Raw genomic sequence first — 144,179 nt, forward strand, 5'->3', positions numbered from 1 at the left:
GCTGTAACCTATGAGTTTTCCTCTTATCACTGCTTTTAGGGCGTCCCATAGAATACTTGGGGAAACTTCTTCATTATTATTTTCCGCTATATAATCTATTATATCTTGACTAATTTGTTCTTTCATCGTGCTTAGAATACTTGTATTTAATCTCCAGGATGTAACTCTTCTTTCGTATCCAAGCACTACTTCCAGGTACAATGGGGCATGGTCTGATAAATCCATCACTCCTATCCTGCAATTGATCACCCTGCTAAAATCTTTTTGGTACATAAAAAAATAATCCAATCTAGAATAAAATGAATGAGGGTGAGAAAAAAAGGTATAATCCTTCTTGTTGGGGTTTAGTTCTCTCCATACATCTATGAGCCCTACGTCCTTTAAGACTAATTTGATGTTTTTGGTTGTTTTATTCAATCCCGGAGCGTGTGGGTTTGATGAGTCCAAGGACGGGTTGAGGCGAACATTCCAATCTCCTCCCAAAATCAGAGTACCTTGTGCCTCTCCAACAATCAATTCAAAAACCTTTTTGAAAAATTTTATCTCTGATCCTGGGGGAGCATATACATTTATAAGAGTAATCAGTATACCCTCCAGGTACCCTTTGACTAACACAAACCTCCCCTCCTTATCACTGATTTCTTGGATGCATTCAAAATTTAACCTACTAGAGATTAGAATTACCACACCCCTTTTAGGACTCTGAGGGCAGGAAGAGGAATACTGATTAAATTTCCATTTCTTTAATTTATCATGTTCGAGCTTCGATAAGTGAGATTCCTGTATAAAGGCAACTTCTATTTGTTCTCTTTTTATTTTTGACATAATTTTACTTCTTTTAATATGGCTCCCCAGACCATTTACATTAAATGACACTATTTTAGTTACCTTACAGGGCATTGATGTACGACCTTATATAATTCCAATCTCTGTACATAGCCAAAGATCGAAAGGTACTCCCCCAAAACAGAAAAAAAAGAGAAAAAAGAAAAGAAAAAAAAACAACAAAAACAAAAAACAAAAAAAAAAAAAAAAAAAAAAAACCCCAAAAAAAACAACATTATACAACGAAAACATATAATCATGTTGACTTCCAAAAACATAATCGCTATATTAGCTATATTTGGTGAGGGAAAAACTCTTCTGTCCACTTGTGGAAGAGTGCCCTCTCCGGCACACAGGCCGAAAGCCCAGTGGTCTGTAGGGTCCAACTTATTGTGCAAATAAATGACCCGACTTTAATGTAATTTTATATGCCCTCTTTATAAGATTAACTAATTATATAACAAAACAAGTAAATCGAAATAAAATTCATATTCTCAGTTCATCTTAGGTCTCAATATTCTTGAGTTTACCTCTAGTATAGTGCTCCGTCACACACTTGCTGTTTATCCACTGTCATCTTGGTGCCTAAATATCTGAAGGCGTTCCTTGAAACCCAGCTTTGGAGTCGAGTTTCCACCTTTCTTCTTCGTACTTGTTTGCCAAGTGTGCTGTTTTATTTGATCCAAGAATGAGTCTCTGTCTTTCACAACTTCTACCGATAATCCCCTCTTCACCATATCGGTAGTCGCTTCGTGCGCCGTGTTGTATGTCACAATTCCCTCTCTGTAGAACACCCTTAGCTTGGCCGGGAAAGGCGTCTGGAAGCGAATATTGTTCTCTTTAAGCACCTTCTTCGCTGTCGCATATTCCTTTCTTCTTCTTTGTATCTCCGGGGCATAGTCATTGTCCACATATATCCTAGAATCCATAAAGTTGAAGCCCTTAGCCTGCCAGGCCTTCTTAATAATGTCTTCTTTGTTACGATAACTTGCGAGTTTAACTACAATTGAGCGTGGAGGGGCTCCTTCCGGGGGTTTTTTGCCACCGGCTCGATGTGCTCTTTCAATTCCCAACACCGTGGGGCGGGAGAGACTCATTGTCTTTTCAAATAGAACCTCTACAAAATTGACAACGGATGGAAATTTGTCCTCTTCCCCTTCCCTCACGCCATATATTCTAAGATTCTTGCGACGTGACCGTCCCTCTAATTCCAGTAGCTTAGATTCGCATCGCAACTGAAAATTTGCCATTTCAATTAGCAGCTCCTCCGAGGCCTGGATTCGAGTCTCCATTACGTCTATGCGTCCCTCTGCTTCGTCGAGTCTTATACCAATGCCGACGACCTTCTCCCTTATAGCATTAAACTGATCATTTGTGTCTTTTCTAAAAGCACGTAATTCTTTTAATATCATGTCCATCGTAGCTGGGTGGTCCTTCGCTGTGGCGTTAGCATCGGGTTGCTGGTCTTCTTCCATATTGCTGCTAGCTTGCGACGAAGCATCTTCTTCCGCTTCAGTACGTTCTCCTACATCCTTTTTCTTGGATTTTCTGGGCATTTCTATTCCTTGGTATAGTACCCCACAAAGATAAATCCAAACTTTTTATGTTTCGAGTTAGGTAAATTGGGGTAGAAAAAATGTCGGGAGCAACTATCCTACACAGCCATCACACGACCCGCCAAACCGGAAGTCCAGCCCACCCCTGGTTTTAAAGGTAATGACAGGTTCAAAAACTGTATGCAGGAAACACACAAAGCATGCATAGAGCAAGTATCACCTAGTGTCTGAATATATAAAGTACACACTGCATTACTGTATGTCTGAACAGGTTAGCTGCCTCTTTGTTTGTGGTTTTTGTGCTAATCTAAGATAGATTCATTTTTAACATACGGACATGATGATGAAAGCACAGTTTTGAATTTAAGCTGAAAGCAGACTTTCAGCTTAAATTCAAGAGGTTAAACAAAAGCACTGGATAAACAGTTTTGGATTTGCCACAATTTTTATGCTTAGGCCCCTATTTTAACAAGTTTGTTGATCATTTATTTTATGTCAAGCTAAGCAGATAAAATATCTGGAGTGGATTCAAGGCACTGAACATGTATTTTGTAGCTGTTCTTGGAACTCTCAGTATTAGGTACAAACACTTTTCACTGCAAGTGAAGGAGGCCATCATTAGGCTCGAAAACCAAAGTACACCTAATACCTATGCTTATGCACAAATTCGATAAGAAAGTCTGTAATCACTCATCTACCTCTATTTTTGGGTGTTTCAGCTGCTCCGCCCCATCTCAGCGTTACCCTGGTCACTCCAAACCTCCCTCTTCATCTTCACCATCATCAGCACGTGCATTCTTGGGGTTTCTGTCCTTATTCCTGTCACTACTGAGATTCTGATGATGGGTCGTCATTAGAGGCTAATCACCAAATAGCTTAACTGTCTCAATAAATCATCTTAAGTCATCCAAATTATCTCTCCTTATTAAACTGTAGTTTGGAGTCGGAAAAGTAAAACTGTATTAAAGGCAGCGCATCTCTGCAGCCATATTGAGCATCAAACTGTTGTTCCAGTTAACACTTTGCCTGAGGTGCACTTAGTGGGATCTCAGACAGTCATAACCTTGAATATGCATTTCAAGTGTAAACATAGTGACACTTTGTGCATCCAATGAAGCCTAAACAACACTTTTCACCTTCTATTCAGAGTGAGCTATCAGTCTGTTCTTGAATGATACAACAGCCTTTAGAAAACGCCTCAGGTGTCAGCTCTTTTTTTTCTGGATGATTTTAGCTTATATTTTGGGTCTGGCATGAATAAATAATGCAAGGCTTTTATGACAGTGACAGCGAGGAGTCGAGCTATGGTTGAGGGGAGAATGGAAAGTGTGCATGTATGTGTGCTTAAGAGAGATACAGAGCATGCATGTTGTGTATCAGATTTGTGTGTGAAGTGTTTAGTGGATGCAGCTGGACTGGATGTATTATTGATGTGCTGTTAGCACACCCAGGGAGTTGCAGTCTCATCAGAGTTCGCCCGGGGATTAACAGACTCAGAAAAGCAAACCAGGGAAACAGAGAAAAGGCATGGACCATGTCCTTTATCCGAGTCCCACCATCCCACTCCTCTGCTTTTCAGTCTAGAGTAATCATGTCAAGGCTAAAGCCGCTATCTTCATATGAGACATCTGTCTGACTCTATCACAGCAGAATTATTGATTAGTTTTGATTATGTTTAACTGTCTACAGTTTTCAAATGAAGCCATATTCCTAATGACTTTCCACAAGATTACACGGTTGGCACCGCCGCTAACTATCTAATTGTACTATTGTATACTAAATTTATTGTTATTCCCTACACTGTATATGCCCCCCACACGCAGATGTCTAAACAGTGGGTTCCATAAGTCCAGGCAGTGAATCTGTGAAGGATGTGTTCCCAACCTAATAGGAATTATAGGATTAACAGATGTTTGTATGGCAGCTTAAAATATATTTAGATTTGGTAAATCTTGGGACTAATAAAATTTAATATACAATTTTAAACAGCGTTGTTTTGGTCTAATTGCTTTTCAGACACAACGCTCACCGTGGTTATAATCTTATATAAGAATCCACCTCACAGTTTAATATATGAAATATATCTGGATCAGAGTGCCCAATTGACTAATCAACAGCACCATGCCATAAAAAAACGAAATTTGTCAGTTTCTGTAATACGTGAGGCAGCTGATCTGAGCGATTGCACTGCCGATGACCTTGAAACAGAATGCTGCATTTATTGTGTGATGATCAGTGTTTGAAATAGGTTCATATTTTCTTCCTTAACGGGCAGTAAGCATTACCGTTTGCATTTTTAATAACCCATTTGAAATATGTGTGTATGTGAGAGTGTGTATGTAAAAAGGCAAATAAAACCCGAGTTTCTGTAGGTGTGTTTGCAAAGCTTTGAGGTGTCTCAGCACAGCAGGAGAAGCACGTTCGATGTGGGGGCACCTTCAGAGGGTTTATGTGAAAAGTAGATCTCAGCCTCCTGCCAGGCCCAACCTGAGCAAACTAAGAACATGGAACGACTTTAGAGGGTAGAATTCAGTCCCAGGAATCCACCCTGAACCCATATTAAAGACTGATGATGCCAGACTGAACTGGCCTTGAAGATCAAATAGAGCAAAGATGCAAGCTGTGAACCAAGAAGGTTTTGCCATGCCAGTGTTTAATTATTGACATTTCCAGCGCTGCAAAGCGGTTTTGTCAACTCAGCAAGAGAAAACAAACTTATATTTTGCTTTAACCTAATTAGTTTCATCACACTGTGCTGCAGTAATGATGACCTAGCGGTAAATAAAGTACAACTTCTTCTACTGAGAGAACGATGCCAAGGCTGGATTTACATATACAGACAAAACTATAAATAAACAAAATAGAGAAATACACTTATACCAAAGACATGCAAAGGTAGATTTTTTACCTTTTATTTTACAAAACGGCTGGGACAGGCTGATATTTATGCATGCCATTCTTAAGCGCAGAATTATCAATGACTACATTTAAATCTGCAAGATTTGCAATCCTTTTATTCATCTTTATAACTCAAAACTGCATTCAAGCAGCTGAAGCTGAGAAAACTGCAGTTTTTGTGAAAAAATTCCCTAAAATAATTAAACAGCAGTATCAGGCGCTTCAGCAGTGTAGATATAACATTTTGCCTCGCTCTTTTTTTTCATGACTGACAGCTGGCAAGGATTTCTGGGTCTAAGAAGAGCAAATCCCTGGGCACCATAATTCTTATATAATGCTCTGTGTGCTGTAAATGCCTGTTGCTCTCTAAAGGAAATCACATTAAGATGATAGAGGTTTTAGACATGTGCCTTTATCCCACCAAGCAGACACAGTATGTGGCCAGCTCATGTGTCATTTCCTATAGACCAATCTCTGACTGACATGCAGGGAGACAGCAGTTCCTTAACACTACTGCTTCCCCAGCAGTGAGTGATGGGAGATAGAGCTCCCATCTACCAAGAAGAGCAGTGTAGCCGGTTTTAATTCCCTTCAGCTGCTACATGAAGGCTGGTTTTAGAAATAAAAGAAAAGACATAAAAAAAAGCTCATTGAATCGTTTGTATTTTTTAAAATTGGGATGTAGATCTCTTATGTGTTTAGATAGTTTGAATGAAGAATGATTTCCACATATGTTAAACTTACATTTGAATCTTTACTAATGTGCATTTGTCAATAGAAACCAATGAGATTTTCCTTTCTAATTACCCTTGAAATGCATTTGATTCTTATGAACTGTGTCTGCGTGTGTGTAGGCCAGCAAGCCGAAAGGATCACATAAGTTTGCAGAATGAGTTCTGAACACCTTGGTAGCTGATCAACTACTGAACTGACTTTGCAGTTCACCTATAAAGCATACAGCGAGCAGTGTCTTTCTCACTATGGTCAATATATTTGTCAAACAACTAAAACAAACTCTATGCACAGATTTATTTTATTGATTTTACACCACCCTCTCCAGAAACCTCAATGGACCCTAAATGTAAAGCCACACTTTATTGTTAATGCTGGAAAGAGGCCACTAATTATCCACAAATATCACTTTCATTATTATTTTTTTGCCAATGTAATGACATTTACACAAAGATCTCCATATGAAGTATGGTGATATTTACCATAGACCCATCTCCAGAACGTAAATAGGCGGGCTTAAGCCATTTGTCCTTTTTTCTTTCATTCCTTCACTGCACATTTGGACATTTTGTTATTGTCGTAAAAAAAGAAAAAGCATTCAAGAACCTTTCAAACTGTTAGACCTCACTGACCTTTTTCCATGCCCAACTGTTTATTCTGAATCTGCATCCTCTTAACCTTGTCAATCTCCAGCCCATTTCCTCCTTTGCTTATTCCATACATTACTAGTGCATGCAGATGGAGAATGTTCGGCAAACTCACTCAGGCATAACTAATCACTCTTGCAGATTGGTTCCTGATTTTGACAGGTTGCTATGGTGGCCTAAGCGTATGATTATGTGCATAAATATCAGGGTGGGCACAGGTTGCCGCTGTCCTCAGTGGGTCTCTAAAAACATACTCCGAGGCAAGGTCACGACATTAACCCCGGACATGTGTTTTAAGTTTCTGAAAAACAATGAGAGAAGTATTTGAAACCACACTTTTCAGCCCAAGGGAAAAGTGTTGTTTCAAAATATTTCCACAACTTTTTTTGTAGGGACTTTCAAAGAGTTCCACCATTTCATTTAAGCAATATAGTAATTTAATATTATTTAGTGGACAAACATCCAGCACTGAGACATAATTCTGTTATCCTGAGCAGAGTAGTTGAATAATTCAAACTAAAAGCATTTATGAATTTTTCTTTGGAGAATTGCGCTCATTGGCCCTAGACTGATTGTTGGGGGAGTTTTCCCCTAAACTATTTCTCTAGAGATTTGTGTCAAACATTCAAACCCAAATTCAGATAAAGTGGATTTGTTGTCATCGATGCCTTTAGATAAAAGACACAGACTGGCTGTCTCATCCCAGACAGAGAGCTATTCCAAGGGGAGACATTAGTCTGCAACTCCATTTTTCACTGCACAGTGGCTCCTCTTAGTATGGCTACAGCCTGACAATTCAATCCAGTGTTCGTTTTCATGCGCTGAGTTTGGCAGCAAAACCACATCTGAATGCATGTAGTGGTCTGAGCAGCCCTGACTGTAAATGAGGCCCAGACACAGTTGTACATCACATGAAGACCAATGGGAGAAAACTCACAGTTTTCAATTATTAAAATGCATGGGGAAATTCCAAGGTTTTATACAGTTTCTTGCGTGTGGCTATGCTTGGAAGGAATCTTGGTCTGCTAACATTTTGCAAAAGAGGCCTGGTGTGTTTATGTTGCAAGTTAAATTGACCGGTTCCAATTTCCTATGCTGAAAAGATATTGCTTTCAGCGTAGCACCTTCTTTGCTTCTCTCAGTGTAATGAACTTTTGAAAAATGAATAAATCTTTTCTTGCGCAAAGGCAAGTCCCCCCAGTGTCTTCATATCACTGAGATAATGTTTAGGTCAATTTGACCCAGCTGTGGGTCTTTCTAGTGGAAAACATTTTTGTGCAAAAATAACAAGACCTTTTTATTTCCTGATTTATATTCCTCTCCTCTTCTCTCTTTTACCAAACTTTAATATATTATGAAGCAACAGAGAAACTTCACCCTCCCTTGGCAGGTTTTTCTAGAAAACAGATACATGAGTTGATGCGGGGGCCTCAGAGTGCCTTAACGGCAATCCAAAAATGGAAGATATTGTTGTTCGGCTGATAATAAAAAAGCTTTCTCCAAGCTTAAGTTATTCACATGGAACTGTCAGTACGCAGTGATTTTCTTCATGTTATCCCCCCATGATTACAACTGAGCAAGCTAACTGATTATTTTCTACAGTTTGAAGCTTGGCTGCCTTTCATAATTATTATCAAGCTGTAAATTATTCATCCATGGCATATTAACATCAGAGTTAAAAAAAAAAATGCATGTCGGCATCCCAGCACTTCCATGACATCTACTCAAATACCCACTTTTCTCGCTAACTGAAGTTACTGTATACAGTGAGGCATCAAGTGTCATGACACATCAAGCTGACTTGAAGGCGCTACTTAACAGATACCCGACAAGCATGCATTCTTTGTCTCGTATTAGAGGAAGTAAAAGTAAAACAATACCTACCAGCATAGTACAAATAAAACAACACTAAATATCCAACCATGACACTGTCATACAGTTAATCTGAGTCATATAATACAAATAATAATACAAATACAAAAGGCCTCACTTGTGTATTAAATTTTACATTTTACATAAATGATGACGTAATAAATAAAGAACAACGTGATGCAATATGCAAATATTGGATATGCTGTAATTTATGAAATGCCTGTTTCACTAGATAGAAGTGTCAGAGAGCTCTTTCTCACCAGCTGTCTGTGACAACTATGCTAAACCCGCTACACAGCCTTTAAAAGGCCAAGTGAACTTTGCTGCACACACGAGATTTTTGCATTTTTAGGACCCAAAGTGAGAGGATGCATGTTTAGAAACTTCTTCTGCTGTTGTGTGTTTGGTCATAAATAAATTACAGATATGGCTCCAAGTCTTTTCAAAATGTATTCGACCGAGTGGATCATGTCCCGATTACACAACAAGTCAGTCTGGTGTGTTTGCGCAGTCTTTCCTTTTGCGATGATTGTGTGTGTGAAAAAGTTTTGTCAGGCCAAGTGTGTCTCATTATACAACAATACTGTGTGTGGCCACTATGCCAAAATCCTGTCACAGGAGAGACTCCTGGGGCTTTGTCGGTGCATGCTGTGAAGAGGGTTAGGATTAAAGTTAGGGCTATATCTTGGGAAAACAGAATAGTCAATGGAGGTCCTCGCAAGGCTCGTGCTACGAGTCCGTGTGTGCTTATGCAAGTGTGTGCGTATCATCTGTGTATATTTTATGGGAAATCTATAAAAGCAAAAGCGTGGCACTCTGGAGAAACCTGATTAGGCCTGAGTTGAGTTCTCAAATCATAATTAATTTGGGAGATGCTCTGACTCTCTACCACTACCTGAGGCAAAGTCATTAAGTTAGGGAATAGCTGCTCACCCCCCACAACACTCACGGTTAATCTAAACTAGGCTGATGCAGGCTTTCTATTGGTCACTAGTGCCTCACTGATGTTAGGTTTTGGCATGTGAAGTAATTAAAAGCCATTGCTGTGTCACATGAAACATTCCTCATTGCCATGGTCTCTGAATGCAGGTTACATGCTTTATTGCTATGTGGAACACTACACCGGCTTTTTGGTCCAAACAAGATCATTCATTCTGTAGATGCTTTCTCTATTGAGCAATTGATAAATTTCTTAATTGTTGTCTGAGGGCACACATCCTAAGACAGATAGGGACCAGTGTCTGTAACATTTTTACATTATCCCATTTGCCCACGGGAGATGGGTTTTGGAGGAATGCTCCTTTGTATTTGAATGCAGGCTCCACTGGGAAGTATCTGTTATTAGTGATTCTCTCTGGTCTTTTACCCTTTGTGATGGTATGTAAGGTGACGTTTCTATTTCTTACGCTTACCGTAGTATCGCAAGAGTCCAGCTGAAGAATAACCATTAAAAAGGGCTTGTGATAACAATAAAAAAGGCAACACTCTATTATCATCACATTATATGTGCAAGTCCATTTAAAGATACGACTCGGTCGTAGTTCATTAATGGAGAGCTAAAACTCTCTCGACAACCAAAGGCTTTTGATTAGCCAAGGACAACGTGTCTTTGGAGAGGACTGTCTTTAAAGAAAAGAAAAGAAAAGAAAAGAAAAGAAAAGAAAAGAAAAGAAAAGAAAAGAAAAGAACAGCAGTGTTTGTTGATGCTGAAGTGGAATAAAAAATATCTAAAAAAAACCCTCCTTCCACTGAAGTTTACACATCATTTGATTACGGGCTTTCTAGCACCGTAGTTTGTAGCATGTCAGTGCCTTAAAATGAAGCTCAGTTACCTAATCTTTACTCTAAAGATTTTTTTCAAAATCAATCAAAAGTGTCAGCTCTCAGTCTTATAGCCATATTTGTGATACGTGGATATTCTGCCAATACCAGTACTGCTTTTTCATTCATTTTTTCCAACATGACATCACCAAACCCAAACTTAATGTTACATCCTGAAGCCCACCTCTTTCAATACCACAAGGTAGCATAGGGGTTTACATCTGTTTAAACAGAATATATTACCCTGTCCGAGGCAATAATTTATCAAGCAGTCAGTATTTCGACTCAGAAGTGCAATCTATAAACACACAGTGTTTATAGATAAGCGAAATACTATTTAAAAAATTACAATAAAAAAGAGAAATAAACAGCCATCCAATGAAATCACAGCATTAGAGTATCTGTTCATTAAGCTTTCGCATGATTTTAAACCATCAAGATCCTTTAAACTGAAATTAGTGACCCTGTTAATGTTTCAAGAAAACCAAACTTTTCCACCTATTGTGCTGTTTATTCACTATCTTATAAAGTATATAACTGTTGTGACTTCTTCATAAAGTGCACATCTGGAAAAGGAAAATAACACATCTGTGTTCTGGCTGTTCATTGCAAACGTCACACATGAATGCGCCTGGATGTGATTGCAGTCACTTTCATGCTAGAAATGATAACAAGATGTCTTATTTTCTACTGGATGTTTTTTTTACTAAGTTCAGAATACTTCAAAAGAACTGCACAAAGACTCTTTATCATCCTCATTACGTTGATCTCTCCTGGCAGAGGGAAAGACAGAACGTGTCAGAATAAACTTGAATAAAGACAATGTGTGTGTGTGTCTGCTGTGTGTGCACGGGTGCACAGAGTGAGTACTGAGTAAGATGGAGTGAGATGGTGATAGCATGAAAAGTTGTGGAACAGTGAATTTGCAGTCAGCTAATGAGCATACCAAGGGGCACATTAGTTATTTATTTCCTGAGCTTGTTTCGTTAAGAGAAGGGCACAGCAATTAGCTTTGAGGAGATGACATCCCAAAGTGCCCGTGTGCTTGGCTGCAAGGCAACACCGGAGCCCTGTCTGAAATGCTAAGCAACCTGTAGGGCTTGGTGAAAAGAGGAGGGGGTAGGAAATAGCTTCATGCCTATGACCCGGCATGACATCTCTAATGCAGTATGACCAGCTGGAACTACATTATGTAGAGAGAGAAAGTGGTGGCAACAGGCTTGAAATCCACTGTACCTTTAAAAAGATAAGGTTATGGAGACGGATGGCTCAGGGATACAGCCAGGATCCATTTTTTTGTTCTTTGTCAGCAATGTTTTGGGGTTTTTTGCCTCCCCTGACTGAATATTTAAGTAGAGAAGAAAACGTCTCATGCTTTCTATTAGCCTGTGTCAACTGTTTGAAATGTTATTTTATTACCAATTAAGAAACACATTAGAGCTGCCTTTTGCAATGTATTTACTGTCTCGGGGGGAAAAAAACAAAAATTAGATCAATAGTACGAACGATTAAGTTTTAAGGACTTAGAGTAATGGTATAGTGAAGCCTATTTTCTGACACACTCAGGCTAAATCTTACACAATTATCCTCATTTTAAGTCGATCCTGTGAATCTCGCTAATTATGATTAAATGTGATTTTCTGTGCAAAAATCGCATCTTTAAAAATACCAGGTGAACAAATTTTCTAAAAAAACACATTAAGTGCACCGGCTGATTTATAAAGCATATGCCAACATAAAAAAGGAAAAGAAAGATCAAAGCAAAACGCCTTTAGTCTAGCATTCCAGAAATGTCTATTTGTGCACCTTCATTAAATGAGGCAATGTGCTCCAAACAACAGAGGATCCAGCCTTGTTTGAAATGTCAGCCTTCTAAGATATTAACTGGAGCTGAGGGCCTCCAATCAAGGGAACAAAATGGTGTGTCCACAGAGGTGAGTGGTAATGAGCTGACTCGTATGTGGGGGGAGGTTTGGCTGATTGAAATTCCACAGAAGTGACAGACCAGACTGTAAACTTATCCTTTAGTTGGTTTAAGTGCAGCATCTTCCTAATTTCCCCACTGCGTGATTTCAAGAAGTGCAACTTTTTTTTAACCTCTATCTTAATATTTGTTCACCCCTCATGGTGGAGTAATGTGGACCGATCAATGCATTTGTATAACTCATTCTCATAGCAGGTACACCAACAAAGTTCTGTTACCATAACAAAAATATTCAGCTCCAGTGACCAGTTTTGGAGAATATCTTAGAAAATAATTGCAGTGTCAGTCCTCTTAGGCATTGTGCTAATATTAATTCATAAAGCATTTTAACATTCAAGCCACTCTGCAAATGGTGAAAGGGTTCAGAGCAGTCAAGAGGTCTAAAAATCACTATAAATCCATAAGTGGTCACTGCCGGCAAACATCTGTAAATGGAAGAGCGTTTAGTCAGTGATGCCCATCTTTTAAAAAAGCAACACTTAAGAGTATTATAATGGGAATAAAGTACCTTTGTCATCTATTAAAAACAAGTCAAATATTATGATATATAGACACAGGCACACACACACACGTCTTCTGACCTTAAAATTACCTATAAATGAAATAATATTCAATGTGAATGTCTGTGCTTTGATTTGTTTTTATTTTTCGTAACTTTGATATATTGAACAGAGCACTGCTGCTTTATAGATGAATCATTCAGTCTAAACTAAGCATAACAATATTATCTCGCTACCAAGAGCAGAGCATGCCATGCCTAGAGGCGGTAATTTATAAGAACGCTAAAATTAAAGAGCAAACAAAAAACTAATAATTTCACAGACACATACATAAATTTCTCTTTGAATACAGGCTTTTGGTAATTACATATGGATGCTTATTTTTAATTCCTGAAGTCTGCTGGTTGCAGAGTTGGTTACAAGAAAAATAAGACATGATAACTGGTGTTGAAGATGCTCCTCCTAGATTTCAGCCAGAGGACACAGGAAATTGATGGAAGCAAAGTAAAGGACGCTGTAGCATGTCTCAATAAAGAACGGTGACGCAATGCTTTTGCAGAAAAGAAAAAGAAAAAAGTCATTTATCTTTCTGTTCGCTGTGATCCACACAAAAAAAGAAAAAAAATACTAACAATTTCCTTGAAAACACAGCAGCTATGCATTAAAGCGGACACGTGCAGCCACCCACTCAAGCAACTGACTTCACAACAGAGGGGAAAAGAATCAGACACAAGACAAAGTCAGCAGCATCCTCACAGCTATTTGATAATTACTGAGCCACAGAAATTTCTGTACAGAGATTTTTACAAAAGGACAAAAAGTGGAAAGGCAATTGTTTCTCCCTGCTGTCCACGCATATATGAATGTTAATGAACACAGCTCTTTCTTCATTAGACAAATATGTTTATACGGCGTCATTTATTTTAAACTTTTGAGTTGCTTCTAAGAAGAAAAGCAGCTATTCGATATTACTCTGTATATATTTGTACCATCAGCTCTCAGTCATTAGTACACTGTCTCCATAGTGTGTGCTGTCTCGTATAACCACGCAGGTATTAGCTTCGTTTTTTCTCTGGGGCTTAAGACCAGTGCAAACATGTCACCACCATCTGTTGCTGCCTGCGACAAGTGTCACAGTCAGCCAGCTCAGTGCACACATGGCCTAAAAGTCTAGTGCTGAAGCAAAGCAACAGCATTTTATCTGATGCTTCTCTCCTTCTATTGGTCATATTAGCATAAGACCAACTTTGCCAAAGTCACTGCCTTGTCCTTACTTTTTCCTTTGTTATTTTCTCCTGATTATCTATCTTCTTCCCTCACCTCTTCCTTTTGTCTCATGCATCCTCCCTGTTTGTGTTCCTCTTTGCTGGCTTTATTCCTGTGTGCCAATTTTGGTAATATTTTGATGAAGATCAGAGTTGATTTACAGGCGCTAATCTCACTTGCTATTAATCCTAATGTACAGAAATTGGCTGCAATACAGTAGAGGTCACTTGTGAAATAGATGAAAGCAATTCCTGATACCTGTTTCTATAGACAACAACAACAACGACAACAACGACAAGAAAAATAATCCACATATTTAATTTAATTTTAACAGGAACTTTTATGTGTTTATATGAAACAGCTGGTTTGTGTTGGTCAAAGGTGGCTGCTGTTAGAAATTCTCTCCTCCTCCTCGGTTAACACCTGAAACCAAAATAGCACACAATACTAAGTCGCTCATGGTCCTGTAATCTGTCAAATACTTAGAGGAATGAATTTTATTCTTATTACTGAAAGAAACAATCTTTTAATAAGCACATCTATTCTTGCTTTTGTTAAAATAAAATAAAAAATTGCCAGTTTCACCCAATAAAATCTAAGTTTTGTGGAGCTCTCAGTCATTCAGAAAGATTGTTCGAAGAAACCAGGAGTCAAGAGAATGGGAGTCGTTTTATTTATGTATATTTGGCTCCTTTGTTTCCTTCATTTTCACCACTGGATCTCTGTGCCCCACCCTTAATATTTCATCCTGTGGTGTTCCAGATTTATCCTGTTTAACATCTTGTTTTCCCTCTTTCATCGCGGAATTGGGTCCTGTTTTCAAAATATATCATATATGAATTACATTCACTTACTAACCAAACCATTCAAGGTCTCTGTGGCATTTGGTGCCATCTGGAACTTGTATATGGCACCAAATGCAAACATAGTGCATTCTTACAGTTAAAGTGTTGGTCTATATACTGGCACTTAGTTGCTTCATAATTTTGCAATTTTAGAGGCACAGAGGGTGATTTTCAGAGCAATGCACACACCAAAAGCTACTTAATCTTTATAATTACAGCAGCAGCCCTCTGCCCCTGGTTAGAGATGAAGGAAAGAAGAAAATATTTTCTTGAAGGAAAGGAAAAATTCCATATGTGGGTTGATTTGTTTGCACATTGTACATATGTGCTTGTGTACATAGGAGTGCACATTAGAGAACATACCAGACCAAAATTAAAGATGATCTTATAATGTATTTTTTGTTAGCCTTAATTTCAACCTGGCATTGTTTTTGTCTCTCTAATTGTTATAAAGCTTATTATAATCTCCTGAAGTCAGTGATGAGTCAGAGCGATTTTTCTCCTGCTGTCAGGGTGGAGTGAGATGAGGAGCACTCAATCTTAGAACTATAACTATAAGTAAGGAAAATCATATCTCAGTCTGATGAGTCTTGAAATCTCCTGTAACATTATGATTGTGGAGTCAAAAGTCGACATGAAACAACATGAAAGGATGGTTCCATCTTGTATCAGTGACTTCAGCTGGTGGTGCAATGCGTGAGGCATATTTTCTTGGCCCGTTAGCATTAACTGGGCATTTTTTTAAATCTCACAGCCTACCTGAGTACTGATGCTGACCATGTCTACCTGTTTCTGACAACAACGTAGCCAATGGCTGCTTCCAACAGGATAACACGCCATGCCAAAAAGCTCAAATCACTTAAAACTGGTTTCTTGGACATAAATAACCTCCACGGTCACCAACTCTCAATCCCATAGAGCATCTTCGGTAAAACAGAAGAGTCAGAACATGGATGTGCAGCCGAAAAATTGGTGATGTAATCCTATCATGTCAAAATGGATCAAAATCTCTGAGGAATATTCCCAGCACCTTGTTGAATGTGTGCCATGAACAAGTAAAGCAGTTCTGAAGGAAAAAGAGTTCAACCTTGTGCTAGCAAACAGTAACTAATAGAGTGTCCGAAGCTGAAAGAAGGAATCAAGTGAAATGAAGGAATTCTTTTTCAAAATACTGTAAAAACTAGAATCTGAATGCTGTTCCTTATTGCACCAGGAATTGCATTATATGGCTGAAGGGTTGATTAAAAGAGCTCTTAGTCAACAAGTATACAGTACACACAGAACTCTTCATGCCATTAACCTCTAGATGTTAGAAGCACAGCTAATTTATATTCTGAAGGGATTTCAGATGCACTTTATTACTGTGCTGAGGGAAAATGAATAGAATAATTGGATTCAGCATTACAGGCTAAAATTATGTCTGATTATTTTGATGTTCAACTCACTCTTTGTGATAAGTCATTTACTTTTGTCCTTTCCACGAAATACTTGGATTGGAATTCCAATTTTTCCTCAAACAAAATTGCCCTCAAACCATCCTCTTATCACCAAACACAGCTTATCATCCTCTATGCGAATCAATTACGCACAAAGACTTTGGCAAATTTACACAGCAGGGCATTAGCTTTGATGAGGGAGCTACATATCCAAATGTTTACCCTTTCTCCTTATCCTCCAAACTACAATACCATCAACGTTGCCCACCCCCTTAAGTCTTCATTACCAGAGCATTACAAAGACATTGGCCAGAGTGTATATGTTTTCATTAAAATATTCCTTGCCTTTTCAAAATGCATGAACGTCTTTAATTTAAGTGAAGAGGCAGTGAACCGCTGCAAAGCTTTAATTTCTGCCTCTCATGACCCCCCACTCCACCCCCTCCCTCATCTTTCTTCACTTACTTCTTATTCCCAAGGGGCAAGGAGGAAAAAAGACAGAGAGATTTGAGGGAGGACCTCACCCATCTAGAAAAGGCAAACCAGCTCTAGCTATAGAGCATAAAGTGTGAAGAAATGCTTACATTTGTATAAATTAGCATACAACATAAAAGGCAAGGTCAACAAATGTTGACATTGACATTGGATGATTCAAATTTCAAGATGGGGAAATGATCCTGGTATATGTGAATTTAAATGAGAGCTCTTTCCTTCTCTGTGTCTCACTGAGGACATTATACAGGAACTGTCTCTTCACTTTCAAAACGTGTCTCATCCCCTGCCTTATCCCCTGCTCCTGTCCTTTAAAAATGCCCACATGCCCAAATACTTGTCAAATTATTTCTACTGTTACTTCTCCAATGTTATGAATAGACACTAAAACTCAGAGACTGGAAGTGGAGATGCATGTTTGCAGGTGTATTAAAGTTTTATTCAGAGCGTCTGCTGGCTTACATTAGACTATAGCAATAGCAAACCATTAATCATCAGGCCTGATGTTCTTATCTCCCTTTCTCTGATCAACAAAGCCCAGATGAACTAAGACTATCTCCACGAACCCTTCAATCATTCACTCTCAGATGGCTCTTTGAGTTAAATCTCCAAGTAAATTCATGCCCATAATTTCAGGGCCAAGTCTGACCATCCCATTTCAAAAATACAATAAACAACAGAGCTGCCTTTAATATTAAAATGCCTTAAGGTGGTAGGCAATGACATAGTAATTCTCCATGTTATTTCCTTGTTATTTCCATATCTCCATGCACTCCATGTTATTTAGCAATAATTAATTGTCAGAAGAGCATCCAGCACAGCAGAAAAATGAAACATGCCAATAAAAATGGCCCGTGGATTAGTTTGGTATCCAACTGAAGACTATATATAGTGCTGCATTGTCAAAGGGGCCCGGAGCACAGTACGTGGGAGTGGACCCAAATGCATGCACCAAACGGAACAGCGATGAGATTTTAACAAGCTTTATTGTGAACACAGATTAGTAATGACAAGACGAGGGTGCATAGCGGGAAGTCTCTGACGAGGAGGACTGAAACAGAGGGAGGATAAGTTTAGGTTCTGAAAGTGAAAAGCTAACACAGGGAGGGAAGAGGGAATCTGATTCTGAGCGCTTACTTGCAGGCAGCGATCGTGAGGCTCTAGGAAAGGCAACCCAGTGAATGTCCGAGGGGAAAGTAAGTGAAAGAGGTTTCCAACCTTGTTTTCCTGGTAATCCAGAGTTGATGAAGGGCAGGAGGACAGACAGGTGGAAGCGGCGACTAGTTTTGATTCCAGGGAGTGGGCTGTAGAGAGGTGCGGAGAATCTTGCCAAACATCCTGGTATTTGAGCTGCAGGTGCTTAAATTGTGGACCTGGAAACTGGAGGCACAAGGATATCGGGGTAAGTACAGAGCATGAACACAAGGCGCAATGAGGCCTGGTTACCACCATGAGGTAGCTGATGAACTGGCGGAGAATACATGACCGCGCTGGTCTTAAATACAAAGTTGCTGATTGATCAATGGATGACAGGTGAGTGGCTACTAGACAGAGGTAAATACAGGAAGGCAGTGGAACAACCTCTGTGTTAGCAGAATGTATTAATGGCAGCTGGAACCAAACACCACTGCCTGCCGTGTTTTTGGATGACACTTACTTTTTGTTTGGCACAATAAATAGTAAGAAAAATACATAAATGTTTTTGTAAGCAATAGTTTTCTAGAATATTATGCATTGAACAAAGAAAGCAATCTGAAGTCTATCCCAGCAGTCTTAGGGCGACTCTGGACAGGTCGCCAGTCTGTCACTAGGCTAACACATAGACACAGACAACCATTCGCACTCACATTCACTCCTGCATTCATACCTAACTGCATGTCTTTGGACTGTGGTAGGAAGCTGGAGTACCCGGAGAGAATCCACGCAAACACGGGAGGACATGCAAACTTAAATTTGATCTCTAAATTTGTTATTAATAATAAGTCTCCATATTTTCTCAATTTAGTTGGTTCGGGTTTTTATGCCACTTGATAATGAAGACTAACCTAAATATTTCTTCCTGCTTGCTAGTTAGCTGGCTAATAAGCCAAGTTACATATTAGGAGCAAGGCACCATATGTGCAGGTGATGTGCAGGTGATGTGCACAATCATGTCAGACTTTCTACTGGCCCAGGACTAACAGACAAATGTTGTTTTATTGGCGTAAAAGGTCCCGGTGTACATATACACTGAAAGAGCATAAATTTATTATTTATAGCAAATTTTATTGCCGACCATTAGCTATGGGCCACAGACTCCTGGGGGTCCTGGGACAACACTTTAAGAACCACTGTTGTGAGAAAAGCACATAAATGTAATAGCTTTCTTCCTCAAGTCAACTGATCTCTGGGAAAACTGCCTAACACAGTTAACATCAAATCACGTTTGAATTCTGTCAGCATCTGTAACCACAACTCTGACATTGCACTCCCATTGGCACAACAACTAACTGCGTCCCTCACTTGACCTGTAACACTGTTTGGGAATGTGCAGTCATAACATGTTATGTCCCAATCATATCATCTGTAGACAGAAGCATATGGGAAAGCTCTTATTATGAACACTAATGACAACTAAATCCCTGAACTGGAGAGGACGAGAGCCTCAGAAGAGCAATAAAATGCTCAATGTGATTTTTATTTCTCTTCACCGCTCAGGTCAGCTGTTGGTTTTTAGAGGTTTGATTTGGCCCACATAAATCTGTCGCCCCAGTGGGCAGCTGTTCAGCGTGGCCACTTTTGTGTCTTTGCAAGGTCGTGTGGGAACTAAATGGCAGGGTTGGAAGCCCAAATTCTCACTTTAACGCTAACTTGGCTCTAAAGAGCTGCCGTGGTGACACACAAAAGACATGGGAGGAGATATCCTCCTCACAGAGTCAATGAATGGAGACGCTTTCATAGCCACCATTCAGCAGCTTTCATTTTCAACACTACGCAGGGATTATAAAGATAACATTTACCTAACTTCAGTGTTAACTCTAAATCCTGTGCATCTTTACAGCTATTTTTCAAGTTTTGCAGGGCTCGTGTTTATTCTGTAGATAATGACTTACATCTGGTAGGAGTATTAATATAGCAAGTGTCTCATTTGCTCCTTTTGGTAGTGTTTAATATAATCAACATGTTTTTTTCTGTTGGACGGCCACGGTCCACTAAAAATGGGCAGGGTCTAACTGTCTGGAGATGGTAATGTTACATTTAAATACAGATTAATCATAAGAGCCTAATTCATCACCATGACAGCTGTGAAAACATCCTGCCAAGCCCACATCCACTCCTTCCTCCTCTTCGTCCCCTCCGGTCTTTTCAGATTCCTTCTTAAAAAAAAAGGACCACTTTTTGAAATCCCTATGCATGTCTGTGGAATATGTATGGCCAGGAGTATATTCATATGCTAATAGCGGCGGAGCTGAGAGTGCAAAATTAGCCAAGCTTGACAGAGGCCCATGTGACCCCCAAAGACGTTGGAAGGCCAGGGAAAACATCGATCATGTGATACTGGCAAAGTTGAGGCCGGCCAGGGCTCAGTCAAGATGGATGCTCTTTCAGGCAGCACATATAAATCTCTGGGAAGGTTTGAAAATATTGAAATTAGAGCAGAATTATAACAAATAACTTTGGCTGCCTCTCCTCAGGAAATGTGTCATCTATCCTCTTCCCTCTCACTATCTTGTTCTGTCAGAAATGTGCGTGTGTGTGTGTGTGTGTGCGTGCGTGTGTGTGTGTGTGTGTGTGTGTGTGTGTGTGTGTGTGTGTGTGTGTGTGTGTGTGTGTGAGAGAAAGAGCGCACACAAGAGAGAGAATGGGGGAAAGTGGGTTGTGAGACACAAAGAGAGAAATAAATAAGCTGGTGCATGTGTGTGTGTTTTCTGTCGGTGTTGAGTAATGTGACTCTAAAAGGGGTCAGCGTTGTCAGGTTCTCAGTGTAAGATGGGACGAGTGCTGTAATGGCCAAAACATGATAGAGGACCCTGCAATCAGGAAGATACTGTGAAATGCATGTCGGGGAGCAAGACAGAGTACAGTGAGAGCGGGGGCCTCTGGTTGTGTGACCTCTCTGAAGTCAGGTAGCATACAACCTCATTTCCCTCTCTAAATGCTTTCAGGTAATGGCATCTGTGTGGCACGAGAGGTACAACTAGGCTCTACAGTTCCTGAATCATGCTCCGACAAGTGCTGTACAGGAGCCCCTGGCCTCAACCAGGAGTAAAACACTTCATTCCTATAAGCGCTACATTCACGCGCCGTAAATTGATTCATGAATCATTCAAATCTTTCAGCACCTACCTTAGAGTGAGGTCTGGAAATGGCCTTCTTTAAGCTCAACTCTGCTCTTAAAGCACTGCGGCATTTTTGATGTTGAATGAAATGTATTTCTTCATCACACTAAAGCTGAAAATAATACAGCACGCTCACTCAATCCTTTTGCTTTCATACCAAAAGGCAACTATTTAAAAAAATATAAAGACAGTTCAGAGGACTGTTATTAAAGTGTTAAGGGGTTGCTCACACATGCAGCCAGGCAGGAAACCTTCTTTTTATTTATTCCATTGTTCACCCTCTTAACAATATAAATTGTACCTCTAGTGAGCAATAGGCTTCACATTAAGAATGGGACATCCCCAGATTTTTGTTTGTGTCCCGTGCTGTGGTATGCATCTGTTTGTGAATAGGAGAAAGAGAGAATGAGAGAGAGAGATAGGGAGAAATCCATGCATCCCTGGGTGTGCGCAACATCAGCAGAATATAGATCCCTCGGCTTCCCTGTAAAAGCAGGTTTATCAGTGACCAGATTCATGAGCTGCATTCTTTACTATCTCACCCCACATACTCTGCACCATAGCGTTTTGTAGGTAAACGAGAGCAGGTGTGTCTAACTGCAAAAAAACCCAACAGGATTTCATGTGTGCAGGTTCACATGCAACTGCTGCAACTGAGAGGCAGGAATGTGATGTTTTATCATTTAGAATTAAATGTATCTAATGAATGTATTTAAAATAAAATTCCACTCTATTTTATTTATAACACACCACATCACAACAACAATTCCCTCAAGGTAAAGATTGTAAGGTAAAAACCCTACAATAATACAGAGAAAGCAAAGGAAACCCTAACAATTAGATGATCCCCGATATGCAAGCGCTTTGGCAACAGTGGGAAGGAAAAACTCCCCTTTAAACAGGAAGAAACCTTTAGAACTGCTTGGTGGTTATTTCACTTGAAGCATTTGGAAACAATGCAGATCCAAACTTCCTCATTCTTCATTATGGACAGCAGGAAGTAGGGGGCACACCTAAACACCTGCCATTTCACCTCAGGAGTGGAAACGGAATATGAAAATTTAATTTTTATATAGTTGAATTTTCAATTCAATTCAATTTTATTTATACAGCAGGAAATCACAAGATGCTTTATATTGTAAGGTAGACCCTACAATAACACATACAGCGAAAAACCCAACAATCATATACCCACCTCCATGAGCAAACACTTTGGCGACAGTGGGAAGGAAAAACTCTCTTTTAACAGGACGAAACCTCCAACAGAACCAGGCTCAGAGAGGGGCGGGGCCATCTGCTGCGACCAGTTGAGGAGCGAGAAGAAAGATATGCAGTGGAAGAGAGCCAGAGATGAATAACGAGTATGATTCAGTGCAGAGAGGTCTATTAACACATACTGAGTGAAAAAGGTGACTGAAGAAAAAACACTCAATGCATCATGGGAATCCCCCAGCAGCCTACACATTACAGCATAACTAAGAGGGGATTCAGGGTCACCTGATCCAGCCCTAACTATAAGCTTTAGCAAAAAGTTTTAAGCCTAAACTTAAAAGTAGACACAGTGTCTGTTTCCTGAATCCAAACTGGAAACTGGTTATAAAATATCACTATACTTATTGTTATAATAATAACAATAAAACAATAAAAACAAATAAATGAAAATGAAAAAGTTAAAAAAAATAATATACAGTCAGTCTGAACTCTTGTTTACTACTTGACATTTTTGGGATCTCTTTCTTCTTCAGCCCAGGGTGTGTCTGCAACCACCTTGCTTAAATTAGTCACAACTTTATCAGCTGTCTACATATGACTCTTCAATGAACTGGGTGTATAAATTGATCCCTAGTGTGTGTGGGTGTGTGCATACAGGCTGACTGAGAGTTAACATACAAGTTGTGAGTGTCAGAGATGGGGAGGATGCAGTTTCTGGATTTCAGCATGCTTCGAGAAACCACTAGATGCCGTCTAAAATCAATACCTTTATCGTTTCATCTTCAGGCTTTATTTTTTTCTCCTTTTTAAAGGACTAACCTTTTGTCTGTGGTTATAGCTGTTAAAGACTGTTTGCATTCACTTCAGGTAAGCCCTCGTACAAGGTTTTACATTAGAAAGCAGTGATACTATGATTATGACACCTAACATGTCATTTACATAGCAAATGTGTTAGCCCTGTAAATGTGACTGCTTATTCTAAACTGAGGAAACAACAGGTTAAAGTGACATTGTTTCTAAAATGTGGCCTTCTCAGTTTGCTTTTCGAGCCTCTGTCTGCATGGGAGCCTTGTTACATCAGTCTGTATGACAGAGCTTCCTAGAAAGGAAAAACCTTTTTCATAAACTTAACGAATGTCTAGAAAAACATCATCACTGCAGTCAGAAAGAATTAAGGCAGTGAATATGTCTGCTGTTCTGGCTCGATGCTCAAGAACAGCATGCTCCGAACAAAACTTCCACTCTGATGTTAAAGTACTGACCTTTAGCTGTAATGTGAGGGTGTTTACATTGACATTTGATTAACTGTGTAGGAATGGTAGACTGTTTTAGTTACACTTTTCCCCCACTGCAAAGATAGGTGTGAATACCCTCAAGAAGAAGCTTCCTCTTGAAATTTAATGTTCCAGAAACAAAAAATTAAACAAGAGGAAAGAATCTCTTTGGGGCGATCGTGGCTCAAGAGTTGGGAGTTCGCCTTGTAATCGGAAGGTTGCCGGTTCGAGCCCCGGCTTGGACAGTCTCGGTTGTTGTGTCCTTGGGCAAGACACTTCACCCGTTGCCTACTGGTGGTGGTCAGAGGGCCTGGTGGCGCCAGTGTCCGGCAGCCTCGCCTCTGTCAGTGCGCCCCAGGGCGGCTGTGGCTACAATGTAGCTTGCCATCACCAGTGTGTGAATGTGTGCGTGAATGGGTGGATGACTGGATATGTAAAGCGCTTTGGGGTCCTTACACTCAAAAAAATGAAACGTTGACTTTAATTAAAATTATTTTGTCAACAGGTTCCACGAAATTGAATTATGTTAGTTTAAAGCAAAAATCTTTAGTTCATCTAATTTAAAAAAACTACTTAAGATTAACAAGACATATTTAAGACTAACTAAATCAAGTTATGTTGTATGAACATAGATGATATATTTTCAGGTTAGATAGTTTAGATTAGTTACTTCAACACATTTCTTATTTGTGGCAGTAAAATGTTAAATTTAAGTTAGATTAATTCAAATATTATATTTTCAGCCACCTTGTGCTTTATTAATTAGTTTTACATAAATCTATTTTGTCAACAGGTTCCACACAAATGAATTAAGTACATCCAACTTATTTTTTAAAATTTATTTTATTGCCAACACATTCAGTGAGCATTTGTGTAAACCCAGTCCAAAATAAAACACAACAGCTCATTAGGGTTAGTAATTAACAGTATGTAGACAGATGCAACATCAAGACTTTAAATTAAATGTCTGTATCTACCAGAAATAGAAGAAAAAAAAAAACGCATTGAAGATCACATAACACATTGATAAGATGACACTTGAGTTATGCACATGTGATGCTAGTAAGGTCTGTGAGTGTTTTTTTCTTTTAGTGTCTAAAATGGATAGCAAAGTTGCTATTTGCAATGATTGCTTAGGGTCAGTCCAGTAACACAATGCCAATGAAGTGCTTTCCTTTAACAATGCAAAGTGAAGTGTCCACCTCAACAGCCACAATTTAAAAAAAAAAAAAATGTAACAACAACAACAACAACAATAATAATAATAATAATAATAATAATAATAATAATAAATAGTCCACTGATATTAGCAATCAAAGAAAATTACATCACCATCCCAAATAAAACTTTAACAAAACATGCCAACATTATGGTCTAACAATAAAACAGCTTGTCAGCGTTCAGTTTTTTTGCAACAGCACAGCAGTAACCATTTAACACTTGCCACTGTCAACATTTATTTTACCAGTGTTTGGGCAAAAAACTTCAGATGGAAACATTTTAACATGGAAACAATTGTTCGTCTTTAAAAGTCCACAAAATATACATTCATCCTGCATTCCCAACTTGGATGATCTGATATCCTCGTGTTGGTGTTGTTCCCAGACCATCATGAAAATGTTGTTCCAGGTTCAACATTGCAAGTGACCAATCACATTGTTGTGACGTTATTCTATTCCAAGCCATTCGTGCGTTTATGAAATTCCAATGTTGCAAGGACAATATCAATTCTGCTTACTGTTTATTAAAGGGTTACGGTTAGGGTTAGGGTCAGTTGATCGGCGGACAGAGGCGGTTTCACGCAGCTTAAGTACAGTTTTTTGTTTTACGCCGGTTTTTCCCGAAGTCGCAAAAGTATGACGTCACAACAATGTGATTGGTCACTTGCAATGTTGATCCTGGAACAACATTTAGTATGATGATCTGGGAACAACACCAACACGAGGATATCAGATCAACCTCCTAACTTACCCTTAATTTTAGTATGTATTGCAATTACCTTTACAATGCACACAATGTAACACAAACTGAATATGAACATATTTCCACCTCATAACAATATGCCTTGAACGCTAATATACACACCACCCTTCAACATTTCTGGTGCAGTATCATCTCTCAATTAAATCCTTTAAATCTCAATACTTTTGATTGTCTCTTAGCTTTCAGTCTTGAGGTTAACTGAGATTCAGTGCATATATCCCACCCATTAAGAGTGCACATGCAGAGGCCAGGTCTTCCAGGTCATGCAGGACACACTAGATGGTTATACCCACTGTAGGGTAATTTCCAATAAACCAAGTTCAAAAAAGAAGAGTCTATGGCTGACGCGTGTTCCTGGTTTCCAAAAGAAATGCTTCCAGTTGCATTATGATTTGAAGACTGTTTATTTATTACAAACGGAAGATGTAACAATGAACTCCTTCCTAAAAAGCATGAAAGTTCCAAAAAATAGCAGTTATCCAGAACTAGCTGTGCACACGGTCAGAAAACCGTGAGACTCCTAACCTCTCTGTCCATGCTCCTCCCCTTCCCTCTCACACAGGGTTTCATGCTACTATTGCACTTACATAATTAAAGTGAGAGGTACCCCCTTTTAGGTTCCAATCCCAAAACAGTGACTTAAAATTACTTTATGTAAACACATATATTTTCACATTTATTAATCCTGAAAAGATGACTTATGTAATGAATCTATGAATTATAAAACAAACATGAACTCAATCGTAAATAAAAATATAAAGCAGACGTCTGGCGCTTACACCCACATCGGCTGGAGGAGTGCTGGCATCAGCTCTTTCGATGGTAAAGATAGCAAGGGTAATTTGTTCCAGCTCCCTCTGAACAGCTGTAGCTTAGACACAAAAACATAGAAAAATGGCATCCAGTTTTAAAAAAAGAAAGAAAAAGGGCCAAAGCTACCCTTTAATGACGTAAACACAATATTAGGAACATGCACCCCAGTGCGCCACTATTTTAGACTACAGATTCAACGATAAATATAAATAGTTTGGGTATACAAGAAGATTTCCCAAAACATTTAAACAGGTTCCATGCAAATTACAACAACAACAACATTACAACATGCAACAACATTAGTTATTCAAAATTTGGTTTAATACAGATAAAAAACTAAACTAAAATTACCAACCAATTATTCTTTGAAGAGGATGCTTGGGTCTTCATTCAGGTAAAAAGGTAGTGCCCTGAGGACACACTCCCTCCCCTTTTCAATGGTTTCCTTCTGTAGAGAGTGGCAGAGATACAGGAAGAGAAAACAGATATACTTTAGGATGACAGAAACTCACATTATACGCAAAATGAATGACATATCCACTGCACAGATAGACATGTACACAAGACCAACTAATCATCACATGGACATGAATAGTTAACCTGTTGGGCAGGGTTTCCACCACATTATATATGTCCATAATGGAGGTAAAGACAAACTAATACATCATCTTTTTTGCATTCAAAACATAACATAAAAACATTCACTTCTGGTTTAACCTAAATCAAGGGATCAGATTTTACATATGTTTAGGTAATTTAAATTTTCCAACGTTTTGAGTACCAAACTTTGTCTTGCTTAATATAAATGTAAGTGCACTGTGCAGCTACCATACACCAGCTGTTTAAATTTGAAAATGATCTTATTAGCCATAATATTTTGCTACCAACAGAATAACGCACCTGTGTGGCTGGGGCCAAAGTTTGTCTAATTTTCTTCCCTGCAACGCCTCCTTTTTTCTTGAAGACTTTTATGAGCTGGTCAGTGTATTGGTCAAGTTGTGTAAAAAGCCTTGGAACATGTGCAGCAGTAGTAATCCTCACATATTCTGCTTCCACCTGAAAATATGTCAACAAACACAACATACTGTACTGTAAATATACATACTATATGTACACATATACAAACTAAAACTAATGTAGTAAGACCTCATTAAAGCTATAATTTTAACACAAACATTTACACAAAATGCTAATGGAGCCATTACAGCTTTTATTGTTATTTATCAAGTTCCAAAAAATATTGATCACAGCTGATCTGAAAAGAATTTCATGCCTCAGGCCCTTGAACTGCAACCTTTACCATGGTTCAGATGTGGAGAAGAAATAACAGGGGCATGGGATGGGTCACAAAAGAAAACTTAACTTATAAAACAGTTTTGTTTTTAAAAGTATAACAGTTCACATACCACATACAAGCTCAGCAATACCACATACACCACATCAGTATAGGAGGGAGCAGGTAAAGGCAGGATCTGAGATTTATAAAGAAAAAAAATAATTAATTCCTTAATTTCAAGAAGCAAATTATTGTTTGAATTACAACTAAATAAAATACTACTCAGAAGAAAAGCAAGAGATTGACACTGCCATGTGCTAACTTTCTATAGAAGCAATTATCACCAGGTCTGTCGACCTCCATTGTCTGTCCACTCATATGTCTTGAATAATTTTATTAAAAAAATTAAGTGTGTACTTTCACAAACTGTAATTTATAACTACATTGATATGTATAACTCCGCTAGGAAACATGCTGTATTTACAGACCATTTTTACATAATACAGATTACTGATAGAGCAGAACAATGGTGTCACAGTGGCTTTCGCCCTTGACTTTTTGGATTTTAAATGTCACTTTATGCTATCCTTGCTATCCTATTCGATATTTCCGACTCTCGGATTACAGAAAAGGAATCCCAAGAAAGCAAATGGAAAAATAACCCCTTGAAAGAATAACCCCATGAACCCCTGTAGCTAATCCCTTAATAAAACAAAAAACAATAAAAATGTTTCTTACACAGTCCACAAAATAAGCATGTCCAGGACCCAGTAAAACTAATGTAAAACAAGCACACGCAAACGATATAACATGTCTTGTAAGACAAACGCAAAATATAACCATGCTGGACATATAGATACTACACAACATAGTCAAAGAAAAAAGTGGTCTTACCTCTCAAAGAAACAGCAGCTTGGCGCCAAAACAGCCTTTTTCAGTTAAATTTGAAGTCTTGCGCATGGCACAAGCCGTGAAACCTTCTTGTTCCGCGCGGTTTCATTACAACTGTTTTTGCATTACTGCCACCTTGTGGATATACAAGGTGTTATGCCCTTGAGTCAAAAGTCAGCGGTTGGTGTGTGTGCTGATTGAGCCACATAAGCAGAGTGATAAATAAGCTCAGAGTGAGACATCATTTTCACAAGAGATCTTTGTATCCTATGTGCGGAAATGGAGCGAGGGAGCGTCCTGTTCACTAACCTATCTTTGATGTACCCTTTCGCTTATGATGTCGTGAAAAAGTGCTCCAGCAGTTATTAAATAGGGACTAGTTCATGTTCACGCTAAGAGTGCTCTACACGTTCGCACCTCGGAAAACGTTCGTCTTTGTGAGTATTGACATGTGTAGAGACAGTCGTTATGTGTGTTTACATGGAGCGAACTGTATGCTGATGTAATGTACATGTTAAGCTAGGCTAATCGGCAAGTTGTTATTAAGATGTGTGTTAACCAGCGATTCATTTTCATTTTTTCTCATGTTCTAGTTACATAAAAACAAGAAAGTCAAGCCTTGTGTGGAAGACCTCTTCTATTTGTTCGCTAGCTGTCTAACCTCACAGGGTCACGTGTCGTGAGGGCAGCATAGTAAAAAGACGAAGGAAAAGACGCCTACTCAGCGGGTTCAAACATACAGAGCTACTTTAAGCAACATGAGTCTACGCTCAGGAAGAAATTACCTAAAAGACTACGCTGCTGAAGAGCTAGACGAAGCAGCCGGTGGTGAACAGCAACCAGACGTCGCCACTCAACCAGCTACAACGCAGCAACGGTCTCAGCCATTCGACACCAAGTCGCAGCAATCCAGAACATCGACAAGGCGTTCTCAACGGACATCCTCATCAACAGCTTCTGCAGCTGCAAGGGCCTACGCCAAAGCTCAAGCAGCACGAGCTCAACTGGCCTTCGCTGAAAAGGAAGCTAATGCAATGAAACAGAGAGCTGAACTGGATGCTCATCTACATGTCCTCCAGTGCCAAAAAGCAATAGCCGCAGCTGAAGCAGAGGCCTCAGCCTATGAAGAAGCAGAGATTCAGAGCGGGGAGCTCTACGGAGAACTTTGTGAGGAAGCTGAGCCCATCAGTACAGTGCACCGCACTAACGAATATGTTCAACAACAATGTGAGTTACTCTACCCAGACACTCAGCACGACCCAGCACAGCCTCCTAAAGGAAATTGCAATGAAGTAGATGCACAAGACAGTACACAAATAACTAATCCTTTTATAACCAACACTCAGACGAAAACACCACCTGTAAATAGAGAAAGGAAACAGGAGCAAACAGTGAACACATGTGTAGTCGACACGTACTGGTCCAACTCCACAAAGCACACCCCCAACCTTAACAACTGCGTACCTGAATCAAGTGAAATGCAACAGTTTGCAAAATACCTAATTCGCAAAGAACTAGTTAGCACAGGTCTTTTGCAATTTGATGACAAACCTGAAAACTATTGGGCATGGAAAACCTCATTCATCAGCGCAACCAAAGACCTAAATTTGTCTCCAAGAGAGGAATTAGACTTGCTAACAAAATGGTTGGGTCCAACATCATCCGAACAGGCTAAGCGCATTCGTGCTGTACACACCCTCAATCCTGCTGCAGGTGCGAAGATGGTCTGGCAACGCCTTGAAGAGTGCTACGGCTCACCTGAGGCTATTGAGGACGCACTCTTAAAAAAGGTAGAGGACTTTCCCAAACTCACAAACAAAGACAATGTTAAGCTGCAGGAACTTAGTGACATCTTATTGGAGCTTCAGTGTGCTAAACAAGATGGCGCGCTCCCAGGACTTGCTTACCTGGACACAGCTAGAGGAGTCAGGCAAATAGTGGAAAAACTTCCCTTCAACCTACAGGAAAAGTGGACAACTGTAGGAACACAGTACAAGGAGACTCATAGTGTGTCATTTCCTCCTTTCTCAGTTTTCACACAATTTGTCCAGCGGCAAGCGAAAATGAGGAATGACCCAAGCTTTGCTATGTCCAAGGCCAACACCCATGTCCCTTCTCCCACAGAAAAACTGAGGTCATATAGTCGCAAACCTACTGTGTCAGCACACAAAATGGACATTACGGCAGAGCCGGACCAGAATAATCTCAGTCCAAAGAAAATGGAGGAACCGGATCGCCAGTGCCCAATCCACAAAAAACCACATCCACTCAAAAAGTGTAAGCTCTTTAGAGACAAACCTATTGAAGAAAGACAAGCCTATCTCAAAGAGCACCACATATGCTACAGATGCTGTGGGTCTGTCCAACACATTGCAAAAAACTGTAAAGCAATGGTTAAGTGTATTGAATGTGACAGCCTCAAACACTTATCTGCAATGCATCCTGGTCCTACTCTTGCCCCTAAGAGTACTACACCAGGAAACCACGACAATGAAGAGCAAATCGAGAGCTCACCTTCAGTCGAGTCGAAGTGCACAGAGGTATGTGGCCAAGGTGATAGCCCACGTTCATGTTCTAAGATCAGTTTGGTCAAAGTGTATCCCGCAGGCCAAAAAGAGAGAGCTATAAAAATGTATGCAGTAATAGATGATCAGTCCAACAGGTCACTGGTTAAGTCAGAGTTTTTCAGCCTTTTCAAAATCAATGCCAAACCCACTCCATACACCTTAAAGACTTGCTCTGGCAGAGAACAAACCTCAGGTAGGAGAGCTGTAAACTTCTTCCTCGAGTCTTTGGATGGAGAAGTCAACATCCAGCTACCCCCTTTAATTGAATGTGACTCTGTGCCGGACAATAGATCTGAAATACCCTCTCCAGAGATTGCCCAGCATCACCCACATCTTCTTCCAGTGACAGATAACATCCCACCTGTCGACCACCACGCCCCAATCCTTTTACTCCTTGGAAGGGACGTCATCAGGGTCCATAAGGTACGTGAGCAAATCAACGGACCCAATGATGCACCATACGCCCAAAGGCTAGACCTGGGTTGGGTTATTGTGGGGGAGGTGTGTCTAGGAAAAGTGCACAGTCAGTCAGAGGTCAATGTCTATAAAACACACACCTTAGATAATGGACGTGCATCCTATTTTGAGCCTTGCCCAAACACAATTCACGTTAAAGAGAATTATGGGGTCACTATGAATGCAACCTGCATCACAGACAATTTGGGACACTCTGTGTTTGTTAGATCTGAGGGTGATAACAAACAAGCCATGTCTATCGACGACAGAGCATTCCTGACAATAATGGACAGTGAAGTTTATCAAAACCAAGAGAACAGCTGGGTTGCACCTTTACCCTTTCGCTCACAGAGAAGGAGGCTCCCTGACAACAGAGAACAAGCCCTAAAACGCCTCTGCTCTCTCCGAAAGACTTTGGAAAAGAGACCAGAAATGAAAGATCACTACATCCAATTCATGCAGAAAATGTTGGATAACGACCAAGCCGAGCCTGCCCCTCCTCTGCCACTAAGTAAAGAACATTGGTATCTGCCCACGTTTGGGGTATACCACCCACAGAAGCCACAACAAATACGAGTCGTGTTTGATTCAAGTGCAGAATGTGATGGAATTTCGCTCAATCAAGTGCTTCTTGGCGGACCTGATTTGAACAACTCCCTATTGGGAGTGCTGTTGCGCTTCCGCAAAGAGCCCATAGCCCTGACAGCCGATGTGCAGCAAATGTTTTACTGCTTCGTTGTGCGCGAAGACCACAGAGATTATTTGCGTTATCTGTGGTATGAGGACAATGACATTACAAAGAGCATAGTTGAGTTTAGAATGAAGGTCCACGTGTTTGGAAACAGCCCGTCACCCGCTGTTGCCATCTACTGCATGAGACAGGCAGCACAGCAGGGAGAACGAGAACACGGATCTGATGCAAGACAGTTTGTTGAGCGTCAGTTTTATGTTGACGATGGTCTCACATCAGTCGCCACGCCAGAGGAAGCAATCAACCTGCTCACAAGAACGCAAAACATGTTGGCAGAGTCTAACTTGCGCCTCCACAAGGTAGCATCAAACTGCAGTCAAGTCATGGAAGCTTTCCCTGTTGAGGATCGTGCAAAGGACCTGAAAGATTTAGACCTAGGAGTAGACCCTCTTCCAGTTCAGAGAAGCTTGGGACTCTGTTGGAACCTACAATCTGACAGCTTCACTTACCAGGTGTCAAATGAGAGCAAACCATTCACACGGAGGGGAGTATTGTCGACAGTTAATAGCCTCTATGACCCTTTGGGATTTGCTGCTCCCATAATAATGCAGGGCAAAGCATTACTCAGGGAACTGTCATCTGATGGAAAAGACTGGGACACACTCTTACCCCCTGAGAAACAGGAGAGGTGGGACTTATGGAAAGACTCTTTGCAAGCCCTTGAGAACCTCCAAATACCAAGGTGCTACAGCCCAGGTACGTTAAGCACAACGAAAGTGAAAGAACTTTGCATTTTCTGTGATGCCTCCACTGTCGCTATAGGTGCAGTAGTCTATCTGCGTACAGTTGACAGTGAAGGACAGTGTCATACTGGGTTTGTGATGGGGAAGTCTAAACTCGCACCCCGCCCCGCACACACTGTACCACGCCTGGAACTATGTGCTGCTGTGCTCGCGGTGGAAATGTTTGAGCTCATCAGAGACGAGTTAGACATTAAAGTAGACAATGTGACTTTTTACACAGACAGTAGGATTGTGTTGGGGTACATACACAACACCTCCAGACGATTCTACATGTATGTTGCCAACAGGGTTACGCGCATTAGAGCATCCACCCATCCGAGTCAATGGCATTATGTACCAAGTGAGTTAAATCCAGCTGACCAGGCCACTCGGTTCATTCCAGCAGCAGACCTGCAGAACAGTACCTGGTTCTCAGGTCCACCCTTTCTGTACTCTGACCCACACACAGAACCACACACTGGTCCTTTCACGCTCATCGAACCTGAAAAAGACAGAGAGATACATCCGGAAATAAAAGTAATGAAAACTACTGTAGCAGAGCCACAGTTGGGTTCTGACCGTTTCAAAAAGTACTCAAACTGGATCACTCTTTGCAGAGTCATAGCCAGACTCATTCATGTAGTTACATCCTTTGCACAAAAGACAAGTGGGCAAAGGGGATGGAAAGGTTTCAGTGAGACACCGAGCGTCCAAGAACTCACCCGAGCCCAAGCAGTCATTATTCGAGCCGTCCAACAAGAAGCTTACAAAGGGACGCTTGAAAACATTAAAGAAGGAAGGAAGGTCAGTGGCATATTTGATGCACTCAAAAAGCTCAATCCTGTAGTGGACAAAGACAGTCTCTTACGAGTCGGTGGACGTCTTTCCGCTGCCGATCTCACAGAGAATGAAAAGCACCCTCTGATTATCCCATCTACCAGCCACATCGCCATGCTAATTGTAACTCACTATCATGAACGAGTGGCTCATCAAGGAAGACACATAACTGAAGGAGCTATCCGTGGTGCTGGGTACTGGATAATTGGAGGGAAGCGGCTTGTGTCATCTGTCATTCATCGGTGTGTCACATGTCGCAAGTTGCGAGGCAAAATGCAGATCCAGAAAATGGCAGACTTGCCTGCAGACCGAGTCACCCCTGAACCACCCTTTACCACTGTAGGCCTAGATGTATTTGGGCCATGGACTATTGTGACGCGTCGTACAAGAGGTGGTTGTTCCCAGAACAAACGTTGGGCTGTGTTATTCACATGCATGTCAACTAGGGCTGTGCATATCGAACTGATAGAGACTATGTCTGCTGATAGTTTTATCAATGCATTAAGAAGGCTCTTCTCTATTCGGGGCCCGGCCAAGTTTCTGCGCTCGGACAGAGGCACGAATTTTGTGGGCGCTTGTAAGGAATTAGACCTAAACTCAGGAAACAAAGCAGTAGGAAAGTACCTGCAAGAGAGAGGGTGTGTTTGGACTTTCAATCCCCCTCATGCGTCTCATATGGGAGGCTCGTGGGAGCGCCTTATAGGCGTTGCCAGGCGCATTCTGGATGCAATGTTGTTACGAACTGAACAAACACGTCTTACTCATGAAGTGTTGTGCACCTTCATGGCCGAGGTGATGGCAATTATTAATGCAAGGCCTCTTGTTCCCATATCCACCGACCCTGACAGTCCTGCAGTACTCACTCCAGCAGTGCTACTAACGCAGAAGATGAGTGCTGTGTCCGCCCCACTTGGGAACTTCTCATCAGGGCAGCTGTTTGGGAAACAATGGAAACATGTTCAACTCCTCGCTGACACTTTTTGGAAAAGGTGGAAGGGAGAGTATTTATCCACCTTACAAGGTCGTGCAAAATGGACAGAGACTAGACCTAATGTCAAAATAGGAGATGTGGTCCTGCTAAAGGACCTCCAAGCCAGCAGGAACGAATGGCCCATGGGACTAATAGTAAAAACATTCCCCAGCAGCGACAAGAAGGTCCGAAAAGTGGAAGTGCGGACTGTAAAAGATGGGACTGTTAAAATGTTTCTCAGACCAGTTTCAGAGATTGTTGTTTTGCTTGCAGAGACTGAATGAATATTCTTCAATGCTAGATGATGTTTGAATATGTTGTATTGATGTTTATTGTGATATAATGTGTGTATATCAAGCGGGGAGTGTTATGCCCTTGAGTCAAAAGTCAGCGGTTGGTGTGTGTGCTGATTGAGCCACATAAGCAGAGTGATAAATAAGCTCAGAGTGAGACATCATTTTCACAAGAGATCTTTGTATCCTATGTGCGGAAATGGAGCGAGGGAGCGTCCTGTTCACTAACCTATCTTTGATGTACCCTTTCGCTTATGATGTCGTGAAAAAGTGCTCCAGCAGTTATTAAATAGGGACTAGTTCATGTTCACGCTAAGAGTGCTCTACACGTTCGCACCTCGGAAAACGTTCGTCTTTGTGAGTATTGACATGTGTAGAGACAGTCGTTATGTGTGTTTACATGGAGCGAACTGTATGCTGATGTAATGTACATGTTAAGCTAGGCTAATCGGCAAGTTGTTATTAAGATGTGTGTTAACCAGCGATTCATTTTCATTTTTTCTCATGTTCTAGTTACATAAAAACAAGAAAGTCAAGCCTTGTGTGGAAGACCTCTTCTATTTGTTCGCTAGCTGTCTAACCTCACAGGGTCACGTGTCGTGAGGGCAGCATACAAGGTATATCGATCCTAATTGACTTAACTTAAATGTTATGCGATCAAGTAACACATTAGTATTATGTATGTTGAATAATAGACACAATTACGTAGACTTGATTAGAAAAACATATGTTAACTTAACAAAAACATATATTTTAAGTAAAATGAAAATAAATAATTAATATACACTGAACAATCCACCTCATTCATTTTTTTGAGTGTAGGGACTAGTAAAGCGCTATATAAATACAGGCCATTTACCATTTGAACATTTTGGCTTCCCTGTAAATTAGTTTGAACGTGTAAAACCTCTGCATACAATTTTGTGTTGTAGACCACACAAGACCAAGTTTCCAAAGACCAGTGATGAACGGAGGTCATGGGCTGTCGCCAGCAGCACCCAGTAATAACTGATTTAAAAAGGGGCATTAAGCCCTGTCTTCAAGCAAACCCCTTACTGGCTTTCTATTGCACTGTCTACCATGCAGCCTGCTCAGTATTTATTGAGACACCTCCAAAGCAATCTGGGCTGGCAGGCACAGATGGCTCCTCTAATCCAGGTAAATTATCTTTGAACCTTTCAGAGTAAACAGACGTGCCATTCTCCAGAAGTCTGGACTCTCGTAGGCATGAAAAGAGTGGTGAATGAGGGTGTGTATGGGTGAACGCTTGTGAGCATGTGCATCACATAAGATACTGTGGAGATACAAACATTGGCTCTGTCAGAATACCATTGTGTATGTGGCACGATTATTGATGTAAAATTGTTGGTACTTTCTGTTTCTTCCTGGAGAATGTTCAATACTTCAAAATGATAAGACTGAAATTGTAAAAGGTGTGCTTGAAGATAACAGCTAAAGCTCAATCAGGTTTACATGGATAATAAAAACAAATCTACTGTCTGTATCTGTTCACTGACATGCTGAATAAATTGCACTTATGTTAGCCGGTTGGCATCTGCAACTTCATCGCAATGTGGTCATGATCTCCACTGCTCTGCTGATTCTACCTCCATCACTTGGCCTTTCATCGTTTGCATAACTCAAAAATGTCTTCTAAAAGTTTCTGACTCAGACAGGAAAAAAACAAAACACAACCACACAGCACTGAAATCGAGTTGACTTTTTTCTGACTAGCGTTATATAATTTAGTATTTTTCATTTTCATACTTATCTTTTGTTTTTATCATGTTTTTTGCATTGTGTTTTAGCTATAATGTACTTTTTCCATCTTTTAACACTATTCTTGTTCTAAATAAATACATATTTACATTACATATTATTTTTCAATATTTAATCATTTTAATTAGCAAGTTTTTATTGTTGTCTTGTCTCCAGTTGCATTTTTGGTGTGCATTAGTCTTTTTTTTTTTTTAACATCCCTCGATAGCTGGGAGTTAAAAAAAAAAAACACTTCCAGCTATTGTTTAATTGCTACGCAGTAAATAGCAGAGAGCATTGTGTAGAACTACTGTGAGAGGATTTTAACACCTGCCCCATTCAGTCCTTTTGAATCAAACTTGTTTGACTTGGTTCGTTTCACCCTTGGTGCAGTTTATTTGTGCAGATGTGAACACAGTAAGGACACCTTGGTACTAGGGGTGCAACGATACACAAAATTCACGGTTCGGTTCGGTTCGATACTTTGGTGTCACGGTTCGATATTTTTTCGATACAAAAAAATGTTCATGCATTTTTAATTTGTCATTTATTAAAATTATAAATATATATTTTAACTCAAAAGTACAGTTTTTAAATTTAACCCTAACCCTTGTGCGTGTTTTTTATTTTGACAGCGAATGCGCACCTGCGGACCACTTATGTGCAGCCCTGGTTATTTAGCTCATCATATTGCAGCCACAGAAATTCTTTTGTCCATGAAACCATAAAGCTGCACTTTCTTTTTGCCTTATAGTCTGATTTGTCATAACTTCTCCGTTTTGTGGTAAGCTTTTCTTTGGCTGTCACTTCTTCACCCTGACCTGTCTTATTTGGCTCAGCAGAACTGAAATGCTTTCACACGCTCACTCACATAAGCTCAGCGATTCTCTGCGCGATCAACCTCTCACATGTGTAAGCTGCGGGAGATTTCACTTGTCATGTTTGCATAGTAAGCTAACGATTAATAAGACGATGTCAGAGGAATTGGTGCACAAATTATCATCACTCACAGATCAGTGCTGTCGCTCTCTATACACAGTTCGCAGGATTGCAAAGTGAAAGCAAAAAAACAAGCGCAAATTCAAACGCGACTTCAATATGTCACATATTGACAGTGGCTCACCGATGCCAATGACATAATTACCCAGCTACATTTCTGAAAGAATGCAAAAGCATTGACATATATTTTTCCTTCCTACAATAGCCCGACGGGCAGGGAAGAGATAGATTTTGGTAGCCCGACTGAAAAAATCGCTAGCTCCGGGACGTCGGGCTAGCGATATTGCAAGCCCTGTATCTGATTGAGGAATCACTCATCTTTGGAAAAGAGAGTTTATTACAGAGAAATGGCTCTTTCCAAAATAAAAGCTATACTATCCGCTTCTTCTGGGCTATATTCTCAGCAGCATAAGGAGAATCATGTGCTAACAGCTGTCTAAATGACTCGGCTAAAGTTAGTAGCATGCTTGCTTTTTTTTGTCTGCTTCCACTTGTCTTTGCACTAGGATGATGTCGGCGTAAATGTGCAGTCATATTCGTTGTGTTCCCACTAGTGCTTTCAGGTTAATCTCGTTGAAATGACCTTAACTCCACAACACGGCAACGAGCTACCGCCGATCGCTCCGTGCATGGGGCTAGACGGCCAACACGTTAACGAGCTAACTGCGCTAGCACACTAGTTCACACCAATGTAATTGAGCATTGCATGGCACATCCAACATACTGTTTTACTTTAGTCCATGACTCGCTTACCTTCAGGGTCATACGTCACATGAAAACCAAAATAATTCCAAACGCCAGATCTGAATGAGGGTGGGGGAGGTGCCCTGCGCTCTTCCTTCTGACTATGCTGTCTGTGTTGAGCGCTCAGTGGATCTGCGCTCGACAGTGCAGCCTAGGCGGAGTAGTCGAACACAGATTCACTGAGCGCTCAACACAGACAGCATCGTCAGAAGGAAAATTGATAAAATAAATTACAAATGTTGTATTGTTCGATACATATGCGTACCGAACCGAAAGCACTGCATCGAACGGTTCAATATCGATACGAATATCGTTGCACCCCTACTTGGTACAGAGAAGAGGTGCGTGATTTAACCTCAAGCTGAACCAACTCTCTGGTGTACAAGTCTGAGCTACCACCAGCTTGACTGAATGTTCTCACCTGGTGTGTCGTGACACATTTTGCTTCAGCGGGCATTTCCTCCAAGTTTTCCTCTATTTGACAAAACGCCAAAACACAGGAAAATACTGCAAGTTCACAAACAACTGATTAGAGCCAGAGTAAACTAGTGTGTGAAAACACTTTTGCACCTTTACAGAAACTAGATCACTTGTATCCAAAGTATGATCATGCAGACCAAAAGGGATTAGACTATCGGAAACATCGAGAAACATCTAGTTTTTTCATGGATAATGCAGATATAAAAGCAACTCGATTATAGAAACAGAATTTAGACTCAGCTGCACATACATCCAGACTGCAAAGAAATGAAAGGGTGAGCCACAAATACAAGACGATGTGGGAAAATTATTGTGATACTTTAGTTACAAGAATGCACTTAAATATGGGCAGAGACATGACTGCGTTTAATGAATTCTGCAGATTAAGTTGAGAGCAGGACATGGAGGTGACTTAAGACATTGCAGTACACTTTCTGCTTGTGGACTCAGACAAGCTCAGTTTGAGCAGGAAGATGTTAGCTACCACAAGAAGAAAAAAAGCTGTGTGTGATGCACCTTATAGGGAGTACACACAATACTCTGTAGCTGTGTCAGTGTATGATCGAAGAGATAGGATGAGATGGATTGTCTAAGATGGAGTTCAGTTTAGTTCTCGTCTCCTGTGCTAAGGCCTCTAGGGTGTTCAGACTCACCCCGGCAACAAAGGCAGCCTTTATCACCAGTTTGTTTGTCCTGTCTGCTCCCCAACATTGCTGTTTTCTACCCAGCACACCACTGCACACAACAGTGTGCCTGCAACCACACATTAGCAATCTCAAAAACCCTCCCAGAGCTTTGAAAAGGCACATAGGGTGCACATTGCAGTGTCTCCACTTTATCTACCAAACTCAGAAATGTACTAGAATAGACTCAAAAGGGATTCAAGAAATCCTTTTTTTTTTTTTTGGTTGCGTAGGGTACGAACTACTAAATCAGGCTATTGTAGAAATTAAAAATTAGAGCTAATAAATTATCTACTAAGGTCAAGTTTGACCAGTAGAAAGGACAAAAATAATAATTAAGAAGCAGGTTCCTAATACATTGCATTAGCGCTTATATGAAACTGCCAAAACCTCATCTTTGGATTAGTCCATATAAATGTAGCACGTTAGTTTAACAGTAGACTGTCACAATTAATGCAGTAGATACAATACAGTTTTAATGCTAGAAAATAGTTGCCTTTTTATTAGGTTAACTTTAGAATATTTAATTACAGTTGCCATGCTCCAGTATTTGATTTCATTTTATGTTTATTAAAATGTGTACTGCTATGCCTACAATCCTTGGCAATAACAGAATTGTACATTCATTTATTGAATTTATATTTTTATAACTGAGAGACACACTTAGCAGCTGGTATAGCTAATAAAACACGTAGGACGCAGACAAAAAGCACCAGGAACAGACAAGCGCAAACTAATCCAGGAAACAGGAAGAAAGGACCAAATCAAACCAGAAGTTACAAAGATGGTATTTAAAAAAAAACAACAACAGAGAAATGACCAATCAAAGCAAAGCCCCCACAATAGGGCTCTCAATTGGTTATTGACATTTTTTTAATTGGTGTAATTTCTACATAACAGACTAAGTCACTCTTCCTGAAAAATTAATTCACAAATTATGGGTAAGTTGTTACAATTGTATTAACAAGTGTTCAAATGACACCTGATAATATTTCTAATTTCAGTGCTCTTTATTGATGCCATTTTAGTACTGTTTTGATGTGTTGTCTCACTTGTGTGTTATTCTGTTCTCTGCAAATGGGTCTGTAATTGTTATAAGTGGCTACATTCAACTGGGATGGATGATCGCTTCATGAATTATTCCCTTTATATTGCTTGTACCGCGCATATTACATGCCATATTTTTGGACATTTTCTATTCTTACCTCTATCACCGTGGTGCACATGGGCTTATTATGTATATTTTTTCTTAACCGAAAAAGTAGCAAAGTCATTCATCTTATAATATATGGAAGATCTAGTCCATTTACAATGTGTAAAAGATGAGGGGCAGAGTTCATGGTAAAAGATGGCTGTCCTGGTGTGTGTTGTGTAACTAACGGCTGTAGAGATGAGTGGTCCTGTGATGAATGGTGCCGTCATGCGCAGCTATAATCACGCCTACGCATGGCTTCCTGCATAATTGATTTTTAATCCCCTAATAGAAAGTAAATCACACGAGCAAAGCCTGCTTTAGAGCTGCCCTGGAAAGAAAAACGAATAATAGCAAAGAGCGAGATAGGGAGGACAAGACGGAGAGGAGAAAGATTTGGGGTGCAGGATGAGATGAAAATGAATGGTAAATGTATAAGTGTGTGAGATAGAATTAAATATCTAAGTTGTTGCATTACAGGCAAAATAACTAAAAAAAAAGGCTCTATATTGCGCGGCTGCATTACTAAACTAGCTTTACATGATTTCATTGCAGCTGAATTTATTATTCCCTGTGATTCTCAGCCAAGATGATATTGTTTGGAAAGAGTAATGAGATATAGATTGACCTGTCAGCTGATACACGGGCAGATTGCATCTGTCATCTAAAATAAACATGGCTGACATAGGCTGGACAGTACACTGCCAAGAAACTGTCATTTGCACAGTGAAAACAAGAACAGAAATAAACTTTGTTCTGTACACAAGGTGATGGCCGAAGGGGATTCTCCTAGAGCTGCGGTTTAGCTAAATATTTGCAAATTGTTCGCGCCACACGAGCATTTTAACAAACACGTTCTACTTTATACTTCTCTGGTATTTACAGCTCCTGTTGAGATGTTTCGTCATTCATTTCACTGGAGAATAGAGCAAATGTTTTACTGCAGAGCTTCAGATATGGAGATGAGCTGGAATTGATTTTATGGACTGACCCCTTGGAATGCAGATTTACATCTAACTCGCTTATTTACGGCTGCTCCTCAGGCAGTCAAAAAGCTGATGAGTTAAATTGACCAGTTGCGACTGTGTAAGCATAGAGTTTAGGGTAGAGGGCACAATGAAGGGCAGACGAATGTAAAAACAGGAAGTCTGTCTGGACACAGCTCTGATAATTGTCAGCATGCACTCTGACTCCTGAAAGAAAAAGCGAGTGGGAAGTGGAGCCAAGGACTTGCTGTCACCAAATGTGCCAGCCACCAAGACTGAAGAAGATGGAGGAGAAGGGAGGAGAGAAAGACAGGGAGGAAAAGGGAGCGAGCAGAGGAGATAAGAATTCACTACAACAGGTGTCTCTCTGTCTCTCTGACTGATGAGATTAGGGCAGCCATATAATTGCCTCCAAAAAGGTGAGGAATTATATATTTAATTTTGTGTGCAATATACATGTACATGTTTTATTTGCTTAACATATGTTCTTCATATATACATATATATATTATACTCTTGCAGAAATGTTTATTATTATTGAACGCATACAAAAACTGTAAAATCACCCAACAGGCTAAATGTTATATATTTATATTACATTTATGTTATAGATATGTTATATATGTTTTGTAGTCTCTAAACACCATTGACACGGTCATGTTACACAGTCACTCAACACTTTCACTCCCTATGTGTTTATACACCACTCTGTATTTACTCATTAGTTATTATTAATCTCTGGCTCTCTTCCGTGGTGCGTCTTTGTCCTGTCGTGCTCTCCTCACTCCCAACAGCGGATGGCCGCCCTGAGATGGTTCTGCTGGAGGTTTCTTCCTGTTAAACTGGAGTTTTTCCTTCCCACTGTGGCCAAAGTGCTTGCTCTTAGGGGGTCAACTTATTGTTAAGGTTTCCTCTGCTTTCTCTGTATTATTGCCAGGTCTTTGCCTTATAATGTAAAGCATATCAAGGCAACTGTTGTGAATTGGTCCTATATGAATGAAACTGAGCTGAACTGAATATTAGCGTGGTTATTTGTTATTATTGTTGTTTTTTGTTTGTTTTTGTTTTTCTTTAAACTGAACTTTGGCTTCCTCCCACAATCCAAAAACATGCGTGGGTTAGGTTAATTGGTGTTTTTAAATTGGATCTAGGTGTCAGTGTAACACTTGCTGGTTGTTTGTCTCTCTCTGTTAGCACTCTCTCTCTCTCTTTGTTAGCGCTTGCCCCCTGACAACAACCCTGAAATGGATAAGCTGAAGAAGATGGATGGATGGAATTCACTCACCTAAACTGGAGCACAGACTTATTGAATAGATGTTTGTGCAGCTAAGTGCACAATAGATAATCAAAATCCTCTTAAAGGTCACCAAGAAAGTCAAGAAGTCCAGATCAGTGGACAACTTGGATTTCTTGGAATTAGCAGGGATGAGGAAACAGTTATATCTAAGAGCATGGACAGCTGTCATTCAAAGTGACCATACCCCTGATAAGGCATTTAACAATATACCTGCACCATCCAGTTGTTGTGAATGTGAAAACTGGAAATTCAGTGGGTTTTTTTACAAAGCTGTAAACATTTTTGTTTGTTTGTTGGTCGTTTTCAGTTATTCAGTGGAGCAAGACCGCAAGTGGCCATTCAAGAATTTGCAGTTTTTGGTACCCACATATTGGCTTCAGTTTTTAGTTCCAAATAAAGAGGTTTTTAGAAAAAGAGAAACCTGTTGCTGGGAACTATAAAATTCAAGCCAAACAACCTCTATGAAATATATAGCTCATCAAAATCACAGGTGCGAGTCCCAGGAAATTGTCCAGGCTCATTGCAACACCTCCTCCATCCAAGAAGTAAAAGAAGTTTGAAGTGATCAACAATTCTTCATGGAACTTTGTAAACTACTTTAAATGGCTTTAAATTACAGACTATAGGGGGCTTTATAATAGATGTACATGCTGTGCAATCTTACGCACAGAGTTTTGACGATTTGTTTTTATTATGTTCACTTTCCCCTCCACCACACAACTACTTTAAAGAGCTTCACTCTCTTTTTTTAAACATTTATTAAAGTTAATGAATACCTCACCATATTTACCAATCTGCCCTATGTCCTTCATGTTACTCGGTTTCCGTGGGAACAGCTGCTTCCAATTCATTTTTTCAGTAAAATCTGTATATCAGTCACATATGAATTTACAGATGAAAAGTATAATTTATGATCTGACAAATGTTTACAAGGAAACTGTGATGCTGATAAGCTCTGAAAGCTGCTGTAGGAGTAGTTCAAAATTAACAGAAATTCCACAGGCTGCATCAAACAAAAATGTAAATGCCATTAAGAGGCAGAGCTTACTTTATGTTTGGGAAGGAGATTTCCATCTCTCTAATGTGGGTTTAACACTGAAGACGACGCTATGTATTTAACTGTTCATATCTGAATAAACAGTCCTCCAAACCAAACCGCTTTTGAAACAGCAGTGATGGACTCAGTCGGTGAATCAATTTTAACTACATGTGTATAATTGCCCACTGTACAGTGTTTTCTTCAAGTATAACAACTGAAGATGAAGTCTGAGCCCAAAGAGACTGAAAAACACTTTGATTTTAAACCATTAAGCATTCAAAGGAGGTTTACAAACAATACTTGTATTTTCTTTGTTAGGAACAATAACTCACACTTATGAGCTGTTCAAAACAAATACATAAAGAGTTCAAATAGACAGACTATTAACCAACATAGAGCCTTATTTTAACCTAGTTTCTGTTACATCTGAACCCAAAGTATACCAGGGAACACTGATGTTAGTATAGTGCATTTCTAAAACTACGGCATGCATTGACATTCTCCTGGTCCATAGAATTTCATGTCTGATGATCTGCTGCTACCACTTACAATGCAGTTAGATGGAAAATTTTCCCCAGGACTAACACATTTCACATCCCCACATCTTCCTCTACCACTGCTCTCTACATTTGGTTTGGTTGAGTTGAATGTCTGATTAAGCACTTTTTAAAGCCTTTTCCACATATAAAGCAATTTGCTTTTTTGGCATGGCCTTATAGCTCATGATTGGTTGCTACTTACATCATAAGCCACCTAACAGTATCCTTAGTCCGACACTGCCAGTCGTTTCAAATTGTCTCACATCTGAGATCAGATTAAACTGGGACCCACCCACTTTGACTGATTAAAGCTTATTTCTTTTTATCAAGTCATCAAATCTTAAAAGCTTGTTCTTGTTAATTTTGCAGTGCTTACATACCAACTAACACAGATAAGAGTCTGGTCAGATATCCATATGCTGTCAGCATCAAAAACATTCAAATTTAACTGGTGAACTGAAATGACAAGACAATTTTCAACCATATTTAATTTTTATTAGGATACATTTTTACCCTCAGATCTTTACAAATGATCATTTAATCAGAAGTAATAAAACATAAATAAGCCATATTGTCAGGGTCCTGGGACTGGGCGACCCAGGATCCCTGAGCAGTCATGTATTATATTATTATTATTATTATTGCTGTGTATTTTGGTGTTGCTCCCCCTTCCCTGTGCTTGTGTATATGTGTGTGTGGGTGGCTGAGCACTTGTTTATAGGCGGCGTCAGGCCTGGAGGGTGTGGCCCTGCAAGGGGACTGGCCACACCCGAAGCCACACACCTGCTGCTGATCAGGCCTCGTCGGGGGAGCTACTTAAGAGAGTCTTGGAGCTCCCACCGACGCGGGATCATTCTGTCACGGTCTGGCTGGCAGACCGTGGGGATGTGGGGAAGGAGGACCCAGGCGCGGAGCTCAAAGTTCAAGCAGTGTGTTTATTTACAGAGTGGAACAAAAACAACAATAAATCCCCGTGTTCTCCCAGACTCCCGTGTCGTGTCTCTGCGTGAATAGTTCGTGTCTCTGTGCTCTCCGCTCCCGTGTCAGCACCCCCCGGTGCTCGCTGCTCTTCGTGCCTTCCACACTCCTCCTGCGGGAAACAATAGACGCAGCCGTCAGGACACAAATAACCGCGGGCATACACTTACACACATTAACTCAATTCAATGGGACGACTAACGTGGAGTCTCAAGCAATGATCCCGCGTCGGTGGGTGTAAATGACCTCATTAATATTTGGTAAAGTGTTTTGTAAACTTATGAGTGGCTATTATATTGTTGGAGTGAATGCTTTTATTTTGAAAGTCACAGAGCGACAAGGTGCCGTAAATCAAGTGGCGTAAACCATATGGCAGAAGCGCGAGTTTTAATGCACAGAGAGAAGGTGTGCTCTATGGTTAATGGACGGGAATGGGAAAAAGAACGGCTATTAAGGTGCAACACTGAGTCGAAAGCAGTTTCTTAGCACCTGGTTGATGAGGGAACAAGGTTTGTAACAAAGTTTGTCCTGTAGATATGTATTTTGTTGTTTTACGGAGCATATAGCTGCTGACCGCTACTAAGCATAAAGGCTAAGTTTTCACCCACTAGAGGGCGCTAACGTACCTCGTCATGTTTAGGCAGCTATGCAACGATTTCCCTGTTATATGCAATAATTTACAAGTTTTAGTGTTATTTGTTATGTAAGGTAAGGAGAATTAATTTGTGATTAATGAATAAGTCAAAAGGTTAAAGGTAACACACTGTTTGATTTACTAATAGTCTTTTATTCTGTATGTTGTAGCTCTTACGGTGTGTTCACATACACGGCTGTTTAATAAAAGGATTGTGAACCATCAGTTTGAGAGACCATCTTTTCAACCGGGGATGCTACAGTAAGAGCTTGACCCCAGCTGAGAAGAGCTCCATCCCACGCTCAGCATCGAGGTCCCAGTTCCACAGCTCCACACAAAGTCTTCTGGGATCTGATGGTCAACTAAATTGCCCCGTCCTCAGCATGGAAGCATCTGAAGAAGAGACAGAGTTTGCGGAGGATCCCAAGACCAATGAGGAAGAGGAGCCTCCACACTCTGTTCGTCGAAGGAGGCCTACTGAAAAAATGCAAGCGTATCAGGAGGAGGAGGCCCACAAGAAAGAAAAACGGCTTCTCAAAGTTTATGATGAATGGAAAAAACAAGTACGTAAAACACGAGAGCAATTAAAAGGAGACTTAACAAACAATCAAATTGCTTCACTCATGGACATGTTAGAGAATGAAAAGGAGAATGTCATAAAGTTGTATATGGAAATTAGAGAAAACATTACTCCCTCGAGTGGCACAAGGCGACTCATAGACGCATGTGAAGCAGTCACCAGAGACATTATCAAGATTGCTCATGAAAGACTCTCAGGCATAGATGACTATGATAGGGACAAGGTAAAGATATGTCTCCGTGAGCTTCTTGAGCCAGACTATGCTCAGTCCATTTACAGTTCCTCAGTCACGCACTCAAGTAAAAACTCTTCTGCCAGTAAGTCATACTCTGCAATGTCAGTAGTAGCTGTTAAAAGAGCAGAGGCTGCAGCAGAGTTAGCAGCCAAAGAAGCAGAGTATGAGGTGTTATTAGAGGAGGAAAAACAAAAGGAAAAGATTCAGCTTTTAGAAGAAAGGCAAAGAAAGGAGCTCGAATCTCAAAGGCGTGAGCTAGAGAAACTGAAGGCTGAAAAGGAGTTAAAGGCTGCACGAGCTAGACTAAGGACCTATGACACTGAGATAAAGAGTGAAATCAGTGCCTCTGATGTTGACTATAGAAACACTGCTCAGAAAGCCCCCACAGTTTCTAATCTCAGTAAAGTCCCTGACAACAATGTAGTGTCTACCTCACTTCCACAAACAGATGTCCTCTACTTAGCACAAGCAGTACTGGATAGTGTTGCATTGAACAGACTGCCAGTGCCAGAGCCCTCCACGTTCACAGGTGACCCAATACAATTCATAGAGTGGAAAGCTTCCTTTACTGCTCTCATTGATAAAAGGAACATCTCACCTGCTGACAAACTGCACTACTTAAAGAAATACATAGGAGGTCCAGTTCGACAAACGCTTGATGGCATCTTCTATAGAAACGACAGTGAAGCATACAGAGATGCATGGGAGCGTCTCAACCACAGGTATGGACATCCATTTGTGGTACAGAGGGCTTTCAGAGAAAGACTGGCAAAATGGCCAAAGATCCAAACAAATGACTCCACAGGATTCAGGGCATTTGCTGATTTCATTCAAACATGTCACGAGGCCATGCCCCACATTGAAGGCTTAAGCATTCTCAACGATTGTGAGGAGAACCAAAAACTCGTTCAAAAGTTACCAAACTGGGCGGCTGCAAGTTGGAATCGTCAGGCCACTCAGTTTATGAAAGAAAGTGGGAAGTTTCCAGGTTTAAAGGACTTTGCCAAGTTCATGTCTTCTGAAGCAGAGATCATGTGCAACCCGATTACATCATTTCAGGCTCTCCACTCTGTAAACTTCACCACAGACACTGGTAAGGGCTGCCAAAAGGACAAAAGGCCCACCTCTAGTGTTCTCCATACCCAGGCGATAACTGAGACTGAAAATAAAGGTCCAAATGTTAAGGCCCCATGCATGTTCTGTCAAAACAACGGACATAAACTTCACAGTTGTCCACAGTTCAATGGAATATTGCTTGAGGAACGAAGGAAATATATAAAGGAGAAAAAACTCTGTTATGGTTGTCTTAAACCCGGACACAGCGCAAAGAACTGTAATTACAGACTTGTATGTGAAGTGTGTAAGAAAAAACATCCTACCTGTCTGCACGACTTCAACTATAACAATGATAAATCAGCCTCAAACCAGCCACAAACTCAGATCAGCACAGAACAGGCTGCAACCACCCTGTCTCTGAATGCAGAAGCCAGTGAACAGTGCGTGAGCACCTCCATGATTCTACCAGTATGGGTTTCTTCAGAGCAACATCCAGGTACAGAAAGGCTTGTTTATGCCCTCCTATACACGCAAAGTGACACCGTGTTCATTGACCAAGATGTGTCTAATAACCTCCAAGCTAAGGCTACCCCAATAAGGTTGAAGCTCACTACACTGCTTGGTAAGGATGTTGTTGTGCCAAGCGAACGCATCTCAGGTCTCAAGGTAAGAGGCTATAACTCCTCAGAAATGATTGAACTCCCTCCTGCTTACACTAAAGAATGTATACCAGTTAACCGCTCTCACATTCCTACCTGTGAAACGGCAAGGCGGTGGAATCATCTCAAGGAAACAAGGAACGAGATTCCTCCACAGCTAGAATGTGAAGTCGGCCTTTTAATTGGCTACAGTTGCTCTAAGGCACTAGCTCCAAAGCAGGTAATCTTAGGAGGCGAGAACGAACCCTATGCAGTTCGCACAGCATTGGGCTGGAGTATTGTAGGCCCGACATCATCTTATGGTGACTCTGCTAGCATGTCTACTGTGTGTCACAGAGTTGCAGTTAAAGAGCTTCCCCTAGTGACTCCAGCTGATGTAATCAAGGTCCTTGACTCTGACTTTAAGGATAACGACAAGGATAACAAGTCAGTGTCTCAAGATGACATTCTCTTTCTGAACATGTTAAAGGAAGGAATTTACAAAAACACTGAAGGCCATTATGAAATGCCACTTCCATTTAAGGAAATACCTCCACTTGCTGACATCGACATGAACATACCACTTGGAGACCCAGAGGTTAAGAAGGTGCAGGCACTGAACACGCTCAAAACAGAGAAAAAAGGTTTATCAGACAAGTTAACAAAGTTTTCCTCATGGTACAAAGCCACCCAAGCCATAGCTCGACTCATTCGCTGTGCCAAGGGAGACAAAACAACAGGCCACAGTACAGTACAAGAAAGACAAAATGCACAATGTGTTATTCTAAGAGACACACAAGCAAGTGAATATGCAGAGGAGATAAGGTTGCTAAAGAACGGGAAACCACTTCCACACAAAAGTAAACTGTTTCAAATGGACACTTTTCTTGATACTGATGGACTCCTTAAGGTGGGAGGAAGACTTAAAGATGCTTCATTCTCCTCAATACTGAAACACCCAGTGATAGTTCCAAAAGGTCACCATGTCACTCAACTAATAATAGATCATTTCCACAGTAAGGTGCAGCACCAAGGGAAAGGTTTTACAATCAATGAGATCAGAGTGAATGGATTTTGGATTCCAGGCATCAACAAGGCCGTAGCAAATTTTATACACCACTGTGTGAAGTGTCGCAAACTCAGAAGAGGCACAGAGGAACAAAAGATGTCTGATCTCCCAACGCAGTGCTTAGATCCATCTCCACCCTTTACATTCTGTGGAATGGACTGTTTTGGTCCTTTTCTAACCAAACAAGCTCGCAAAGAGCACAAGCGTTATGGACTTCTTTTTACATGCCTTTGCTGCAGAGCAGTGCACATAGAAATGTTGGACAACATGACTACAGACGCCTTTATCAATGCGCTCCGCTGTTTTATAGCCATAAGAGGAGCAGTCAGTGAGAGTAGATGCGATCAAGGAAGCAACTTTGTCGGAGCCAAAAATGAGCTAAAAGAAGCTTTAAAACAAGTGGACTCCAATCGCATTACCACATTTCTTGCAGAGAAGCAGTGTGACTTCAAAATGCACACTCCTCATTCAAGCCATACAGGAGGTGTATGGGAAAGACAAATCAGGACAGTTCGAAACATTCTGCGCTTCACAATTTCACTTTCATCTGGCAGAATGGATGACGCATCGTTAAGGACATTCTTTTATGAGGCAATGGCGATTGTCAACAGCAGGCCTCTAACGGTGGACAACCTAAGTGACCCAAGCAGCCCAGAGCCCTTGACGCCAAATCACCTGCTTACTATGAAATCAAAGATATCCCTGCCCCCTCCAGGCACATTCATCAAAGAGGATATTTACGCACGTAAAAGGTGGCGGCAGGTGCAGTACTTATCAGAACAGTTTTGGTCACGTTGGAAAAGGGAGTATCTATCCAACATCGCAACAAGACAGAAATGGCACACTCCAAGGAGAAACTTGAAAGTTGGAGATGTTGTCATGGAGAAGATGGATGATCTACCCCGCAATGAATGGAGATTAGCACGTGTAGTGGACACAGTAACTGACAAAGACGGACTTGTAAGAAAAGTAAGGATTTGCTTCGGAGAAAGGAAGACTGAGAAGGGACAATGTTCAAGTAAACGTTCTATAGTGGAGCGCCCAGTGCAGAAACTGGTTTTGCTATTAGAGACTGTTTAACTGTATTCTAAAGTTTAAGGTTCAATGGAACTATGTGTTATCATACAGTTTAATGGTTACGGGTCATTTCTTCATTAGGAAATCATTATCGCTTCAGTTAATTCCCAGTTAAGCTCTTAATGATTTGGTGGGAGTGTAAATGACCTCATTAATATTTGGTAAAGTGTTTTGTAAACTTATGAGTGGCTATTATATTGTTGGAGTGAATGCTTTTATTTTGAAAGTCACAGAGCGACAAGGTGCCATAAATCAAGTGGCGTAAACCATATGGCAGAAGCGCGAGTTTTAATGCACAGAGAGAAGGTGTGCTCTATGGTTAATGGACGGGAATGGGAAAAAGAACGGCTATTAAGGTGCAACACTGAGTCGAAAGCAGTTTCTTAGCACCTGGTTGATGAGGGAACAAGGTTTGTAACAAAGTTTGTCCTGTAGATATGTATTTTGTTGTTTTACGGAGCATATAGCTGCTGACCGCTACTAAGCATAAAGGCTAAGTTTTCACCCACTAGAGGGCGCTAACGTACCTCGTCATGTTTAGGCAGCGATGCAACGATTTCCCTGTTATATGCAATAATTTACAAGTTTTAGTGTTATTTGTTATGTAAGGTAAGGAGAATTAATTTGTGATTAATGAATAAGTCAAAAGGTTAAAGGTAACACACTGTTTGATTTACTAATAGTCTTTTATTCTGTATGTTGTAGCTCTTACGGTGTGTTCACATACACGGCTGTTTAATAAAAGGATTGTGAACCATCAGTTTGAGAGACCATCTTTTCAACCGGGGATGCTACAGTGGGAGCTCCAAGACTCTCTTAAGTAGCTCCCCCGACGAGGCCTGATCAGCAGCAGGTGTGTGGCTTCGGGTGTGGCCAGTCCCCTTGCAGGGCCACACCCTCCAGGCCTGACGCCGCCTATAAACAAGTGCTCAGCCACCCACACACACATATACACAAGCACAGGGAAGGGGGAGCAACACCAAAATACACAGCAATAATAATAATAATAATATAATACATGACTGCTCAGGGATCCTGGGTCGCCCAGTCCCAGGACCCTGACAGTACCCCCCCTCTAAGGGTCGGCTCCCGACGACCCCAAAACCAAAACAAAAAACAGCACAACCAACCCAGGGCGGGCGGCGGGGGGAACCAGGACGGAGGGCCAGAACCAAAACAAGCAAAAACAACAAAACCACAAACCGACCCAGTCCACAGTCTCAGAGTCAGGCCGCGCATCCCGCAGCGGTGCAAAAAGAAAACGAAAAGACGCCACAAACAGTCACAGGCGGCCCATCAACACAACAAGAGAGTTCAGGGGGCCTACCTCGAGCCCAACGGCGGTGACGTAGCAGCTCCGGCAGACGGCCCCGGGTCCGGCAGCAGCAGCAAAACAGTTCAGGGGGCCTGCCACGGGTCCGGTGGCGGCGGAACGGTTCTGGTGGCCTGCCACGGGTCCGATGGCAACGTCGCTGCTCCGGTGAGCAACAGCGAGGCGTGGCACCAGGTCCATGACGCGCCGATCGCTGACGTGGACGCACCGGACGTGGACGGCGAGGAGGCCGCGCTAGACGTGGAGGTCCCTCCGGTCCGCTGACCTCCGGCCGAGCGGGACCCTCCTCGGCCGGCAGCGAGAGCTCCTCCTCAGCCGGCAGCGAGAGCTCCTCCTCGGCTCGCAGTGAGAGCTCCACCTCCGCTCGCAGCGAGAGCTCCTCCTCGGCCGGCAGCGAGAGCTCCACCTCCGCTCGCAGCGAGAGCTCCTCCTCGGCCGGCAGCGAGAGCTCCTCCTCTGCTCGCAGCGAGAGCTCCTCCTCCGGCTCGCCGAGCTCCTGCTCGGGCATGCTGAGCTCCTCCGGCTCACTGAGCTCCTGCTCGGGCATGCTGAGCTCCTCCGGCTCGCTGAGCTCCTCAGCTGGCGGTGCGGGCTCCTCCGGCTCGCTGAGCTCCTGCTCGGGCATGCTGGGCTCCTCCGGCTCGCTGAGCGCCTCAGCTGACGGTGCGGGCTCCTCCGGCTTGCTGAGCTCCTGCTCGGGCATGCTGAGCTCCTGCTGCAGCTGGATGAAGTCTGAGGTTTCCCGAGCTTGCACTACCCCCCGGGCTTTACGCAGGGTGCAAAGGCAGGCGGAAACTCCCTTGAGCTGGCCGAGGTAGGGGTTTCCCTCCAGGATTGCCTCGATGGCGTTTAACCCCACCACTCTTGCCCTTGTGTTGGTGGTGTGAGTTACCCAGTCCATCAGGCGTTGGACGCATGTGAGGTCGCCCCCTCCGGACAGGGCTGCTGGAGTGGGTAGTGGAATGGAGGCTGCCGCTGGTGGAGAAGATGGCTGAGGGATGACTGCATGCGGATGAGATGACGACAGCGCCACAACCGCAGATGGTGAAGCAGCGAGTGGTGTGAAGACCTCTGACCGAGGTGATGTTACCTGCGCTGTCAGCTCGTCCACTGCAGACACAAACACAGATGGTGAGGGAAATGGAAAATTGTCCGTACTACTCACCACAGCCGGCTCTTGAGATGACCGTGGATGTGGCTGCGGTGAGGAACGCTGGCGGCGCGAACGTCGTTTCTGTGTAGACGTCGGGGCCGGCGTCTCAGGCTGTGAATCCACCAGCTGTCCGGGCCGGTGAGCAGCCTGAGGAGGAGAGTGGAGGTGGAGGGTGGAAAGTAAGAAGTCCAAGACGACAGGATTAAGGTCGTCAACCAGCCAGGGAAATCTAAAAAGCGTCTCCTGCAGCCGCCTCTCCACGGCGCGACGCAAACCTTCCGCGGGCTTCTCCCACCATAACTCACAGAGTCTGTAAACCCTGTCCATAACCTCCCTCCTGAGCCTCTCCTCAGAGACCGCTGGGTCCATGCATGGCGGGATCATTCTGTCACGGTCTGGCTGGCAGACCGTGGGGATGTGGGGAAGGAGGACCCAGGCGCGGAGCTCAAAGTTCAAGCAGTGTGTTTATTTACAGAGTGGAACAAAAACAACAATAAATCCCCGTGTTCTCCCAGACTCCCGTGTCGTGTCTCTGCGTGAATAGTTCGTGTCTCTGTGCTCTCCGCTCCCGTGTCAGCACCCCCCGGTGCTCGCTGCTCTTCGTGCCTTCCACGCTCCTCCTGCGGGAAACAATAGACGCAGCCGTCAGGACACAAATAACCGCGGGCATACACTTACACACATTAACTCAATTCAATGGGACGACTAACGTGGAGTCTCAAGCAATGATCCCGCGTCGGTGGGAGCTCCAAGACTCTCTTAAGTAGCTCCCCCGACGAGGCCTGATCAGCAGCAGGTGTGTGGCTTCGGGTGTGGCCAGTCCCCTTGCAGGGCCACACCCTCCAGGCCTGACGCCGCCTATAAACAAGTGCTCAGCCACCCACACACACATATACACAAGCACAGGGAAGGGGGAGCAACACCAAAATACACAGCAATAATAATAATAATAATATAATACATGACTGCTCAGGAATCCTGGGTCGCCCAGTCCCAGGACCCTGACACATATAGTTAGTTCAGACTTTTTTAAACAATAAATTAACAAAACAAAGTAGTCATAAATGTGTGTTTAGGTTTTCCTGAGTTCTTTGAAATCTTGAATCATACCCAGAAGAAACCCTCTGGGGTTCCAGACTTCCTTTCAGAAAGCCAGACAACCCTGTTTCTTTGCCGGAGAGACAGATGTATCACAGAAGTTCACATAAGGTGTCCCTTACTGTTTGTGCTATGACCCATTTGATAATTAGCATGCAAGGTTCCCTTTAAAAGTTTGCCCCCTGAAACACCATTGAAACTCCTATGTTGACCAGAAACACAGCCCCTTTCTGCCCACATGCTGTTATGACCCAGTCCAACAGGCCTTTGTAACCTTGAATGAATCCTTTTACTGTCAGACCCAACACTGCAACCTTTAGTATGTCTCGAGGTCTATTTTTGCACACTCTCGTCTTGATGATTGGATTATTACCCAAATTTTAAGTATATCACCTGAATTGGCAGCTACTTTTAGGTCACATGCATTTTAACATTAGCATAATGTTTTGCATGATCTCTTTTTGTGTCTTTAGATTAGATTCGATTAGATAAAAACTTTATTAATCCCTCAGGTGGGTTCCTCCTGGAAATTCTGTTTGTTGTTGTTCTGTTTTAACTTTCCATCATTTCAATCGTCCTGCCATTGCTGTTAGTGTTTATGTTTGGTTGTGTTTATTTGTCTGTCTCATAGCTAGACGTTAAATCATGATGAACTAGTAACAGCAAAAAATATCCAAATATCTGTTTCATCTATGTATTTGTGTAGTCTAAAACTTTAATTATGTGTTTGCTTATGAGTCCCAAATCCACACTATTAAAGGGTTAGCAACTTTTACTGTAGTTTGGGGGACATTTAATTGAAAATTAGTACAGTATATGTAGGCATTCTGTAAACACATGATCATATCATAATGTGACTTTTGGTGAATTTAGCCTAAAATTGTATACGTATATACATATTTTTACCATTTTCCAATATCCCAGTATGTTTGTGAAACTTACTGCTGCATAAATCTTGATAGATCAGGTTCACTGTGCAGGAAGAACAGGAGCCTCAGATATCTTAAGACTTAAGACAGCAACTTTAATAGTAAGAAAAACAAAGATGACCTCAAAAGCTCGAATAGTGTCACCCCTTTAAAAATGAAATGCAAGAAGATCCAGACTGCAGAAACAGGCTTGAAGCAAATAAAAAGCAGATATTTTTCTAAATCAGACCTTATTTTTCTAAATCAGAAAATAAGGAAACAATGTTCACAAACACAAAAGTCAATACCAGGGAACACACTAGGAACTAACTGGGCTGGAACACAACATGGCTCATGCAGACAGAGACAATAAAAACAGAAAAAGGAATGAGAGAAGTGAAACACCTGGGAAGCAACAGACAGCTGAAACTAATCAGGATGACAAGACAAACTAAAAGTGAGACACAAACACAAAATAAACCCTGACACACTAAATCTTAAAACATGAATGATACAAAGTTGAGGCTACAAAAATAACAAGAGACTAAACGATATACACAACATAAACATACATATATAAACACATAAGATTAACATAAAAACAAAATAACCCTTAAGTAGAATACTAATGGAAATAAACAGGAACTGAAACAAAGAAATAAAGACTCAAGATACTAAAAAACATAATTATTAAATAAACAGCAGACAAACTAAGAACCAAATAGAACATAAAATTACAAACACGAATTCAAAGTCAAAGAAAACTCAAATTTTTGGATCCATGACCTACGACCATGACAGTTTACAGTTTGTTTTAATGAGAGCAGGTTCTGAAGGTTTGTGATCTAACACGGTGCATTTGTAGTTATATGGATATTATGTACAATTTGACCCTCTATACAGATCCATCCAAGTAAGGCTATCAACTGGTGTTGGCCAGAGGGGCCGATGGCGCGATATGGCAGCCTCGCTTCTGTCAGTCTGCCCCAGGGCAACTGTGGCTACAACCGTAGCTTGCCTCCACCAGTGTGTGAATGTGAGAGTGAATGAATAGTGGTATTGTAAAGCGCTTTGGGTGCCTTGAAAAGCGCTATATAAATCCAATCCATTATTATTATTATTATCACACCTCCTGTAGCCAGATTCATTCATTATAGTGAAAGTTTATTGTTGTTAACTATTGATTACTGTGTAAATTAGTATCAAAACCTAGCAGGAGTAGGGATGGGTATCGAAAACCGGTTCTTGTTGAGAACCGGTTCCCACTGTTTCAATTCCTTGGAATCGTTTGCCATTTTTGCAAACGATTCCCTTATCGATTCCAGTCGCCCCGAATGACGTCACCACGTTGCGGAGCGTCATTTACCTGGCAGGAAACACGGCGCCTAAGCGGCTCAAACGCTCAAAAGTTTGATTATACTTTATGAGAACCGATGACAACAGGGCAACTTGCAAAGTAGATATTTCATTTAAGGGAGGAAACACTACGAATATGCAAAAGCATTTGCTCACAAAACACGCGATGACACGCGTTTTTAATTCCGCTCCGGACTCGTGACTCTCAACCCAGCAGCAGCGCTAACGTTTGCACGTCCTCTCCCGTTAATGCGGCAGGTAAATAATCAACTAACAGTGCATATTATGTTAGCGCAATCTGCCTTATTACAAGACCTGCCATTACTGTACATGTAGGTGACCATGATGAGAGAGACAGACAGAGTCTGGCTCAGATGCTGGCAGTTCTCGCTGCAGTCTACCGGTAGCGTCTCCTTTCAGGCCAGGATAGACTAATGTCACCGAGCAGTGTCTAAGTTTGTGGTCAAAGGCTTGCACCCATTTGCCACAGCAGATGCCCCCGATTTTTGGTAAGTGAATGTGTTTAATTGTGGGCAGGGACATTACTGGATATTCTTGTGTAATTGCCACAGAACAATTTATGTTATACTTTGTTATTGCTACAGAAGAATGTTGCAGCTTTAAGGCAGGGATGACTCCTGGAGTTGCTTTCTCACTGCATATGCTTTATTTCACAATCAGATCGATTCGATAACAAAAACATACAGCAGCTCCTCTCCTACTCCTAGCCCTTCGCTGCGGTGGAAAAAAGAACGACTTCAATCCCCTTCAAGGAACATACGTACAAAATAGTTTTCCTGATACACCAATGGGGCGTTCAATGCCATCTTGTAAATATGAGTACTCTGGCAGAGTAACAGTTCAAATGAAAAATACACCAGAACAAACAAGCAAACAAAAAAAGAAGTGTGGGGTACCTTTGAACCGATGAACAAAGTATAACAATTTATACTTTTTAACATAACCCGACCCCGTCAATATGTGATATGTTCTATCTATTCTTTGCTAACAGCAATTAGCTTCTATAATTAAATAAGATTGTTAAATATTTATTTTCTTACATAATAACTGCAATTGTATAATGCCTGATTATCACAGCAAGTGCCCGTTCTCACTTAGTCATACATATACACATATACTCATTATATATATGTGTGTGTGTGTGTGTGTGTGTGTGTAGAGAGAGAGAGAGAGAGAGAGAGAGAGAGAGAGAGAGAGAGAGAGATTAGCTTTTGGAAATAAAATAACCCCTTTGAATCTCAGAATTAGCTAAACTTTGGGGGTCTTTTTTGGTTTGTTTGTTTTTCTTTCTTACAAAATAACTTGTATTTAAGTTTATTTAAAATGTCAACCAAAATTTTACTTTAATGCCTTGAAGTTTATACATTCATACCTTCTTTTTGTTTAAAACTTTTCAGAACTTTTATTCAAAACAATTTTTTTATGTGACTAACTTTGAGAATCAATATCAGAACTCTACCAGTTTAATGTCTGATGGAGAGTAACTGAAATAAACATTGGGTGCTTGGATATTTAGCCTGTTTTTTTTAGATAATTCACTGGAGGCAACTTTAAAAAGTGCATTTTGGGGAAACTTTCAGGGTTCATATCAGAATGTAGGATAGATGCCCTTTTTTACGCCTTCTATCACGTACATATTGATACCATGCTCTCGTTGATACCAGGCTCATCTTCTTCATATGTTAAAATGTTCATATATGAAGGCAAAAGTCTGCATGCTTAATTGTCTCAGATTTGTCTGATTTTATAGGGATTACCCTTTTGGGTCTTCTATGTCTGTTTGCATAATGCCTTAGATTGTGTGCAGTGTATTTAGGAACGGTGAAGCTCCAAACTATGGACTGATTTGATACCTATGAAAAACAGAAATTTCTTTCAGCTGCACACTTCCTCTGAGTAAGGTTAGGGTTAGTTGGTTGAAAAGGCTGCCTAATGCCAACTTTAAATGTTTTAAATCAAGCATCATAAAAACCAAACTGTCACCATCTTACATGGTCATTATATTTTCACCTGCAGATAGCCATATAAGATGGTGTTGTTATTTTACTACATTGAAAATAGATGGAGATAGAAATAAAATGTACAATTTCTGTAGAAGCCTGTGAGACACTTCATTGCTGTGTTTCTTCACTACAAAGTCTGTTCTTTCACGGTGAAAGGGACACCTTCTGTGCATCAATAAGCTACACTGAGATAGGGCAGCCTGAGAATTGTGAAGGGAAATCTGATTAATGGCCACCTGCCGTTTTCCACATAATCTGGTTCTTTTCTGTGGATAAAGGAGTGAATACCTTTGTTAACAATTTCAGTTCACAGGGCACCAGTGAAAGGTAGAGCCATCCTTACATGAAAGCTTTGTATTAAAACTGACATAAACCCAATGGTACGAAGCTCAAGTGGGTCCCTCCCACTGACTGCTGAGGCTGGTTAGTCATGCATGCTAGGGGAATGGAACAGAATGCAATCACCTTCTTTTTTTATGAAGCTGTCAAGCCAATCACAAGCCTATGCTGGCCACAGCAGCTGAGGCTGTATGGAGAGGCACTAAGGCAGCTCTTGAGCCCTGAAGGTCTGATCACTTTGCCTATAAATTTAGCATGCATGATATTATGCATATGGGAAGAACCTGCTCTGGGAGATGTGTGTGTATATGCATAATGTACTCTGTTGTAAAAAAGCATGCCTATGTAGTTTGAGTGAACCAAATTGTAAAGACTGTCTTTGTGGTTTAAACACAAATGTGATGCCAGAGTACTACATAAAAAAATCACTATAGAAAATGCACGGTATTATCAAAGGTATCATCAGTCTAGTTACTGAAAATGACCTAGGGATTGGCTCTCACAGGAAAACACAGAAATTGTACATTTTACTGAAATCATTGCACAAAGACTGGAGGAGGGTTATGTTAGACTGGAAACATGAGAGGGAGGGCATGATAACGTATATGAGCGAGCATTACTAACCTGCATGCAGAAGCACAGCCATCAGTAATAAAGACCTCATGGCTCAACGTACCAGAGATCAGATAATGAAGCTATAATGAGATATTACGAGAAAAGTACTGAACTGAATTCAATTCAATTCTTTATTTATTTGTCACATGTAGTTATAACTAGTACAACACACAGTGAAATGTTTTTTCCGGCTAAAAAGTACTCCCCCCCCGACTGTGCATCTTACTAAACTTATAATAAAAAAATATCTATATAAAAGTATAAAAATGTATAATATCGTGCAAAATATTACGCTGTAATAGTTAAGAGCTATAGTGTACGTATTTACGTAAATACAGATGTAAATGATAAAATACAAATAAAAATAAGGATAAAACTCAAAAGAAAATTATATACTGTGTATGGAATTGTCCATCATGTTGTCCGATTTGTGTTTTGATTGAGGAGTCTCACTGTTTGTGGGTAAAAACTCCTCCTGAACCTTTCAGTTCTTGTTTTCAGGCTACAGAGGCGTTTCCCTGACCTCAGTGGCCTGAACAGTTTGTAAGCGGGATGGCTGGAGTCGTTAGTGATCCTGATGGCCCGGGATCTGCACCTTTCAGCGTAGATGTCCTGCAGTGTTGGTAAAGATGTTCCCATAGTGCGTTCAGCTGTGCGCACGACCCTCTGCAGGGCTTTCTGTTGCTGTACTGTGCAGTTCCCGTACCACACCGTGATGTTATTACACAGGATGCTCTCAATGACCCCGGTGTAGAATCTCCTCTGGATGTTCTTGGAGATCTTAAACCTCTTTAAACGCCTCAGATGATAGAGGCGCTGTCTGCCTTTGCTGAACATACATTACGATTAGATTCAGTGTTGTTAATATGCCTGGGGATCCTCTGGGTTTAACCTGTTATAGAAAAACAATGAGGAGGGCTGCATGTAATAATACACAGTAGATATTCAAAAGACATTTTAGTGACGTGTGCATGAAAGTGCAGTTTTTCAGGGAAAAAGTCCAAAGCTAGTTTCTAACATCCATTATTAGCCCTGAGAAAATTGTTCTGGTGTTTTCTGTCATCTTGATGTTTTGAAGCTGTTGGTGATGAGAAGGTGCAGGTCGGTGAAATTAACACAACAACTTTTCAATTGCAAGTCATTAGCCACTTAGCATGCAGTGGATAGTCCTCATTTCTGAAGCAAAGTATGACCGCGATTTAAAAAAAAATAAAACATTTATTCAATATGACACCAAATGACTGACTGAGACCATAGGGTCTGCAGGAAAGTGTTAACAGAGGTCAAATCAGAGAGCTGTTTTCCCATAGACTTCTATGTGACTGCAAACCCACAGGTATCGCCTCCTGGTGGCCCTCAGATATACTGCAAGTCTGAAGCCCTTCCACATTAACTGCACTTTTCACATCCAGAAGTTATACCCATCTTTCATACTGTCCATGACTTTGAGGAAACTAACTAAACTAACTTCTAAACTATAAGTCTTGATTCTTTTATCGAGACTTTTCTAACAAATTCGTATGTACGGTTGTTTAAATGCATGAACCACAATTGATGTCAAAAACATGAGAGACACCTGTTCATTATTTCATTTATCCTAGTAATGTCAAAAAAGATGCTTGGCTGGTTTCGAATGTGGAGATTGTAACAAATTGACTATTTTATTTTGAAGACAAAAAATAAATGCATTCATGTGCTTTATTGGAATGGATACAGCTGTAGTTAGTCATTAAGAAAGACTGGAGCTGTTGTTATATGACATGCCTTTATGCTTTTAGTCAGTGCAAAAAGTCAGTGTGTGTTTCTATAGATGCATGCGGATGACAATACCAAGGCTCTTTCAAACAGAGCACTGGCTGATCTGAATATCAAAGCATGGTGCTTTTCAAATGTATGCAGCGCGTGTTTTTTCCCAGTGTAGCTCTGACCCTGCAGTAGAAGCCTTCTGTTAGGATTCACAACCTCATCGCAGAATTCAAGCTGATGCTGCCCATGGGGACCGATATCAAAGACTTTAGTTTCTATTACCAGATTTTATGTTTGTGCCGTCTTTCTTACCCTCTGAGCTCAGGATTAGCATTTGACTGAAGAAAATAGCCCGACAGTCTGTCACAACTTGCTCTGAAACAACAAATATTTTCCAAATGCAAAGGTTATAATTGTGTAATTACTAGTCTTTTACATGCTGTTTGATGTCAGCATATTCCCTTGATGGGAGCTGAGCAACCAGCTGAGGATTGGACACAATCTACAAAAGAGATCTAGCTGTAACTTCTTGCAACAAAAAAAAAAAAGTTTCACAATAATGAGCAGTCACGTATATACTTTGATCCTGTGCACTCAAAGTATATACACTTAAAAATGGTGTATAAATACTGGACATGGCATAAGATAAGATAAGATAAGATAAGATAAGATAAGATAAGATAAGATAAGATAGAACTTTATTAATCCCTCGGGTGGGTTCCTCTGGGAAATTCGATTTCCAAAAAAAGCATGTAGTTCATAAAAGTATCAGATACTTTTATGAACTACATGCCATGTCCACCATTTTTAAGTTTTTCGACAATTTTAATTGTATATTGATCTAATTTTCCATGTGATGTTCAGTATACTGTAATAGTACTTACCCTGTAGAATATCATTCATATTTAGCATGAAGGTTAACCACTTTAACAGGAAGTTAAAGAATAAAGTACACAAATAATCTGTATTCTGTAGCTGTATATATATATATATATAGTATGCATGTTTTACCTGTATCCACAGAATATATATATATTATTCCATAGAACCTGGCGCAATACCGGAGATATATTTTCTAGATATTGCCATCAGAAGCTGCATTTCCAGGAGTTTTATATACAAGTAGTCATCAAAATATCTTATCTTAAATATTTTATCAGTGTCATGTAGAAGTTAGGTCCCTTTCAGTGAAAGCCATTGCTTATATTTTGAATTTAAATGCACAGCACACTTCAGATGGCGACTAAAATTTGAAGGAATGATTAGTCTCTGTCCCCACAGAGTTGCACAACATTACGATGCAAGTCTGTTCGTCTCTTACTCATCCAAAAGTATTTGGCCTTAGTCAGTATGTGACTACCTTCCCTCTGTGGCTCTCCCTGTTATTCTCCTGATAACAGTTTGCAAAACTCTTCACTTGGAGCTCTGCTGGCACACATCTACAGCTAAGCTATTTTTTAACATCCAGGACTTCATTTTCATTGGAATTTTTCTTGTTTTGTTGTTTTGTTTATTCCTCAAATATCGCAATATTATTATTTTCTTTTTTGATTACATAAAAAATAGTTACATATGTTCACTTGCACAGTAAATTTTGACTGTAATTAGTTAAGTGTACTTTGCTAGGAAGAACATGTGTTTTTTAGTAGTTTTTGTTAAATTATTGCTAATTGAACAGTGAAAAATAACAGTTTACTTCACTAGGACGACAAAGTAATGGACTAAACTCTACCTACAGTAGTCTTCTAATAGGAAGGTGAGCATGGCAGAAGCCCACTTCAAGTCTTATGTTTGTTTTATGATGCCGTGGTGGTGTCCATTTGCACGGGTATTCATAGCCTATAGAGACTGGTTTTCCAACTATGCAACAGTACCTAGGTCAAATGCTGACTGGGTGACAAGTTGCTCTCTATAGTCTCCCACTGGACTGCTAACAGAAAACCATGTTGAGGCCATAAACTATTCCATGCATTCTCATGGAAGAACATTGGCCCACTTTCTGTGTTGGATCCTGATTAAAGACGAAGTTATGGTTCGGCGGTGCTGGGGAGTTGGCTGTCTGTTGAGAGTCAGAGTATTTGACCTTAATATTTGAATCTTGAATATCATAGAATATCTGAAGTTGTCTCTTCATTATGATACACAGCTTGTAAACCTGGACAAAGTTGTAGTCTTGTAAAATTTGGAAAGGATAAGTTGTAGTCATTATGTTCTTTGTTTGACCACAGTACAACAAGCTATAAGAATCTAAAACTCCTAAGTCCTGTGAACTCGAAGTTGCTAAGTCACTAAGTCACTAAGTCAAGAGTGCATCTGGCTTAAAGGACAAAGTACGCATATATGCTTTATATTTTGTTACTTAAACTTGAGTAAATTACACAAAAAAATCCATTGCTAGTGAATCATATATTTCTTATTCCAGTTTACTTATTTTTTTCATGCATTGCATTTACAAATGATAGTTTACAGTGTGCAGTCCTGCCCAAAACTTGTCCCAGTGGCACATTTCGTGACTTCAGTGTTTATTTAGTTCAGATTTTTTTTACATATTTGTATGATCTAAGCATTTCACAAGTTTCAAATAATTTCATTGCCAAATAAATCCAAGTGTATTTATACATTCTGGGCATGACTGTAAATGTTATGATACAACAGATCATCGGCTATTACAGAAAAGGCAGGTATATGTGGAGATTTTCATGTTTTTTTTTCTTAATGTATTTTTAATTAACTTTTTTTTTTTTTTTTTTAAAGGCTTAATTTTCTCTGACTGACACCACCTGTTTTTCATCTTGAGCCCCACTGTTTTCTCATTATATTTACATTTATAATATCTGATGATTTAGCAGCTTATCTTCATCATCTACCTCTGGAGCCCTTCCACTTTGACACTGGTACACAGATGCATTTGGTGCATTATTTGATCGTCACAAACCAGTGAATCCCTCTTTTTTTATTGTAGTGTGTGTGTATGAAATTTGATTCACCCTGGGAGAGGCAGTAGAACACATGCTATCCATCATCTTAGCGGATCTCAATGAAACACAAAGTTGTCACAATCGTTTTACTACATTATGCTTGTACTGTTTGACTTTATATATTCATATTAATGTTTTTGCTTCTACAGAGATTCACTGAACACTCATGCATGGATATGAGCTGTACTTAAAGGTTATTTTAGAAAACAGAAAAGCTAACAGGGTCATTTTAAACTTGCATTTATATCTCGCATGTAAGGAGGTTTCCTGTACTTGTCACTGAAAAATGACAAGAATAGCCTTGCTGATCAAATACAGTTCCATTAAAAGCCATAAGTACCTTTAAATGTCTGCAGCATTCACAGGTCTGACCATTAAAATTGTTTAGCATCTGTGTAAGTGATAAGGTAGAACCCCTTTCACTGGCATTATTAGCTCACTGATTTTGACATTTTTACTGTATCTTCCAGTGAGCTGCAAAACTGAACTTTCGAATTTTGACAGTGTCTCATTAACTACTCTGCAAGCTGGGTTGGACATGTCAGCACTTTGATTACCAGGCTTCTCACGCACATCATTTACCCCTCATATTTTAGTCTGAATTACCTGGCTGATGGGACTAATGAAATGTGGCTTATGGAAGAGGTAGGAGAAAAAAAATTCCATGGTTGGAATAACAACTGACGTCTTTTCATTTCTAGATTCCATTAACAACGACCTCCACCCAGTTTGAGGTTAGTGGGAGAAGGAAGTGTGGGGCAAGAAGAGAGAACACTGTTTCACTTCTCACTGTCCATTAAATGAATCTTTACATATTGCCAACACATTTGCTGAGTTTCTAGCTAAAGGTGAACGTCTCATGTTCATAACTGCCCCTCTGGCCATTACACAGAAAAAACCACCCAATGAAAGAACTTTAACAAAAACAAACCAGCGCGAACATTTCAATCTGTCTGGATTGTTACAATTTAAAGAAATTGATTATCTGGATTTTTTTTTTTTTTAATAATCAGTAATAAAGTAAAATTCACACTCTTCAGACACTTCATTAGATACACCTTGCAGCTTAATTCATCATGTATTAGATTCAAAAAGAGCTGAAAACATCCTCTGAGATTTTGGTACATAGTGATGTGACAGCACCAAGATTTTTCAGCTGCACATCCATGATGTGAATCTCCTGTTCTACCACACCCCAAAGGTGCTCTATTGCATTGAGATTTGGTGACTGTGGAGGGGATTTGAGTACAGTGAACTCACTGACATGTTCAAATGAGTTTGAGTTTATTTAGGCTTTTTGGCAAGGTGTGTTTTCTTGTCATGAGCAGTCAGAAGAAGAATGATGGGTACACTGTGTTCATAAAAGGATCGACATGGTCAGTGACAGTGCTCAGCTAGGCCGTTACATTTAACGTGGCACAGCTGATATACCAAGGGGCAAAAAGTGTGGCAAGAAAATGTCACCTTTAGACCTCTACACCTTTATACCACCAGCACCAGCCTGAATAGTTGGTACAAGGCAAGACAGATTCATCTTACATGTTGTTTTCTCTAGATTTTCGCCCTAACCACTGTAGCTCAGCAGGGTGATCCATATGCTAAGAGCAAGTATAGGAGCCTCATGTTGAGTCTACCCCAGACCATTTCCTGCATGTCACTCCCCTCTCTTTCTCCCTGCATTCCTGTCTTCTCTCTGTACCATCCTATTAAATGAAATGAAGAGTGATCAGTGAAAGGAACGTTTTTCCAATCTTCTAATTGTCCAATTATAGTGAACCTGTGCAAATGATAGTCTCAGTTTCTTGTTGTTCACCTACAAGTGTGGCACCTGTGGTCTTCTGCTGCTGGAGCCCATCTTCTTCAAGGTTCAATGTGTTGCACACTGAGGTATGCTTTTCTGCATGCCTTGGTTGTAACAAATTATTATTTGAGTTACTGTTAAACTCATATCAGCTCACAGCAGTCTAGCTATTCACCTCTGACCTCTGACATCGTCAAAGCATTTGCATTCAGGGAACTGCTGCTCACAGGATATTTTTTCCTTTTTGAACCACTCTCTGTAAACCCTAGAGATGGTTGTGTGGGAAAATCCCAGTAGATGTGGAACACTTGTATCAGCCCATGTGGCACCAACAACCATGTCACATTCAAAACCTTTCAGTTCGCCTTTCTTCCATTCTGATGCCCAGTTTGAACTCCGTCAGGTCATCTTGACCACGTGTAGACCATGCTGTCAGTAAAGAGCAGTTGTACAGATGTAACTAACAAAGTGGCAACCGAGTACGTTTTCTTTCTTTCTTTCTTTCTCTCTTTCTTTCTTTCTTTGCTCCACTGTGTTGGAACCTTTTCCTTTTTCTGTGCTCCCATCTCTTTTAATCATCTCACTGAACTTCCTAACAGTTTTGCTGTTTTTGTTTTTCTCTACTTTCCCCCTCATACACAAACATAAATAAATATTTCCAATATATCTACAGCTCACTGTTCTTTAATTTCATTTAAAACAATCCATCCACCCGTCTCAAATCTAAGCCGAGCTGCACTTCACTTTCTTGACAGCTGTGAGCTTGATTCGTACCGGCAGCCATGTCATTGATTCCTTGGCAGAGGCACAGCTATGGCATCAATCTAGCCTGCAATATCATCACCTGAAACAAGACACCTCAGCTTTTATGATTTTCATATCCACCTCCATAAGTCTGCATTTTCACACTTTGACACACACACACACACAGACTTCCGTTTGCATGTCATTCAAAGAAGTCTGAATTGAAAGGCATCTGATGAAGATGGGTGCTTTCACACGTGAATTATTGATAAGATGTTCAGTTGAACATTTTAGCTCTGGGTTATATTATCCCATGGATGACAGTTCCAAGGGTAAATTTAGAGTAGGAGCTGTACCAGGAATATATTTCACTTCTTTATCTACATTACTTTAGAACTTTGGCAGTGGTCCTGTAGGTTTAAGGTGCATGAGTAATGAGTGTTAAAAGGAAAACTGTATTCTATGTGAACTATGAAGTTGTGAAAACAGTTATGGCATAAACCTTTGTCAAGCCATTCTCACATTTTCTCCATCAAGGTGATCCAATTTCCTCCCACATTCTCATACTCATTCCTTTTTCTCCCCCTTTTTTAGTACTGTGGACTACATGGTAGATTGGTACCTCCCCAAGGTGTTTCTAGTCTCTTACTCATTGAAAGGACAGATTGATGTACACTATCATCTTGTATAGTCAGTTTGAAGTGATTCTTCTTGCAGGTTAAGCAATCTATAGCAGTGCATAGTGTGTGTGCGTGTAACAAAGTGGAAATAACAAGAAGCGTACTGGTTCTGATCCTAAGAATGAGGGTGATGCAGAGCTATAGTATATAAGAGGGATAGAGCTTTCAGCCATACCATGATTATATGGGAAAGAGATGAAGTTGGGTTAAGGAGACATGAGACATCAGCAAGCAGCAGTTTGGCTTCATGCTGAGAAAGTGCACTTTGAGAATGTTGATGGAGAAGTTTAAAGAAGCTCAGAATTAGATTCACTGTCTCTTTGTCAAGAAAGGAACTTTGGTAGCGCATAAGTCAGGAGTGGTGGAAAAGTAAATGGTAAATGGCCTGTATTTGTATAGCGCTTTACTTAGTCCCTAAGGACCCCAAAGCGCTTTACACTACATTCAGTCATCCACCCATTCACACACACATTCACACACACATTCATACACTGGTGATGGCAAGCTACATTGTAGCCACAGCTGCCCTGGGGCGCACTGACAGAGACGAGGCTGCCGGACACTGGCGCCACCGGTAGGCAACGGGTGAAGTGTCTTTCCCAAGGACACAACGACCGAGACTGTCGGAGCCGGGGCTCGAACCAGCAACCTTCCGATTAGAAGACGAACTGCCAACTCTTGAGCCACAATCGCCCCCCAGTATGCGAAAATGGTGCAGTATGTGTTCGAAGACAGGGAGACAGTGATGGTTTGCATTTCGTTGCCCTGTACCTGTGCATGTGCAATGACAATAAAGTTGAATTCTATTCTATTCTATTCTATTTGTGCAGTTTTAGTGACTAATGGGTCTAAGGTAGAGGTAAGATTAAGTCATGGATTAACTCTGAGCTCCTTCTTCTTTGCTATAGTGATTTACAGGTTGGCAGATATTAGCTGTGTCCAAATTCAGAGCCTGCATCCTCCTGAGACCGCATTTGTAGGCCGATTACGTCACAGCGACGCGACGAACGCTGTCCAAATTCGTTGACTGCTCCAAATGCGGCCTCTTTTTCCCCACATTTGAAAGATGGGTTGGTGTATCCTTCATGGCCCAGCATATCCCAGAATTCATGGTGTTGCCCAGCCAATTTCACTTTCCAACAATGGCGGCAGCTACTTAGTTTTAATATCACTCTTATTACTCTTTCTGGGTCACATCCATAAGCTTTTAAGATATTTTGAGGCTAGAGCGTAGCTGTGTAAACTTTATCTGCTCAGTTTATCAAGATGCCACATATTTCCAAGAGTGCTCAGATGCTTTCGGAGATGTCTGTTACCCCCGAACACCGAACTTTGGGCACATCGTTTTCAAACCCCCCGCAGTCCTTCGCTACTCACGTTAAACATGATATATAAGTCACTTAGATAAGTTAAAAATGTTGTTGTTTGTTTGTTTGTCAGTAAATCAGTTTGGCTGAGATTACAGCTGAATAAACGTCAAACGGAAAACTGGTTAAACAGAAGTGTGAGATGGTCGAGAATTTATGCCAGTGTCCTGGCGTAAATTCAAGGATACCTGTTCTATTTTAGATAGCAATGAGAAGATGACTGAGTTTATTAAACTCCAATGAGACAGCTGATGACGCAAATCTGAAGGCTAGCCCAACTAATTTCACTGACGCTCACTTCCGGCCTAACCGGCCTTTAGAGGACCTGGCCTTAGCGGGCTACGTGGGTCCTCCGAAGTCCGGTCAGAAGGATGCAGCCTCTGAATTTTAACACAGCTAAGGTCAGGTAGCAGGTAGAAGTGAACCTTTAGAGGTGGAGGTATGGACTGGAAAGAAGAAGAATGACAATGAGTAGAAGCAAGACAGAAGACTTTGAAGCTCTAGAGCAGGGAAAGAGTTACTTTTATTCCCTGGTTGGAAAACAAGCCCTGACCAATGCAACAGATACAAAAAATGAGCGAAGGGACTGCTTGAACTTGAAAAATACAGCCTTTAAAATTGATATTTTTCACCGAGGCAAATCTACAATCTCATAAAATCGTTCCGTCCTTGAATATATGCACTAACTCATCTATGTCCAAATATTCATCCTTCGATCAACAAAGTGGCAGTGGTCCTACACCTCAAATGACTTTACTGCACAACAGATTGAATAGAGATACATATTGGCTCTTAATGTTTCTCGACACGTGGAAATTATTTTGATTCTCAGAGACCTTACTTTAAGGTCACTAAGTGTAATAATTGGTGAAAACAGATACAGCAAGAACACTACGTGTGGAATTAAATGTCATCTCCAGCACGAGAAAATTGTGTGGATTTGTCCAAGTGGTGCTCGTTCTTTGTAACATGCTAATGCTGGTAAGAAGAGACGCCTGTGTCCATGGAAATGGAAGCGATCAAGTGTTTTTCGAGCAGTTTTGAAAGGGAACCAACACTGAACTAGAGGGAGGGACACAAGATGAAATGAAGGGCTGAATTGTGTGTTCACACCATTTCCCTCTAAAATGATACATTATCGTTTTCTTAATTAGCAGATACACTTGTAAAATGACCTCTGAATCCTGCTCCTGTCAGTACCTCCCACTGCCTAGTGACACGGATCTATATGCAGAGAAGAGACGAGAACAACAAAGAGAAGGAGAGGATTAAATGTGTTAAGGGCAATGAGAGAGGACAGGGTATATTGGTTTAAAAGGAGAGGAGGTGAGAACAAGTGATAAAGCGCGGGAGACGGGGAACGAAAGAACACAGTAAACCCAATAAGATCAGCATAGGTGGTGAATCTAACAGTCCAATTATGTGTAGCACTTGGTGACAGGATGCATGAGTGTACTGTTGCTTTGTTCAACAGAGATAAGGTCAAGAGACAAGCAGATGATGCAGAACAATGAGACTTTTGAGGAAAGACAATGAGGAAGGATGCTTATTCTGTGTGTGTGTGTGTGATTCTAACATATGTGTGGTTGATAAAAATCCATAGCACTGATATTGTATACAGAGAGAGACAGGTTTTTGGAAATGAAGGTAAATAATGAGTCTAACAAAGAACATGAGGATCTGTGATGAATTTTCACCACAGCAGTAGTTTAGCATGCTGTCCCATAAATTTACCGAATGACACAGTGGAGATCAGTGAGTGATAAATGGAGATTTGGTAGCATAGATCCAGAAGCAGATTATTTATTGATTAAATATCAGAGGGCAAGGGCGACGCAGTAGGTGTCTTTAAACTCACCCCAAACACAACAATGGCAGAACTGCTCCCACAGCCAGTTAATTAGATGTCTGCCTCCTTTCCATGAGATCGGTGCTTCTGCAACACCTACAATAAACTATTTGTGTATCGCTCATCCCTTATTTAATTTCAAGCCACTCAATCAATTGTTCTACATTTTCAACAATTAATTCCATAGATCTGAGCAAGGGTTTTCTTTTTCAACTGAATTATTTTCAGTTAGATGCATTCCCATTATTGAATATATCAATCACAGTCGAGTCAGCTGTAACATAATAAAATATCTGGATGAAGCAATGCCTTGCAATCCATTAGTGGAGTCACATAAAGCTTCAATCGAGTTTGTCTGTGTGGTGTCGCAGTCTGACCAGATATTCAACAACTGACACCTGGGTGTTAAAATCATTTCTGGACTTGCTGCATGACTAACTATAGAGCGACTTTAAAAAATTACCACGTGGATCTGCTGAAGCCTCATCAATTACTCCCCCTAATAAATTGATTTTGTTGAGCTTGCAGCCCATCCTTTCATGTCTTCAAAGCAGATAATAACCTTTCTGGCTAGGAGGGCTTCCATCACTGCATCCATAATGACTGAACCCTTTCAGTCTTAATATACACATATCTGTCTATTGTGTAGTTTGCATTATACCCTATGATGAAGGATGTATGTGAAACACACTCCGCCATCAAATTACTGTCCACAGCATTAATGAAGGATGACGATTTGCAACACCCCCTGTTGTGAACATGGAGTTTCAACACCATCTGCTATTTGTTCTATTCCCTGTTACCATGCCTGTGCTCCTTTGAAGGGGTCCTTTTAAAGGCATTCAAATATAATGCTAAATAGCTGTCGCTGCTGGCATTCTGATGCAACTAGAATATAAATGTTGCAGTGCGGAGGAAAAAAGGAAATCACAAAGGATAGGTTGCAGCAAGGCCAGGTCTTTACAAGGTGCATAGTTTGGGCTCAGAGAACTTTTTTTTCGAAAGAAGAACCCAACAACATGTGGTTCCAATATGCAATACAAAACTCAGATCTTACAGTGATGTGCTGCATAGAATATAAACTTTACAGTTAGTCAATGAAATCAAAGGGGTACAACTTCTTTCAAGTCTTTAAGTTTAAAGGCTTTACATGTCATGACATAATAAATCAAATAATCTTACAACCAGGTTGTAAAATTTGGAAAGATGAGCAAAGAAAAATTCAAAAGCAGTGTCTGAAAAATTAAGTACACCCCATGATTGAGTAGTTTGTAGAACCACCTTCAGCAGAAATAAGTTGGAGTAATTGTTTTCTGAATGAATGAATGAATGAATGTGCCACTCTCTGAAAGTGCTGCCACAGCATTTCAACTGGGTTGAGTTGTGAGCTTTAGATTGGTCATTATAACACTTTGATGCGTTTTTTTAGCCATTTACTGCTGAATTTGGGATAATTTTCTGTTGTATATTCCAACTTTGTCTAAGCTTTAGCTGTCAGACAGATGGCCTCAAATTATAATAATTTGGTATACAGAGTGGTTCATGGTTGACTTAATGACTGACTTAATGAGGTATTCGTGTTGATATGCTGTGGTTGGTTTTCACCAAATGTGATGCTGTTTATTATGGCCGAACGTCTCCATTTGGGTCTCGTCTGTGCAGAGGACACTGTTCCAGAAGTCTTGTAGTTTGTTCAGATGCAACTTTTGCAAACCTAGTTTAAATTTATTGTGATGTCCACTCCTGGGAAGACTGGCAACTATCTTCAGTATTTTTCCCTTTCGAATAATCTTGTTCACTGTAGAAGGATGGTCTTCATATTGTTTAGAAATTGTTTTTGCGCTGTTATTACTATTGGAAAGGTGTGGAAGGATGATCATGAGCTCATGTTCTGAAGTCACGCTGACATTGATCTTTGACCTATAGTGACAAAAGACTAACCAGTTCATCTTAAAGGCCAAGACACTTGGAGAAATTTCCTCAATGTATTAAAGTTATGAATAGAAAAAAAAACCATGAATGTTATACCGTAACAGGAAAGGGTTAAGATTACTGAAACCATGGAACTTTTATTTTAGCTTTTGATTTTAGCTTTTTAGTAAGTATAATATATTTGTTAAATACATCTACCATTTCATCAGCTCGTCAAAAGATGCACTATTATGCATTCTTAAATGACCTATGACTCTGGCATTAAATTAACATTGTGATTCATGCACAATATGGTGTATAAGGAAAACAAAGCTTGATAGAGGACTAGGCCAGTAGTTCCCAAACTACCGTACGCGTACCCTCGGGGGTACGCAAGTGGCTGTAGGGGGTACGCGTGGGTTGGGGTTGGAGTGGGGATCAAAAGTTTTAAAAGCCGAAATTTGCGCTAATGCAGTTTTTTTTGCCTGTCAAATACATGACTATATACCACCCTCTGGTGTTCAGCAAAAAAATAGCTCTGACAAAATACATGGGCGTGATTTGCCCAAATGACTGACACCTAACAGTTGAAGTTGCCTGCAAGCATTCAGTGCAGCGCGAAAATGGACAAGTGGTTAACAAGAAAAAAAGGCCCTACCACAGAGACACCGGCCACAACAACCAATAAGCTCATATCTGAAGATGCATTTTCCAGTGACCGCACAGGTGATTGTTCAACAACAATGTGTTCGTCAGATTTGGATGCTAGCAGTGCTAGCAGGGATGTATCTGTGGTTACTAGCCAAGTGGCTAGCATAGCTGGAGCCAGCCATGTGGAAAGTGATGAAGTGTCTGATGCGGAGCGTCAAAGTGGGAGAAAGCATGACAGCACGGACTGTAACACAACCTCATCAAAGAAGCGCAAATATGATGACAATTATATTTCGCTGGGGTTTACGTGTATAAATATTGGTGGATTTCCCCGGCCACAGTGTGTTATTTGTGCAAAAGTATTGTCTCAGAACTCAATGAAACCTTCACTTTTGCGCAGACATTTAGAGACAAATCATCCCCATTTGAAAAATAAACCAAGGGAATATTTTGAGCGACAGCTAAAATCACTTTCAACAAGTAAAACCTGCATTCAGGTGCCAGATCTTATGAATAAAAACAGAATACAAGCATCTTACATGGTCAGTTACAGAGTGGCTAAAAACAACAAACCCCACACTATTGTGGAGGACCTCATTCTCCCTGCTGCTTTAGATATGGTAGGGACAATGTTGGGGGAAAAGGCAAAAAAGACGATACAGTCCATTCCATCATCAAACAATACTGTCTTACGGCGCATCAATGCAATGTCAGAAAATGTTTTACAGCAGCTACTTCTGCGCATACGCCACAGTGAATGTTATGCAATACAGCTAGATGAGTCCACGGATGTGGCTGGCCTGGCGCATCTTCTCGTATATGTGCGCTACATTCATGAAGGAACCATCAAGGAGGACATGCTGTTCTGTAAACCGCTGGAACAAAGGACAACTGCCGCAGATATTTTTCAAAAGCTGGACACATTCATGAACACACATGGACTCGTGTGGGACAGATGTGTTGGCATCTGTACTGATGGCGCACGGGCCATGACTGGGAGACACGGAGGTGTGGTTTCGCGTGTGCAAGCAGTCGCGCCAGATGCCTCCTGGGTACACTGCAGCATCCACCGAGAGGCTCTTGCTGCAAAGGGAATACCTGTCCGTTTGAAACATGTTTTGGACACGAGTGTAAAAATGGTTAACTTTGTGAAAGCCAGGCCGCTGAACTCCCGCTTATTTGCTGCGTTGTGCAATGAGATGGGCAGCGAGCATGAGACATTATTACTCCACACAGAGGTTCGCTGGCTATCTAGAGGGAAAGTGCTGACCCGTTTCTTTGAGTTGAGGGATGAACTTAAAGTTTTCTTCAGTAACCATCCCTTTGAGCTGTCTGAACATTTGCATGATGAAGAGTACCTTACCTGCCTGGCTTATCTGTGTGATATATTTTCTCGTCTGAACGAGCTCAATCTCGGATTACAAGGCGTTTCTGCAACTATATTCAATGTTCAAGATAAAGTTGAGGCCATGATAAAGAAGTTAAACCTTTGGAAGAACTGCTTGGATACAAACAACACTGAAGTCTTTCCTGTGCTGCATGATTTTCTGTGCTCTAATGATCTCACACTATCTAAAAGTGTAAAGCGCGAATGTAACGTGCACCTTGAGGAGCTGGCGGTGCAGTTACGCCGATACTTCCCAGAGACGGACGGCTCAAATGATTGGATACGTCACCCGTTCACCGCCGTGCCTACTTCGTTATCACCGTCTGACCAGGAGAGCCTAATTGAAATCGCCACAGATGGATCTCTAAAAGTTGAACACGCTCAAAAGAACCTGGCGGATTTCTGGATAGGGCTGCGCACTGAACAGCCCGCGCTGGCTAAGCGCGCTGTCAAGACTCTGATGCCTTTCGCCACCACATACTTATGCGAAAAGGGATTTTCTGCTTTAACAAACATGAAAACAAAATACAGAGCAAGACTTTGTGTGGAAAACGATTTAAGACTCAGCCTTTCCCAAATTGAGCCAAACATTGAAGAGCTGTGTGCCTCTGCTCAAGCACATCCATCACATTAAATAAAGTTCTGTTTAATGAAAGTTCATGGCCTTTATGCTCTCGACAAAAAAGTGAATTCTAATAAATCCTTTGATACACTGCTAGTATTAAGTAGTAAAGTTTGTTATTAAAACTCTGTCATTACTAAAAAATATTGATAAATTCATTTGGTGGTGAGAAATAATCGACTGTGCAGTATTTATCTTTATGCATGCGATATTGCAATGTATTTATAGACACTAATTAAGAGTCGTTCGTAGTAGGGGGTATGCGGCTGAGGGTGACATGTCTCAAGGGGTACGTGGCTGGAAAAAGTTTGGGAAGCACTGGACTAGGCCAACCGTGATATTTGTAATTGGGACTAGCTGTCATTGTCACAATGATTTATGGCATTATTAGCGAACAATTAGGTGACATATTAGGGTGGTCTTCTTTGTGTACATTGGGTTTTGTTTGAAAGTTGTTTTTGTTTATTTTTTGCTTCTTGGGAAAGACATGGAGAATTAGAGTTAAAGACAGTGTAGACATAGGCAGGCCACAAACGAAAGAAAAGAAACACTTTTTAAAATTTCTTATTTTCTTGTTATTTTTACCTAACAGTCTATAATGTTTCAGTCACACTAGAGTAAAAATAGGAAAAAACAGTAGTTGCCCAATGTTTGCACTGAATTTGTCAAAGACTGATTGCTGAAAGTAGCTGTGGTAAACATTTACAATTGCAAGGCGATTGGACAGGTCGCCTGGTGGAAGGAAACCTGTCTGCAAATATCTCAATGGTCAGTGGTGGTCAGTGGTAACTTTATTGTCCCCAGTGGGAAATTGATTTGCAGTCTGTCCATACAGAGACACAAAAACAACCAAACACAATATACACACAAAAACAAAAAACAATAAAACTAAAAAAACACAAAAACACTAAAAGTTTGCAAATAATAGCAGTCAATTTTCTAAACGCAGACAGACTGCCAAAAATCAACCTTCGTCAGTCTGCACTAATGACTGCAACTTATCTATTATGCATCTCTTTGCAATAGGGGACTCAACTCAGCTGGTGTCCAGCTGGCTGTGTTCTGGTTCAATTCCTATACAATAAAGTTGCCGAGCATCTGTGTTGACACCGTGTTCATACTCTGCAGTTCAAGCAGGATCGTGCAGCAAATATATCGGTATTTTTGGACTTTGCTGGCCGGCGTGGCTGGACTTTAAATTTAAGCATTTAATGTGAATTTCTGTGTATGTAGACTGTATGTATTTGCCATTGATAGCAGTCTGATTCCATCTTATTGCTGATTTATCACCATTTTAAAGCTTTGAAGACAGCAGCTGACTGCCAGTGCCTCGTTCCCATCTTTGAAGCAACCATTTCCAAGGCACACAGTTAAAATAATTTTGGTCATGCTGTGGCTTATAACCACTGTTTTTCCTAGTGTGACTGCAGCATAATGTTAATGAAAGTTTAAATTTTTGTTTAAATGTTGTGCTATTACCTCTGCCCATTGTATATCCCTATAATGAGCATAGAATTGGGAAGCTTTCATGTAATCTCTTTGCTGTGGATGATTGCAATACTTGTTTAGCTTCCTTTTTAACAACTAGTACTTACTTTAAAACAACGAGGGTTTAATCTCTAATTCTAATTTCTATTAACCATACTAAACTTAATATAATATTTTTTTTTAATTTTTTTCTGTCAGTAAGTTTGGGTGAGACAATGTGCACGTTGAAGTTAAATAGAAAAAGAAAAAACTATATGCCATTGTTACGTTTCGGTGTTGTCGGTGTGTTGTTTTTGGCGTGACTGTTATGTGTTTCCTGTTTTACTTTGAAAGTCTGTGTTATCTTAGTGTTTTCAGATTACGTTTCCCTGTCTCGTCAGTTCTAATTTGCCCCAGCTGTGTTTCCCTCCTGTTGTCCATTTTCCTGATTGCTCCCTCTATGTATTTAAACCCTGTGTTTCAGTGTGTCATGGTCGCGATCTCCCCCGTGTTGTAAATAGTTTGGTGTTTTGTTGTAAATAAATAGTTTGTTGTAAATAGCTGTAAAATAGATTTGTCGATACTTTCGTTTTGGGATTTTGGTGGTGAGCTTTAGTGGGGGTTTTTTGTGTTTTTTTTTCTTTATTTTTACTTTTTTTCATGTTGCACTCCGGTTGCCTAGGCCGGGGTGTAACATATGGGGGCTCGTCCGGGATTGCCTTCGCTGGGGGGTCCGGGGACCGCCCCAGCCTTTGTCGTCTGCTGGAGGGTCCGTGGGACCGCTCCAGCCTTCATTCGCCTTCGCTGAAGGGTCCGAGGGACCACTCCAGCCTTCATCCGCCTTCGCTGGATGGTCCGTGGGACCGCTCCAGCCTTCGTCGTCTGCTGGAGGGTCGGTGGGGCCGCTCCAGCCGTCATCAGCTTCGTCTGCCTTCGCTTCAGCCGTCCGTCTCCGCTGGAGGGTCCGAGGGACCGCTCCAGCCTTCATCTGCCTTCGCTGGAGGGTCTGTGGGACCGCTCCAGCCTTCATCCGCCTTCGCTGGAGGGTCCGAGGGACCGCTCCAGCCTTTGTCGTCGCTGGAGGGTCCGTGGGACCGCTCCAGCCTCCATCTGCCTTCGCTGGAGGGTCTGTGGGACCGCTCCAGCCTTCATCCACCTTCGCTGGAGGGTCCGAGGGACCGCTCCAGCCTTCGTCGTCTGCTGGAGGGTCAGTGGGACCGCTCCAGCCTTCATCAGCTTTGTCTGCCTTCGCTGAGGGGAGGGTCCGTGGGACCGCCCCAGCCTTTGTCGTCGCTGGAGGGTCCGTGGGACCGCTCCAGCCTTCATCCGCCTTCGCTGGATGGTCCGTAAGACCGCTCCAGCCTTCGTTGTCTGCTGGAGGGTCAGTGGGACCGCTCCAGCCTTCATCGGCTTCGTCTGTCTGGATCAAACTTTTCACTTGGTGTTAAATGTTTGATTTTTGGGTGGGGGGAACTGTTACGTTTCGGTGTTGTCGGTGTGTTGTTTTTGGCGTGACTGTTATGTGTTTCCTGTTTTACTTTGAAAGTCTGTGTTATCTTAGTGTTTTCAGATTACGTTTCCCTGTCTCGTCAGTTCTAATTTGCCCCAGCTGTGTTTCCCTCCTGTTGTCCATTTTCCTGATTGCTCCCTCTATGTATTTAAACCCTGTGTTTCAGTGTGTCATGGTCGCGATCTCCCCCGTGTTGTAAATAGTTTGGTGTTTTGTTGTAAATAAATAGTTTGTTGTAAATAGCTGTAAAATAGATTTGTCGATACTTTCGTTTTGGGATTTTGGTGGTGAGCTTTAGTGGGGGTTTTTTGTGTTTTTTTTTTTTCTTTATTTTTACTTTTTTTCGTGTTGCACTCCGGTTGCCTAGGCCGGGGTGTAACACCATCGGAATTTATTTGTCGCTCCTTTGAGACAACATAAAACGCTTCACTTCTTTGAACCTTAATAAGGTAGGCTGGAGCTGGATACTTCCTTGATGGGGCTTTCTTAGACTTGAGAGAAACAGCAGGAGATAATCAATAAGCTCTCCCACCAGCTCCACAAAGATGAAGGTGAAGTATACCACAGACCCAGCAGACTTAATTTTTCTCATGAGGTTCAGCAAGGGGACTCATTAGGCTAATGCACCTTTGTTAATTACTCCTGCTAGATGGAGTACATATCACCAATAGTAATAAAAATGAATGAATGAATAAATAAATAAATAAACGTTGTACTCCTTACTAATAGCCAGGTCAGCTCAGGTTTATAAACCGATCTATTCCAAAGGAACAAAATCAAATTGAGTCCCCGCAGCCACACGCATGCCTGGGGTTTCAGGGCAAATCAGTTTTCACACAGCGTTTTACTTTTAGTCGGGCTTTGTCTAATACTGTGTTGTTTACAATTTTGGATGGAGGAAACTAATTAGTTCTAATTAGCACCCAACCCACAACTGATAACATTTTCTGTAAAGACAAAATGTGGATAAGATATAATTGGAAGATTAGCTGTTCTTCTGTAAAACAGGCCTTTTTGTTAATCCTTGTTTGTTTCTAGCCAGGATAATGAGTAAGGTTTCCGTCTGAACAATGACAATCCTGCAGTTATGAACAGAGCTGAGCAACACTGAACATATGCAGCATATCACTAATGCAAAAAAAAAAAGAGAGAGAAAAGAGAAAAGAAATAGATTTTCCTTTTGCATATGGCATGGTATCACTTTACTTGTAGTGCTGAACCCTGGGCAGAAACAATATTAGCATTCACTGGCTTTCTCTTCACTAATTCTCACTCTTCGATACCCATCTGAAGAGTCCTTTTGCCAGACTGCTGGTTGAATGTCAGTTTGGTGGAGAGATTAATCGGTGGTCACCCGCTGCGGGTTGTCAATTGAGTGCCTCGGGAAGAGTCATATCAACATAACAGGAACCTATTTTCAGACATACAGTATGTCATATTCTATCAAGACAACCTGCCCTTGTCTTTTGAAAAGGGATCTCTGCAGCTTTGCTTGCGGCGTCTAAAGATTAGAGTTAGTGTCAAGCAAACTATGAAGCACAGTGGAAACCTAGCACTGCAGGCCACAGGGGGTGGATGAGGTGTGTTTGAAAGGGAAACTATCAATACAGAATAAGACACAGCAGGAGACAACAGCTACCCACTAGCTATCGGCTCATTACAGGAGAAATAAAAGAACTCTTCAGAATGCATTTGAGTTCCTCTCATCTCGAGGGACCACAGAGATAGACACACCTGCAAAAAAAGAAAAAAAGCAGATTACAGCCACATTCGTTCCCTTTGTTTCAACAGTCTGGCAAAAAGTACCCTTGAAAATGTTTAAGATAAGATGCTCTTTTGAACGACTTTATGATGAATGCAGCAACATCTAAATGGCAATGAGGTAGACACTGTTTTTCTAAGAATCATTAAGAGCTCCAAAATATATTTCACTGAGCTTGCATTTGCTTCAGGAAATGCCCAAGGATGTGCCAGTGGCATATCATGTCTATTATATACAGAAAAACCTAGGTTAGCAGATTTCCCACTGAGCTCTATGTGTATGCCATCCTTTTACATAGTATATTTGCTCACCATTATTATGATGTCCTATTGTCAAATCTAACGCTGTGTAGGACTCATGCATGTGGTAAATGTTTCATATATAACATAGTCACACGTGAGTTAATGTAAAGCTTTTAGGTTCTATTTAATAAACTTTTACTGTTAAATTATCAAAGGATTGCCTGCATGGTGTTAATAACCTTTCGTCATATCCACAGTCGCTTGAAGACATCTATATTTATATGGACTTTATGTGGACCTTCTATGTAATGCCTATGATTTAATTGTGTTAATTGTATGTTAATTAATTCAGAGGTCATGTTGAAATGAGTTAATTCACTGTTCACATGATGAAAATTTGCTTTAATGATGCAAGCGGTGTGCTTTGTCTCAGCCCATGCTTTTTGATGTGAAGATAAGGAAAGAAGTGTTGCTTCATTACATGTTATTGTTCTTTTATCCTCACACTGTATGTGCTCAATAACAGCTTGATGGGTTTTATCTCACAATGAAAGTGGTCTTGCTGATGCGATGCAATGTTTAATTCCTACCTTGCTATTCAAAGACAACCTTGACATACATATTTTTTGCCATATTTTCCTCTATTTTTTGTTGAAAGAATGCAGAATAAAAAACACTTGAAAGCCACAAAGCTCACACGTCAGGCCTTGGACACATCAAACTGTGTTTATAACTTCCATGTATCCAGATTTGTAAGCTACGGCTGAGTGTTGCGTTTTTAGGAATGAGTCTTGTGAAGTCAGCACGTATCCCAAACATCTAAAAAGAGACATGTGGCCAGACATGAAAGACAAAAAATTGACGACGTGCTTTGAAAGCACGCTATATGAAAACATGCAACTTCATGAACACAGTTATTCTAATTTGCAATATACCAAGCATGGTTCAAATATGGCCAACAGCAAGTGGAGCCAATGAGTAAGCGAGCAGTCTGCTATCAAAAAACAAAAAATAGTGCCATGCCTCGTCTCTTGAAAGAAAGAAATAGACACGCATGCTGAGGTTGCATTACCAGCAGGCGGAGATAATAGATTTAAAGCTAAGAAGTCGGGAGGAACCAAGGAAGTACCTTCTGGGCTCATTTAAATTAAGATATTTATTTACATGTAAATGTGTCAGTAATGTCCTTTAAAGTATTTTCTCATGATTATTTTTAAGTTGGCTTCAAACAAAATATCTCTGTCTGCTGGTACCTCAGCTTACTACAACTTACTGCAACTGCACGCGTGTCCGTTTCACGCTTGTGAAAGGCACTCCTTGAAACTGACACAGTGGACTATTAAACAGTTGTACTTAAATAGCTTTATTGTTTAAAACTGCGTAAAGACACAACGAGCCTTTAGTGGTGTTGGCCTTTTTTTATTATCAACCAATATCTGTGAACAAATGCAAGCTTTTTTTCTCACTGGACAAATCTTTCTGTCCATAAAACCAAATACAAAACCTATCCTTCAACTAAGTTTAGATCACTGTTTTCTTTTTAAATCCTGACCATGATTGCTGAAAAAAATCACAGTTGACATACAAATCTACAGTGCCCTGCATAATGTTTGGGACAAAGACACACTTTTTGTAGTTTTTCCTCTGTACACCGTCATAGTGGACAGTAAATCAAACAATCAATATGTGAGTGACGTGCAGACTTTCATCTTTAATTCAAGGAGCTTTTACAAAAATTTAGCATGGCATTTACAGCATTTTTCTTTTATAAACACTCCCTCGTTTTCAGAGGTTTAACATTAATGGGACAGTAATTTCATGACAAATGAAGGAGACATAATATCTGAGTTTAATTAAAAGTGTTGAATTTGAATTTAATAGCTTTACAGTGTAATGTAAAAAGACATATTGGTGCAAGTGAGGGAAAACCCCAAATAAACCCATCAGATAGAGACAGACACTGTTAAAAAGAAGGAATGCACTTTCAACACCAAAGGCCTGAAAGACCAGAGAAGACAAGGAAAGTGCATGATGACAGAATTATTTCCATGGTTAAGAAAAACAACTTCACAGCATCTAACCAAGTCAAAAGCACTCAAGGCATTCCTTGTCCAAAAATCAAGGAATGCCTTTATGAAAATAAATTCAGAGAGTTTACGACAAGCTGTAAAACAATGATTACACTCGAGACCATGAAGGTCAGATTAGACGTTGCTAGCAAACATCATAAAGAACCTCCAAGGTTCTTTAAAATTTTATTTGATTAACTTATAGCACCGTGGAATGGGCTCATAGTGGAACCTGGTCATTAATGTTTATTGATTGTGAAATTGTTGATAGAAGCAGCAGGATGTTATTCATCTAAAGTAAATGTGACTTTCTACAAGAAATAAATGATATCAGCAACAAAATCAAATAAAGAACATAAATAACGTGGGTACTTGTGTGTATTAAAAATGTAATATTTCTGTCAGACAGCATGTTTGAAATTATTTATCACATAAGCGTTAGAGAGGTGTTTTCATGATGTGTATTTATGTTGGGCAGCTAAAATGATCAATCTGAGCTAGCTTTCAAAATTTGCTCCATTTCAATTAAACGCCCCTCTGTGTTAATTCTGGAATTTAATGACACTATCATAGTGCATCAAGTATTATTTTTACTTTAAAAAAAAATTCTGTGGAAGCTTTTCAGTTCAACTTTCAGGATTCCTTCCCCCATAATATTCTTATATATAAATTATCTTAGAAATTTAGTATAACTGGTCTAAAATTACAAATTTTATTAAATTCTACATTGTATCAAACCCACATTGGTTTAACAACAAGAAAATTATTTTAGAGAAATTTCACAGTTCTCTTTCACTTGCTCACAAACTATTAAAATGGTCAGCAGAATAATAACTTCTCCACTGTGTCCCACAGACTGTAGATTACACATATGTGACACATTCAGTGATTTTGCAGCAGAAACCAGTGAAAAATAAAAATGAGATCTAAAATCATGGCAATGCATATTTAATTGAAAGAAACAAAATGTTATTAGTCTTCTGATGGGTTATTTTCCTTTAGCTCAGACTACAAAGAAGAGTCTACAGTTACCTCATGGATTTATATCTGGAAATGCTGATAAGATGTATTTTTTTATAAGAGTTTGTCTGAGGAGTCCCACACTGCTACCATTTCATCTCATTTCATTTCAGGATTTTTTTTTTCAGTTGTGAAAAATTACATAGAAGCTGCATATTACATTCCATTTCTGTAGCCATGTTGAGCTGTTCCTGGATGATGTGATGAATGCCGACATTTGGTTGAATGGAGAGCTGGTGGAGAGAGTCCTTATGGCATGATGGGGAGTAAGATAAAGAGAAAAAAAAGGGAAAGGCTCTAAACAGGGAGGGGGGAAGACAGTGACAAAAGCAGCAAGAATAGAAGATCCAGTAAGAGGGATATAGCACCAAATGAATAAAATGATGGTTGAAAAACAAAGATGAAAGATTTGAAAAGGGGAGAAAGCATTATGGTGATATGGCTTAAGGGTATAAGGATAAAGAGTGCCCTCTAATGGGTAATCTAACTGAAATGAAATGAAACCCCAATGCACAATCAGAAAAGACAGCCAAAAAATATTAATACTCATTATTCGCAACTAAGAGTTGGAAATCGGCTGAAGTGAAAAGAATCACATCTGAACAACAGCTGAATAAACAGTGATGGCCATGCTTTGCTGCAACCTTGGCGACTTGGGAGAAGAAAATGATTTAACCCAGACTGAACCTACAAAGAAGACTGAAGTTTTTCTATGATTGAACTGAGTGTGTACATGAGTGCAGCACAACGAAAGATAGCAACAAATCGAAAACCCAGAAATGGCTTTATAATTTTACAAATACATCTTGCTTTTTCACTGTCTTAAAGGAACATCGTCATACACAAACCTTTTTGCTGTCTGGCATTTCCTTTTCTTTCTTTTCCCTCTTTCCTGAAACTCAGACCAAAGGCTATATCTGTATTTGTCCTTTCTTTGTACGACATTGCTATTCTGAACACCGCATTTGATCAGTGTCTCCACAGGAGACTCTTTTTCCCTCTCCCACAGCTCCATCTCTGGCCCTGCTGGCTCAGCACAGAGGCCACATCAAGAAGACCTCATCATAACTGTCATTGTTTTCATTCAGTCACTCCAGCTCTGACTTCCAAGGACTTGCCCCCACCTCAATCACTACCTTTCCCCCACATACAATAAGCTCTAACTGCCATAATCAGAGGGTGTCTCTCTGCTTCAGCCTTGACTCCTTTCCAGTTTTTCCTTTTTTCCACTTTTTTTCCCTTTTTTTGTTGTTTTCACATAAAGAAGTAATAAGCAAGACTGGTGCCTCCATGCAGAGCTCTTGACAAGGACATACTGTTCTGATAGTCTTTGTACTCACGAAGAACAACTGTCCAAGGAACAGGAGGTAACAGGGTCTAATCAGCAGAAAATGGAAAAGTGGCAAAGTTATTTCACACTCCAAAGAAGATCCTACAACCCAGAGTCCCACGTGATTCTATTGAAGACACGCTTCAAACATCAGGCCTTTGTCTCACCTAAGTGATGACTACATTTAGAGACAAAAAACAATGTACCTGACACCTGTGGCAAAATGTGTTAGATTTCCTTACTACATAAATGCATGCACTGTATATGTTTTGACTATAGTATTTTGTTTTACTCTGTGATTTTAGTTTGTTGTTAGTTGGTTGCTAGGTAACATAATAAGATCATTCATAGTTAAGGTTTTGTGGCTAGAAATGAGATGTTACTGGTGTGAAATAAAACTGAAACAATGTTTCTTTTGTTTTTTTTAAAGGTGTTAAAGCTGCGTAAATGCTAAAAATGGGTCATTATAGCCTGTTGGTATCTGGTTGCCAGGCAACATGATAACACCATAGCATCTATTATAGAACCCTGAGCCCTTGAGTAAGTCAGAGTCGCGTCAGCGGGGGTTCAGAATTTTGTGTCATCACATGGGTCATGTAGCCCTCAAATAGCTAGCTTGCTTAGCGGGCAGATGAAATGTGTGCTGATAACATACAGAGGTGTTTTAATTAACCTGCTACCTTTTAAAAATGCATCTCAAACTTCTGTGCTGCTATATCTCTGTTGTGTAGCTACTCTATGTTGCTAAGTTTCTCAACTATTGCAAGGCTCCATGATCAGCCATTGCTGTAAAAAATTATCCATTGGAGTCAGCCGTGATGACACAACTCTTCCGTTCAATGGCTCTGCAGGGACCTAAAATGTACCTTTGTGCCAATTTTAGTTGCTCAAATATAGATTGTGTAGGAGTTCATAAACAAACAAACAGACAGAGGTTTTATATATATCATATTAAGAGATGCCACAGTACTCGTAGACTAGTTATGTTTAGATTGTGAAGCGGTAGATAGCTAGAGGGAGTGACACGAGGCGCACTCAGCAGTGGAAATCCATATGGATTTACAAACCCCGGAAAGGCAATAGAGTCAAACTGCATTTTCAAACTGCTGGAAATTGAATGTTGATTCTTACTCAGTGTAATTTAGTTTAAGGGCTTCCAATCAGAAAATCTAAATTCATACAAATATCTGACACACTTGATTTTTCACAGCTAAATGGCCACAGGGCCTAAAGACTAGATAAAAGAAACAAGTCAAAACATCCATTACAAAAAACATCATCAGTTAAAATAAGCACTTTCTTAAAGTGGTAAAGATACTGTGGTTTGGCATCCAAGACTGTTTGATCAACCTCTCCAGTCACAGTGCTGGGTAAATCTCCAATATGTATTATATTGTCAAGGAATCAATTAAAATATGATCTGTGTCTCATGCTGTGGTTTTCCAATCGGATCTTTGTATCACAGTCATTAAACCCACTAGACAGTGAATCTGTGTGCCTTTGCCCCTTTCAGTACTGTGCTGACACTAAACGTTTTATAGTGCACAGTGTATCCGCTATATGTCAAAGCTTTGCTAGTCTTTTAAGAAAAGAAAAAACAGCGAAGACACAAATCCTCTGTACTTACTTTGAGTGAGTATATGTGCTCTCATCACATCCATGTATACAAACAAACACAGTGCTTTTTAGCTTCTGCCTCTGAATCCCCCTGGCTAGGTTATAATGTATTAAAAACAGCATGAGGTTGGTTGGGGATCTCAGTCTGGAATCCTTCTCCAGTGCCTGTGTCATGTCTGGTACAGCCTGGGTCCACAATCCAATCAGACAGATGGAGGGCTGTTTGAGAAGCGCAGAGAGGCTGCCCCCCTTGCCAGTAAATACTGGCAGCTCTTGGATTTAATTACATTCACAGTATGGTAAACGGAACAGTGCCATGGGCCCCTGAATACACCTCTGGTCTTCACAGCAAAAGCCAAAACATCTATTAAGTGACTTCTCTGTAGAGTGGACAAGACTAATTAAGTGTTATACATGACAGGAAAATAATCTCACTCTCCAAAAGTATACAGCTATAAAAATGTGAATTTTAGGGACGAAAAAGTGTGTTTGAGAGAGAAAAAAATTCAATAATCTGCAGCTATGTTTGAACTGTCTTTTGTGGACCTACACTGACACCTGCGATGCTTTTAAGTAAAGGTCAAGAAGTGACTCAGAAAGGGAAAAAAGCAAGCTGAGAGTTTCTGTGTTCCTTCTAAATAAGCCAAAATTGGAGTTCAGCATTGGTTATTTTCACCGTGCACTGTGACTTTACGCTCCAGTAGCAGCACACGCTCATCATGTGCTGTTAGTATACACTCTGGCCTTACCCCTGTGCGACCCTGACTCTGCTCACCAGCCTCACAAGCAGACAAATTACTGTGTCTCCAAGCTGCTCTCTCCCGTGTGCCAAACATTTTCTCTTATATCTGCCCCATTCCCTGAAGAGGCGTCTGTCTACTAATACCAGTGCAGCCTCAGCTTTCCACCTGCGGGGTCACTGGACAGGTTCCTATGAAGGTCACAACTGTCAGATCATTACATGAGAGGATTGGCCAGAGGTTTACATTGCTGTCAAAACAGCCATTTCATCACCGCTGGGGAAGATGTGACAGTAGGCTTGAGCATTTCCAACATCAAATCTTCCTGTTCAGTATTTGAGAAGTGGAAATGTTGGAGAAGAAACTAGTACTGGCTCTCGCTGTCTCCTCAGTGGGCTGACATGGCTGTACCCCGCTCTTCATTAGGGTGGCCTCCTTATGTGTTTTTGGCAGAGGAGAATTATGGTTGTATCTGATTAGGATGTAGAAAGCAAAGCAAAGCCCTAGAAAGCCTAATTTATTAGACTGTCTTTTGTTATCCCTCTGCTCCCTGCTACACACATATCCTCTTAAATAAAGTGAGAAGAATACAAATACAGGCAATGCAGGACCACACACCTGTCACCTCTGAGCTGCCAATTTAAACCCCATGCACTGCTGCTAACAAGCTTGATTGTTGGAAGAGCTTTAACTCTGGATTTCTAAACTTTTGCCTTTTTGTCTGAAAGTTAAAGCCACGGGAAGCACTTACGGAGGGAAGACTTTACTGATATAACTTGGTGAAGGACAATTGACAGGAAGGGAAAGAACGTGAAATGTTTTGGCATTAAAATTCAAAATTAAGTTGTTTTTTGGGAGGGGGGGTTACTTCATTTTTTTCCATTGCAACAGTCATAAAATAGGAAAATAAAAGTTGTAATTTTCATGGAAAAGAACATCGACTATGGAACGTTAAAAGCACTCTCTACAGCGCAGCTAGCTATGCTCACATGACGACACAAAAAACGAATGAGTCTGCAGCTTATCAGGACAAACAGACAACACATTTTTAATGAATAATTAAAGCTAGTGAAAACATTGGCATGCGTTTTCAGCAATTCTGCACTCTTGGTGAAACTTGACACTTACACAAAAAGGCCACTGATTGTACGTTTATTTAACAATGACTGCTGCTGGCAGGGTTACAGTACTATGACAACCTGAGAGATGAAGAGTATTTGCAGTGGCTAAAATGTTACACTCACGTCAGTCTCCCATGCTGTTTAGGCTAACGTTCTAAAACAAAACCAAAAAACAACAACCAAAAAAATAAATAAATAAATGAACCTGATCTAGCTATGGAAGTAAAAACTCTACTATTCCCAAGTCAAGACTAAATAAACTCACAACTAACCTAGGGTGACCATATTTTGATTTCCAAAAAAGAGGACACTTGGCCCAGTCATGAGGAACTCTAATCATACTGTTTGCTTAAATAAACATATTTAAGATAAGATAACTCTTTATTGTCATTGCACAGTCATACATAGTACAGTAGTACAATGAAATTGGAAAACTGTCCTACGTCGGCACTACATATAACACAGCACGATATGACACATAACATAACATATTTAAACGATTCCTTCTCTGTGTGGTTAATGAATTGTGAATTGTAAAAAATGTCATATAGGCTTTTAAAAGTCAACAATTGCAAAAGGAAAAAGCAATAACCAACCTCAATATAGACTGTTGGGAAGTCTATAAATTAGCAAAAGCTACAGATTATAAAGGAAACACCATGAAACTAATATTTAACTAAACATAAAAAGTTAAAAACAAACAAAAAACAGGGCACATCACCAATATGACATGGAACATTATCAAAGAACTCGACAAGGACAAAGAGCGAGACAGGCTATTTATACACACTAGACTGATTAGGAGCATGCGGACAGACAGATTAAAGCAATCACACAGTTGAAGACAATCAGGACAATAAGGGAGAGACCAACAGGAAGCATAAGGCAGGAATCACATGGATGCATGCCTGACTTCTCATTCGTTTTGAATGGGGTGACATAGGCAAGCATCAGCCTATCAAATCATGTTTATTCAAATGTTCAAGTGCAGTTATTAGCCAATGAAATCATACAATGCAAATCCTGAGAGAACAACGTGATTGCTTTTGCAGTTTGGCATCAAAATGTTCCAGTGAATTGCAATGAAAGTTATGAACCAGTTGCTACCAGCCAGCTTTGCTAATGCTACCTGCTAACTAAAGCTCAGCTCTTTTGACTTGTTGGGATTTATTATTCCTGTGGCAAAGCTAATGCCTCATCAGGTGTTCAAGCAATGTGCTCGAGTCCTGCCTGATACAAGACAGAAAAAAGACCTTCAAAGTGAAACAGGAAATAACTATAGAAGACTAATAGAGACTACAGCTAGTACTAATAAACGAGGTGTAAAACACAAGATATCACAAACGTTATCTGTTACTACAAACCCAAAAGTTAAAATAGTAAGATACTATAGTGACATAAAGAGTAAAAACAATTCAGTCCAATTATTTTTTTTAAAATAGCACCACAGCAACACTTGTCTTGAAGCACTTTATTTTGTAAAGAAAAGACCAGACAATATTACAGAGAAAGCCCCAACAATCAGATCCACTATGAGCAAGCACTTGGCGACAGTGGAGAGGAAAAACTGGCAGAGCCAGCCTCAAGGAGGGGCAACTATTTTCTGTGACCAGTAAGGCGAGAAAGACAGAACACTGTGGAAAAGAGAGAGATAAACACATAGTGAGTGAAAAAGGTGACTGAAGAAGACACGTTCACCACATAATGGGAATCACTTAGCAGCCTAGGCCTATTACTAAGGCAGGATTTAGGGTCACCTGATCCAACTAAGACAGAAAAAGAAACTAAAACTAGTTGCAGCAAAATGTGTCAATTTAACCAACATGTTAGCTGTCTGGGCTGCTGCAGCTACTGCACCGTCAACAGTAGTACCAGCAGCAACTAGTAACCAGGCCTCACAGTCTGCTATCACCCGTCATGGAGAAGTGCAGTCTCAATGAGGAGACAGAGAGAGGTAAAATTAATGCGATAGGAAAGGACTTGCTAAGTTGCAAATTTATCTGTAAATTTATATCATGTGGCCTATAGGTATTTTTATTCTTTTAGATTTTCATTCTTTTTGCGATATAAGAAGCCTAGTAAAAATGTTCAGATAGTCTTTAAAAGAGATGTGTAAAGTGAGTATTTGTGCCACTGAATATGAACGTGCATTATCAGATACGATATGTGCCGTAATATGTGCATCATATGTATTGATTTCTTTGGTTGCATTAATATCTTTATGCAATAATTGTGGGAATTCTCCTTTGCTCTCAAATGGATGACCATGAAAGCAAAAACATTTCATCAATTATTCACACTTACATTTTTTTTTTACCCCTGCTGTCTGTACTCCAAGAAATCATTTCATTTCTATCTCTCTGGTTAGGTGCCCTCTCCCTGGCCTTTGGCTTCTTTCTGCTCTCTGAATGCCAATATTTCAGCATTGTTTTCTCAGGTGCAGAAAGCATCCCACTGAGCAGGAAGGTGACCATCCCTTGTGTCTTTGAATGGTGTGAATTGTATGCCTGTGTGTTTTTATGTGTGTGTGTGTGTGTATGTGAGAGAGGAGGAGAGAGAGACAGAGAACACCAATGCATGAAGAATCGAAAGAACTGTGTGGTTTGAGATGTGTTTACAAATCAGTTTGTGCAATGACTGTAGACACAATAAACTGATAAAGAAAAAAATGCATTGCACTGTATGTAGACTTTTGGCAGATTAACACACAAAAAAAAAAATTGCTTGTCGTAGTATTTTGGAGGTTATCTTCTCCCCCGGCCTACTTATTTGATACTGCAAATGAACCCATAAATGTGATATAGTGTGGCAGTGTGTAGCGTGTACATCTGAGGATTCCTCCTTTAACTTCAAAGAGAGGTTTAACTTTCCCATTCAGTAGAAGGCAGCAGTTATGAAAGACTTAACTGCTGAATTGTAAAAACTGTGATATTTAATTTTTGTGTTTTATTCCTTCTTGTTGTTCTCCGTAGTCCTGTGACAAGACTATTGTCAAACTGTGGTGAAGAATAATCACGAATAACCAACGGAGGGTAAGGACATATTCACCTAAATGTGCATGTCTTGAATTTGAATGAACATTTTCATGCAGTACTGACAAAAACTAAAAAGTCATCATGTAATCATCGTTTTTTCTAATATTCCTTAACAGTTATAAGCGACTGCGACTTGCTTTATCATTCAGATGTTTACAACTCTTTATGCAAATCTCTAAGTTTGCAGCTTATTATAGACCCCGACTTCGTATTTACTCTTAATAACATTTCCACAAAATTCATCTCATTGCATTACTCCTTAAACCCATGACACTCATAGCAAAATATTGAATATAATGTGATCATAATCCACTGAAAGGTCAACTTCATGCATTTGCTCCCTTTAATTTGTAATATATATACAAAGCTACCTACAGCACATTTATCTTTGCAAGTACAGCTGATAGTGGGATTCTTCCATTACTCTTTCCAGATGCTACCCTTCCTTCTCTTTAGCCAGTCAACAAACACAGGGCTACAGCTAATCTTATCATCATTACACTATTTATTTTTGCTGCTGAGATTACCAGCACATTACCTATAGCTCCTAGAGGATATCTCTGCCTGAAGTAAACACTTGTTAAACACATAAACACTGCATCAGAACGGCACGAAAACACCCATTCATGTAGTGGAGCTCATGCGCTCTCCCAGGCACACAACACAATGGCAACTAAAGTAGTTTAATGCAATATTCAGCAAATAATAGGGCTATTACCCAGCAAGAGAATTTCATATTGTGTCAGGGAATGTGGATTTCAAACAAATAGGGAGATCACTCTTGTACTCTGATCATCAGCGTGGAGGGGCAAACATTGTACATGTATGAAAGACATGGGGTATTGTGGCTCTATAACAATGTCTCCATTGCCTCCACTTTAGTTTTTCCCCAGAAACAGTCATATTTTCGATGGAGCCTAGAGGATCATGATCAGGTACATGTCGGAACAAGCACAAAGTGCAGCTATTGGTAATAGTCTCCAAAAAGTATTTTAAAATGAAATGTAGTGTTGACAGCCTCATCTCAATCAGTGGTTCATTGCAATATTAAGATTGTATGTATCAGGTACTATCAGAAAGATATATACGATCTCTCCCTTAAAATGTTATATGTGTTTTAAATTTGGCAGCTCTCCCCTTCAAGGTCATCTCCTTGTGCAGCTCTACACAAGGAGGAAGACTCACTCCCAGGAGGAAGACTCACTCACATCACAATTTGTTCTCTTCGACAAATTTTTTTTTTCTTTTCCTTTTTTGCCTGTCCCATTTGGTTCTTTAGCCGTCAGAATTGTTGTCTGAAGACCAACAAGGATACCCAATGGATTTTGCCAAATGGATCATCATGACATTGCCGTATTGGTCCATTTGATCGACCTTTTTATTTTATTTTATTTTCAGTTGTTACAGATGGAACAGGCATGAGTGAGGGATAGGAAAGGGAGAAAGAAAGAGGAAGGAAAAGAAAAACAGAAGGGGAGAGGGACAGTGAGAAAGGGAAAAAAATCTCCTGGATCACCTGTTGAGAGAGAAAGAATAGAAAACAAGCAAAAAAAAAAACCAAAGCAACATACTAAACACAACACCATCGCATTAATCTAGCTAAGTGTAAACAGCAGTAAATACTAAATATTCAATGTTGTTGTGCAGCACGCAGGACAGACAGCGCACAATGTGCTTTGAAGTAGCAGCCAAGAAAAGTGTAATTTAAGTCTACGAACAGTGAACACCCGTGTGCATACCTGTGTGGATCAGCGCGCTTGTATTCAAATGGTTTCCACATGTAATGGTCTGCAAGAGGATGTAGAAAGCCATAGCCCTGTCCCCCAGGGCATGAAGCAGGCATGGAGGAGATCCAGGCCCCAGACATCCAGAGGCCCCAGAGTACGAGAGCCCAAGGAGGACCACCGGATTTGTTTCTCTTCGACAAATTGAAATTTAAGTTGCATAGTCAGGTCGATGAAGAGAGAGGAGAGGTAGTCAGGGGTCCTGTGCAAATGCTCAAGTACAAGATGTCGGAAGAAAACTACTGGGAGACCAAATTCTAAATAGATATGTCTTTTTGGTTTTAACAGGTGAAATTCTACTACTTTGCTACTAATCCTTTATGGTCATGGCTTTTTTTGAAAAACTATATTAATGCATAACTATGTTATAACTATGTTATTAAAACAAGCTTTCTATGAACAAAAAGGCAGCAATTTGCTTTGTCCTATCAAGTATGTATTAGAACAATGTAATAGCAAAAATAACTCATTTTTAATAAAGCCACTTTTTCGTGGCTTCAGGTAATGCCTGAAAGTCTGTCAGCCATTCCCCTTGCACTCCGTTTTACACCAAAGGACTCCTCTTGCTTCACCATAACATTTTAAGAGCAAATTGAAGCCCCTCTGCTTCTATGCAATAATTTTATCCACCCAGACTTGTTTCCAGTCACTGGTTATAGCAGGTACATTCAATTGATCCAAATGAACAGCACAGAGAACACAGTGTAGTGCAGCCTGTGTAGCACCGATTATGCTCAGTTGATGTCTCTTCTTTATTCAAAGTATGGATGAAATTTGAGGGGAAAGCAGACATAAGCAGCAAACAATGCCTGAGAAATTCAAGCAAAGTTAAGAAGCATTTTAATCTTGTTGGTGTGAATCAACAGCCAAAATAAAACTAAAAATGTAAACTGGAGAAGAGCAAACGTGATGCCACACAAAAACAATGATGTTTATGAAAGTGAACGTCACCTTCTACTCATACGAAAACTCTTTTTATGAGCTAAAATTATTCTCTGACAGCTTAAAAACATCCTTGGAGATAATTTAAACATCATACAACAGACCAATCATATACAGGTTTTCACTCTGTCACTGCTAAAAGCTGATGATTGGCTTTGATTGCCTTTTTAATTTGCATCTTCAAAGACACAGCTTTCAGCTATATTTAGCCAAGGTATTTACAGTCAGCGTGAACAGGAGCATATAAAAACCAAAATAAACAGTCAAAGTCGATTACAGGTGTTTTTGTGGTTTTTAAAGTAGTCATAGCTGATTTGAAATGAGGTTACAAGTAAAGGTACTCTAGATAAGAACTCGATAACAATAGATAACAGTAGATTGTAGAAGAGTACAACTAGACTAGCACTCTAGATAAGACTTGTGGAAGATTTAGATACGGAGGGGGGTAGTGCTCTTTAGTAAGGCTATAATTAGTAGCCTATATAAACTGATGCTGTTTATGTTTTTTCTTTTGGTTTTGGGTTTTGTTTTAAATGTCATTCTTGTGTTTATATCTAAATTAGGGTTTGGCAGTTGCACACTAAGAACTTACTTCTACCATTGGATTGCAGTTCATTTAGATGCACGATTATCTGAGCCTGCTAATAAATGATAAGTAAATAACGCTGGTTATAAAACACTTTTCCGAAGCTACATTTAGTGCCTTTGCTGGCTCAGCGGCCTGTCAAATGTCACCCAGTCCACTCAGTGGCTTGTAGGTGACAGGGGATTTTTCACTAATCAGAAAATAGAAATAATAAAACCTGAAATGTCTTCAGTGATATTCTGGACGCCAAGAAGGGTGACATTTTTGTAAGCTGGTTATGATTTTAGTATAGTAGATAAATTCTGGTGAGCTACCCCACTACAAATTTTAAGTGGTGCTTTGCCTTGCTGTAATTTTTCTGATTTATGTAGGAGGTCCCATGTGCATAGCAAAATTTTGTAGTCTGTAAATAAAACATCACAATGGATCTCTCCAACAGTGACTCCTCGCCATGTGTCATGAAACTTATCTGCATCTACACGTGTAGCTGCGTTGTAGATTAACCACCTCTTGCTCTGTCATTCACCTGGGGCTCCATTTCATTGTGCCGCTGCAATAAAAACTTCTCCCTTGACTTTCTGAAAGTGACTTTCAGTGCCTAACCATGTAGGCCATGATAATGTTTGCCATTTTCATAGGAGGGGCATGAGGGGTACTTGGCTTTTTCAATAAACCTCTGGTGATGTGTTTTGTAATGCATTGGTTATACTTCACAGTAAAAACCCATTCTGTTCCTTTGCCAGCCAGTGCACTTCTCCCCAAATTACCTTTTCTCCAACTGCCATTCGTTATGCTTTCCACTCTGCTGCGCAGATATCATTTATTTATTTTATGAAACAACAACCCCGTCAAAACAAAACAACCTTACCCCCTACGCACCTATCGACTGACAGTCGGATGAATGGCAGGACAAACCGATGGACAGACAGACAGGCAGACAGACAACTGTATGAATGGATGTGTGGACGATTAGATTAAAAAAAAGAAATGCTATTGTTGTTGAGGAATGGATAGACTAGTGGCAAGATGTAAGAAATTAACATGCAATCAGTTTGTGTATTAGCCAAATACTTCACAGAAAGACATGGAAAAGGGAAAAATGGAGCGAGAAAAGAAGTAGTCCCGAGTTACTGATTCCCCATTATGTGAAACTCAATTTTCCCTCCTGCTTCTCTTTTATCTGGTGCCATTATGGAGACTGTGTTTGTCTGGTGGCAGGGAAATAGGCCTGCTTTGTTTAGACTAGTGTCAGCTATAATGAAAAAGCACCATCAACTCAGAATGGGGGCTCTGTGCAGTGCTATTGCGACACTCAGCAGATAATAACTATTGATTGCTATCCAGAGACAAGAGGAAAAAAATGTGGAAGACAGAGAAAAGGAAGATAGACAGGGAGAGTAAGGATGGGGATTAGACATCTATTTTTCCCCTCTTGCACCAATTATATCTACGCAGTTAAATGAAATAGCTATTACGAAGCCACCATACAGCAAAATAACGTGGATTTCGTAGGAAGCATCATTCATACCCCTCGAACAGATAATAAACACATGATCGCGCTGCATTTTTATACAATATTAAAGCAAAATCTTCAGCGGGGAGCTGACTTCAATTTCTCCAGACAAAAATGCACCCCCTCAGCTTTAATTCTGTATATTTCTCTAGCCCTCCATTTCTCTGTGTTCCAACCCCTGCCCTGTATTTTAAGAGCTGTCAGATTCCTGCTGAGGTGCACACAGCTATCGTTAAAACTCCATTTAATATTTCATACCTGGGAGTAAAAAAGATCTGTAGTGTTTGCATCTCCTACTGCCTTTAACTTGGCTCCTTTCAGCAATGCTGAAGCCCACATAAAAAAAAGGCCTATTGAAGAAGATAAAAGTGGCGCACCGATAAGTCATTCTTGTGCGTCAGAGGTGAACTCTTTGACACTGCAACACACTGACCTGACCCTAGGCGGTAAAAGCACAAACTGTCTGTGCCGATTTTTCCAGTAATGAATGTTTGTGGCCATTGATTTTCCATTCCAACAACCCTCTGCGTCTCCATATTGATCCCAGCTGCTTTTTATATGTAGATACGAGGTGAATGTCTGTGAGTGTTAAATGCGTGTGACAGTCGGATCTCTTTTGGTCACGAATTTTACAAACAGTTCACGTCAGTGTAACAACTCACAACTCTTTATATCAACAGCAACTGTAATCAAGTCATTTTGTGCAATGCTTCAGGTAACTGCATCCTTTCGGCTCTCTGTGATTGATTAACTGGCTTTATAGAACTGACTTTCTCATCAGGATTTTCATTTCTCATTACAGTTTCTTCTATTACAAATAGTGTAGGTGCTTAACAATGCGTTTCAGGAAAAAAAAATGTTTAAGCTTGTTTTTGTATTCATAGGTATTTGAGTTCAGCCTCACCAACGCTTTAGGTGTTTTTGAGCATGCATCTGCATATGCTTAATGCTGTTTTGCAGGACCTTAAATCCAGACACCAAATCCTGGAGATTACATTTAAGCAGTATATGTGTTTGGACATGTCCACTATGAAACGTATAGTATTGCTGCTCTCTCTTTTTGAATTAGAAAAAACATAAGCCAAACAACTGAGAGAGCGAATGGCAGGAAAAACAATTTACATAATTACTCTTTCATTACATAAAGGACACAAAAACATCTGCAGTGCATATCGTAAATGCAGCTGTCCTTCAATGTGAATGTCTTTTTTTTTTTTATCTCTCACTGGTGTATAGTAACTGTGCTTTAACTGAGAGGATTATATACTAACTTTATTGTCTGCGTGCATTTTGTCCACCGTATACTATACCACATAAATTTATTAAAAATGATCTTTTCCATGCACTGGATTGAAATGATAGTTGGCTTTGCTCTGTAATAGTCTGGGCCAGTTTCTCCAATCACCCCTAGAAATGAGCATACTTAAACATGGCCTTTTAGTGATTCAACAATTAAAACTGGCCCAGAAGCCTTGGGTAAGATCTCTCTCTGCAGAAGAAATCTTATATGCAGGGTCAGCTAAAATTTCTGATGGTATGCACCACCATTGCCACAGGCCATGTTTAAGCAGTCATCACCATGTGCAACAGGCTACATTTTCCCAGACTTGAGAAGAAGGATGCGAACTCAACGTTAATACACATTCCTCTATTGATTATATCTGTGGCCTGCTCTTTGGAGTCAAATGATATTCAGAATAACTTGCAGAGGCCACAGACACACATGTTTAACCTTTGTCATTAAGTCAATAAGCATGACAGTTAAGGATTTCTTCAGTGTCTTCAGTTTAGCTAATGCCATCGCAGCTTCTGAATGATGGCAAAAATATTTCCTACGAGGAAAGAATGGTGTATGTTACCTGGTGAGGTAATATTCACTAATATACCACTAGCTATAGATACTTGCTTATTTTTACCAAATCTATTCTAAAAAGGTGGAAGATTGAGACATTGTCCATGCTCACCTTTGAACGAATGATTCAACTCTTTGAATTTTGAACCAAACAATCACTTTTGCCGTTACGAGCCTGTACTTTTAAAATGACTCATTATTATTAGTACATGCTGATGCTCCTATTTAAAAAAAACAACTTCCATTAAGTAAAAAGACCAACTCTTCATCACCTACTTACAGACACTTACCCTACAGTAGTGTCACTGGCTGCAACAGATTGTCCCAGTGGCTTCTTCCCCAAGCTAAGTGCACATCACCAGGATACCTTCTCTTCTCCTGCACTACGACAACCTGTCATAGGGTTCAACGGGGACAGCACACTTCTGAAAGAGCCTTGTGTCAGCGCCTGAAACCTTGGAAGCAGAAAATACGGCCTGCCAAAATTGCTGTAGCACAAAGCCGCAGGTTAGTGCAGAAAACCTACTCTGCTCGTCATTTGTGACCATATCCATGAAATGCTTTTTTTTTGTTGAGACTGTCCATTCAGGTTATAGAAGCACATCCTGGTTCAAAGACCAGCAGTGCTTTCAAGTTAGCCTCGAGAACACAGCATATATTTATTCAGACTTGGGATTCGGACCCAGCAGGGGTAGAGATACTTGGCAAGAAGAAAAAGCGAGAGTAGAGAAGGTGTCACAGGATCATAGCTTCCTGCAGCTCCCATGTTGCTCTGTGTACTGTATGTACTCCTCTGTAAAGAATGCATCAGAGACTCCCCGTTTATGGAACTTCAAATTAATTGAATACAGTGGAAAGCTCAGTCTGTAGCAGTGCGGGCACACGGGACATGTCAAGTGAATTTGTTAATCTTGCTGCCAGAGGCTTGTTGTACAATTATGGTACAATCACAAATGAGGGGTGATTATGTGCAATACATTATTATTAGGTGTGGTGGGGACTGGAAGCAATCAGTACAAATCAAATCACCTACTAGAGTTTAAAAGCAGCATAAGTAGAACCCTTGTGTTTGCCAACGCTTGTCTCTCTGCGACTACGGCAGAAAATCGCACTCCCGTTCCTTGTATCGGCTTAGTAAGAGGTAAAAACCTTCACTCATTTGGTTTTTTGCATTGAGATTTTGTGTAATAGAAAAAAGATTCAGCGATATTAAGCAAAGAGCCTGCGGCAGTCCACCGAGACAGGAGGGCATCCGCGAGATGAGGCCGCCTTCACAATTCACACTCTGCATGTCTTGGTGCACACTGACAGCTCTATGTTGGATGACAGCACACCACATGTTTTCACCAAATCTGATATCATGCTGATTCAATCAGAGATGCTTGAAGATTTCTCTAAATATGGAGGCGCACACATGCACACACACAGACACACACATCCTCGAGAACTGTGTCTAGACACTAATGAATTTCTTTTTTTCTCCTCTCTTTCATTTTTCGTCTTTTTCTACATTTTTCTTCCTGATACTACTTTACCCTAATACCCTGTCAGACGTCATAATAATAAATGCATCCAAAAATTAAGGAGAAAATACTTGAGAAAAATGGCAAATTTTTTAGACCTGCTCGCTTGCTTTTATGTACTTATCCATCAAATGTTTTTCTCAGCTGCTTTAATACATTACTCAAAACAGCTCACACATGCAAAAACACGAAAAGGCGGTAACTCCCCCACAAAAACGTATTTGCAGTCTTGTTCTACATATGCACACTCGACTTGGTTTTCATCCGTACTCTGTTACAGGAAAGAGAACTTGCATTTCAATGTAATGCCAGTAAAGCCATCCAGTAATGGCCACACAGCAAGGTAACCATGTTTGCTGAGACCATCATCTGCATTTCTTTTATTCTGTTGTCTTCTCCTTTCCACTCCCACGCCTTGGCCAGACTGCAGCTCCTGTTAGGTGTTTATCTGGGCAGACCCCACAGTGTTCATATTGTTCTAACTCTTTTGCACTCAAGCACTATAAATATGTTTTACAGTGCTCATATTAGTGACTTATGCCTGCGAGCTTGGTCACTTTTAACAATTAAGTGTATTATTCTTACACAGGGAAACAATTGTGTAGGAATAGCGTTAAACTATTAAGCTATTCAACTGATAGAAACACTGCTCAGTAGTCTAAACCCTTTTTTTATTCAGTTATCTTAAGAAGGCGATCCAAGCTGTTATCACATGCATCACATCCATCACATCCTTCACCGCTGCAGCTCTGAAACTCAGAGCAGCCTCCCCTCGAGGTTGTCAGCCTCACTAACTAACAGTTTTCAAATCTCAATTAAAAACTCACCTTTTCTCAGCCTTTTCAGTTTATTTTTAATTGTCCCCCATGTCTTTCTGTGAACAGTGTAAGTTATTTTTGATTCGTTAATGATTATTTTTTAATTATACTTTTAAACGTTTTCTCTTACTGTTTTTTTAATTTCATCCTAATTGTTTTATTGAATGTTGTGCAGCACTTTGGTCTGTTGTGCTTAAATGTGCCATATAAATAAACATGCACTGACCTGACTTGTTGACTGTTGCACGTAACAAACCATTTTTGAAGGCTTTAACATACTGTTTTGTAAATTTCAAGTGTTGTTCAAGCATTGACACAAATCAACAGAGAAAAAGTGGAAATTCTGATCAGGTTAATAGTCTTCCAGATGGTTTTTGGCCTGCATTTGTGGATCGAACAACTTTGCAGATTGCTTAGTGGGAGAAATAATTACTTGATCCCCTGCTGCATTTGTAAGTTTGCTCACTTACAAAGGAATGAACAGTCTCTCATTTTTATGGCAGCTCTATTTTAATGGAAAAAGGGAGATCATCAACCAAAAATCCAGAAAAAAAATCACATTGCATGAAAGTTTTAACTATTAAAAAAAAGTTTTTTCTGGATTTTTGGTTGTTATTCTATCTAGCTAACGTACAAATTCAGCAGGTGTTCAAATAATTATTTTCTAAACTATGAGCTATATTGATTCAGCCATTCAAGAAAACTGGCAGACAGACACACGGAAAGCTATCAGGGGCTGATGCTCACCCCACACTGACTTATTTTTCTCTGCTTACAGGAATTTAGATTTGGCGATGCTCGCCATTTTGATGAAAATCAGTGGGGTGCTGGCAACAGTGTTTAGCTGTCACACACCATACCAGCAGGAGTGTGAGGAGAAAATATAGAAGATATATGGAGAGAGAAACATAATGTTCTATTAAAACAGCATGTAAGCGAAGGGGGATCGAGACAACAGTAAAAACTCATTTTTAAAGCCCATAAATATAGTGTATACTTTTAACATTAGGCACTAATATTGAAGGGTAATTGTCACTTAAAATAAAACTGTTATTAAGGATAATAACAACTGATTAATTTTAATGAGATGTAAAGACTTCAAACAAACATCTGAACCGCTCTTTAATCTTATCTAACACGAAATTCCTTTCTTGGAAAAAACAGACAAACAAAACACACACACACACACACACACACACACACACACACACACACACACACACACACACACACACACACACACACACACACACACACACACACAGTCAAGTGAGCAGATTGTGCCATGATGTATAAGAAGGATCTCAGTCCTGTCTCAAACCAACACAACAACTACCATCTAATCACTATTCCCACATCATCCCACTATTTAACACACGAATGAGACAAATTTGGCCTAATTAAAATCTGTTGTTTCATGATTTTGTTCTGAGTGCTGACAGTCTCGTGAACTTTTCCCCACTGCACTCTCTCTGGACATCTTCACCACGGGTTAAATTGGAATTTGGCAAGTGGGAGAACCCGATGTTCCAGTGTAGCGTGCCAGCGAGAGGAAATTACTTACTTAGAAATAAGTCACATAAAACTTTCCGTTGTGATATCCAGTAGATTTTTACAGGCTGTGATCAGCTGGCCTTTGTTGCTGCTGGTTCTGAGGATTTTTTTGGCTTTAGTTAACTGTACTATACAATATATAGAACCACATTACATGAGGCATGCCTGCTTCCCAACTCCTAGCCAATATCAAACTAGGATAATGATGGAATTTGAAATCGATGTCTCCTTATAGAAGCAAGTTACTCGTCAGCCATATTGGAACTCATCTACGGATGAAGATTTGTAATTTTTTACATAAAAAATTAAATTTATCATCTTTTTAATGAGGCACGGTGGTTAGCACTGTTGCCGCACAGCAAGAAGGTCCTGAGTTCAATTCCACCATCAGGCCGGGGTCTTTCTGTGTGGAGTTTGCATGTTCTCCCCGTGTTTGCGTGGGTTCTCTCCGGGTACTCCGGCTTCCTCCCACCGTCCAAAGACATGCAGCTTGTGGGGATAGGTTAATTGATTAATCCAAATTGTCACTAGGTGTGAATGTGAGTGTGAATGGTTGTCTGTCCCTGTGTGTTAGCCCTGCGACAGACTGGCGACCTGTCCAGGGTGTACCCCGCCTCTCGCCCTATGACAGCTGGGATAGGCTCCAGCGCCCCCCGCGACCCTGAAAAGGATAAGCGGAAGCGAATGGATGGGATGGATCTTTTTAATGAATTTCTTTTAGAATTTTGTGAAAGTAACAAAGCCACACTGAACACAGTGTAATTTGGTCATTTACGTGATGCTGCTACCTCTAGTTATCTAGTTATATCTGCACATGTGTACAATAATGTGCAGATTGTACTTGATGTCAGAGCAATCAAAGCAGAGCCAAGGGCAGTTTGTCTTACCTGCTGGTCTCCCATCAGTCACCCATCGAAGAGCACAGGTTTATGCACAATGTGCATTCACAAACAACACAAAAAAACTGTCTCTCCTCTCAGCTTGCCAAGCTTCTGCCTTTGTTAATGCCACCCAGACACGCTCACAAAGGTGACAGAAATTAGAGTGAATGGTTCATCGAGAAGCTAGCGTACAGAAGCAATAGCAGGGTGCAAACAAGAGATGCGAGCTAGCATAGGCATGTCACAGGCTACCACAACAATGCCTATAATGCTGGACACTCGTTTAAAGAATTCCTCATTCATCAATCAGACAACCAATGAACCAGCTTCTAGATATATCACAGCGACATACTACTACATGAGTGTGTGTTTTCAAAATATAAGTGGCAACAGAAACATTAACTACTCGCCGATCAGAACTTCATCTTTCAGTCCTTGCACTCAGCAAAGTCCTGACATGATACACATCCTGCTCTCTTCTCTCCTTTCTTTTTTAAGCACCACTTTCTTGCTTTGGCTCCCTGAGCATAATTCAAAATGCAGTTGCAACGAGAACTACTCCATAAGACAATTGCTGAAAAACAAATTATTTCATGCTTGATGTCAACAAGTTCATGAGCATTTTGCACAAGTGAAGAGAGCAAGGTCAGGAAGTACAACTAATAAGTTTCCCAGAGTGGCCCTCAACTATCAAAACTTTTCAGGAAAACCTGCCCATTTTCAATGGAATACAAAATGATCGAGCTTTTGCAGCTAATTCAGTCAATGAGGTAAATATATCCATACCACAGCAGCATCATTAGGACATGGGATAATCTGATGGATTATAATTAAATATTTTATTAAATTAATGCTTCAGTCTTTTTTCTTATAGCAGTGCTTCTGTGGTATTTAATGGTGAAAAAACCTCAGCACACTATGCCCCTCAGCATTTCCTGACCCTGCTCTGTAATTTTATGTGGCCTCCCACTTTATGGCTGTGCTGCTGTTGTTCACATTCATTTCCAGTGTGTTATAATACCACTAACAATTGAAAGTGGAATATTTGCATAACATGACATGAAATAATACATACATCCAGGAGGAAGGGGGTGGGGGGTGTTCTTGCATGAGAGCTGTGTTTAAACAAATGTGTCTAGTTTTGTTTAACAGGAGCCCTGTACTGAACTTAGAGGACGGAAACACACTAAAGCATTAATCCTATGACTCTGACACCAGTACCACGGTGGTATCGACACTGTTTGGATGAATCCACTCACCCCTACTGTTCCTTGGGTTGCCCTGACAGAATGACCGTGTTAGATGATGATTTAGAAGAAAAATTCCTATTCCTGAAATGTAAAATCTATCCTGAAGCGCTGCTGCATTAATGTCACCAAGTGGCCGCATGTCACGGTCCTGGGTCGGTGACCCAATGTTTTGAGTTTCTTGTGTCTGAGTTTTTGTATTATGATCTTAGTTCTCTTTGTTGCCCCAGTTTATTCTTTAGTCTAGTGTCTTAGTTTGGCTTTCTTGTATTCTCTTTAGTTTTCTGAGTATTTAGTAGCTGCCCTCTGTCTCCCTGTTATTGTTCTGTGTTTCTTAGTTGCTCTGTCTCCCCTAGTCAAGTCTGCGTCTAAGTTACATTTCCTGTTTTACTTTGAAGGTCCGTGTCCTACGTGAATGTATTGTGTTTCGCTTCCCTTGGGTCTCGTTATGTCCGATTTCTCCCAGCTGTGCTCCCCTTCTGTGTCTCATTCTCCTCGTTATTTCCCAGTGTATTTAAGCCCTGTGTTTCTCTGTGTCAGTGTGGTGAGCTCCTGCATAGCTGTGTGAGGGGCTATGTGTTTGCACATATGAGTTATTTGTAGTTTTCCCAGTTTAGTTTTGTTCTTTGTTTCCTTTCCAAGCCTGCAATAAAAAAGTGTTTTGAGTTCACTTTTGTCTCGGTGAGTGTTCCATTTGGGTCCTTCTCTTGCCTGCACACAGCCGAGACATGACACCGCACATTTTGCACAATAGCTTAAATGGGACTGGTTTTAGCTCAAGGCCAACACTGAAATAACTGGCCTTTCTTTTGCCTGTTTTATGTTGAATGTTTTCATAATTATTTATTTATTTCCCATATTTTCCCTCTGATGTAGTTCTTTCATTAGACTCAAGGGCTTTAAAGATTACGGACCCAGAGTCTGCACCCTACAGAACTGTGAAGGCCAACACAGTTTGTTGTTGACTCATTTCCAAGCCTCACACCTGTGACTGTCAGGCTTTCATTTTTGATGTTTTAAAGACCAAGGACAGGTAGTAAAAGAAATCCAAACTACATTTATCCATCAACCAGTTTTCATGAGACATTATTAAGGTGCATAAATCTCTTCAAAGGGTAAAAATCTGAGCCAAAAGCCAAGTCTAAAGCAGTCTTATCTAAAACAAACAGCAAAAAGGCATTTTGACACATACAAACTTTAAGATAATAATGGATAGGGATATGCATGGATAAATGGCGCTTCTTGAATCTGACTGAATCCAGTGAGCGACGCTTAAGCGAGGTCAGTGTATGTAAAACCAGTGAAATGAAAATCTGCAGAAAAAATAAATAAATAAATAAAATGTGAGTAAACATAAGCCTGTGACAGCCTGTGCCACAGCCTAAGACAAATTTGTGGTAGACTTGCTGGACCTATGCACCACTTGATCACCCCAGTGGATTCTGAGTGTCTTCAGCACACTCTTATCATCACACAATGCCCTGCCACAGTGTGACAGGTTAGAGACCCGTGTTGCTGCTCTCTGACAGAGCACATCAGTGGCTGTGGAGTGAAGTAGCATTGAAGCAGATGGAGCATAAAGTCATGCACACATGGAGCAAACACACACAGACAGACATGTTGTATGTACGGAATGCAAAGATATGTGAACTGTGTAGAGTGACTGTATGATTTAACACAGAGTTTCTTTTGTCGAGCAGCGTTACACAACCTCACACATTAAATGTTTGAGACACCAAGAGCAACACAGAGAAAAGCATTTTGAATTCACCTTTAGTTTAATCGGTCAGACATTTTTTATTTTCATGAAGAATTAATATATGTTTAAGCCTTTCAATACAAAGATAAAGGCTCTAAAACTTTTTTAATTTTCAGATTTTTAACCAACATTGGTTGATATTACCTGGGACAAAAGATGCTAATTCATTGTCATTCACTTTATACAAGAGTGTTAGCAACTAGCTAATTAAACACTGAAGTGCTACAGAATAAGATCAAGCATCTAATCAACCATCACAGCTAACAATAACAACAGTAATGCGTTCTTCATTTTTGTTGCACTTATAATTTCCTGGTCATAAATACTGAGCTGTCCATCACCATAAAATTACATATAATTGTATCGCCACGGTGAGAGATCAGTGATTCTTTCTTCTTTTTTATCGCATTTGATATTTTTTCCCCTTTTCCTTGTACATGTAGTTTATGCACCTCTGCAAACACTTCCTTAATTATCTGATTCTTTGTACCTTGTGCAGAAGGGAAGCTGCAGGGGAGACTTTCATTGCTTTAATTCAATATTAGCGGATGCAGTTTAGAGGACTTTACTTGATGTTATGATGGAGATACAGGGAGAAGACTGAGTCAGATATGGACATTGAAAGGTTTTATTATTAGTTCTTTCAGGTAACAAAAACACTAGAGGCTTTTACTCTAAATAAAGCATAACCTTAGTGTTAGGCCTTTATTATTTTATCGATGGTATTGCACAGTGTCAGCATGCATTTGGCTTTTCCATTTCCTCTCCCTTTCTCATCATCTCAATTTCATCCTCAGGAGAGTTATTCTGAGAAACAGCTAAGCAAAGAACAAATTCCCTCTCGTTGTTAGTGTTGACTTATTCAGTTATTCAACCAGGTAGCAAATGGACACAATCTCCACAAATAGAACCCTCAGCTCTGAATGATTAATCGTGGAAAGCCTGGTGGAGAAGGCCACCTGCGAGGGCTCTTGGCTGTTCCTGTATCACCCGCAGGAACTGCACGGTTGCTGTTAAGATAAATCAGCAGATCTGATTACATTCACATATGCATAGTGCATGTCGAATGTCACTAGCACAGATAATGTGTGTTAATAAGTATAGTTAGTGTATTTGAAATAGCTAGGTTTCACCTATATCACTGCACTACACATACGGATTCCAGTGATCCATATTCATACCAAGCAGTAATCTCCAGGGCTGGAAAATGAAGCCACGGCTGAAGGGCCAAAACTGCAGTTGCCAATTAAGGCCAACTGTAAAATGCATCAGTTTTGATTGATTGATTGATTGATTGGTAATTTATTTCAACATGTGAACAATATACAAGTACATTTAGAAAAGAAATGAGAGAAAAAAAATATACTATACAAATTACATACAAAAAAACATTCTGATTAATTTACATGTTGAAAGGGAGTGGGAAGAAGTATACACTTATTTAATCCCACCCCTGTCCCATAAATTATCAGTGAATATTTAGTCAGCTTCCTTACTGATATAATTTGTAATAAAAATAGTGAACAGATTTCTGATATACTATATACTATAATATCACATCATGAATTTTTTGTTTGTTTGTTTTTAAATAGAGACATTCACTTAATTTAAATATTTTCCTTTTCTTTATAGATCGAGAAGATCATATTTTTATAACTCTTTTTGAACAGTTTTATGTTTGGACATTGCTTTAATTCCATATTCAGTTTGTTCCATAGTTTCACTCCTTGAACAGAAACACAAAAGCCTTTTCTTGTAGTACGTACCTTCATTGTTTTGAAGTTACAAAAACCCCTTAAATTATAACTTCCTTCTTTCAAAAAAAACATACTCTGAATATTACCTGGCAGTTCTTTATTTTTTGCTTTGAATAGAATTTGTGCTGTTTGGAATTTCACTATATCGTCAATTTTCAATATTTCAGACTGCAAAAATAGTGAGTTTGTATGTTCCCTATAACCTGCATTGTGGATGATTCGAATTGCTTTCTTTTGAAGAGTAAAAAGTGAATGTAATGTGGTTTTACAGTTATTGCCCCAGACCTCTGCACAATAGCTTAAGTATGGTGAAACCAGTGAACAGTAGAGAATATGAAGTGATGTTCTGTCGAATACCTGTTTTGCCTTGTTTAGTACTGCAATGCTTCGTGATACTTTGGAATGAATATATCTTACGTGAGCTCTCCAGTTAAGTTTTTCATCTATTATTACCCCCAGAAATTTATTTTCACTGACTCTTTCAATATCAACACCATTTATTTGAATCTTTGCATTTGTATTTAAACTACTATTTCCAAATAACATAAGTTTAGATTTATTCAAATTTAATGATAATTTGTTTTTATCAAGCCAGAACTTCACTTTACTTATTTCATTAGTCATATCCTCCAATAAATTCTGCAGATCATCACCAGAGCAAAAAATGTTTGTATCGTCAGCAAAGAGAACCATTTTTAATACTTTGGACACTTTACAGATGTCGTTAATGTACAAGTTGAAGAATTTTGGACCCAAAACTGACCCTTGGGGTACACCACAAGCAATGTCCATACATAAGGAGCAACCACCATTTATTTTCACAAACTGCTTTCTGTCACTTAAATAACTCCGGACCCAATCTAAAACTACCCCTCTGACACCATAACGTTCCAGTTTTCTTATTAATATATCATGATCTATAGTGTCAAATGCCTTTGTCAAGTCTATGAATAACCCAGCCACATATTGCTTTTTGTCTATGGAATTTGTGATGTATTCTATTGAATCTAATAGTGCCGATGATGTTGATCTGCTTGATCTGAATCCGTACTGACTCTCAGTGAGTAGTTTATGTTTATCTATAAATTTTTCCAGTCTGTTTTTAAACAGTTTTTCAAGAACTTTTGAGAATTGAGGTAGTAAAGAGACAGGCCTGTAGTTTGTGAAATGGTGTTTGTTTCCAGATTTGTATATTTTCTATATTATTTGCTATTTTCATTCTGTCTGGAAATCGACCAGTTTGAAATGATAAATTACAGATGTATGTAAATGGTTTTATAATAGCCTCAATGACTCTTTTAACCACTATCATATCAATATCATTACAATCCAAAGATTTGTGATTTTTACATTTTTTGACAATTTCAAGAACTTCATTTTCATCAACGGCTGTGAGAAACATAGAATATGGATTTCTGTCAATCAGTGTATCGGGTTTTTCCTGTGCTTTCCCAGGATGAGTGATTGTTCTTGCTAAATTTGGTCCAGCAGTTACAAAGAATTCATTGAGACTATTTGCCACAACATCCATATTGTATTCTTCATGGTCATTACAAATGAAATACTTGGGATAGTTCTTTTGTCCAGTCCCACATTTTATAACACTGTTCAGGATTTCCCATAATCTTTTATTATTATTTCTATTTATATCTAATTGCTTCTTATAGTATTCCTTTTTACTAAATCTAAGTATATTAGTTAACCTATTTTTATATCTTTTGTATCTGATTTCAGCATCTTTAGTTCTCGTTCTTAAGAACTCTCTGTATAGAGCATTTTTCTTTATACATGCATTTTGCAGACCTTTTGTTATCCATGGACAGTCCATATATTTCTGTTTCCTACTATATTGCTTTATTGGACAGTTGGTATTGTACAGTAATGTAAATATTCTAAGGAATTTATTATAAGCACTATTAACGTCCTGTTCCTGATATACTTCACCCCAGTTTTCCTTCAATAAATCTTTTTTAAATGCATTCATTCTTTCTTCTGTTCTTACTCGTCTGTACTCTTTTTTACTGTCCATTTTATTGATCTTGTAATTCCTATCATAGATTGTAAAAATTGGAAGATGGTCACTTATGTCGTTAATCAGGAGTCCACTTACAGTCTTATTTTCAATGTCATTTGCAAAAATGTTGTCTATGAGAGTTGCACAATGTGAGGTAATCCTGGTAGGTCTAGTAATTTTAGGGAATAGATTCATACAGTGCATTGTGTTTCTAAATTCCTCAGTGGTTTTATGTTTATTTGGGTTTAGCAAATCAATATTGAAGTCTCCACAAATGAAAACTTTTTTGCGAGCTATTTCAATAAATGTTTCTTCTATCCAGTCTTTAAATGTCTCAATACTACTACCTGGAGCTCTGTATATACAGCTAATGATTACATTTTTACTTTTTTCTTTACAAATTTCAACTGTAATACATTCTAGTACATTATCAATCACCATCGTCATCTTTTCCACCACATTAAATTTCAAGGATTTGTCCACATACAAGGCCACTCCTCCTCCTCCTTTGTTTCGCCTAGTTATAAATGTGAATTCATAACCCTCCAGTTCAAAGTCTGTTCCTTTTTCCATATTGATCCAAGTTTCTGATAAGGCAATGACACTAAATGGATGTGAAAACTGGTTAAGATATTCTTTGATATGACTAAAATTAGCATAGCGACTTCTACAGTTAAAGTGGATAATTGATAATTTATTCTCAGTTTTAATCCTCTGATTGTAGTCTTTATTTGTATAGTAGCAGCAATTGTTATTGTTAGATGAGAAAAAGTTGTTGTCTGGATCTATTTCATATTCCAAGTCGTGTGTATTGTGATCCATATAGTTAAATGTTTTCAGTTCCAATTGATCATATTCTGCAACTGTCTGACTGATGCAGCTGATTCTTCCAGATGTATCTGAGTTCTTCCTTCCAGTGTGTGTCATAAGTGAGTGTGTGGTTGTCTGTTACCTTGTTTGCCGTCCAGATCGTGTTGCTCACTGATATTTTTCGAGATCCGCCATATTTTTAATGGTCAGAACTTTGGCTTCCTCTGGTGATCCGTTTAGTTTAATGAATATTTTGCAGTTCGTCGTCCAAGTGCCTTGGATTTTTCCCAGCTTCTTAAGGTGTCGCGCTTTTTTGGCTATTTCAGCGTTGTGTTTGGTTAGATGTTCATTGATAAAGACATTAGATCCTTTTAATTTTCTTCCTTGTTTCAGCAGCGTAATCTTGTGCTTTCGATTTACAAACCTTAATATAATAGCCGGTATGTTGCCGTTCCTCCTGGGAAGAGGGTGGCATGCTTCGACAGAGTTACAGTCCAGGGCAATCCCTTTGGACCGCAGGAAAGCAGCCACCTGTTGTTCCGTGGAGCTAATGTCAAGCTCTCCAGGTTCCTCGTTGCTGTCAGCGGTCACCGCCTGAGCGTATGACCGGGGTTTAATATGGAGCCCAGTGATGATGACGTCGTTTATCCTGGAGTATTGTTCCAGGTCAGCGACCTTACTTTCCAGGTATGCAATCTTTTTATCTTTTTCGGCATTTTGGATGCGGAGGAGCTTTACCTCCTCCACAATTTCAATGATATTTTTCTGCTGCAACCTGATAGTAGAAATTTCCTCCATTATGAAGTCAAGGGACTTTTTAATGTCCTCGACTTCCTCAGCTGTCGGTGTCCTCTTCGGCCCCATTTTATCTGGTTACCCTGGTAGCAGGTTCAGTCAGCTGATTCCTCAGTCAGCTGTTAGCCTGGTAACGCGTTGGCTAGCCTGCAATTACCTCGTTAACTCCGTTAGTCCAGTCCAATATCCTGTATCAAAGTCGTAATCCAGACAGGGTTGTACCAAAAGTTCCAACAATGTGAGTCCCCATAGAGTTGGCTTTACTTTGCTTCACAGCTGAAAAAAACAGCTGAGTAAATGTTTATTTACTCAAATGCAGGGCTTGCAGGCAAACCAGGACCTTTTTATTAAGGTCGGAAGCCAAAGTCCACAAATGAGTCGAGAGGTAGGTTAAACAAGACCCCAAACTGGCAGGTAACATGCATTAAAACAGAAATAACATGAAAATCAAATATAAGAGTAAACAACCTAAGAAGTAAACAGAAGACCTACTTCAAAGCAAGAATTCAAATTTGCAAAAACATCCAAATTCAGAGTCAAAGACCCAGGACCATGACATTTAGATAGCTATTTCCCCTCCTCATTAGCATTAGCTGTTAACTTGATATTGCGTGTTCTAAGACAAGCCAGTGTTGGCGTCGTAAAACAAACACAGCTGTAGCTAAAATGTGTATGCTTAGGCTGTAAAATGGAACTTCACAAACCTTCTTTGACTGACTGTATATTCATATAAGCCCATAAATTAATTCACAATTTGCACAGCTCTCATATTCATAGCTCCATTGCCTTGTGGGTTTGAAAATGCCAGCCAGCTAGGCCCTCTGTGTGGAATTTGCATGTTCTCCCTCCACTTACGTGAGTTGTCTCACAGTCCAAACAGAATTATAGTGGATGCTGGATATCCAGTATATATATATATATATATATATATATATATATATATATATATATATATATATATATATATATATATATAAGGGATGCTAGCAGGCAAGGCATACATGGAACGCCATAACCAAGTGGCCGGCATAGTGTACAGGAACATCTGTGCCGAGTATAACCTGGAAGTCCCGAGGTCAAAATGGGAGATGCCCCCAAGGGTGGTGGAGAATGACCGAGCTAAGATCCTGTGGGACTTCCAGATACAGACGGACAAAATGGTGGTGGCTAACCAACCGGACATAGTGGTGGTAGACAAACAGAAGAAGACGGCCGTAGTGATCGATGTAGCGGTTCCGAATGACAGCAATATCAGGAAGAAGGAACACGAGAAGCTGGAGAAATACCAAGGGCTCAGAGAAGAGCTCGAGAGGATGTGGAGGGTGAAGGTAACGGTGGTCCCCGTGGTAATCGGAGCACTAGGTGCGGTGACTCCCAAGCTAGGCGAGTGGCTCCAGCAGATCCCAGGAACAACATCGGAGATCTCTGTCCAGAAGAGCGCAGTCCTGGGAACAGCTAAGATACTGCGCAGGACCCTCAAGCTCCCAGGCCTCTGGTAGAGGACCCGAGCTTGAAGGATAAACCGCCCGCAGGGGCGTGCTGGGTGTTTTTTTTTTATATATATATATATATATATATATATATATATATATATTCTATATCAATAACTGCCATTAAAGAAGTGAAAGATGCTGAATATGAATAAGAAAATATAATAAATATTATAAAATCATGGCTGAAGTTTAAAAAAAAGCTACATGATTAAACTAAAAAAAGGATCAAAAGCAAAAACACTGAAAAACAGCAATATGGATAACCAAAACACGTAAAAAGATAAGATGTGCTGCACATAAAATTATTCTTATTAGTAGTAGTAATACTAGACTGCAAAATATTCATTCACTCAGTGAAAATAACTAGCCGCCTACAAGGACTTCATTGCATATTAGATTTAGTTTTTCCCATTACTTTTTCATTTCTCCCTCAGAAATGCAGTCTCCTAACTCTCGTGTTCACGGTCTGAAGTATGCATGAGATGCACACATTCTTAATGTGCATTCTTCCTCTCTAAATGCATTAAATACATGTTTCTGTGTGTGGGTTACCAGCATATGCATGGATTTGTGTGGGCGCATGTTTTTATGCATTTGTCCCCTGGTGATGAGTTTGCATACACTGGTGTTCAAATTCACTTCCAAACATAAACCTACCCAAATGTGTGAGTGTTCTTTTTTTATATGCTGTGACAAATTCTCTGCGTTATTGCTCTGAGGTTGTGTGCTGAAAACTGGCTCTGGCACACGGGTTGATGCTGGGGTATCAACCTGCTCCACTGCCACCTACAGTGCAGGGTTGCAGTATTCCAATGAGTCAGCCAGAGCAGTGAGTGGAACCAGTGGCAGTGTGATTAGTCTGGCTGGGGGGTAAATGAAAACCATTATCAAGGTTTTTCTCTCTGCCCAATCCTAATGCAAAGCACAGGAGAGAGGTGATTTGAATTGCTAAAGCTGCACTGGCAATGCTCATTTGGCAGTGGACAGTCTCGATCAGAGGCTGGGCTTTTTTGCGTGCTGATTTTGTTTTGTTTTGTCATGTGTCTTGAAATGAGCGTCATTATTAACTGTGACACTCTCAGTGGGCTAATGTACTGCTGCTTGGGTCCTGCAGCGCAGCCATCTTGTAATTTTGGTATAAAATGTGATGAAGATAAACCGTTTTAATTTGCAACAGCGATGAATAAGAAGTAAACAGATGCTGTATGTTCTTCTCAATACCCAAGAATCCCCATTTAGTATTGTACTTTATTTTTGCAGAATTCACTTTAATAAATTCTAAAGCATTATACTGAGAAGGCTATGTCCATACTGCATGTCCCTTAAATAAGATGTTTAATAACATATTAAATGAAGCACAACTATATTTGACATCGTGTTCTCTCTGAAGACGTAATAATGCCAGAAGTAGTGCTGTAAAATACTGCAAATACTGTGAAATACGTGCTGTCATCGATCAAATACCAATACCAGCATTGGTATAGGTATAGGTTACCCACGTTTGGATCGATCAGCCCATCTCTAGCCAGACATTTTGTTAGCAACATTTACCGACCCACACATCTGAATATGTGCTTTAATCCCTTAATGTTATAATCTCATGTGGGTCAGCTTAGTGGGAGTTGGGGGCTTTGCTTGGTTTGAGTCTTTGGTTCATGACAAGACACATGCAAGTCAGTGAGGACAAATCTACAAAATCATGCTTCTAGTATAGAAACTTTGTATTTAAAATGTAATCACTGAGGCCAACACATGCTTATATCATTGAATCACTTAAGTGAAAAGGTTCATACTGTACTTTGTAAACACTGATCTGATGTGAATGTGCCAATAATAAATGCTTTCACCATGTTCTCAAGAGGCTCTTGGTTTCAGTATGGTAAGAAATATTTGCAAAGGAAATGATCCCTAGATGTTTTACTTGTGGGGTTTAATGGGTAATTTCTCAAAGCTTTCATTCATTATTTGAAATATGCAAAGCCAAAGACACTAGCCTTTTTTTAAACAATGATACAATAAACAGCCATGGTATAAAAAAAAATCCCCACCAGGAATATTTAGCAGAGAATCATTCATTTATTCTATTGCTGCGCTGTGCATATTCACTAAGGTCTAGTTTACAGCCAAAATCTGTTTTGGAATATCCAGATTGGATTCAGATTAAATTTATAACATCTGAAGAACAAAAATGACACATACATATACATAAAATGTGTTTTTGCAAATCAGATCCAGACCACCTTTGGGAGTGTTTTGAAATTCAACTCCAAATGGGTTTCGAATGAAGACTCTCAGACTGGATGCTCAGCTCCTGGAATCAGATTTCAGAGTCTCTTTTTGCTTCAACAAAACACACTGACGGCATCAAATACAAAGTATTGGACATGCTGAACAGAATCCATGCTGCTACCAGCAGCATGTTAGTGAAGCCAACATGAAGAGCAGCAGTCCATCTACAGAAGCTGAACAGGTTGGCTGCTGCACCCCAGCTTGACAGCGCGACTGCTTTGTTTTGTGCCTCTGCCTTATGAAACTGCATCACCAGCATGTAGTTACCAACACCTACAGGGTTACAGCAGCAACACGTGCAGATAGGCTGCTAACATCTGCACACACAAGTTCAATCTGATTGCATATCACAGTAGAAAGGAAGTCTTGTAGATGTGTTTGTGAGGGGGAAAAAAGATCTGATTTACCTCAGTTGTGAGCAAACCCTAAGGTGCCTGCCACACTGCTTAACTCACCTATGTGTGACAGATAGCATGGTAAACTGCTGTGGCTCCCATGCCTGTGCAGGTCCACGCCACTGGGTTTACTGCTAAAGCACGGTCAGCTCAGTGCTTTAGCAGTGAACTAGAAAACACAGCACTTGACCTAATGTTCCGTTTTAATTACTATCATTATAGCCGACATTACTTTCCTTCTGTAGTGTCCATTCAGTAATGTGCAATCATTGTGAGCCTGTGACGTATTTATACATGTCATCCGTGCTGAAGCCAAGTGAAAAGTGTCAGTCATGCAATGTTTCTGGCAATATGACCATCAATAGACTGTTTCCTGCCTATTTTTGCTGACAGCTGTTAAAAATGAAAAAAACTCTGAATGGCGCACTACAGCAGAGTGTAGCTCGAGCTGTTCATGTCACGCAGGCTTTGTAGCTGCTCTAACCTGTTAACACTGCTCCCAAAATGAAAAAGAAAGATGTTCTGCAATTGTCACGCACAGCTAAGGTAGGCAGAGTCGCCTATGGCATAACTCTTCTGTTATTATCAGCCCCCTTTTTCTACCTGCCCTGCTGCCTCACTCAGTTGCTCGCACTCACCTCATTAGCTCTCCTGTGCTTGTATTTTTCCACAGTCACTCTTTGCTTGATTGTCTTTGTGTGTCAGCCATTGCAGCATTCCAACAATAGTTAGGTAGCCTGCCAGTATTTTGCTTCTGGCCATTTTTGCATTTTTTTTGGTCAGCAATCTCAGCCTTTTGCTTAGTTTCCCCGGTTGGCATGTAGCAATTTTGTACTTACTTTTATGTTTTGTTTTGTTGCTTTTTTGTATTTTTTATATGCCTCCCTATGTTTCATGCTTTAGCGTCAGTCATTATTATGCTATCAGCAAACAAATACATTTCACGCATAGTATACGCGCGTGAAATATTTGTACAAAACTGCTCTGTAAAAGTTTTAGCCTATGTGCCAAATAATAATCTGGCTTATGTATAGACAACTGTGTAATTCTCATTTAATGAACAGTGAAGCATAGTGTTTTGTGGAAAGCTTAATTGTCCAAAAGGGACTATTTAAAATGATGAAAGGGACTAATCCTAAAGATGACACACTTGCAAGGGAGAACAAAAGCTTGCACGAGAAAACCTTTCTTTGGCAAAAACGATAAGGAATAATTTAGGCGCTACGCAAGAAAGCTCATTGTTAGCAAGAGGGTTAGTACACAAAACAGTGACAGTGTGTTGTGAACAATACAAAATGGGAGAAACACTGGGGCTCACTGCTTTCAGCAAATTCCTGCTGGCTTGCTGGTGAATGACTACATCTGTTTACTGTTTAATTGTCAGGAAGTAAGGTCCCGCTCTGTGCTTCTTTCAGCTTTTCCCTTATTTTCACCTGCTCATATTCCCTTGTTTTCTCTAGTCTCCCAATTTCATGGCTGGGCATTCTCCCATGTATAATTCATGAGTGACATACTTGTTTTACACACCACGTACCAACAGCCATGTTGTGCCGCCCTGAGGGGGTCTCAGCTATGCCAGCCTGTAATCTGCTTACGCACAGAGCAACTAGCTCGCAGCTCTCCTCGCCAATTACACTCAATTCATGGAATGGCCCTTTCCCTGACACAAGGTTGGTTGTGATCATCGTGTCCTTCAAAGAGGCATACACAGAGAGTAGCAACATGGCATACATGTTTATGTCTGACAGGGAGGTAATTGGTTGAGTGCTCAGTGTTGGGGCACAAACCGATAAAAGCACCTCTCTAAATTTGACAGTTGCTCTACTCAGTACAAGGTCAGAAGGCCTAGGTAACATCAACACGCAATGACAATAGAGCTCATTCACCAAGTTAACGACTGAAATCTATGCAGCTAGCAGCAATTCGCTGAGAGTGCTCACAATTCATTTTGCACAAACAAAATGATCCTAAGCTGTGCGCGCCAAGCCTGCACAGACACAAGCACACACCCTAGACAGTGCAGGTAAATGGGGTAGAATGTAGTGCTACGTGTTGGGTAATGAGTGCTGATTGTTTGTGACGGGGTTGTAGTAAGGCTGATTTCCCAGTTGAGGAATGGGGGATTTGTACACATCACAGGGCTGTCAGGAAAAGACAGAAAATGGGCCCATAGCTTCACTGCTCTTCAGAAATAGACAGCCAGAACCACTTCACTATTTAACTTCTGAGCGCAGACACAGGCAAAGTGATGGTGCGAGCATTTTTAAATATCTTTTTCTAATTCGAATCTATCTGCATGGAAATGTGCACTTGTTATTACATATTTGAGATGTAGCTGTTTGGGTTTTTTTGAAAGCACAGAAAATTACTGCTTCACAAGCTGTATTTATTCTGAATATTGTATGACACTTACATAGACATGGAGTGGAAAGACATATTCAGACCAATAAACCCATCTTCTACTTAAAGTCTAAAATTGTGCCTTTATATGTTTGCAACGATTAGTTCACTGCAAAGATGATTTCTTTGTTTTTACATCCATTGTGCCACAGTAGCATTAACATTGTGTCAGGATAATAATTCTTCTGATTACTGACCACATAAAGTTAATGGATTTTGTCTGCATACACGTCGATTTTTATGAGTTTTTCAATGGAGATATCCTTACTTGATGACACATAGTCAATAATTTATTGATCTTGGTGTGTTTTATTCATAAGTCCTACTGTGTAGTGAGCATAACTAAGGAGACTTTTGGCAATCTTTGACTACCACTCAATGGATGACCCATTCTGAATGTGTGATGAGAGCAGCAGCTTGTTGTGGTCAAGCTATCCACATCTATACCAATAACCTGCAAGAAGTCATGAGTAAAAGGGTTACGCCGGTCTCTTCATTAGGTATATCAGTTGTTTGTCAATGCAAATATCTAATCAGCCAATGATGTGGTATAAACTCAGTTAGGCATATAAAACATGGTCAACATGACCTAATGAAGATCAAACTGAGCATCAGAATGGAGAAGGAAAGTGATTTAAGGGGTTTGAACGTGGCATGGTTGTTGGTGCCAGACAGGCTGGTCTGAGCATTTCAGAAACTGCTGATCTACTGGGATTTTCCCACACATCCCTCTATAGGGTATGCAGTGAATGGCAGTTCTCAGAGTAAAAATGCCTTGTTGATGTCAAAAGTCAGAGGATAGAAATGCAACCCAATTGCAAATAACCACTTGCTACAGCAAAGGAATGCAGAAGAGTATGTCTGATTGCACAACACATCAAACCTGAAAATACTTGGGCTACAACAGCAGAAGACCATATGAGGTGCCACTCCTGTCATCTAAGAACAGAAAACTAGCACTACAGTTTGCACGGGCTCACCGGCATTTGTCAGTAGAAGATTGGAAAATGTTCCCTAGTCTGACGAGTCTCAATTTCTGCTGCATTCAGGTGACAGGATCAGAATTTGGAGTAAACGAGATGAAAGTATGGATCCATCCTGCCTTGTATCAGCAGTTCAGGCGGCTCGTGGAGATGTAATGTTGTGGGGGATATTTTCTCACTACGCTTTGGACTCTTAGTACCAACTAAGCATCATTTATACACCACAGCCTACCTGAGTGTTGTTGCTGAACATCTCCATCCCTTTGTGGCCACAGTGTTAATCTTCTAATCGCTGCTTCCAGCGGGATAAAACATCATCTCAAACTGCTTTCTTGAACAGAACAAAGAGTTCACTGTACTCACATGGCCTCCACAGTTATCAGATCTCAGTCCAATAGAGCACATTTAGGATGTGGTGGAATTCGAGTCTCATATTATAGAAAAATTATCAATTGAGTGTATCTAATATATTCTCTATATTTTTTATAGCATGTCTTCCAAAATACTTTCAAGGCCATGCATATTATGATTGCAGACTGTAAATTAAGGTAACGAAGAGCATCACTCATGATCCAAAGGTATTTCAACTGCAAAACTCAAACCTTTTGTCAGCAGACTTTGGCTGGGACCTGAAGTGTTAATTCATTATTATCCTTCTTAAATTGGATTGTCAGCATCTTGCTAATTATAGAGGAAATGTTTAATGAGTTCATCCACCTAATCAACCATTACGGCAAACAATGAGAAAATCTGTCTTTGCATCATTGTTGTAATTAAAATTTCCTGTTTGTAAATCCTGAGTAGTACATCCATAATCCGAAAATCACAGATAATTGAGTCACATCTGAAAAAAGAAAACCCCCACATCAGTGTAGGGAAATGAGCATGCCCTGGTAATTTAAGCATTTCTTCGAACATTTCCTCCTCTTTTCCTGGTTGTTTTATGCACCACAACACTTTGATAAAGACTGTCTGCGTTGTACCTTTTGAAGAAGTAGAGCTCCATAGTTTCATTCAATAAGCAAAATTATAGCCTTATCCACTCGACAACAGTAAAGCAATATGTATGTTGTTTTTCAAATGATCTAATCAGCTGGAGAAACATGTAAATAGCATGTCTGATTGTATATGTATGTGAGCTATGACAAAAGGACAGAACCACGTTCATGGGAATCAGGGGAAGGATGTGCCGCTTGAGTTAAGTTGCAAAGCAAATCTTTGATTGCAGAAAGTCATCCTACTTGTTGCACCAGAGGTTTCATCTTGGTGAAACATCACACAACAGTTATAAGCGTTTCTAAATGGAAAAAAATATTTTTTTATTCTGAAAAACTATACTTAACGGCCATGAGCTTCTGGTCCCAAATGTCCACCAGTGGAAATCACTGGAACACTTGTGATTGGCAGTAAACACAGGTTAATCCTACAAACATAAAACATAAGAGAAAAAGCAAAAATGCTAAGATGTTTTCAAATGAAGTAGAAAACTGTCTTCTGGTCTGACACATTAATATCTGGACATCTTTGGATCCCGTGTGCTAAAGGGGAAAGATTGTATTCTGTACACAGTTAAAGAGACAGCATGCTTGACGGTTTGAGCTTGCATTATACTGCAAAGCATGGGTAACTCTATGAAGGTCAAGGCCAAGTGCTATATCACTAAGACAAGGTCAGTCCAAATTTGCTTGTTGCATCTAAATAGTTTCATCAATTTCACACACTTTCTCATATGAATTTTATACCATGTCAGACAACAAACATGTATTTATCAAAGCATGATTTAGTTTCAGCAAACCAAATGAGAAAATCCACCTTTAAGAAATGCTGCTGTGTGAACATAAAAGTATATTTCTGTAATATTTTAATGTGCTATGATAAAGTCACAATTTTTAAGCATAGTATTAAAGTGCTTTAAAACTCCTTTTTTTAATAGGGTGGCATCTGTCTCATGCTGATACATTAGAATGAGAAGCGCTATCCCATGCACTGTTTGTGCCTGCTGTGAAGAGACTCGCATGTGCCCCGCGACATGAAACGGTTTGTGTTTGCGTGTGTTTGTGTGAGATGGTGATGTGGTGGTCATGGGGAAAGGACTACATGTGTGCACGTGGGGCTTTGAAAAGCAGGGGGAGGAAAAAAGAGCATACCAATATCAACAACCTATTAAAAAATCATGCTGGGACATCAAAAAGTTTGGTACAACATTACCATTGGCAATTTTAAATTTCACAGTATTTCACTGAATGAATATTTAAATAGATTTTCCAAAGCGTGTCCCAAACCAAATAAATTAAAATTACAGTTCTCCAGGGGATTTTGGACACCGAGCATCCACAGATCATATTCCATGTGTAATATCCAATGCAAAATGTTTAGCATCTGTTAGCATCTCAGAGACTTTAAGAATTCACCTGCTGGTATTTACTTTTCTCAATAAGAGAAACACGTTTGCATTCCGCCATTCTTTTTTTCATTGCTGCTACCAAAATGTAGCCAGAGAAAGGCAAAAGCTCCTTAGTTTTGTTATGTACAACATTGCCAGCTTATCTGTATGGGCTGCTGTTATTAATGACGTAGACATCATTAACTTTGATTATGACACAGCTTTTCAACCTGCCCTTCCTTCTAGCCTACCACCCAAAGTGCCAGTAATTTTTATTTATTGCAATATCCGACCATAGCCGCTTGTTCTCTATACTGTCCTCCACGGAGCCTCGCTGGTGTCAGCATGGATTCTGCTCGGCACATCCATTACTCTGGATTTAAGTCGTAATTATATTGTTGCTCTGCAAGTGACGTAAAAGACAGTTTCACATTAGCGGCCAGAGTCTCTGATCAATGTTACTGCTTTTATTTTTTTCAAAAACGCCAGTCTGCCTTCTGTACAAACAAAGACTTCTTTCCCACCTTCCCATAAGCTGTTTTTACTTCAGTTCATGAATGAAAGTTGGCATAGTAAAATTAGTATGCCTGTAGTTCTTTCTAGTTAGACAGGCCTTTATTTCTGCAGCCTTACAAGCATTGCTTTTGCTTGACATATGCTCAGAATCAAGAAAAACAGAATTTAATTTTAGTCAGTCACACTGTGATCTCTGTCCTTTGTAAAGTTTATGCCATGAGTCAAACTGCCTTCTGGGATATGACTAGACAAGACAAGATTGGCCCTGACCTTTGTCTTCATGTGTCTCTCAAAAATATCAGTGATCTGCATTCATTAAGAATAATTTTCCGTATGGCATCAACAGCAAGCTCACAGACTGTTGCAGGCCCCTGACTACTGGGCCACCTTTTACATTTATTTTGATCCCTGGCTTAGTACCTTCCTCTGACCTAGAATTGGCTGGCTGGTCTCTGACCTTGGCTCTGTGCCTGTCCACAGTGTCTAATCATCCTTTGCTATGGATTGGCTTCCCTCTCTCTCCACCTCCCTTTCTCCCCATTGATTTTGGTCATTTTATACCTGAACATAGTCATTAATCTGATTATGACTGTGTCTGGGTCCAGTTCATTAGTCTGGCCCAGCTGTAATACAGGCAGATGCCTGCTGGGCCATAAGGATTCATCACGAAACCATTGAGCCCTGAAGAACACACCACATAGGACAGCATGATGCATACATACGTAGACAAACACAGGTGTAGAATTGGAGCATTCTCCTGCATTTTTGCAAAGAGGAAAAACTGACTTTAGGAATGAAGAAAAATATATAAAGGCTAGAATATGTTTACCCCTCGAGGTTTCACAGTAGCTGTATTAAATCTCCTCACAACAGCAGGCACTTCGACTATAGTAAGTCAACAGCTGTCTTCAGTTTTGTTTTGATTTCTTTTCATATGACCACATTTACCTTCAATGCTTCATCATTTGGAGATAGTTCAGCTCTTTTGATTCTGATTTGGATATTTTGTTTGTCATTTTTATAAAAGGAGCTATGTTATTACAGAAAATTATTCCGCTGCCAAGCAAAAACACAACTTTTATTTTTGTGTGTGCAGAGATCACATAGAGTGCAGTAGCAGCAGCATTAGTACACCTGCCCCTCAAAACCCCTGGGTGCAAAAACGTCAATGAAGCTACACATAGACAGGATTACACAACTCTCTTGATTCACTGATTATCTCTAAAGGGTTGTAATTTACTCTGCAACAAATTATAAGATACCCACAAGGTAAGTGTCGCTGCAAAAGCTGATGTGATATACATTCTCATAATTATAGACTTCAGTTTAACTAACTTTTTTGCCTTCCAGCACCTTAGAACGCATGTTAAAATCTGAATATTGTGAAACCTGGCTGCTGAAATAGCTCCACTATTCCATGTCCCAAGCTACAGATATATGGATGATAAATAAAGTGACCTTTAGCCCTACCAAGGAAATGAACCCACTGCTAGAATGTTTCACTGCCTCCTTATCGAAAAGCATATGATTTGAGGTTAAGTATGTCTCCGAATCTTCTTTCCATCCTCCATCATCGTCTTTAAATGGGATTAGTATTGCAGGACAATGCTGCTAATGTCATTCATTACATTTTCACATCAGTAATTTTACTGAAAGACCTGGACAGCATGTGCAGTATATAGTGCTTTGCTACTCCAATAAATTACTGGGAGGTTAAATCACTTCTGAGAGATTTTATGTCCACAGTACAAGGTATTTCATTTTAACACTGATCTGGATGGCACAGCTGTGAAATTTAAGCCCATCAAGAATGAAAAAGGCAGAACTCAACTGCAAGGGCACTGTAGTGCCTATATGCGACTGCATGTATGTGTTTTCATTTAGTTTTAGCTTTACAAGACAAAGGTGGCTTATTTTGGCACTTTATACACCATCACTGACAGGCTAACATAAGCATTGCAGAGTACTGAAACTCCAGTATTAGCAAACAAGAGCAGCTGTCTATACAGTCTGTTTCATTACAAAAGGCCAACTCCCACACAGCATCTTGGATAACAATGGTTTTCTGCACTACTAGAGTACTAGAATAAGTCTTCACTGCTGGAGATATACTTACAAAGCAATGCACTCCAGTGCTTATCCCAAAGTACAATGCAGTAGCTTACTCAGATAAACTACTTACCACCTTGTGGTCTCTTTCAGTTGACATCAGTGCCTGTCTAGATTTATATGTACTATGTAGTGAAGACTTTAAAAGGTCACAGATATAGATAAGTGTCCCCAAATATAGCTAATATCTCTTCTTCTGTTCCTGAGTCAGGAATTATGCCATTGAACAATGTCTAAAAACAACGTCTCTTTGCTGAATATTTCGACATCATAGTAAAAGTAAGCTTCAACCGTTTGGAAACACAGTGTAGCAATTTCATCATTTTATCTAGAAGACATTTATTTGGACTTAACTCAATAATGAGGGTGGAAAATGGAACAAAGGAGGGAAGTAAAAACACTGAAAACCATAAGCCTTATACAAACAAGACAGAAAGTAAAAGAGAATGTGAATAAACTCACAGAGATAGCAGTGAGACACAAACAGATGAGCACAGGAAGCACCAAAATCAAAAAGTTGGACACAGGAACACAAAGATCATGAAAATACAAGAACGTATTGCTTAGATTTTCTTTTAGATTTCATTGCTTTAGATTCTTACAGTGATAATAAGACATATTCTTTCAACTGCAGCTATGCCAGTGTTAAATGACTTTGGGAGGAAGTAAAGATGTATTTCAAACTAATAAGCAGGTTTTGCACATTCAGTGTAAGGTCAGCAAGTATAAGCCTTTAGTAATCTCTGTTTTAGTAATACGTCTCCATAAAAACAAGTTGGTTGCAGGCACTAAGGAGAAAAATGAAGCTCTGTTCTGAGAGTCTGTATCTTTCATTGATGCTCAGTAGCATATTCACACCAAGCTCTGTAGGACTTTTTTCATATGTTTTGAAATTCATATTCCATCCATTCGCTTCCGCTTATCCTTTTCAGGGTCGCGGGGGGCGCTGGAGCCTATCCCAGCTGTCATAGGGCAAAAGGCGGGGTACACCCCGGACAGGTCGCCAGTCTGTCGCAGGGCTAACACATAGAGACAGACAACCATTCACACCTAGTGGCAATTTGGATTATCCAATTAACCTATCCCCACAAGCTGCATGTCTTGGGACGGTAGGAGGAAGCCGGAGTACCCGGAGAGAACCCACGCAAACACGGGGAGAACATGCAAACTCCACACAGAAAGACCCCGGCCTGATGGTGGAATTGAACTCAGGACCTTCTTGCTGTGAGGCAACAGTGCTAACCACCGTGCCACCGTGTATTAACTTATACTTTGTCTGTATCAAAGATCATGAACATTTTCCTCGTTATTATAGCAGAACATGACTGTGGTGTTGATGACAGTGCATAGGTCTGAAACACAGATTTACTTGCCTGAGGGGAAGAAAAGATAGCTGGTGATAGCTAGAAGAAGGAAGAAGAAATTGATGGGGAGGTGCCAGTAGTTGAACAGACCACATGGCAACGAGAAGACCAGTGGTGGCACTCCTAACTAGGGTAAATACATGGTTTGGTCAAACACAGATACTTCTCTGGGCTCCTGAGAGTGATATTAAACTGTGAACTATTACAGTTTTTAAAGGAGGTCAGTGTTTAACAGATTTAAAACATGAAACAACACGGTTGGCCTTTGCTTTTTTTATGTTAAAATATTTTAAAAAGAGTCACAGCGATGTATCAAGTGGACATCTTTAAAAAAAAAATCATATGACGAGTTCTAGCCATGACAGGCAAAAACCCCTCTAGTAACTCAAAGCGGGCAGATCCTGAAACTTTTTTTCAAATTCTGGGTGAAAGATTGAAGCAACTGGGGTAAATAGATTAGAGGGTTACCTAGGCAACCAGAGTCTGCAATGCCTACTAGCAATCAACTGTTAGCGACTTGCAAAGAGCAAATCCCTTCCTATGTGGTTACCCCTTTATGGGACCTATTTCTTTTTTCCAAACTTTTTCTGAATCACTGTTTTTTTACATTGTAATTTCTTTGTTGATTGTTGTTAGAAAATATTCCTGCGATTGGTGTTTTTTAGGTGCCCACTATTGCTCTTTAAATATTTTTCCAGGCATGATAAATCTAAGTTTTAGTTTATTTATTTTCTGCTTTTAATAGAATTCAAGGTACTCACAGATTTTATGTATTTTTTCTGTTATTTCCTAAATAACCACTGGCCTTACACTTGTCTTGGTCTTACACTTTGTATTTGAAATGAAGATAGTCCATAAATTGGTCATTGTGGTCAAATGATGGGACCATTTTCAATCAATAGAACACTGCACCCTTGCAACAGCGTTTTCATTTGACATTTTGAAAGGACGTGTTTGCTGGGTGGGCAATAGCATGGTAGCTATTGTTTCTTTTGTGGTCCTCAGATTGTTTATCGACTAGGTGAGCATGCACCCCCAGCCTTTTGTCAGTGTTTGAGTCCTCCAGAGACAACTGGAAACAGCAGTTCATCTGCTCATCAATACATAAGTTGCATCAAAAAAGTAATGGCCAGACAATTTTTGACCGGTAAACACACATAGACCAGGACCACACATGTATACCTCAAGCAAAAAAAGGAAAAAGAAAAGAAAACATAGTTGGACCTCCGAGGAAGCAACATATTATCTCAGTCAACCTGATGCAAGCTCAGGGCAAACCACTGTAAGAACCTTGAATCCCATATCTGACAGACCACAAAAGACGAGAGCAGTTCTATTCACACATTGCGTATTCATGGACTTTACCCACTATTTTCTGCAAGATGTAACCAAGCCTGAAAATAATGTACTGTAGGCTTCCCTAAATATGTGAAATACTATACATTATCTCACACTCAGGTCCCATACTCTCTATTTTGCTTGTTCCCCTCACCAATATAATGTAGGTGCTGCTATGATTTTAAAAAGAGGTTCCTGAACATGCACCCACTCAGATAATTACAAATTAGTCAGTATTTGCATAAATAAAGAACTGTGTCGATTATAAAAACATACCTCCTACTATGACTATTCTTTATGCATCTCTCATGAATTGTTTTCATTTTGCATTCAGTGCAGCATTAGGCAACTTAAAATTAATGCCATTCAGTTCACAAGTCTAATCCCTGATATCATGATTAAAATTCCCACGGCTTTTATTCACCTTATCAGAGTTGCTCCATGTTGAGATAATGTGCGTCTGTACGACTCTGACGTCGCCGCGCCATTTGTAGCTTTTCTTCTGATATTTGACAGTTGACATTCAAATGCGATGCTTTCTACCTGGTTGAGGCTGCTCACTGTTATCTGTTTCAGCTAGGATGAGCAAAAAGGTGCATAGGTTGGGCGCTGCAGGCGAAGACAGATCTTCAAAACATAATGAGAGTTTGCCAGGTTGCCTCTGTGCCTGGCCCCTTTACAGAAAAGAAGAAATATACTTTTATTCTCCATGTCAGGGTACGGAGGGCACCTTGGGCTATGCTGTTGTTTGAATATATGCAGATCGCTCAGTAATTAAAATACGAAAGGTTTCACCGTTCTTCTTATACCTTAATTGAAATGAAGGTCCTCTCCTCTTATGTCACATTGGCTGACCATTATAGACCAGAGCTACACGAGAAAAAAACAAAGGCGCAGGAAGGAGCTAAGATACAAATAAGAACATGCACAAAGATGGTGTGTGTGTGTGTGTGTGTGTGTGTGTTTTTGAAAGCTTTGATTGTTCTTATATGCTCTACTGCAAAGGATTTTGGGCAGGCAACCTTTCTTCTTAAAGCTCAAAGACTTCACTCCTTATCTTTTTCTCTCTCTCAGCCTGTTTAGCATTTTTTTTTCCTATTCGTCTTTCTCTCCGTGTAGAGGCTGTATGCCTCAGCTAAGGTGAAACAGTGTGGATGTGATTTCTACAGCTCTGTTGGAGACCAGCACCTCATCACAAACTGGTCTCGGCTGGTTGGGCGAGCGAATCAAATCCTCGATATCACGACCGAAACGATTTCAGTTTGAGACTGAAGACCTTGCCTCACATCTCACTCATTGGGGCACATTCAATTGGATGCATTCAATTCAGTTCAGATATGGGAAGGAACAGGGAGAGCAGACAGTGGTCAAGGACGGCTAAGGCTTTGAAACAATAGTGTGAAAGACGCACGAAAATGTGTGAAATTTAACATAGGGTAACCTTTCTTATCTGCAGCCAACAAACCAGTAATTCCAACCCACAGACAGACTGAATCAAAATTACAACAAATTTCACATTTCACACATACTACACTAAACACATGCACCATTGTACTCTTTTACATTTTCGGCTAATTCTTACCTTTAAAAACATTTTAACTGTAATTTAAGGTTGTTCCAAGGAGAATGAGTCATTGTGCTAGTCTTACTGATGCAGGGAGACCATTGCGTGTGACATTACATGTACTCATATGTGCCATTTAATGCATTATTAATTAGGAAGCTTCTTTTGTCTGAGTAGTAAAATGGCAGTTAAAACCTCCTGCTTCTTGGCCTCCAGGTTTTCTCTCTCAGCTCACAAATGTCTGGCACTCCAGCATTTTCCCAGCCTGGTGAGAGGAAGCAAATGTTTAATTCAATACAACTACAGCGCTTAAAATTGTATAATCAGTGTGTTTATGGATCAAATGAAAGTGTGTGTGTGTGTGTGTGTGTGTGTGTGTGTGTGTGTGTGTGTGTGTGTGTGTGTGTGTGTGTGTGTGTGTGAAAGAGAGAGAGAGAGGTGCTCCTTACCCCTCAAACCCTCAGGTAATCACAACTTCTATTGGTTTTATTGGAATTTAAGCTCATTGTGTTGGTTTTAAGCACCCTCAGCTTAAATGTTTGGGTTCACTGTCACTGGCACAAATTCTAGCTGTGGCAACTGGCTGGCTTGTGCAAATAAACAAACCTTAAGCCCAACATGGCCTCTACCTGCATAGCACCAACCAACAAAGTTAGCAACAGGAGCAGTTTGACACTGCGGATCTCTTATATTATATAATTATATAATGAAACTTGTATGTTTTGGATACTTACTAAAACAATGTATGAAAGTAATGCGAAAGTGGCCACTTTCATGAGTAATCACATATAAGTTTTTACTATTTCTTTTCCGTATGGGATCTTTAGATTCTGCCAAGACACAGCTGATGGGTTGTTGTTTTTAAAGCATAGAAAGCCTCACAGACATCGGTAAGTTAGTTCACAGATGCATCCGGCTCCTGTCTGTACGTGTCTGTCTGTGTTGACCTTTTGCTGATCACGAATTAAGTATCTGTGAGTGTTTCAGGTTCCTGGCCTTTGGAGGTTATATGGACTAAGTCCCTGGGTCTGCTCTCCACTGAACCAATAAAAGGCAAGTACACCAGACAACCGTTTCATGCTCTTTTCCCTTTCCCCTGACCTCCTGTATATTCCTATCTTTCTGAACATGGCATATCTTCACACCCACTCCCTGGGAGATGGAGGGATGCTGAAAATGAAAAGAAAAACAATTAGTAGCTCTGATGAGCCCGTGTGAGGTAATGAAATTGCGTGTCTCATTGTAGCGTGTAATGGAGAGCAGTTTGAAGTTAATTGAGGGGAGATAGGACACTGGGCCACTGTCTGCCAGAGTATTGTAGTAGGGAACAGGATTTATCGGGGAGGGAATCACTGAACCCAGAAAAAAAAACAAAAAAACAATTCCTTATCAGACATCACAAATGAGAATTACTTGGCTTTATCAGACTAGATAGCAAGATAAATTGTTATCATAATTAAATTCATATTCTTTTCATCTGTTTCTAGGTCAGGTTCATGGTCACAAAGGGCCTGGCAGAACCACACTGGAGCCAAACATTTAAGCCAATCCATGTTGAAATTTAGTGCCAAAACCGCTTATTATCTTTTTAAATTTTTATATTTTATCCCTTTTCCTTAAATCAATAATAACTATTAAATATATTTGCACACGTCTATCAGTAATAGAGAACCTGAGGAGTTGTTTTCATAGCATGACCTGACTGGTAAATCTTCAGAAACAGTGTTGCAGTCTTGGGACCGATACTCATTGTGGTTTTTAGAAGGAGATAAAGTGCCACCTTCTGGTGAAAGGACTGAAGGATGGCAATGTTCTGCTTTGTTAACTTGTGTTACCATTAATGTGTCTTAAAAGAATGAGTGTAGGGGTAGAAAACTGCCTTCGCAGAGTTCAAATAGAGAAAACAAAGCCGTGAATCCCTGGGAGAGCCATAACAACACCTCGGTGCATAGCATAGATCTTATTTCAACAGGCTTTGATGCACGTGCATAATAGAATCCTGTCAATATGAGTCTGTTTCAGAATTTTCCTGGATGTGTAATTATACAAATGTTTTGTTCAACTCACAGATGAATAACGACTGACTTGGCTCTTAAACTCTAATGTTTCTTTGCATGATAGGTTATTTTTTTTCTCATTTTTTTGCATGATGGCCACATTACACATGCTTAGCAGAGAGTCGAGGGTTTAAACAAGATGTATAAATCCCACAATGCATAAAGAAAAGCTACGAAGCCCTGAGTCGGTTGCATGTGATGGGCGGGGAGTGTTTCTCGTCTCTCAGGCAGCGCTGACAATTAAACGCAGCTTGCCTACAGTATTGATCATGTCTTCCTGATAGGCAGAGCAGAACCACAGCACCTGTATTCATTAAACAACCTGTTTAGCAACCATGCAGCGGAAGGAGAAGTCCGAGTCTGTTTGCAAAAAGAAAAAAAAGTGCCACAGGTCACAAAACACCTGGAAGATTGCACGGAAACTTTTCAACAGAGCGTCACGGAAGGAAGGAACCGACAGAAAGGGGGGAACACTTCATGACCTTCACTTAAGAAAAAGGAAAAGAAAAAAAACAGAGCAGTGCTGCAAAGAGTTTTAAAGGGAAAACAGCACCAAAAAAAATAGTCATGTTAAATTGGATGTGTTTATTGGAATAATTATTGGAATGAGACAGTTATTTGTTGCCTTATTGCTTTAAAAACACTCGTTCGCTTTTGAGTTTTGGGAATGAAATGTTGACAATTCTGACTCGCCCCTGTGAAATTAAGAAATGCTTTTGCAACCTATTCAATGAATACTAAAAAGAAGATGCATATTGGAGCCTAATTGGTTTGGATGATTTTTTATAATTTTGGGAAAATGAAGAGATTTTTTCAACTTAAACACTACCTACTTCACATTCTGCAGGAGGCCCTTCCGCTGCTTTCGTTCACCCTTCAGTGGTAACTCTCGATTCTAAAAACATCGATGAAAATAGGTCATTTTCGAGCCGACTATAAATGGCAGCTCTTGTAAAAATGTGCCCATAAAGAGTCAGGGGATTTAAAATGCAATGTTATAGACCCACTTATGCTGTTACCTATGTCCTCAACATTCATGGCTGTAATTTAGTACTATAATTATCAGCAAGGTTCACAGATTCAAATCTCTGCACTTTTCTAAAGGACATTCTCTAGATTATTATTCTCTATAAATGTAAAGGAAGCATGTGCAGATTTTAGAACAGGAAAAATTTCTAAGTACATTTTAAACCTGAATGCAAAATTGTTAATCGGGTTACTTAACAGCCCAGCAGTGGAAATGCTTCTGGTTAAAAGCTAAGACATTAGTAAGAGTCCTTTGTCAGGCCTGGTTTTAAACTACTCTTTATCTCCGATGGCCCTGACCCAGCAGTGAATCACTGAACATTTTATCAGATAGCAAAAATAAGCCATGACATGATCCCAGATGCCCTTTTTTAAAGTTTCCACATCTATGGAGTGACTGGCCAAATAAAGGAACAAGTACTAAAGCTCTAAAAAGACAGAAGAATTCAGTGCCTGAGCTGACGTTGACCTGCAGCCACACCTGACGTCATCTCCAAGGACTCCAGACTTACTTTGTGTTTCTTTTCTTTTTTTTTTAGCAGAGCTGACCTTCGGGGCACTTCCTCGATAAACGTAACTCAAAAGGGTCAGAGGTTCTGGAAGTAGTACGTGCAGAGTGCTCAAAGATTTCCATGATTGAGGGACAAAAGTTTTCCAGGCGAAATATGACATTACTTAGGGCAAGGGGTACGTTTATGCTTATGGCCTGTGTCATACAAAGGCCAGTCTATGGTGGAAAATAACTAGCATGCTAATTTTTCTCTTTATTTTGCTCAGACAATTCACAATGCATATAAGTTTTTATCTGTAGTGCGTAGTCAGTGTTCCAGACATGTAAGCAGCTGCTCTCATCTGCAGATTAAAAGTGACAGAAATAGTTTAGAGAGTTTCAGAGAGCTTATTTCTTCATACCGCCATACGTAAGCATGATCGCTACGTGGAGTTAAGGTGGAATTTTTTTAATGAAATATTAGGGAATGCTTCCTTGATGGACGGGATGGAAATGCATAAAAGACTTAATGTCTAAGGACTTACATAAACTGGATTTCCTTGCTGTCACATTTCCTTTGTCACTTCACAAAATGTCAACATTACTCTCATTCAATGATTTCCATCCTTTTCCCAAGCCAGTTTCTCAGAAAGTTCCTAAGTAAAAGTAATCTCTCACTCGTATTATAGTCCCCCTCATCCAATTGCGTACCCTGCTCCACCACCACCACCAATGTCTAGCCTCCTGAGTATCCAGTCACCACCTCTCACCTTCACCTGAGAATGTGGTCTGTAACATCTGTGCTTATACCTTATCTCCGCGAAAGGGAAATGGAAAACATTCAAGTATGAATAACCTTTGTTTACAGGTTGTCCATGCAACTTTATTGCTCAACGCACACACACATGCAAAGTCAGTTCCTTAAACGGGCTTTGTTTAATAGAACACTTTAATAGGACACTCTGACTCAGATCATGCTGACTCTTTGAAACGTACAAATTTGACATGTGGTTTTTAGTTCATGTAACTTTTGCTTACTCGGGTGTTCTATTTTTACATGCAACATAGTGACACAAGCAAAGAGGAGATATAAATAGAAAACAAAGGTTTATTAACTGTTAGTCATGGATCAGAGACTTTGGACAGGACAGCATACCATGGAAAAGCTCACAGCATGTCACTCCAGCTGCCTTGCTGGTCTTTTCCCTGCGTTCTGTCCTTCCTGGCCTGGGTTTATTATTAACAGCCATTTTATTTGTTGACTGGAGACAGTTTGGATTTATGGATTTACAGGTATGTGCCAGAGCAGCGCATTCATGTCACATTTAAATGTTTAAGATAAAAAGATGCATTGATGTGGACTAACAAGGGTGCCAATTTTGTTTTTCTGATGGTGCCAAAGGTTTGCCAAGACTGGATAAACAGTAAATGAATGAACCAATGAGCAGAGAGTGACAAAAAAATCAGCTTTTTTGAATAAAGTTAACCACGTTTTTCAGCACAATTATGCATCCTACAGGTATACGCATAGATTTCTGACAATACACTGCAAATACAAACACGTTATATCATTTGAAAGACAATTAAAAGCCAACTCTACACATAGTGACGCTGTTGGTCAGTATGCATTCCTCACACACCTTTGATATCTGAGACACTGATATAAAGCCTTGAGTATTTGTTAAGAAATCAGGCCGCTGTCTTTCAGATAACTCTAGATTATCTGCCTAGTTAGGTTGTTTCCTCGCCTTTGCCAGTAAGCACAAAGAAATGTTAAGGCTTTTTATTCCTTTGACATGTAAGAGTACTTTGTAATTTACAAATTGCTAACAATGGCACTTTTATTGACTTGGGTAGTTTAAAAAAAAAAGCTCTAATGTTTGTTTTGGCCTGCCCATTTTTATAGACACATCCCAGCAGGGTTCCAGGATGTCACAAAATGAGGGTCAGACCAAACCCCCACACAATATATCTTTCTTATCACTTCTTTCCTCATCAGTATTTACACTGTGTAGTGCTATCTGCTTCACCTCACACTAAATATACTCAAGCAGACAGTATATTTAGCAACAAATAACTGTCTCATTCCAATAATTTATGGCTGTGCCTTCACCTGGAGACTGGCGGTCCATCACAGAGGGATTCCAGGAGTGCTGGAACTTCCCTCTCTGCTGTGGAGCTCTGGATGGGAAGCACGTCCAGACAAAGGCACCCCATATATCATATAGGAGACACACACATTGATATACACTAAATATTTATTTCATTTCCTTTTTTGTGGTGCCCAAATTTATGCACCTGCTTGATTTTGTTTAAACAATTATTGCACACTTTTTGTAAATCCAGTAAACTTCTTTTCACTTCTCAAATATCACTGTGTGTCTCTCCTGTATGATATATTTAACTGACATTTTTTATAGTAACAACCAACGATTTATACAGGAAAATAATGGCTATTAACAAGGTTGCCCAAACTTTTGCATCCCACTATATTAGTATATTATGTCATTAGTATAATATGAAATAAATTTTACATGTGTCAAGTCGTGTGCCAACATTTGCTGTGTAGTAGAACTGAGACATTAGTCATTATAAAAATTTATTTGAAATAATATTAACATTCTCAAACAGAAAAACATTAAACATAAATATATAAAATATAAATATTTACAGAGAGACAGGAATAAAAAGGACCCAGCTGCTCTCCAGAGCAGGAACAAGGCTGAGGAGGAAATGCTCCATTGGAGACTGGCGTGTGTATCAGTTATCAATATCAGATGCTGTACAGCTGATGCTACAATTACATACATGTGGGTGCAGCAGCAGGAGCTGAGGGACCAGGGACTGGGGAGCCAGGAGAAGCAACAGGGGATGCTCTGCTGCAGAATCGGTTGGTTCTATCAAGACAATATTAAATGTTAACAGGTAGGGCTGTTCGATATAACGATATATATTGGATGACGATATAAAAACGTCTATCGTTTCCTATTATGCTATTGTTTGTTTCGTGGAGTCGTAAAATAAACTGTTTACGGCAATATTTTTTCATCGTTTTGATGGTCACTGTAGCGGCTATATTAATTTCTTAAAGTTCTCTCTTTCTCTAATATTTAATATAACCACACTACAGATAGACAAGCGCCTATTTTTACGTGTTGTCGTTTGCAACAATGATGGTAACACCATCGCGTGGCTCCCCTATCCAATTGTTTGTTTTCCCACGTAAACCTTTCACAATAAAGCTCAAGATCCTGTTGACTTTTCAAAATAAAGAATCACGTGAAAGAGTATGCAGAGAGTTTACGGATGAGAAGCAAAAAAGAGCCGTCAGGTGCTAAAAATAAACCTTAGACTCAAAACGAAAGGAAACGAAACGAAGCAAAATTTGCGACGATATAATTGACACTAGACAAAATACTTTACAACTCCTCAACTTTATTAGTGCATTTCCAGTGGAAATTGGCCGACATATCCTCAGCATAACCATGTATAATATCCACAAAACTTAAAAATAGGTTATACATACACAATACCGTAATATTATGTTGAAGCACTGTACATATCACTCCGCGAGGCTCCAGCCTACAGTAGCCGTAATGCTCCGGCTTCGTAGCTTAGCAAAGTTGTACTGAAACATTTGACAGATTTTCGAGCGCCATGTACCACATAAAATCGTTTCGAGGTCAGTAAACACAACCAGAATTCATACATAAGGCACACGGGATTATAAGGGGCACTGTTGATTTTCAGAAAAATCAAAGGATTGATTTTAAGTGTGCCGTATTTTCCAAAAAACACGGTAATAACGACGGCCCGCTAGCATGCTCTATCAAAAATAGTGCTTTGTTGTGCATCTGACGGACCAAAGCCAAACCAGTTCCACACCACTGAAGTTGCAGCATTTTTACAAACCAATTCTGGTTCATACGTTTCATTTAACGATCCACTTTCACTCTTCTCATTCTGCGTAGCTGCCATGTGTGTTTTACCCATATTCTATCGCGATATTTCATTTTCTTATCGTTGCCCAACATTACACCGGTATTACCATGTACGGTATGATATAGCCCAGCCCTAGTGCACACCTTTTCTGTTCCTTTGCTGAATAAGGTAATCATCTTTCAATAATGCAAGCTTGCCTTTAAGTGTTTAATTTGGCCGACATATAACTGCATGCAGAGATTACCAATACAAAAGGCTCAGCAACAGGGATCAGTTACAATGATCCTGCTGCTTTTTGATCAAAAACGATTCCATCCATATACAGACATGTTGCCTGGAATGATAATTACCAACAGAAAGCAACGCTATGCTCGACTCTGATTTTTATTTCCAATCCTATATAGCCTGACTAAGTAATTTAAGACTTATTACTGGAGTTTTCGCTTAGAATATCAATTGTTACCCACAATCCAATGGGATGTTAAAACTTTTTGAGTGAACTCAACATTTTTCATTTTACAGCCTTGAAACCCATTAAACTTTTACATAAGCACTCTAGATCTTTCCACATCAATTTCAAATTAGTTTGTTTGGTTTGTGGTTCACACGTGAGGACAGCAGTGACTCATTACTGTAGCCCTAGCTGGCTGGGGAATTTTCTGGGGAGTTTGGATGCTGTCCCTGTCGGTGTCTTCCAGGTGATTCTAAATTTAAATTTATGGAAACCCCAACAATCAGATCCACCTGTGAGCAAGTATCTGGTGAAAGTGGGAAGGAAAAGCTGCTTTTTAACAGGAAGAAATTTGATTCCAGATTTAAAAGCAAGCCACTGAGGGGAAGCTAAGTTGGGAGAAATATGCTTTCTCTTTCTAGTCCCTTTTAGTACTCTCGCTTCAGCATTCTGGATCACCTGTGATCTTTTATCTGATCTCTTATCTCTGCAGCAACCAAGTATGCAAAACACACCTGGCCATAGGAGGGCATTCAGTTCAAACATGCAATGTACACCCAGTAGTCATCAGATCAAATTCTAGCCATAAACAAGGCACTCTATAGTAGAGATGGCACGATACCACTTTTTTAATGTCTGATATCAATATCATAAATTTGGATATGTGCCGATACCGATATGAATCCCATATAGTGTTTTTTAATCAATAAAATTGTTTTTTTTAATATCTTGCTGCATTTTGTATAAGTTCATACTCAAGTTTAAATAAACAACAACACTAAAGCTATTCTGTTACACTTGTATGTAAAAAATACACTGCACCCAAAATATTTCATAGTTCAGCAACACTGATCAATCTAATAAACTTAAACCTACTCAATCCTTCCTATTCTGGTATTTTAAAGAGTACTTAGCAGAAATATTAAGCAACCTAACTAATAGGGTTGCAAACTCCCAGCAAAAAAAAAAATAGGGAACCACCCCCCACCCTCCACCTCATGATGATTAATCGACGTAATCAACTTTAATTTGATGCAGTGTGGGGGAAAAAATGCACAGAAATAAATTATTTTTCAAGAATAATTAACTCATTCACTGCCATTGACGTCTATAGCCGTCAATTGCAGTGAATGAGTCAATGGGTTTAACTCATTCACTGCCAATGGCTGGCAGTGAATGAGTTAAATAGATTCAACATCTTTCTTCTACAGAGTTGCAGACTGCACAGATGGTATCTTCCCAAAGGAAAAGGTATTAGAGCTTACTAGGGTATATTTGTCATGGTCCTGGGCCATGTGGGCCCAGTATTCTTAGTTTTCATGTATTTTTGTATTTTGTTCCTTATTTAGGCCATGTTTTCTGAGTTGCCCTGTTGTGTTGTTCCCTAAGTGTTTTCCCTTCATGGCTCTCTCCCCCCTGTGTGCCCTCTATGTATTTATGAGCCCTCGTCTCCCTTTGTGGTTGTTTCATGTTTCCCCAGCCTGTTACGTCTGTGTTTCCCCGTGCTCTCTCTCCTCCTGTCTGAACCTCTGTGCCTGTACATGTCATGTTCAGTTCACCCTGCCCTGTCTCATTATGATTATCAGTGTCACCTGTGTTCCCCGTGTGTGCCCACTTTCCTCGTTTACCCTCTGTGTATTTCTGTCTGAGTCTCCCTCTGTTCGGCGTCGCGTTCTCCCTCATGTTGTGTGTGTTCCTCCCTGTGTTTCTTGGCGAGCTTTGTATTTAGTTTTCCCAGTTTAGTTTTGTATTTCCTACGTTCTGCCGTGCCAGCATTAAAGCTGTGTTTAAGTTTATCCCCGTGTCTGTGAGTCTGCATCTTGGGTCCTTCTCCTGCCTGCCACACAACGAACCATGACAGAAGAACACGACCACGATATGGACCCAGCGACTCCTGGCAGAGACGTAATACAAGCGGTGGAGTCGTTATGCTACCAGTGGAGCCGAAGCTCTAGTGAGGAGGAGAGGGAGGAGTTACTTTCCTCGTTGGGGACAAGCGTCACGGTTTTTCCCTGGTTATGGGAGGCGCTACCCCCTCTGATCTCGGACTTCCTCCGCACCATCCTCCCAGCCTGCCCTCGGCAGCATCAGCGGTCCGGTGTGCGGACTGCGTCACCACAGCCCCGTGGCCGCGCAGCCTCCCCTCCGCCTGCTGTGAGCATACAAGTCGGCACACTGAGGTTCGCCACGGCACCACACTCCTCTACGCTGGCGCCGTCCCTCTACTCGCCGGTTTCCACTTCGCTGTCGCAGCTCAGTCGTTCACCCTCACCGCCTCGACCGACCTACCCGTCCTCCGCTTCCTATCTGGCACGGATGTGGTCAGAAGACGAGGAGCCGGTCGCCACAGAAATCGAAGTTTCATCCACGACCACCTCAAAGAGGAAGCGGCGTTCGCGTCGCCGTCGCCCCGCGCTACGGCATGTTTCGCCCTCCAACGAGCCACACGAGGATGCGGGGGAGGTCATGGATTTCGACCTGGAGGAGCGGCAGCGTGCAGCATGCGATCAACTGGATGAAGAGCTCCGGTGGAAGCCGTGGCTAGCTCCTGACTATGAGGAGATCTTCCGGGGAACCCGCCTGGCTCTCGGGGGTCCCCTGAGCTTCCAGGAACTCTCATCTACCGCTCCATCAGCACCCAGTTCACCAGCCTCTGCGACGCCGCCCGGCGCGCATGAAGCGCCGTTGTCTGGTTCATCGGGAGCTGCAGTCAAGAAGGAACGGCGTTCACGCCGCCGTCGCACCACCCCACAGCCGGACATTCGGACTCCTAATTCACCTGCTGTGGTGAGTGAGGACGCTGTGTCTTTTCCAGACATTATGACTGTTCATTCAGGAGCTGTGTCTTGTGTGGCGGAGGTCAAAGCGAGCTGCTTATCGCCTGCGCAGCCACCCTCAGTTCAGTTAGCACCCTCGCAGCCACCCTCAGTTCAGTTAGCACCCTCGCAGCCACCCTCAGTTCAGTTAGCTCCCTCGCAGCCACCCTCAGTTCAGTTAGCTCCCTCGCAGCCACCCTCAGTTCAGTTAGCTCCCTCGCAGCCACCCTCAGTTCAGTTAGCTCCCTCGCAGCCACCTTCAGTTCAGTTAGCCCCCTCGCAGCCCTTCACAGCTCAGTCGGCTACCCTCCTGGAAGCCCCCGCTGCCTGGTATTTTCAGCATCGGCATCTTTTCCCGTCAAGATTTATCGCTAAATCATTCGATCCTCCCTTAAGAGAGAGACTGCATCCTCGCTGCCTTCACCCCAGTACACCAGTGTCACCTGGGTCTCCAGTGTCACCCCCAGTTCAGTCTCCAGTAGCTCCAGTGTCACCCCCGGTTCAGTCTCCAGTAGCTCCAGTGTCACCCCCGGTGCAGTCTCCAGTAGCTCCAGTGTCACCCCCGGTGCAGTCTCCAGTAGCTCCAGTGTCACCCCCGGTTCAGTCCCCAGTAGCTCCAGTGTCACCCCCGGTTCAGTCCCCAGTAGCTCCAGTGCCGCCTGTAGCGCAGGCCCCAGTAGCTCCAGTGCCGCCTGTAGCGCAGGCCCCAGTAGCTCCAGTGCCGCCTGTAGCGCAGGTCCCAGTAGCTCCAGTGCCGCCTGTAGCGCAGGCCCCAGTAGCTCCTGTAGCCCAGTCCCCGATAGCAGTACGGTCCGCTGGTCAGCTTAACATCCAGCCAGGGGTCTCAAATCTCTCTGGCTCTGCATCAGCTCCTGCTGGGAGCTCGGATGAGCTCATCCAGGACTCCGCGGCTCCCACGCCGCCATCTACCTCGTCAGCTGGGGGTTCAGGAGAACCGCACCAGCCTCATGCCGCGTCAGCTGGAGGGTCCGAGGGGCCCGTTCAGCCTCCTGTCTCCGCTGGAGGGTCCGAGGGGCCCGTTCAGCCTCCTGTCTCCGCTGGAGGGTCCGAGGGGCCCGTTCAGCCTCATGCCTCGTCAGCTGGAGGGTCCGAGGGGCCCGTTCAGCCTCCTGTCTCCGCTGGAGGGTCCGAGGGGCCCGTCCAGCCTCATGCCTCGTCAGCTGGAGGGTCCGAGGGGCCCGTCCAGCCTCATGCCTCGTCAGCTGGAGGGTCCGAGGGGCCCGTTCAGCCTCCTGTCTCCGCTGGAGGGTCCGAGGGGCCCGTTCAGCCTCCTGTCTCCGCTGGAGGGTCCGAGGGGCCCGTTCAGCCTCACGCCGCATCAGCTGGAGGGCCCGAGGAGCCTGTCCAGCCGCCACCTGCGACCGCCTCGTCGTCGCCTGGTCCGGCTGCATCTGCCTGCGCCTCTGCTACGCCTGGGCCAGCCTCTGCCTGTGCTTCTGCTACGCCTGGCCCAGCCTCAGAGTCTTCGTCCTCGTCTGGCCCAGCCTCAGAGTCTTCGTCCTCGTCTGGCCCAGCCTCAGAGTCTTCGTCCTCGTCTGGCCCAGCCTCAGAGTCTTCGTCCTCGTCTGGCCCAGCCTCAGAGTCTTCGTCCTCGTCTGGCCCAGCCTCAGAGCCTTCGTCCGCCGCAGCCTCAGAGCCTTCGTCCGCCGCAGCCTCAGAGCCTTCGTCCGCCGCAGCCTCAGAGCCTTCGTCCGCCGCAGCCTCAGAGCCTTCGTCCGCCGCAGCCTCAGAGCCTTCGTCCGCTGCAGCCTCAGCCTGTGCTTCGCCTGGTCCCGCCTCGACTGGTCCTGTGCCCACCGGGCCTCGGCCAGTACGCCTGACACTGGAGAGCCGCCGCCGCTGCCTTCCGCGCGGCCGGCCCCCTGAACTGCTCCGTCGTCTCCTTCGCCGCCGCCGCTGCCTTCCGCGCGGCCGGCCTCCTGAACTGCTCCGTCGTCTCCTTCGCCGCCGCCGCTGCCTTCCGCGCGGCCGGCCCCCTGAACTGCTCCGTCGTCTCCTTCGCCGCCGCCGCTGCCTTCCGCGCGGCCGGCCTCCGGACCAGCTCTGCCACCTGTGCCACCTGCCTGGTCGGCCCCCCGACCGTGTGACCCGTGAACTCTGGTGCCTGTGGGCTCTGGGTCGGCCCCCTGAACTTTATTTTGACTATGGTCATGTGCTCCCGTGTTTTCTGTTGTTTATTTTGTTTCCCGTTCTGGTCCCTCCGTCCTGGTCCCCCGCCTCCCGCCCTGGGTGGGTTGTTTTCTGTTTTTGTTTCTCGGGTTTGGGCTGTCGGGAGCCAGCCCTTTAGGGGGGGGTGGTGTCATGGTCCTGGGCCATGTGGGCCCAGTATTCTTAGTTTTCATGTATTTTTGTATTTTGTTCCTTATTTAGGCCATGTTTTCTGAGTTGCCCTGTTGTGTTGTTCCCTAAGTGTTTTCCCTTCATGGCTCTCTCCCCCCTGTGTGCCCTCTATGTATTTATGAGCCCTCGTCTCCCTTTGTGGTTGTTTCATGTTTCCCCAGCCTGTTACGTCTGTGTTTCCCCGTGCTCTCTCTCCTCCTGTCTGAACCTCTGTGCCTGTACATGTCATGTTCAGTTCACCCTGCCCTGTCTCATTATGATTATCAGTGTCACCTGTGTTCCCCGTGTGTGCCCACTTTCCTCGTTTACCCTCTGTGTATTTCTGTCTGAGTCTCCCTCTGTTCGGCGTCGCGTTCTCCCTCATGTTGTGTGTGTTCCTCCCTGTGTTTCTTGGCGAGCTTTGTATTTAGTTTTCCCAGTTTAGTTTTGTATTTCCTACGTTCTGCCGTGCCAGCATTAAAGCTGTGTTTAAGTTTATCCCCGTGTCTGTGAGTCTGCATCTTGGGTCCTTCTCCTGCCTGCCACACAACGAACCATGACAATATTAGACTTAACAGTTACTATATACAGTAATGGACTTCTATATATTTTACTAGAGATGGCACGATACCACTTTTTTATGTCCGATACGGATATCATAAATTTGGATATCTGCCGATACCGATATGAATCAGGTATAGTATATTTTTTAATCAATAACACGTTTTTTTTAATATCTTGCTGGATTTTGTATACGTTTATACTCAAGTTTAAATAAATAACAACACTAAAGCTATTCTGTTATACCTGTATGTAAAAAATACACTGCGCCCAAAATATTTCATAGTTCAGCAACACTGATCAATCTAATAAACTTAAACCTGCTCCATCCTTCCTATTCTGGTATTTTAAAGAGTACTTAGCAGAAATATTAAGCAACCTAACTAATAGGGTTGCAAACTCCCAGCAAAAAAAAATAGGGAGCCACCCTCCACCTCATGATGCTTAATCGATGTAATCAAATTAAATTTGATGCAGGGGGGGAAATGCACAGAAATAAATTATTTTTCAAGAATAATTAAAAAGATTCAGCATCTTTCTTCAACAGAATTGCAGACTGCACAGATGGTATCTTCCCAAAGGAAAAAGTAGTATAGCTTACTAGGGTATGTTAGACTTAACAGTTACTATATACAGTAATGGACTTCTATACATTTTACATCAGATTAAAAGTTTGGGTGTAAGATTCAGATAATTATTTATTAAAAGCTAGACATTTTAAATGAGAATAAGAAAGAAAAGTATGTCTTTGTGCCCCCTTTTCCCTGTTCATGCCCTATCGGCCCCCCTGGCTAAACTTTGCTAGATCCACCCCTGCACAGTTACCAGCTACGTAGAAAAAGATCCTGATCTAGAAAGTAATATTAACCCTCCTGTTAGATTTGTATTGTTGATTGTCATTTATGCTTAGAAATATTTACTTATATATGCTTAGAGTTTTGTAATTAGTTGTAGATTGGTAGAGGTTTTGATCCTTGATAGTCTGCAAACTTTGTGTGTATTAGACAGCACTTTGGGAGCATGAGAGGTCATACCGTGTCTTATTGTTTTATGGTAGGATTAACGTAGCTACGTCTGTTCTAGTCTAAGTGCTCTTTGTTTAGATGAACTGCAGGACTTCCTCACCGTGTTATCTAGGATGAACCATCTAGGGTGAGGGGGAGGCTACCCTCTTCCTGACCAAGGATGTTTGACCCTTTGATCAGCAACACACACACACACACACACACACACACACACACACACACACACAGGCAAGGTACTCTTTGTTTGTATGTAGACGTCGTATTTTAATGAACCTATGCATATTCATGTAACCTCAATAAAAGGACAGTGTTACGGGAGGACGGACGAGAGCTATTGGGGTCGAGCGAAGGAACGGCGCTCTGTCTGGTTCTCTCCCGTGCACGAGTAACATGAAGAAGTTTGCCTACTTGCGTCTTGCTTGCAGTGTAATTATATTGTCTAAACGTTCCAGCGAATAGGTTTATGCTACAAACCTATCATTAATTGGTCCTTCGATGCCGGAGCCCTGGAATCGCATTCACCGAGGGGAGGAGAGGCACGCTGAAAGACTGACGTCAGCCAGGAAGTTCCTGTGGATTCGCGGTCTGTCTTTTCTCCTCGATGAATGACGGTCGGCGGGATTCGGGCTGATATTACACTCTAAGCAACGCCAAGTAAGTTTAAAGAGGCCGACTCTATAACCGTGTCGTTGTGCAGTCTCCGCCACTGTGTGAGGCGTTGAGAAGAGGCCGACTCTATAACCGTGTCGTTGTGCAGTCTCCGCCACTGTGTGAGGCGTTGAGAAGAGCCCGACTCTATAACCGTGTGGTTGTGCAGTCTCCGCCACTGTGTGAGGCGTTGAGAAGTTCGCTACTTTGTGGAGCGATACCTGGGTTCCTTGCTACTTTGTGGAGCAAGAGGTTCCTCGCTACTTTGTGTGGCTAGAGGTGAGTTCTCCGCCACTTTGTGGGGCGTTGAGAAGTTCCACGGGGTCCAGACTGTGCTGGACGATAGGCCTATTTTGTGTTGTTGTCGTTGTCATTGTTGTCATCGTTGTTGTTGTTGTGTGGGTGTGTGCGGGGCAGAACATGTGGTCTGTGACACCGACTGTTGTTGTTATCATGG

The 144,179-nt window shown here is 40.7% G+C and overlaps 3 protein-coding genes and 3 long non-coding RNA genes across 7 annotated transcripts; 4 read left to right on the forward strand and 2 right to left on the reverse strand.

Moving 5' to 3' along the window:
* Positions 1-24,184: 24,184 nt before the first annotated feature.
* On the forward strand, positions 24,185-27,527 carry LOC146648175 (uncharacterized). Its single transcript, XR_014908562.1, has 2 exons — positions 24,185-25,922; positions 26,424-27,527. It is a non-coding gene; the product is annotated as an uncharacterized LOC146648175 (long non-coding RNA).
* Positions 24,877-28,711, reverse strand: LOC146648176 (uncharacterized). Of its 2 annotated transcripts, none has more exons than XR_014908560.1 (5): positions 28,646-28,711; positions 27,882-27,947; positions 27,376-27,531; positions 26,831-26,923; positions 24,877-26,533 (listed from the first exon to the last, which is right to left on the reverse strand). It is a non-coding gene; the product is annotated as an uncharacterized LOC146648176 (long non-coding RNA). The 2 variants fall into 2 exon arrangements; XR_014908561.1 differs by lacking the exon at positions 28,646-28,711 and adding an exon at positions 28,490-28,632.
* Positions 28,712-28,826: 115 nt separating this feature from the next.
* On the forward strand, positions 28,827-35,842 carry LOC146648177 (uncharacterized). Its single transcript, XM_085390052.1, has 3 exons — positions 28,827-29,079; positions 29,236-35,595; positions 35,752-35,842. Exon 2 carries the CDS (start codon positions 29,401-29,403, stop codon positions 35,227-35,229), a length of 5,829 nt encoding a protein of 1,942 aa, XP_085246178.1. The 5' UTR covers positions 28,827-29,079; positions 29,236-29,400; the 3' UTR covers positions 35,230-35,595; positions 35,752-35,842.
* Positions 35,843-52,087: 16,245 nt separating this feature from the next.
* Positions 52,088-54,095, reverse strand: LOC146648178 (uncharacterized). The gene is made up of 2 exons (XM_085390340.1): positions 52,756-54,095; positions 52,088-52,603 (listed from the first exon to the last, which is right to left on the reverse strand). Exons 1-2 carry the CDS (start codon positions 54,090-54,092, stop codon positions 52,546-52,548), a joined length of 1,395 nt encoding a protein of 464 aa, XP_085246466.1. The 5' UTR covers positions 54,093-54,095; the 3' UTR covers positions 52,088-52,545.
* A 20,309-nt stretch (positions 54,096-74,404) lies between these two features.
* Positions 74,405-75,796, forward strand: LOC146648179 (zinc finger BED domain-containing protein 5-like). The gene has a single exon (XM_085390053.1). The coding sequence runs from the start codon at positions 74,405-74,407 to the stop codon at positions 75,794-75,796; it is 1,392 nt and encodes a 463-aa protein (XP_085246179.1).
* A 2,776-nt stretch (positions 75,797-78,572) lies between these two features.
* LOC146648180 (uncharacterized) lies at positions 78,573-93,922 on the forward strand. The gene is made up of 3 exons (XR_014908474.1): positions 78,573-90,616; positions 91,031-91,128; positions 91,635-93,922. It is a non-coding gene; the product is annotated as an uncharacterized LOC146648180 (long non-coding RNA).
* Positions 93,923-144,179: the final 50,257 nt, after the last annotated feature.

Source organism: Rhamphochromis longiceps, linkage group LG18 (genome assembly GCF_057381845.1).
Source record: "Rhamphochromis longiceps isolate RC_006_pf linkage group LG18, R_longiceps_female_GT1.1, whole genome shotgun sequence".
Taxonomy (NCBI): Eukaryota; Metazoa; Chordata; class Actinopteri; order Cichliformes; family Cichlidae; genus Rhamphochromis; species Rhamphochromis longiceps.

Excerpts from the sequence above, each read along its gene's own strand:
- LOC146648178 (XM_085390340.1), bottom strand. The coding sequence starts at position 54,092 with ATGATCCCGCCATGCATGGACCCAGCGGTCTCTGAGGAGAGGCTCAGG. Across the intron at positions 52,604-52,755 it reads CGTCCACGTCCGGTGCGTCC|GCCGGACCCGGGGCCGTCTG; the intron begins ACGTCAGCGATC and ends TTTGCTGCTGCT.
- LOC146648177 (XM_085390052.1), top strand. The coding sequence starts at position 29,401 with ATGAGTCTACGCTCAGGAAGAAATTACCTAAAAGACTACGCTGCTGAA.
- LOC146648179 (XM_085390053.1), top strand. The coding sequence starts at position 74,405 with ATGTTGGGGGAAAAGGCAAAAAAGACGATACAGTCCATTCCATCATCA.